This window comes from Coregonus clupeaformis, chromosome 9, assembly GCF_020615455.1.
Source record: "Coregonus clupeaformis isolate EN_2021a chromosome 9, ASM2061545v1, whole genome shotgun sequence".
Lineage (NCBI taxonomy): Eukaryota > Metazoa > Chordata > Actinopteri > Salmoniformes > Salmonidae > Coregonus > Coregonus clupeaformis.
In genome coordinates, this window is record NC_059200.1 from 55,574,335 (window position 1) to 55,718,513 (window position 144,179).

At 43.5% G+C, this 144,179-nt stretch overlaps 1 protein-coding gene across 1 annotated transcript; it reads left to right on the plus strand.

Moving 5' to 3' along the window:
* The first annotated feature begins 18,787 nt into the window (after positions 1-18,787).
* LOC121574115 (forkhead box protein O1-A-like) lies at positions 18,788-103,345 on the plus strand. Its single transcript, XM_041886720.2, has 4 exons — positions 18,788-20,057; positions 100,484-100,675; positions 100,961-102,460; positions 102,623-103,345. The coding sequence occupies exons 1-3, from the start codon at positions 19,464-19,466 to the stop codon at positions 102,413-102,415; spliced, it is 2,241 nt and encodes a 746-aa protein (XP_041742654.1). The 5' UTR covers positions 18,788-19,463; the 3' UTR covers positions 102,416-102,460; positions 102,623-103,345.
* The last annotated feature ends 40,834 nt before the right edge of the window (positions 103,346-144,179 follow it).

Sequence of the window (144,179 nt, forward strand, 5' to 3'; positions counted from 1 at the left end):
GGCATTCTGAAGCGCCGGCCAGAGGGAAGCCTCTTGAACTGAGGGTGTAAAGGGTGGGAGGGGTGGCCAACGACAGCCAGTGACTTATTTTTGGTTGCCTTGTGGAACAGACTGTTCAACTGTGCCTGTTGTTGACCAATTACTTTGCTGGCAGTGTTTACTATTCTGGTCAGTTTGCTTTTGCTGCTGACGCTCAGATTGCCATACCAGACTGTCAAATTGAACGTGAGGATGCTCTCTACCAGACTGCTGTACACCCTCTCCAGAACATCCTGGCTGACCCCAAACCCTTCAGTTTCCTGATTAAAAAGAGGTGCTGGCATGCTTTAAAAAAATACAGTCTGCATTCTCTGTAAAACTCAGCTTGCTATCAATTTGTGTCCCTAGGTACAGTGGGGGAAAAAAGTATTTAGTCAGCCACCAATTGTGCAAGTTCTCCCACTTAAAAAGATGAGAGAGGCCTGTAATTTTCATCATAGGTACACGTCAACTATGACAGACAAATTGAGATTTTTTTTCCAGAAAATCACATTGTAGGATTTTTAATTAATTAATTTGCAAATTATGGTGGAAAATAAGTATTTGGTCAATAACACAAGTTTCTCAATATTTGTTATATACCCTTTGTTGGCAATGACACAGGTCAAACGTTTTCTGTAAGTCTTCACAAGGTTTCCACACAACTACTGACCATAACTACTGACCACAGCCACACAATTATTGACCTCAACTACTGACCACAAATACTGACCACAACTACTCACCACGTCCATAATGTAGGGCCCAAAGAACCAGCAACACAACCACACAACTACTGACCACAACTACTGACCACAACCACACAACTACTGACCACAACTACTGACCACACAACTACTGAAACGGCCGCCCGCCCAACAACCTGCCCACTTGACCCTATCCCCTCCTCTCTTCTCCAGACCATTTCCGGAGACCTTCTCCCTTACCTCACCTCGCTCATCAACTCATCCTTGTCCGCTGGCTATGTCCCTTCCATCTTCAAGAAAGCGAGAGTTGCACCCCCTCCTCAAAAAACCTACACTCGATCCCTCCGATGTCAACAACTACAGACCAGTATCCCTTCTTTCTTTTCTCTCCAAAACTCTTGAGCGTGCCGTCTATAGCCAACTCTCCTGCTATCTCTCTCAGAATGACCTTCTTGATCCAAACCAGTCAGGTTTCAAGACTGGTCATTCAACTGAGACTGCTCTTCTCTGTGTCACGGAGGCTCTCTGCACTGCTAAAGCTAACTCTCTCTCCTCTTTTAACTAACTATGCAAAACTAACTGTGCAAGAGATTTTCTTGTAGGCAGAGCACATTGGAGTAGGATTCTATTGCATTGAGAGGCACGACACAGACCTGTACTCTACACAGACCGGTGCAGCATAACCAATCAGAGCTGCAGTAGGCCTATATGCAAATAGCCATTGCCATATATGGATCTGTGCCATTCACTTTGAACTGGACTGTGTTTACAGCATGAGCGGTCATGAGTACTAACCACTTGTTTTGAGATCAAAGTGAGAGCTGCATGTAGACGTGTGTACATTTGTTCATATTCTTTGCTACTTAGTGAGTTATTAGCACAGTTATAGCACATTTCTTGTCAACAATTGGGGAGTGGTTACTTCCTACAAGAGCACAAAATGTGTGAATTTCTAGCCATCTTTGAAAAGCGAGTCAGGTAAAGAGTAGCCAATAGGCAGAGGGTAGCATACTTTGTCTAATAATCTGTAATAATGGTATGGGAATAATAATGCATTTTATTTTGTAAAGTGGTTTCTTGCATCAAAGAACACAACATTTTCAGTCACCTCCTTGTCTAAAGGACAAGTGGATAAACAGGTTAATGTCAAGCCCTGCATGTTTTTTTAAATAGCCTCATGGAATGTAGGCCTACATTGAACACCACACATTTGCTGCTACTGTAGACTGAATGATAGAACAGCTATTTCCATGTTAAAATGTTATGGGATGATTTTTTCTCCATTGTTTTTGATGGTAGGCCACTCCGGTAGGCCTACATTATGATCAAATAGCCACAGTAGGCTACTTGGCCACTGTAAAAACTGTAACTTAAAGCGGGTACAGGGTGTTCACAGTAAACACGCGCCAGAAGTAGCTCAGAATTTCAAGTTTGCGCTCGGCAGACCTGAAATTTGCTCAGTGACTAAATAAATTAGTGGGAACATTGGTACTGACCACAAAACTACTGACCACAATTACTGACCACAACCACGAACTACTGACCACAACTACTGACCACAACCATTTTTATGTCTCTGTGTCCAGTATGCACTAACAGTAGATAGCATTGGCTCGCAAAACTACCTTCACACTGGACATAGAGACATAAAAATGGTATCCACAAGTTCAGCTGACTCCGGGGAAGTAGAGAAAGGGCCTTATTTTCAAAATACCAAAGAATCCTTTTAAGAAAAACTAAAGTTGCTGTGTACAAATTACCACAACTAACCTGTACCCCCGCACGTTGACTCGGTACCGGTACCTCCTGTATATAGCCTCATTACTGTTATGTAATTTTATTGTGTTATTTTTTACTTTAGTTTATTTAGTAAATATTTTCTTAACTCTATTTCTTGAACTGCATTGTTGGTTAAGGGCTTGTAAGTAAGCATTTCACGGTAAGGTCTACACCTGTTGTATTCTGTGCATGTGACAAAAGACACTTGATTTGATTTGATCTGAGATAATGGATAGATAGACAACAGTGGAGAACACCTTCCCTCTGTCCATAAGGTCCTGCAAAAAAACATAAAAACACAAATACAGAGCATTGGTAAGGAATTATCTGTTTTTGGTCACACCACTTCTCAAAAACGCATCACTTCTTTCCATACAGTGGGCGTGTAGAAGGGACCCTGGCACTCTGGATAGTTTCAATGACTCCGAGAGGCAAGCCTGTTACATCCAAATGTAACCTCTCAGGGCCAGTCCCAGAGGGCCATGGTGTTCGGGTGAAGATGGAACATCTCTCTGTTCGTTTGGGTCAGAAGATCCCTGCGTAACGGGAGTTGACAGGGCTCGTTGTACAGCAGCAAAATGATCTCCGCTACCCAGAGCTTGCCTGGCCATCGAGGGCTACCAAGATGAGGGATGAGCCTCCTTCCCTCAATCTGACTAGAGTGGAGAGTATGAGGCTTAGAGGAGGAAAAGTGTAAAGCAGCACCCTCAGCCACCCCCAACGGTGTGTCTCTACTGCTAGTGTGAAGAACCACAGGCAGTGCACGTTTTCGTGCCATGTGAAGAGATCTATGGATGCTTGACCATATCTCTCTCAGATCTGTTTCACCACTTGGAGATGGAGTCTCCATTCAATAAGTCTGCTACTACATTTAGTACGCCCGGGACATGAATTACGCATAGTGAAAGTAGGTGTGCTCTGCGCAACAGAATAATCCTGATGTATAGTCTGTGTAAGTGCAGGGAGCGAGTGCCACCCTGGCAGTTGATGTATGCCACCGTAGTTGTATTGTCCATTCTGATCAAGATGTGACAATTCCGAATGGAGGGTAGAAAATGTTTCAGTGAAAGAAACACTATCAGCAATTCGAGGTAATTTATGTGCTCAATGCAAAGTTGTAGGGTCCACACTCCGTTTATTGCTTTACCCTTGTGAACCACAGCCCGTGAGTGACACGTCTGTCGTCACCACCTTCCTCGTTGCCACTACCCCTATGGGAGTAACAGGAACAAAGATTGAGGGACTCTTCCAGTGACGGAGAGCCAAGAGACATGCGGAGGTCAGCTTTATCTGATGATTGAGGTGATGCCGTGTACACAGATGTTGGGCAGACGTCTCTCATCCTCAGTAGGCCAAGAGGTACTACTGAGTTGGTGGACACCATCAACCCCAGCACTCGGAGACACGTTCTGAATGTGACTGAGGTCCCCCTGTGGAACAGGGAGAGGCACTGTCGGAACGACACAATGCGGGTGTCCGAGAGTGTTGCCTGATAAGAGAGAGAATCCAGCATTACGCCTAGGTATTCTATTCCCGGGGTTGGCGCCAAACAGCTATTTTTCTGGTCGATCTTAAACCCTAGCTTGAAGAGGTGGATTACAAGGGAAGTCATGTCTCGTATCGCTTGCTCCCGGGATGGGGAGCAAAGCAGGTAATCGTCTATGTAGGCGGAGACTCTAAGCCCTTTGTTTTTCAGGGGTGTGAGAGCTGCCTCTACATATTTGATGAACGTTCGGGGAGCTAGTGCTAGCCCGAATGGGACAGTGAGTTATTCATAGGCTGTGCCTTGAAAAGCAAACCTTAGACACCTCCTGTGTGCTGGCAGGATGCTTATGTGAAAATTAGCATCCTGTAGGTCGACTGATGTGAACCAGTCGCTTTGACGAATAGATCGAGACAGGACGTTGAAAAGCATACGGAACGTGAACTTTTTCAGATAGCCGCTGAGGACTGGTAGGTCCAGAATGGGGCGTACCCCTACCCCTTTTTAGGGAACCAGGAAGTACCGGGAGTAGAAGCCGAGGTGGCTCTCTACCGCTGGTATTGTCCTGATAGCCCCCTTGCTTAATAGAGGAGATTTCCTGCTCTAGTATGCATACCGAGTCACCAGTTGCTGCTGACTCCAAAACGGGTGGTATCAGAGTGAACTGCAGTATGTACCCCTTTGTGACTGTGGACCAGACCTAGGGCTTGACTGCTCATGTGCGCCTGTTCCCTGCTCTTGTGCTGAGTAGCCCACAGGTCGTTAGACTCGCTCACCAGTGGTGCCAGAGCATCCTCTGGTGGTGATGGAGCGAGTTGCGCTTTCATTGTATTTTTGCTCTGTCCTTGGCATTTCGCCTGGATATAGCAGAGACGTTTTTATTGAAAAGGGCAGTGTTGGCACACTGGAACATGAGGACAGTGCTTGGTGGTGACTGACAATTTGTCTTCCTGCCCCAACTGCTTGAACAAGAGCAGGGAGGAGAGCTGTGGCACAGAGGGCACTCTGGGATAGAGTGGATTCCCTCAGTCTTCCTTGAGTGTGAACACATGGGAATGGGTCGCTGAACAAACGGAAAGGTTCTAGGAGTACAGATGTGCTTCTTCCCCATTGTGATGGGGTGGGGAAAAGTCTGTTCTTCACCTTAGAGGTGGCAGGCCAGAACACTGGGTCAACTGTTGGCTGCCCTGCTCTACCGCAGGGGGCGTACCCCTTCTTTCCTGTAGGGAAATCAGCTGGCCGGGACCTAGATGCTGCGACAGCGATGGACCGTTTTCCCCACTGTCGGCCCCAAATTGTGTCTGCTGCGTTGCTGGGGGGTTCGCGCAGGAGCCTTGGCCTGGTAGCCATTGTACCCGGGTCTATGGGGCAGGCAGAAGTTGAAGGCTTCGCCCTCCTTCTTTCAATGTTCACAGTTGGAAGCTAGTGCTTTGTTAGTCTTGCGACGAACAAAAGTGTGTCTCTCGACCGATAAGCAGTGAAGCTAGCTACCACAGGAGAAGAAAAGGTGGAAAAAAGCTAATTCTTACCAGAAGCAAAAACTTTCCTTTTGGTAAAGCCACCCAACATAGAAGACGAGAGCTATAATAAACTGGACTTAAATACATCTAAAACTAAAATAATTGTATTTGGTTCAAAACATTCTCTAAGACCTAAACCACAACTGGAGTTGTACATAAACGGTGTAACCATTGAGCAAGTTGAGGAATCTAAACTCCTAGGTATAACATTTCATGATCAATTATCATGGGAAAGTCATATTAACAAAGTTGTTGTGAATATGGGGAGGGCTATGTATTTTTTTTTTAAAGGTTATGCGTTTCTGACACGAAAATCAACTGTACTAGTTGGTCTTGTCCCATCTTGATTAGTGTCCGGTAAAGAAAGACCTAGCAAAGCTGCAGCTGGCTTAAAACAGAGCAGCACACCTTGCCCTTAACTACAAACACAGAACTAACATCATCAACATGCATGCCATTCTTTCCTGGTTGAGGGTTGATGAGAGATGAACTGCCTTCTCTTCTAGTTTTTATGAGGAATATTACTTTGACGAAAATTCCAGATTGTCTGCATAACATTCAGCTCAGACACCCATAGATACCCCACAAGACATGCCACTAGGGGTCTTTTCACAGTCCCCAAGTCCAACTTCTCTCCCTCCGCATCAACCCTACGACTGCGCCATTGACCTTCTCCCGTGCACTACACCCCCTCGGGGGCGGCTTTACTCCCTGTCAGGTCCGGAGACCAAGGCTATCATCCAGTTCAATTCCACTATCTCCTACCGCCCAGGGTCCAAGAACGTGAACCCGGACGCACTCTCAAAGTTATATTGCCCTGTGGCTACGCCGTCTGACCCCAAGACAATCTTCCCTACCTCCTGTCTAGTGGCTGCAGTCGTCTGGGGTATAGAGAGCCTGGTTCGTAAGGCTTAGCGAACCCGGAGGGGTTCCAGACTGACCTGCCAGCCTGTCCTCTGGTTTCCACCCCCAATCTAACGGCCAGTCGTAAACTTTCCCCCCGTTTCATCGGCCCGTTCCCCATCTCTAAAATCCTTAGCCCCTCTGCTGTTCGCCTTATGTTGCCCCGCACACTCTGTATCCATCCTACATTTCATGTGTCCAAGATAAAACCTGTGTCTCACTGTCCTTTGTCTTCTGTTGACCTGTCTTTTGCCTGCCCCCTGTTTGGTCAATAAACATCTGTGATTCTAGCTGTCTGCTTCTGGGTCTTATACTGAGTTCTGATACACGCATACCGACACACCACAAACACACATACATACATACACACACGCACTGTCACGATCGTTATAAACAGCGGACCAAGGCGCAGCGTGGTAAGCGTACATCTTTTATTAAGTACACAAACGAACAAAACAACAAACCAAACGATACGTGAAGTCCTAGGTTAATACACCAAAACAAACCTTACGGAACAAGATCCCACAAATAACTAGTGCCAACAGGCTGCCTAAGTATGGTTCCCAATCAGAGACAACGAGAATCAGCTGCCTCTGATTGGGAACCACCCTGGCCAACATAGAAAACACGAACTAGAACAAAACATAGAAAATCACACATAGAAAATCCACACCCTGGCTCAACATATAAGAGTCCCCAGAGCCAGGGCGTGACAGTACCCCCCCCCCCAAAGGCGCGGACTGCGACCGCGCCAACCAAACACAATAGGGTAGGGGCCGGGTGGGCATTCCGACTCGGAGGCTGATCCGGCTCCGGGCGTGACCACCACTCTCTCTCTACCCCCCGTAACGCCCCTGGTCTGGTCTGGCCCCGCTGGCCGGAGCAGGACTGGACATCGGGGAACCGGATTGCTCTGGCTCCGGTGTGGAGCAGCTGACCGGTGCCGGACCAGGCACCGGTGGAACAGGCACGGACCGTGCCTGACTGACGACGCGCACCACTGGCTTGGTGCTGGGAGCAGGAACGGGCCGGACCGGGCTGGCGACGCGCACCACTGGCTTGGTGCGGGGAGCAGGAACGGGCCGGACCGGGCTGGCGACGCGCACCACTGGCTTGGTGCGGGGAGCAGGATGGGCCGGACCACACTGGCGACGCGCACCACTGGCTTGGTGCGGGGCGCAGGAACGGGCCGGACCGGGCTGGCGACGCGCACCACTGGCTTGGTGCGGGGAGCAGGAACGGGCCGGACCAGGCTGGCGACGCGTACCACTGGCTTGGTGCGGGACGCGCGGGCCGGACCGGGCTGGCGGCCGCACCACTGGCTTGGTGCGGGGAGCAGGAACGGGCCGGACCGGGCTGGCGACGCGCACCACTGGCTTTGCGCGGGAGCAGGAACGCGCCGGACCGGGACACGCCACCACTGCCTTGCGCGGGAGCAGGAACAGGCCGACCGGGCTGACGACGCGCACCACTGCCTTGGTGCGGGGAGCAGGAACAGGCCGGACCGGGCTGGCGACGCGCACCACAGGCTTAGTGCGGGGAGCAGGAACGGGCCTGACCGTACTGGGAACACACACCACTGGCCTTGTGCGGGAATCAGGAACGGGCCGGACCGGACTGGTGACACACACCACTTGCTTGGTGCGAGGAGCGGGACTGGGTTTCCTCATAAACCTCCGCTCCCTCTGCTGCCTACTCAGTTCCTCTCGCCGTGCCTCCACACTCTCCTTCTCCCTCGTGACCAGTGACCCCCGTAACCTAGCGGCCTCCTCTGCTAACCGGCTGAACCGCTCTATCGCGGCCTCCTGCTGCCTCGTCGTCCAACGGCGTGAGCGCCCCCTAAAAATGTTTTGGGCTTGTCTCTCCCCCGTGCTCATGGCCTCCATCCCTCTTGCCAGACTCTCACTCATCTCCTCCCAGGTCCATCCTCTCTCCTCGTCACGCTGCTTGATCCAGTCGAGGTGGGATCTTCTTTCACGATCGTTATAAACAGCGGACCAAGGCGCAGCGTGGTAAGCGTACATCTTTTATTAAGTACACACACGAACAAAACAACAAACCAAACGATACGTGAAGTCCTAGGTTAATACACCAAAACCTTACGGAACAAGATCCCACAAATAACTAGTGCCAACAGGCTGCCTAAGTATGGTTCCCAATAAGAGACAACGAGAATCAGCTGCCTCTGATTGGGAACCACCCTGGCCAACATAGAAAACACAAACTAGAACAAAACATAGAAAATCACACATAGAAAATCCACACCCTGGCTCAACATATAAGAGTCCCCAGAGCCAGGGCGTGACACGCACACTTACACACAAACACTTTACACTCATCATTTGCTGCTGCTACTCTGTTCTTTATTTTACTCTTATTATTATCTATCCGGATTCCTAGTCACTTTACCCTGCCTTCATGTACATACAGTTGAAGTCAGAAGTTTACATACACCTTAGCCAAATACATTTAAACTTTGTTTTTCACAATTCCTGACACTTAATCCTAGTAAAAATTCCCTGTCTTAGGTCGGTTAAGATCACCACTATATTTTAAGAATGTGAAATGTCACAATAATAGTAGAGAGAATGATTTATTTCAGCTTTTATTTCTTTCATCACATTCCCAGTGGGTCAGAAGTTTACATACACTCAATTAGTATTTGGTAGCATTGCCTTTAAATTGTTTGACTTGGGTCACATATTTCGGGTAGCCTTCCACAAGCTTCCCACAATAAGTTGGGTGAATTTTGGCCCATTCCTCCTGACAGAGCTGGTGTAAATGAGTCAGGTTTGTAGGCCTCCTTGCTCGCACACACCTTTTCAGTTCTGCCCACACATTTTCTATGGGATTGAGATCAGGGCTTTGTAATGGCCACTCCAATACCTTGACTTTGTTGTCCTTAAGCCATTTTGGCAAAACTTTGGAAGTATGCTTGGGGTCATTGTCCATTTGGAAGACCCATTTGCGACCAAGCTTTAACTTACTAACTGATGTCTTGAGATGTTGCTTCAATATATCCACACACTTTTCCTTCCTCATGATGCCACCTATTTTGTGAAGTGCACCAGTCCCTCCTGCAGCAAAGCACCCCCACAGCATGATGCTGCCAACCCCGTACTTCACGGTTGGCATGGTGTTCTTCGACTTGCAAGCTTACCCCCTTTTTCCTCCAAACATAACGATGGTCATTATGGCCAAACAGTTCTATTTATGTTTAATCAGACCAGAGGATATTTCTCCAAAAAGTACGATCTTTGTCCCCATGGGAGTTGCAAACCGTATTCTGGCTTTTTTATGGCGGTTTTGGAGCAGTGGCTTCTTCCTTGCTGAGCGGCCTTTCAGTTTATGTCGATATAGGACTTGTTTTACTGTGGATATAGATACTTTTGTAACTGTTTCCTCCAGCATCTTCACAAGGTCCTTTGCTGTTGTTCTGGGATTGATTTGCACTTTCCACACCAAAGTAAGTTCATCTCTAGGAGACAGAATGCGTCTCCTTCCTGAGTGGTATGACGGCTGCGTGGTCCCATGGTGTTTATACTTGTGTACTATTGTTTGTAAAGATGAACGTGGTAACTTCAGGCATTTGGAAATTGCTCCCAAGGATGAACCAGACTTGTGGAGGTCTACAATTTTTTTCTAAGGTCTTGGCTGATTTCTTTTGATTTACCCATGATGTCAAGCAAAGAGGCACTGAGTTTGAAGGCAGGCCTTGAAATACATCCACAGGTTCACCTCCAATTGACTCAAATGATGTCAATTAGCCTATCAGAAGCTTCTAAAGCCATGACATCATTTTCTGGAATTTTCCAAGCTGTTTAAAGGTACAGTCAACTTAGTGTATGTAAACTTCTGACCTGCTGGAATTGTGATACAGTGAATTATAAGTGAAATAATCTGTCTGTAAACAATTGTTTGAAAAATTACTTGTGTCATGCACAAAGTAGATGTCCTAACCGACTTGCCAAAACTATAGTTTGTTAACAAGAAATGTGTGGAGTGGTTGAAAAACGAGTTTGAAAGACTCCAACCTAAGTGTATGTAAACTTCCGACTTCAACTGTAGATAATTTTCTAGCTAAAGGTAGTGTCCGCTAATATCGGCGATACAATGGCACCGTTCTCTAACTTAATAACCAGTTGAGCTGACAGCCGTTTTGCACTGTTTCGCTATTGCTTTAGTCATCAACATAGCAAGAGGGCAATATTTTATTAATGTTGTAGTGTTTCCCCTCCTAGAAAGCTATGACCTTTGGCTTTCACCTAGAATTGTTTATTTATGTCTGAGAAGAAAAGAAAAAAAATTTCAACCCATATGATCTAGTACACAATAAAAGTGTAATAAAACATATACTGTATGTTTTTATGTTTTTTTTTTTTGAATGAATAAGCCTTTTCATACTTTGTAATATGTCCATATATAGTTATAATCTGTTTTAGGAACATCTACCCAAAATATTTCACCTTCTTTATTAATTTTCCAAACATATCATGACATTAGTGGTAGTCAAAAGCTGTTACATTTGTGAACTTGTGAACATGTGGGCCATTTAAACAGCGTGCGTCCCTCCTATAGACAAGGGGAGAAGGGCTATGTAGAAGACTCGATTTTGTCACTCTGAGCATTTGCAATGTGTCTGCCTCCGACATAAAACAAATGTTTGACTTCCACACAAAATTACTTCTTTACTTACTTTAGGTTTAAGGAAGTGTATAGGTTACATTTTTTATCGTAAAGCTATGTATTTAGATCCGCCTGCCTCCCCCCCACCTTTCGGTTACTGGTCCAACGCTCTTAACCGCTAGGCTGCCTGCAGCCCTAACAATACCTCCAAAGACGAATGATGCAGCATTTGTTTGCAGTCTTTTAGAAGTCAAATGGACATCTTACAAATTATTCACCCTCCTAAGGTATTGTAATATAATTATGTTGTAGCACCATTAACAAGCAAGTGTGGTAGGAATAAGGTTTGGGGGATGACTTTTCTTTAGGAAGCAAAGCAACTCCCTTTCATTGCCAAGTATTCTCATTTCTCCAACCGTCTTACACAATGGAACTACAAAGTGTGTTTTTTGAACAAGACTATAAGTATGAATTAGCTTTCTTTGTTTTTTTCACCCTCCTAACCTCTTTTTCCTGTCAAAATGTGTAATTGGTGAACATAATGTCACAATTATGCCATTCAGGTGACGTTACAAAAGGTAATCTGGGAATTGCCCACAAGGTGGCAGTATTGTCCCTGTTGAAGTGACTGCTCTGCTCTGTCACCAACTGCTCAGTCACTGCAGCACATTTTCCTGTTTCTACTTGTGTGCAATTTTCCATGAAAGACAGACGCCCAATCCCAAATGGAACCCTAGACCCTACGCCCTATGCACTTGTGGAGATCTGAGAGGATTTGACAGGTGCATTCAATATGGTAATAGCTCCACCTTGTCTTCTGATAGGCTAAGTATGAAGTTTCACAATATTGTTTCTACCAATCAACTCCTTTCAGATCTCTACAAGTGCATAGGGTGTAGACTCTAGGGGTCCATTTGGGATTGGGCCAAATACTACACTGAGTGTACAAAACTTTAGGAACACATGCTCTTTCCATGACATAGCAAGGCACACCAGTTTGAGTGTGTCAAGAACTACAACGCTGCTGGGTTTTTCACGCTCAACAGTTTCCAATGTGTATAAAGAATGGTCCACCACCCAAAGGGCATTCAGCCAACTTGACACAACTGTGTGAAGCATTGGAGTCAACATTGGCCAGCATCCCTGTGGAACGCTTTCGACACCTTGTAGAGTCCATGCCCTGAGGGCAAAAAGGGGTGTTCCTAATGTGTTGTACACTTGTGTATGTGTGCAAGTTTAAGGACCAGAGGCAAATACAGGTTCAAATGTCCAACACAGCTTAACTATTTTAGCCAATGGTGTAATTGCCTGTGTGAAGTCAGTAGAGGTGACAAGGAAGAACAGGTACCACTTGTATTGCAGGATGCGTCCCAAATGGCACCTTATTCCATACATAGTGCAGTACTTTTGGCCAGAGCCATAATTGGCCCTGATCAAAAGTAGTGGGGAATAGGGTACCATTTGGGACCTAGAGTCTAGACATGATTATGTGGTCAGACAGTGTGCTCAGGTAATTGCTCAGCAGCAGTAGTAATGTTAGGCCCTATGAAAGATTTTATGCTTACTGAATTCTCTGCGTCAGTCACCTGTATTCAAGCCTGAGTATCAGTCTGTTTGTGCTATCATGCCAACTCCTTGTCACTCATTGTCATGCCAAACGATTGTTTTGAGCAATGGAGTTTGCAAGAGCACAAACAGATTTGGAAACTGGCTACCTGTATTCCCTTCTTTTCCCTCTCCTGTCCTCCCTCTTGCTGTCTTGCAGAAGACACCATGCCACCAGACTACTACGCTCAAAAAATGCTAGGTTAAAAACAACCCAATTTGGTTAAATATTGGACAGAACACACGTTGGGTTATTTTGATCCAGCCAGTTGGGTTACCAACAACACATTGTTTTCTTTAAGTTGGGTTGTTGATGCTGCGTTATTGAGCTATGAAGCATCGGCTAAGATCAGCAGCCTGGAGGCATTGCTTAGTAGGGGCGTGGCTTTCAGGTCATTGTTTTGCGTGGACTACCCGTGATAGTAAATGTCATTCTGGACGTTGATCTGTTCTGTTGTAATGTCTACACTATAGTTTAGTTATAAGGTTTGAAGTAACTGGGACAATGAAATTTGCAGTGTACATATTTAAAATGAGCATGAATGACTTGCAGTCTCACGGGTGACCAAAACAACTATCTGAAAGGAAAGCCCACAATAGGCAATGCCCCACCTTTAGATTACCGAAACATGGGTTAATTTAACTATCAGTTGGGTTTTTATTCACTTTCAGCAGATGGGAATTTTTATAATATAATCCATAGGTTGTTTTCAGTAGGTGTGGCCTATTGTGGTTGTGGCTTTCAGATAGGTATTTTTGGCCACCTGTGACAGTAATGTCAAATTTTTGTTATGTTTTGTTTGTACAATGTAAAGTTAAATTGCCCTTCAATATTTTTGCACGTTCAATATTTTATCCTTTTCAAGCGTGAGTTTGAAATATCTCTAATGGTCTGCAAGCATGAGTTTTTTTATGTGCGTGATGTCAGAATGCACTCACTGTTTCAACATTTCATTGTTACGCAACAGGACAGCCCTCAAACCAAGGCACTATGCCTATGTTTCAACTTACCAATTTCAAATTGTTTTATTTTTGAACAACAGTTTGAAATGAGGTGTGTTCTGCCTCCTCATTAATACACATAGAAGTAGCCCATTTTACTGTGGCAGACAATTTACTTTTGAGGTATGCTATGCTAATGTCAGGCGAGGATTAGCTAGATGAGCCGGACAAACTTCTCTCTTTGATGAGAGCCCAAACAATCCCCCAGTGTTTCCCCAGGTCAAGAATGCAGATATTTGCGCATCTCCAGTCAGAACAGAACCTGCATGAACTTTTCCCCCCTGGCGCATTTTCCAGCTGGCGCCCACATTGCCTTCATTGTTGTTTTCCTTATTAATAATAACTTTGGACATGTGTGCATTCCCATCAAAGTATGCGACCTTATTACTTTATCATAATAGTTTCTGTATATTGTGTTATGTAGTTTCTACTGTAGCGCACCATATTTATGTATGGAGCATAATGTATATGTGTGTATTCCTTTATAACCGCAGACAAACGAGGTATAGATTTCTTAACCTTTATAGTGTTATACACAATTGTGCTTATGTAGGTAACTACATTCTTCTATTAGCTCTGTAAAACAATGCTAATGGTGTCAGATAAGTATTAGCTTGTGTTGTATCCTTTGAAGCTGCCCTGGCCTTATTATTACCATGGCCTGTGTATTCATTTGGCCTGTTTAGCATAGCTCTGCCCTGCCCCCTTGTGGAGCCCTTGTGGAGCTCTTCAGTTACTGTTTCTTATATCATTCATAATTGTGATTTTCTCAATGTAACATACACATTTTATAGCAATGTTATTGTGTTACTTCATTGTAATATTGTTGTATTGCTATATCCTGATATTGTATTCTAATTAAGCAATAAGGCCAGAGGGGTGTGGTATATGGCCAATATACCATGTCTAAGGGCTGTTCTTAGCACGACGCAATACGGAGTGCCTGGATACAGCCCTTAAACGTGGTATATTGGCAATATACTGTACCACAAACCCCCGAGGTGCGTTATTGCTATTATAAACTGGTTACCAACGTAATTAGTAATACACGTGGTGTACGGTCTGATATAACAAGGCTGTCAGCCAATCAGCATTAAGTGCTCAAACCACCCAGTTTGTAATTACTAATAATTATTCTTTATTCTGTACTTTCAGAAACCACACACACAAAAGTGTTGAACATTATTTGCCAACATCATAACCAAGGGTTGGAACCGGCTCAGGGGACAGAACCAAAAACCAGAAAATAATCAAATTATTTGAAGAACAGAACCGGAAACGAAAGTGATCTATACTGTTCCAGAACAGAACCGTTATTTTAAACGCATGGTCACTGGTTAATAACATTATTTTATGTTCCGGGCATTTTCTTCGTCCCCCCAAAATTCTAACAAAGAGCCTATGCAATGACCCCACTCTGTCACTCAGAAACTTATTCCAGCATCTGCCTGCCAGCTGCAAATCTTTGCCAGTGGGTGTGCATGTGTGTGTAGGCTACCTGCCCCTCCCCTCTGAAACATAGGTTAGTGTAGCCTACTGATGATGTTCCAAGCATGATTCAGAAATTAGGGAACAATGTTTAAAATAATGGATTCACTTTTTCAATGCTAGTTAAGGATACTATAGTTATCACGTTTCACATGGGATTTATTAACTACAAAAAAGTAAGACGTGTTTTTAATTATAGTGCTAGTTCAAAGACATTTAAAGTTCTTCCATAGAAGCCACTCCTCTGTAGGTATAATTCTGTGGGCCTAATTGTGATAATGCATGTCATGATGAGCTAATGCAAAGCTATTTGCTGGCTATGTGTGGAGCCATGTTTGTTGACATCATTCAATGCATTCTGGGTGTCACCAGGAAGGAAGAGGCAAAGCGAGAGGTATCACTGTCTCCAAAGTCTGTCCAAAATAAGCCCAATGCATTTCTATTGGTTTATTTTGGACCTAAGCTTGTCGCCTGCCTTCCTGCCTTTGGGACAACGTTAGGGTGGCGACATGAGCATCTCGTTATTATACAGAGATCTCTGATGTCAAGCAAACGTCTGTCAGACCAAACATGTTATAGCAAAACAAGGTGAAGGGATGGTTGACTCATCTTTCGAGTAAACTCCCGGAAGTGAATGATGGGAAGTGAATGATGTAGACGACACACCCCCTTCGCCTTAAATATGCATACTGCAAACATACCCAACTCATCTTGTCACCTCGCGTTATCTTTGGTTGATGCGGAAAAACAAACATGGCGGCGTGCACAAACTCTACCCACCGTCGGATTACTTTAGACTTTTAGAAAGTGTTTTACTCAATTATTTCGATCACTGGTGAGCTCCACCTTGTGATGAATTGTAAATAGTAATTGCTATTAGCTTATTCAGATGGTTTCTGTCAGCCGAGCGTTAGCTAGATATGACAGCTTGTGTTAGCTCACTCTTTCCTCAGAGTAATGTAGCCTACATTTTCCGATTTGGACGAGAATTGTGTTATGCTGTTGCTACTTCTGTGAATGTCTACACATCTGCATCCAAAAATAAACAGCTTAAATATAAAGCTGTAACTATCCCAACATTGGGATACGCATAGGCACTTGAGAAAATCAACTTGGGTAAGTAAGCCTCATTAAGCTACAAAAGTGTCAGTGCTCAACCTTTACATGTGTTGACAATACAACAGAACAAATTAACCGGAATGACATTTAATCTCACGGGTGGCCAAACAGAACTATCTGAAAGCCATGGCCCTACTAACGTATTAAACTCTGAGCGGTTGTTTTGGGTGAAAATAGAAAGTGACATATCATTAAAAAGCTACAGGGCTTGTCTTTTTGGAAATCGACCTAAAATCTGACTGCTGGCAATGTCATAAGAATCTTTAACAGACTAAGCCACTCCTCCAGTTCTTCTGAACTGACCTGGTGGATCATAGGTCAATAACCCAACTAAGTGACCCAACTGGCTGGGTCAAAAATAACCCAACATGTGTTCTGTCCACTCTTTAGCCAGCGCTGGGTTGTTTTTACCCAGCGCTAGGTTGGGTTTAATCCAGCATTTTTTAGAGTGTATGACAGGAATAACTGATTATGTACTTTAGCGACAGGTGTGTGACTTATGTTAGGGCTCATGAATGTGATGTGAACATATACAGTGCCTTCGGAAAGTATTCAGACCCCTTAACTTTTTCCACATTTTCTTAGAAATTGTTGCTAATTTATGTTTAAATATATATATATATATATATATATATATATATATATATATATATAAATATGTGAGAGCCAGAAATCTTGCTTGTTTGTAGGTGACCAAATACTTATTTTCCACCATAATTTGCAAATAAATTCATTAAAAATCCTACAATGTGATTTTCTGGAATTTTTTTTCTCATTTTGTCTGGCATAGTTGACGTGTACCTATGATGAAAATTACAGGCCTCTCTCATCTTTTTAAGTGGGAGAACTTGCACAATTGGTGGCTGACTAAATACTTTTTTCCCCCACTGTATATTACATTTACATAAGTATCCAGACCCTTTTACTCAGTACTTTGTTGAAGCACCTTTGGCAGCAATTACAGCCTTGAGTCTTCTTGGGTATGACACTACAAGTATGGCACACCTGTATTTGGGGAGTTTCTCCAATTATTCTCTGCAGGTCCTCTCAAGCTCTGTCAGGTCTCTCCAGAGATGTTCGATCGGGTTCAAGTCCGGGCTCTGGCTTGGCCACTCAAGGACATTCGGAGACTTGTCCCGAAGCCACTCCTGCATTGTCTTGGCTGTGTGCTTAGGGTCGTTGTGCTGTCAGACAATTCCTTCGACCTCATGGCTTGGTTTTTGCTCTGACATGCACTGTCAACTGTGGGACCTTATATAAACAGGTGTGTGCCTTTCCAAATCATGTCCTATCAATAAAATGTACTATTGAAAGTCAGAATAGTAGAATACACAAGGTGCCGTTTCGAAATTTGGTTGTGCACCAGCAGTTTTCCTTTTGTTATGTCAGTCAATGACACTCACTCAATTGTCACTCACAATTTTTAAGGGGATTGGTAAATTAGTCTAGCCAGCTATCTAAACTTGAGGTAATCATGGTCAAATTACCGACCAGGAATGGAGGGCATGTGCCCAGGGGCCCTGAACTCCAGTTTATTAGGTACACCCATCTAGTACCGGGTCGGAACCCACTGACTCCAGAACAGCCTGAATTCTTTAGGGCATAGAAATGTTGCTCAATCGGTATCAAGGGACCTAACATGTGCCAGGAAAAAATTCCCTACACCATTACACCACCGCCACCAGCCTGTGCCGTTGACACCAAGCAGGATGGGGCCATGGACTCATGCTTCTTTCGCCAAATCCTGATGCAACAGGAACCGGGATTTGTCGGAGCAGGCAACTTTTTTCCACTCCTCAATTGTCCAGTGTTGGTGATCGCGGGCTCAATGGAGCCACTTCTTCTTGTTTCTAGCTGATAGGAGTGGAACCAGGTGTGGTCGTTTGCTGCAATAGCCCATCAGTGACAAGGACCGACGAGTTGTGCATTCTAAGATACTGTTCAGCACAACACTGTTTTACTGCGTTGTTATTTGCCTGTTTGTGGCCCGCCTGTTAGCTTGCACGATTCTTGCCATTCTTCTTCGATCTCATCAATGAGCTGTTTTCGCCCACAGGACTGCCACTGACGGGATGTTTTTTTGTTTGTCTCTCCATTCCTGGATTCTGGAACCAGCGCGCCTGGCACCGACGATCATACCATGCTTAAAGTTGCTTAGGTCACTCGTTTTGCCCATTCTAATGTTCATTTTCGTGAATGGGGTGGTTTACCTAATAAACTGAGTCCATTCAGAAAGTATTCAGACCCCTTAACTTTTTCCACATTTTGTTTTGTTACAGCCTTATTCTAAAATTGATTAAATTGTTGTTTTTTCCTCATCAATCTACACACAATACCCCATAATGACAAATCAAAAGGTTTTTAGAAATTGTAGCAAATGTATTGAAAATAAAAAACTGAAAAATTACATATACATAAGTATTCAGACCCTTTATTCAGTACTTTGTTGAAGCACCTTTAGCAGTGATTACAGCCTTGAGTCTTCTTGTGTATGACACTACAAGCTTGGCACACCTGTATTTGGTGAGTTTCTCCCATTCTTCTCTGCAGATCTTTTATAAACCCAAGGCTTGTCCAACATTTTATAAAGTAGCTTAGGCCTATACTTAATAACACTGACACGCCAGACAACTCTCCCCTAAGAAGTAGGCAAAATAAAATGTTGACAGACATAACTCGAAACACATTGTTCTAACCCGCTTGCACTTCCTTCAACATTTTCCATGTTTAAACGTTTTAACTCATTGCCCTGGCCCCTGTTTTCAGGGTGGGAAATATTGTTCACGTTAGAATAAGAACAGAAACATGCATTTTGTCAAAGCCAAGTCCTGTTTACCTTATACACATACCATTGGTGGCCGCTGACTGTCACTCAAGGTCTTAGTGGGTGTTACCAGTTGACTTCGTAGGATTTACAAATGTAATAGAACCGTGATTGACAGTAGACAACGACAGTCAGGCGTGATAGACATGCTACGAACAGAACACAGATACACTTTGCCTGTAACCGCGCAGTTTTAGATAAAGGACATCCAGAATGAGTTTTCTTTTTTATTCCATCATCGCAAACAACCGGTTATCAACTAGTGCCTTCTATTAGAGTTCATGAAGAAGTGACGACGCGTTCTACAATTTTATATTTGGTGCCTGGACGGGACGATTCGTTGAGTGTCTTTATGTGACAGTTGAGGTATTTGTCAGTTTGCTTTAGAGATGGCAGAATTACCGCCGCCGCAACAGTTGGTTGATATAGACCCGGATTTCGAGCCGCTCTCCCGTCCCCGGTCATGCACCTGGCCTCTGCCTCGACCGGAGTTAATCGAACCGGTCTCCTCAAACACATCTTCACCGGCGCCTTCAGTCAAGCAGGAGCCTGTAGAATACATCAGTAACTTCAGTTTGTTAGAAGAGTCAGAGGACTACCCGGAGGATCAGAAACCGCTCGTTTTGTGCAATGATTTTCAGTGCCAGGGGAACTGCATTCACCGGCAGCAGGAACAACAACATCCACAGCAGTTACAGCAGCAGCAGCACCGGTGTCCTCAGCTGCCGCACCAGCAACAGGTGCCCCCGGTCTCATCCTCCGTTGGGTCGAATTCGGTGGCTGCCGCCGCTGCCGTGCAGAGAAAAAGTAGCTCCGCGCGTCGGAACGCCTGGGGGAATATGTCCTATGCGGACCTCATCACCAAGGCGATAGAGAGCTCACCAGAGAAGCGACTCACCTTGTCTCAGATCTATGACTGGATGGTGAAGAGCGTGCCTTATTTTAAGGATAAAGGAGACAGTAATAGCTCCGCAGGTTGGAAGGTAAGCACTAATGATCAGTTCTTACGTGATGTCTATATAACATTATGTAGGCTTATTTTATAACCAACTCGTTATGAAATTATACCGTGTTTAATTTTCAAGTCAATTACATTATGAGGTTTAATGCATAGAATGGCCCACTTCATTAATTCACTGTGTGCCACAATGTCCTGCAGTGCAGCATCATGGAGCAGTGATAAAAAAACAAGAACCACATTTTGTTTAATTACGAAGGATGGCTGATATTGCCTTCACCTGTTGCTTGTGTACTGTGCGTGGTGCCGTGGTCTCACCTAGTGACGTGCGGTGAGGTCGGTGGCTGGGTAGGCATTGTCTATTTTATCAAAGCCAGATTTACTCACAAATAAACCTTGATGAAGCCCAAGTTCACCATACAACACATAGCTTCAACAACCAGATTGACATAGGCTATTAACCTAAATTGACAAAAAAAAATCACCAAAATGTAAATGCCAAGCTATACAAGTGCTCTGATGGCGATATATTTAATATCATCCAACAAAATGACACACTGCTCAACTCAGCTCAGCCAGAGACCAATGTAGCCATAGCCGCGGGAAGTAGGGGTGCTGAGGGTGGTGCAGCACCCCCTGAAAAATCATCATTAATTTGATTATGAATAGTTATTATTAATCGTTGTTTTTTTTTATTGTATTTTTTTATTTTTTACAAAAGTGGTGCACTGGGCCTTTACTAGTCCTCTATTAGCGGACCAATATAGCCCTCTGTAGGGCAGGCAAAAAATGTATAATCTGTGCACCACCCCCCTCAATAGGTGGCACTAAGATATCAATACAGTGCATTCAGAAAGTATTCAGACCTCTTGACTTTTTCCACATTTTGTTATGTTACAGCCTTATTCTAAAATGGATTAAATACTTTTTTCCCCTCAATCTACACACAATACCCCACTGCCGCTGAAAATCATCCCCACAGCACGATGCTGCCACCACCATGCTTCACCGTAGGGATGGTGCCAGGTTTCCTCCAGACGTGACGCCTGGCATTCAGGCCAAAATGTTCAATCTTGGTTTCATCATACCAGAGAATGTTGTTTCTCAAGGTCTGAGAATGCTTTAGGTGCCTTTTGGCGAACTCCAAACAAGCTTTCATGTGCCTTTTACTGAGGAGTTGCTTCCGTCTGGCCACTCTACCATAAAGGCCTGATTGGTGGAGTGCTGCAGAGATGGTTGTCCTTCTGGAAGGTTCTCCCATCTCCACAGAGGAACTCTGGAGCTCTGTCAGAGTGACCATCAGGTTCTTGGTCATCTCCCTGACCAAGGCCCTTCTCCCCCGATTGCTCAGTTTGGCCGGGTGGCCAGCTCTAGGAAGAGTGTTGGTGGTTCCAAACTTCTTCCATTTAAGAAGGATGGAGGCCACTGTGTTCTTGGGGACCTTCAATTCTGCATAAATGTTTTGGTACCCTTCCCCAGATCTATGGATAATTCCTTTGACCTCATGGCTTGGTTTTTGCTCTGACATGCACTGTCAACTGTGGGACCTTATATAGACAGGTGTGTGCCTTTCCAAATCATGTCCAATCAATTGAATTTACCACAGGTGGACTCCAATCAAGTTGATCAATGTAAACAGGATGCACCTGAGCCCAATTTCGAGGCTAATCGCAAAGGATCTGAAATGTACTTAAATAAGGTATTTCTGTTTTTTTATTTGTAATTCATTTGCAAACATTTCTAAAAACCTGTTTTCACGTTGTCATTATGGGGTATTGTGTGTAGATTGATGAGAAAAAATATGAATTTAATCCATTTTAGAATAAGGCTGTAACGTAACATAATGTGGAGAAAGTCAAGGGGTCTGAATCATTTCTGAATGCTCTGTATATGGACACATTTGATCCCACCAGTTTGTAACGCAAACAGATGGGTTAGTTGTTTAGAAACAAAACCGACATGTGCGCAACTATGGGGTTAAACAGACAGGGTTGGCTTAAATTGTTGACAACATATAAATTATATTTAGTCTCCAATGTTTATTGAAAACATAAATACATTTGCACAATGAGCACTTGTTGTCTTTCAAATACATTGTTACAGTTGTTGGTTAGCTAGCTATCACATTTTAGCCATATTAGCATTGACATGCTAAATAAATCAGTCAAAACACCTCAAAAGACAAAAGACATGGAATCAAGAACAAGATGAAACTAGCTTAAACAAGCCACTTACGATTCCTCACATGGCAGTTTCTTGTCATTGTTGCTAACTATATGGCCATCCAGAATCACAACAACACACTGACTTGTGCCCCATTGAAACATGCGCATCATTTTCGTGACATTGTCAGCTAAACCATCTATAGCCTTTCAGAATGGATTTACAATTTGTCCAATGCACCTTACACACACACACACACACACACACAATAATAATATTCTGTGAAATATTATTACACACACATATATAATAAATAAGGTTTTAACGAAATGTCCATATCAACAATCGAAATGACTGAAAAATGACGTTTAAAACGTCAAAGTATCATCAAAACAAAATTCTAGCTTGATAAATCAAATGCATGTTGTCTATTCTCATGTTCATTCACAATTGAGAATAGCCTATGCATTTACATTTTAGTCATTTAGCAGAAGCTCTTATCCAGATCAATTAGGGTTAAGTGCCTTGCTTAAGGGCACATCAACAGTCGGCTCTGGGATTAGAACCAGCGACCTTTCGGTTACTGGCACAAGGCTCTTACCCACTAAGCTACCTGCCACCCCAGGCTTAGGGTATAGACTTTCAGTCTTGTTATTTTTTAAAGCGGCAACGTTTGGACAACACCTTCCTAGGCTAGAATATTTGGGAAATAAGCTACTGTTAATAACTTTAAATTGCCTTAAAGCTTTTATGATAGGCCTAGTAGGAGGATAGGTTATTGACCATTCGGTTTTCAACCTTGCTTGGAGGGATTTTCCCGTCCTGCATGGATCATTAATAAGCCTAAACTTGATTAAACTTGTCATAAAATGTTTCTATAGGCTATTGATATTGTTTGTTTTCTCTAGTTATTAGTCCCCTGGCTACCTTACATTTTCTAGGCTATTAAAACAACTTTTTGAGATCAAACTCCGTTACATTCACTGTTTGATTGGGAGAAAGCCATGCATAAAACGATAAGAGTAGCCTAACCCGCAAAGAAAAATGCATTCGTCTGTCTTTTCAGGTTGAACCTCTCGGTGACAAAGTGATAAAAAATGATCAAACCTGGCTTTCATTTGAACACTGATATTGTAAGAAATGTAAACAAATCCTCTCATCTCTGACCGGCTGTCTGCGTATGTCAGGCCAAGTGTTGTGCCTTCGATCTGATGATTATCTGTCCATTCCTCTGATGAAGGTCAGGAGGATACAGCGACCTTAATTCATCAATCCAGTAAAAGGGAGGAATGAAATTTCACAGACACTCAGCAGAATGACTTTGACACGTGCTGTACGGGGTGCTTATATTTTTCCTGTTTCACACATGTACAAGTGTGAAATCATTTTTTTAACATATCCCACTCCCCCAGATAGTGGGGTCAAAGCCAGGGATCAGCCATTATTGGCAGCAACCCTGGAGCAATTAGGGTTAAGTGCCTTGCTCAAGGGCAGATCAACAGACTTTTCACCGAGTCGGCTTAGGAATTTGAACTAGCAACCTTTCAGTGTAAGCCTAAAGCAGCACCTAAAACTACACCTAAAACTTTCCTTTTTCAGTGAGCTGCCTGCTGTCACAATCTAAGAATGCATCCCAAATGGGCCCTGGTCCTAAGCATTGCACTACATAGGGAATAGGGTGTAATTTGGGACACAGCCATTGCGATTATTACCAGGAGGTATTTCCAATGAGCTGCCTGCCCTGCCATCACGTTAATCTGAGAGAAGTAATCGGACCTCCCTGTAACGTAAGTCCTGCTAACATGCCCCGTACACTCACACTTGGCTGTGAGGTCACAGTTTGTCGTGTGATTTAATGATCAGTTTGAAGTATTAAGTCTTGTGGGGCCTCGGTGTGTCTGGTGACTGCTACTAGGAATCACAGATCCAGAGGTGCGGATTAGACCAGCCTGACTATGGATCAATAGCATTCTTCCTGCTTCATGGCTCTCTGGTTTCCCATAATGGTTAACTAAATTGTCCATCGCTGTAAACGTCTCACAGAGCTTGGCTTCCTGAAGTCATCTTTCTTATTTTAGGTTTTCAATTAATAAGCCTGCAACACCCCAACGGGCGGCGAAGGTGGAGTAATGCGTCCTCCGAAACATGACCCGCCAAACAGCACTTCTTAACACCCACCCGCTTAACCCGGAAGCCAGCCGCACCAATGTGTCAGAGGAAACACTGTTCACTTGACGACCGAGGTCAGCCTGCAGGCGCCCGGCCCGCCACAAGGAGTTGCTAGAGCGCGATGAGCCAAGTAAAGCCCCCTCTGGCCAAACCCTCCCCTAACCCTGACGACACTGGGCCAATTGTGCGCCGCCATATGGGACTCCCGATCACGGCCGTTGGTGATACAGCCCGGGACCGAACCCGGGCCTGTAGTGACGCCTCTAGCACTGCGATGCAGTGCCTTAGACCGCTGCGCCACTCGGGGGCCTGAACTCATCTTCCATCTCATATTAATCTTGTTCGTCTATGACAAACAGAAAGTGTTTTTTGTTTAAAATCGATGAATTATTTTAGATTACTGGCAAAAAATGGTTCTCTGAATGTGCTACAGCGACGAAACCACTCTAAGATGCTGCGCTACGATGTAACGATTCCAGGCATATGTGTTGTTAGTGGCTGTGACGTAGGTTTCAGCCAGGAGTTGATGGGACAGTCCGAAGAGCGAATGAAATGGTAGTAGGGACATCCCAGCTTCAAGTGGTGTCAAATTTCACATCCTGCTTCACACAGGCAGAAGATACATACTCCTGTGTCCGTGAGAATCAGGGCTACCGCTCAATGCAATCCATTTCGAACTATGGTGTTCACATATCAATTTTTAAGCAAAGATGTAGGTCAGAACTGGTACCAAAACCACGTAGGTCCCCAAAACAGGGGACTTTACGTCTAAGAGGTTTGCATTTTAAGGAAGTTGCATTTTTTATTCAATTAAATTCAATTAAATTCAAATGACTTATTTATCACCATAGTAATGTTTATTTTGACATCATGTATGGTTACCAATACCATGTAGCATAAGGTAATTTTTAAAAGTAATTCTCCTAAAACAATTTTAAATAATTACAGTGGTCTGGCAACATTCTAAGATCATGTTGTGGGTTCAGTTGTCTATAATAATTGATAATTCACTAAATGTTTTTAAATATATACGTTACAGCCTTATTCTAAAATGGATTAAATTAATGTTTTCCCTGATCAATCTACACACAATATCCGATTATGAAAAAGCGAAAACAGGTTTTTTGAAATTTTAGCAAATGTAATACAAATAAAAAACAGAAATACTTTATTTACATAAGTAATCAGACCCTTTGCTATGATACTCTAAATTGAGCTCAGGTGCATCCTGTTTCCATTGATCATCCTTGAGATGTTTCTTCAACTTGATTGGAGTCCACCTATGGTAAATTCAATTGATTGGACATGATTTGGAAAGGCACACACCTGTCTATATAAGGTCCCAAAATTGACAGTGCATGTTAGAGCAAAAACCAAGCCATGAGGTCGAAGGAATTGTCTGTAGAGCTCTGAGACAGGATTGTGTCGAGGCACAGATCTGGGGAAGGGTACAAAAACATTTCTACAGCATTGAAGGTCCCCAAGAACACAGTGGCCTCCATCATTCTTAAGTGGAATAAGTTTAGAACCACCAAGACTCTTCCTAGAGCTGGCCGCCCGGCCAAACTGAGCAATCGGAGGAGAAGGGCCTTGGTCAGGGAGGTGATCAAGATCCCGATGGTCACTCTGACAGAGCTCTAGAGTTACTCTGTGCAGATGGACAACCATCTCTGCAGCACTCCACCAATCAGAGTGGCCAGACGGAAGCATGGTGTTGGCAGCATCATGCTGTGGGGATGTTTTTCAGCGGCAGTGACTGGGAGACTAGTCAGGATCGAGGGAAAGATGAACGGAGCAAAGAACAGAGATATCCTAGATGAAAACCTGCTCCAGAGCACTCAGGACCTCAGACTGGGGCGAGGTTCACCTTCCAACAGGACGACGACCCTAAGCACACAGCCAAGACAACGCAGGAGTGGCTTCGGAACAAGTCTCTGAATGTCCTTTAGTGGCCCAGCCAGTGCCCGGATTTGATTTGATTTGACTTGAACCCGATCAAACATCTCTGGAGAGACCTTAAAATAGCTGTCAGCGACACTCTCCATCCAACTTGACAGAGCTTGAGAGGATCTGCAGAGATAAATGGGAGAAACTCCCCAAATACAGGTGTACCAAGCTTGTAGCATCACTTAGTAAATTTTTATTTATTTAACTAGGCATGTCAGTTAAGAACAAATTCTTATTTAAAACGACGGCCTACACCGGGCCAATTGTGCGCTGCCCTATGGGACTCCTAATCACGGCCGGTTGTGATACAGCCTGGAATCGAACCAGGAGGTCTGTAATGACGCCTCAAGCACTGAGATGCTAAGTGCCTTAGACCACTGCGCCACTCGGGAACCCAAGAAGACTTGAGGCTGTAATCACTGCCAAAGGTGCTTCAACAAAGTACTGAGTAAAGGGTCTGAATACTTATGTAAATGTGATATTTCAGTTTTTTAAGTTTAATACATTTGCAAAAATTACTGAAAACCAGTTTTTGCTTTGTCATTATAGGATATCTTGTGTAGATTGATGAGGGGAAAACATATTTAATCTATTTCAGAATAAGGCTGTAACGTGACAAAATGTGGAAAAAGTAAAAGGGTCTGAAAACTTTCCGAATGCACTGTATATAAAACTTTCAGAATGTGTTAGATCAAACACTGCTATATGGAAGGGAACAATCTAACATCTCATAACAAAGAAAAATACTGTTTGATATCTTTGAGTTGTAAACAAACAAATATTTGAAATGGTATATGTATTCTTTGCATTAATAAGTGACATATCCTTTCGATAAAATATTTGTCAAATTAATGAGACTTTCATGTTTTACATTGAATTGGTTTGAATTGCTTGGAATTAAATTATACTTCCTTGAATTCAAATTCAATTCAAATTATGCTTACTGTGGGGTGTGTTCAATTCAAGTTCAATTCAAATTCATTGTTTGAATTGAATTAAATTCAGAAATTCCGAATTGACCCCAACCCTGATAATTATATTATATTACTAGAGATGATGGTTGTCTTCAAGGGAACCTCAACGTAAACAACAGCAGCAGCAGTACGACTTCAGAGAAGTTGACTTGTTTCTCAAAGCTGAAGTGTATTCAGGGACGTGAAACACTCTGATCATAGCAGATAGAAATAGATTGAATAGAGCCAAGACAATCCCCTATTCTATCAAGTTGATTCTGTCTACACATTTCTCACAGCTGATCTTTTCCAGTGAAGAAGACGTTTCTCCATTATAGGTGAACCAACTTGCTTGTCATAAGTGCTTTATAGAGCGTTCATAAACTATTCATAAGTACTACTCGGGTGCTTCACAAACCATCTAAAAAACAAAATGGTAATACAATAAAGCCTTTATAAATGGTTTGTTGTTCAAAGCTGCATCTAAGGACAGGAAAGGGGTCCTACTCACAGGCACAGGTAACTGTGTAATTGTAACTGTGTGTTTAGAACTGCCTCTCATTCACTCCACTACAAAGTTTTTGCGTAGCAGTCTTGCGGCTGTTTTGTTATTCTTATTGACGTCAGGCACCCCTCCCTTCTTCAGGCTAAAAATAGCTATGGAGGATTGCCTGGAATTACCTGCGAGACAGGTACTCCAGAGGTGTGTTTCAAGACATACAAGTCATGGTCTGCCTACCCGTGCCGCAACAGAACATTTGCCCTCGTTCCCCTTGATACAGGTCAGTGTCAACGTTCCATGCGGTCATGGGATGTTTCTTTGGATCCACTTTTAAGCTTTAGCTGTGGGCATGTGTGTCAGAGAGAGAGAGAAGACATCGAGAGAGAGGGAGACAGAGAGAGAGAGAAGAAATAGAAAGAGAGACAGAGAGAGAGAGAATGAATAAACAGAGAGAGAGAGAGAGAGAGAGAAGAAATAGAGTAGCATAATTATTTCTTCAGAAAAGCCAACCTGCTGCTTAACACTTCAGGCTTTTCTGAAGTTGTACTACTGCTGTTGTGGTTCATTTCTTTAAAAAAAAATGAATATTACTAACAACAACAGACAAAACACATTTTGGCAAGGGATCTGTGGAATACGTTTAGAGGGTGTAATACAATAAAATGCAATGTAATATTATTAATCTACAATTTATGGTCTTAAGCCTGGGCAACATGGGCCTGGGAGGCTCACAGGGATATTGGTATCCACAGTACTCCACCAATTATACATTTTTCAACTCAATACTTCTTGTATTCTCTTCTTGTTTTTATACTTCTTTTTATTATTATTACATAAATGCACTGTATTTTAAGCTTTAAGCAAAGTCTTCCCTCTGCCCCATGACAAAATGTGTAGAATTGCAGGAAATTAGCTTGTAAACGGCCAAAAAAAATCTCTGTTGCCTAGAAGCAGGCTTTTAAAAAGTTCCTTCCTAGGTCCCGAAACTTGGTTTGTCCAGCCATGCACTGCCAAAGTCATAGTAAAACTCCTTGTACGCTATATTTATCTCACTATTAGTGGGTCCCTGATGAATTTTCTGTCACAAAAGGGGTCCTCTGCCCCAAAGAGTTTGAGAATCCCTGCTCTGAGGTTCCTCTATGGTATAGAAAGGCTATCGTATTATGGTCTTCTTTTCAGTCCAGCATACAGTTATGATGGGCTCAGCTCAGCCAATACTGAAGAATAGTTTCTCTCCATCAGACTTGCTAAAGAAATGTCCCAAAATCAATTACACCGCTTATACTGTATGCACATTTTATTTCGGAACATTGCATTTACTGCCCTTCTAAACCAGAATAAATGCTATATTTTCTTACATATTCCTTTTTGACCCAATTTAACTAGGCCTATAGACACAGTGTCCATGATGCTATGGTTTGTTTGTGTGTCAATCCTGAACGTTTGACTCCTTTTAAACTCTAACACAAAAACACCTCTGTTTATATTAGTAATGCATTACTCTGTGTACTTGTCCATATTCCTCAACAGCACTGTGTATGTAGCAAAATACCCTTCTGCTGGTGGCTGTGCAAATGTTTATCAGTCAGCATTCATGTGGCTGGTTGCTCGATGAACCTTGGTACCCCAGTAACTTTTGAATTCCAGAGGAGTGAGGGAAGAGAGGGGAGATATTCCCACCTGTCCAGTGATACAGCACGTGCTTCGGCCTCCCTCCTCTCTGTCACTCATTTTACTGACTTCTTCTCTCGAAACAAACAAGTTCTAGAACAGGGGTGTCAAACGTACGGCCCGCGGGCCGGATCAGGCCCGCAAACGGGTTTAATCCGGCCCGCGAGATGATAAAAAAAAAAATAAAAAAAAAAAAAATGTAAAGTATAAAAATGCGCTGCAATTTTTCAATAAAATAAACTGCTGTTCCAATTGCGTCCACTGGATGGCGCAATAGCAATTGTGTTAAGCAAGCAAACTGTTTATACCGGGGCAGAGCACGTGCAGCCAATGAGCTACTTTGTTTTGCCCGCGATATTTATTACGGCTTCTACTTTTAACATTATGTGCTTTGGCACCCTCATTGCCCCAATATGTCTCTGTCAAAAAAGAGAAAAGTGGACGCAAAGTGCAGAGTGTTCCAAGAAAAATTGTCATCCTATTTAATCACGGAATTGAATGGGAAAGCTGTATGTTTGGTGTGTTCAGAGCATGTTGCAGTGCTGAAAGAATATAACCTTCGTCGCCACTATGTGAGTCTTCATGCCGACAAATATGACAACTTTCAAGGACAGCGGAGATGAGAGAAGGTGAATGAACTGTTGGCGGGTCTGAAGAAACAGCAGTCTGTGTTTACTCACAGCCGAGACATCAGTGACGCTGCAGTGAAAGCTAGCTACCTCATTGCTAATGAAATCGCAGTGGCTTCAAAACCATTTAGTGAGGGTGAATTTGTAAAAACATGCATGATGAAGGCAGCGGAGATTGTGTGCCCTGAAAAGCGGCAGGCTTTTGCAAATATCAGCCTGACAAGAAACACAGTTGCAGACAGGATTTCCGATCTTTCAGTGGATTTGGACAGCCAGTTGAAGCAAAAAGTAAAGTCATTTATTGCATTTTCGGTTGCAATTGATGAAAGCACAGACATTACAGATGTTGCACAACTGGCCATTTTTTCATCCGCGGAGTTGATGACACATTGACCGTCACCGAGGAGTTCGTGGAGTTGGTGCCGATGACAGATACAACGACAGCAGCTGATATTTTTACCGCACTCGTCGGCGCGCTGGACAGGGTCGGAGTGGACTGGTCCCGCGCTGTCAACCTGGCTACAGATGGTGCGCCCTCAATGATCGGGAAAAAAAGCAGGCGTTGTGACAAAGTTCAGAGAGAAAGTGCAATCTGCAAATGGAGGACGTGCTTTTTGACTTTTCACTGTATTTTGCACCAGGAGGCTTTGTGTTGCAAGTCATTAAAGATGGATAACGTCATGAAGGTGGTCATCCAAACTGTTAATTTCATCCGATCCAGAAGCCTGAATCACCGTCAGTTTGACAGCCTTCTCAGAGAGAAAGACCACATCTATGGCCTGCCATACCACACTGAGGTAAGATGGTTAAGCCGAGGTGCTGTGCTGAGGCGTTTCTTTGATTTACGAGAAGAAATTGAACAGTTCATGGAAGAAAAGGGCAAACCAGTGTTAGAATTTCATTCCGCAGAATGGATGCCGGACCTTGCATTTATGGTGGATGTTACAGAGCACCTGAATAACTTGAACAAACAGCTGCAAGGGCGCAACAAAGTTGTCACGCAGTATTATGACAGCATACGTTCTTTCAAGTTGAAGCTGTCATTGTGGGAGACGCAACTTGCCGGTGGTGATGCAGCTCACTTCCCCTGTCTGAAAAATGTGTGCGCGACCCAACATGTGGCAGACATGAAGCGGTTCAAAGATAAAATAACTGGACTGTTACGGGAGTTTGAGCAACGCTTTCAGATTTATGTTTATATGTTTTTATGTTGATGTGCTATTGTTTTTAATTGATTTTATTTTATTTGTATATTTAACCTATTCTTGACTCTGTGGTTCTTGCACTTGTTTGGGGAACAGGATTTCATTATTTTTATCTACATTTCTGCCTGAGAAATGACACCCTGATATAGTTCTGTGATCTGTGAAACAGTTCTGTTAATCACTGAGGCATTGTGTGTTTGTATGTTCTTTTTCTTTAGAATTTTCAAATAAACTTGACGTGTTTTATGATTAATAGTGATGTTGTGCTTGTACTATTTTGGACACACTGTCCTCAGGCTCCAGCTTTATGTTGTATGTTGATCGTATTAAAACAAAGAAAACAATCTGAAGTTGTTGTTTTTAAGTTATATATACCATGATTTTTCCGGTCCGGCCCACTTGGGAATAGATTTTCCTCCATGTGGCCTCTGAGCTAAAATGAGTTTGACACCCCTGTTCTAGAACCTCTGTCGGAAAACTAGAGAGAGCGCCCCATAGCAGACTTATCTGAAAGTAAACAAAACAAAACACACTATCGGTCGATGCACATGATGATATTGTATGACAAGTGAAGCACAACAAACAGTGAGTGAGTGTGTTCAGAGTTGGTCATGCAAAGATTTGGCATGTACTGCAGGTTATTGGCACCCAAACGCACTGCTTGACTCTTGTGGACACAATGACACAATTCCCTGTTGTTGTCAATTCTACAGGGCTCTGAGTTTGTTGTGGTGTCTTACAGACATCCAGTCAATCAGATAAAGCTTATCTCAGCTCTATTTCTCCACTTAGTGATTTGGGTCAAACGTGAGCAGCAGACAGTGACACTGCACTAGACTAGACAGTTGTAAAAGTACCTTAAGTACCATAAGCCTCAGTGGAGTTGGTCTGGCACTAGGCCAGTTCAATAAGAGCTATCATAATGCTGGCACAGGAAGTTGTTTCCTTTACTACAGCACTGTGAGCTGAGAGCAGGCTTGGGCTCAGACTAGAGGCCATATGTATCAACCATTTCAGAGTAGGAGTGCTGATCTAGAATCAGGTGCCCCCTGTCCATATCATCTTATCCATTGTGATCTTAAAGGCAAAACTAATCTTAAATCAGCTTAAAATTACTCTGAGACGCTTGATAGGTTACATACAGCCCCTGGACTAGGGCGAATGACTGTTCTAAGTGTGTGGTTGGAAGAGTAGAGTAGAGAGAGAGAGAGAGAGAGAGAACAATGAGAGCATGTTACGAGTGCTGGAACAGAGCCCAATGGATATTGCAGAATAATAAGAAGAGCATTGCTTTGGGGATCTGACATAGAAGAATTCTCCTCCTCGACGTCCGCCAAAGACATTCCTTAACGGCTTGTTTGTGCTTGTTAAATAAAATGCCCCACCAAGGTTATTATAGTAAACTAAAACGGAATCTAAAACTAATCATGAAAAAACGATTTAGTAAACTGAAATAAAATAATTAACAAACCTAAAAGTTATACTGAAACTATTATCTTTGAATCCAAAATGAAATAAAATGAAATAAAAACCATCATGAATTATGTTCAGTTCTAGTTTTTTGAGGAACGAAAATCTAATGGGGTTTCAAGCACATTGAGATTGACTTTATAATTTAAAAGTAGACTCAGCGAGATGACGCTGCCACGAGCAGCACCGCAAGATATTGGGCGTGTTTGAGTGGTAAGGTTAAAGCAACCGATTGTACACGAAAGCCGAGGAGTGAAGTCGGGGGAGGTGCATCTAAAACAGCTGAAACCGGTTTTCTAACTGCAAGGCTCAGATCTACATGGCAGTTTTGCCATTGTTTATAAAGAAAATATATATTATAATGTCCAATTAAACATGTATCTAACCCCCATATCACACATTTACAAACAAATCACAATATAATATTAAATCAAATCAAATACAATTTTATTTTTCACATGCGCCGAATACAACAGGGACAATGCAAATAGTCCGGGTAGCCATTTGATTAGCTGTTCGGGAGTCTTATGGCTTCGGGGTAGAAGCTGTTAAGAAGCCTTTTGGACCTAGACTTGGCGCTCCGGTACCGCTTGCCGTGCGGTAGCAGAGAGAACAGTCTATGACTAGGCTGGCTGGAGACTTTGACACATTTTAAGGCCTTCCTCTGACACCGCCAGGTATAGAGGTCCTGGATGGCAGGAAGCTTGGCCCCAGTGATGTACTGGGCCGTATGCACTACCCTCTGTAGTGCCTTGCGGTCGGAGGCCCGAGCAGTTGCCATACCAGGCAGTGATGCAACCAGTCAGGATGCTCTCAATGGTGCAGCTGTATAACTTTTGGAGGATCTGAGGACCCATGCCAAATCTTTTCAGTCTCCTGAGGGGGAATAGGCGTTGTCGTGCCCTCTTCATGACTGTCTTGGTGTGTTTGGACCATGATAGGTGATGTGGACACCAAGGAACTTGAAGCTCTTAACCTGCTCCACTACAGCCCTGTCGATGAGAATGGGGGCGTGCTTGGTCCTCTTTTTCCTGTAGTCCACAATCATCTCCTTTGTCTTGATCACGTTGAGGGAGAGGTTGTTTTCCTGGCACCACACAGCCAGGTCTCTGACCTCCTCTCTATAGGCTGTCTCATCATTGTTGGTGATCAGGCCTACCACTGTTGTGTCGTCGGCAAACTTAATGATGGTGTTGGAGTCGTGCCTGGCCATGCAGTCATGGGTGAACAGGGAGTACAGGAGGGGACTGAGCACGCACCCCTGAGGATTAGCGTGGGAGATGTGTTGTTACCTACCCTTACCACCTGGGGGCGGCCCGTCAGGAAGTCCAGGATCCAGTTGCAGAGGGAGGCGTTTAGTCCCAGGGTCCTTAGCTTAGTAAAGAACTTTGAGGGCACTATGGTGTTGAACGCTGAGCTGTAGTCAATGAATAGCATTCTCATGTAGGTGCTCCTTTTGTCCAGGTGGGAAAGGGCAGTGTGGAGTACAATAGAGATTGCATCATCTGTGGATCTGTTGGAGCGGTATGCAAATTGGAGTGGGTCTAGGGTTTCTGGGGGTGTTGATGTGAGCCATGACCAGCCTTTCAAAGCACTTCATGGCTACAGATGTGAGTGCTACGGGTCGGTAGTGTTCTTGGGCACAGGGACTATGGTGGTCTGCTTGAAACATGTTGGTATTACAGACTCAGTCAGGGACAGGTTGAAAATGTCAGTGAAGACACTTGCCAGTTGGTCAGCACATGCTTGGAGTACACGTCCTGGTAATCCGTCTGGCCCTGCGATCTTGTGAATGTTGACCTGTTTAAAGGTCTTACTTACATCGGCTACTGAGAGAGTGATCCCACAGTCTTCCGGTACAGCTGATGCTCTCATGCATGCTTCAGTGTTGCTTGCCTCGAAGCGAGCATATAAGTAATTTAGCTTGTCTGGTAGGCTCGTGACACTGGGCAGCTCACGGCTGTGCTTCCCTTTGTAGTCTGTAATAGTTTGCGAGCCCTGCCACATCCGACGAGCATCGGAGCCGGTGTAGTACGATTCAATCTTAGTCCTGTATTGACACTTTGCCTTTTTGATGGTTTGACGGAGGGTATAGCAGGATTTCTTATAAGCGTCCGGGTTAGAGTCCCGCTCCTTGGAAGCGGCAGATCTACCCATTAGCTCAGTGCGGATGTTGCTTGTAATCCATGGCTTCTGGTTGGGGTATGTACGTACGGTCACTGGGGACGACGTCATTGCTGCACTTATTGAAGAATCCCGGAACATATTCCAGTCTGTGCTAGCAAGACAGTCCTGTAGCTTAGCATCTGCGTCATCTGACCACTTCTTAATTGACCGAGTCACTGGTGCTTTAGTTTTTGTTTGTAAGCAGGAATCAGGAGGATAGAGTTATGGTCAGATTTGCCAAATGGAGGTTGAGGGAGAGCTTTGTACGCGTCTCTGTGAGTGGAGTAAAGGTGGTCTAGAGTTTTTTTTCCTCTGGTTGCACATTTAACATGTTGGTAGAAATGAGGTAAAACGGATTTAAGTTTCCCTGCATTAAATTCCCCGGCCACTAGGAGCGCCGGCTCTGGATGAGCGTTTTCCTGTTTGCTTATGGCCTTATACAGCTCATTGAGTGCGGTCTTACTGCCAGCATCGGTTTGTGGTGGTAAATAGACACTTACAAAAAATATAGATGAAAACTCCCTTGGTAAATAGTGTTGTCTACAGCTTATTATGAGATACTCTACCTCAGCCGAGCAAAACCTTGATACTTCCTTAATATTAGATTTCGTGCACCAGCTGTTGTTTACAAATATACACAGATCGCCCCCCCCCGTCTTACCGGAGGCAGCTGTTCTATCTTGCCGATGCAGCGTATATCCCGCCAGCTGTATGTTATCCATGTCGTCGTTCATCCACGACGCGGTGAAACATAAGATATTACAGTTTTTTATGTCCCGTTGCAAGGATATCCTTGATCGTAGTTCGTCTATTTTGTTATGCAATGATTGTATGTTGGCTAATAGGACTGATGGTAGAGGCAGATTACGCACTCGCCATCGGATCCTTACAAGGCACCCTGACCTACGTCCCCAATATCTCCGTCTCATTCTCATGCGAATGACGGGGATTTGGGCCTTGTCGGGTGTCTGAAGAAAATCCTTTGCATCCGACTCGTTAAAGAAAAAATCTTTGTCTAGTACGAGGTGAGTAATCGCTGTCCTGATACCCAGAAGCTCTTTTCGGTCATAAGAGACAGTGGCAGAAACATTATGTACAAAATAAGTTACAAATAACGCGAACAAACACACACAATAGCACAATTGGTTAGGAGCCCGTAAAACGGCAGCCATCTCCTCCATGCGCCATTTGCAGTGTTCACATTGTACAATCAGTTAGTGAGAGAGAGCTTCCAATATCAAAATGTTTATGTATATATCCACTGTACACATAATGGCAAATTGGTTCCTGTTTCAGTCATGTCTTTGCTCACGTTTACGTGGGTTAAACAATAACACCCTAATGATTGGTTGACATTAGAGCCTTCCACAATGCAGGCGATGGCTGCAGGAGGAAATTGGTGAACAGCAACTGCAGAAACATGCAGTCGACTGCAGTCAAAACTTCATGACCTTTGATCCCATGATTTTTCTAAAGTTCCTGCAGTTGACATGTAGGCGCAAGTCTGACAATTTGAAATGCGGTGACCATCTGATAAAAGTGATCTGCTCGAACACGCCCATTGAGATCAGTAGACAGAGTATCTACGCATGTGCACGTGTGCGCTTCACGCTGCTACAACGTGGTAGCTACAGGACCAAAATAGCAGAGAAGTTTAGCCTCGCGCTTCAACGCTCCTGGTTGTTGCGGAAATTGACCCACCACTACTGTTTACTTCACGCTTCTATGTCATCTCGCTGAGTCTACCTTTAAACCTGACCTATGACCTGACCCATCACCTTATGCATTACTGCCCCAAAAAAACAAAAGCTATACAACACATAAATGGCTCCTAGCCTCCCACACATAGGCTACTTTATGTTCCTAACACTAAAACTGAAACTAAATAATATAAAAACAATTTATTTTTATTTTTATAAAAGTAAACTAAATAGAAACTGGTCAATTGGATCTGAAAACGAACTGAAACTACAACTAATAGAAATAAAAACGAATATAAATACACAAAACTATAATAACCTTGGGCCCCACATACTGTAATTTGGGACTCTAAACCAATTCCTCTGTGCAAAAGGAGTGTAAAAATATATATATAATAATTCACAGCAATATTCTTGTACGGACCTTAATTTTCTTTATCAGTCAAAACACTTGGACACTTACGAGATCTATTTCATGTTGTTTTTATTAGGCTATCTTGCCAGTGCTGTCTGAGGCACTGCTGTGGGTAGGCTATGTGTGAATATGGATGTGTCAGTTCAGATAGGGTGACTTATTATAAGAGACGTTCCGCAACAAAAAGTTACTGGAATTGGAATGCCCTGGGCCAAAGTCTGCTGCTACTGCCGTGAAGTTAGTCAGCTCAGTGGTGATGATACAGGAAAGGAGAGCCGGGGAGAACTGACTCGGGAGGTGAGGAGGATCATGTGAGCTACACTACTAATTAGACCAGACAGACAGACAGATGGAATAACAAATAGAAGAGGAGATGCAGACACAATTAGACATAGGCCCTCCTGTAGCTCAGTTGGTAGAGCATGGCGCTTGCAATGCCAGGGTTGTGGGTTTGATTCCCACGGGGGGCCAGTATGAAAAATGTATGCACTCAGTAACTGTAAGTCGCTCTGGATAAGAGCATTAAGGAAGTTAATGTGCTAACAGACTCAGCTGTAGCACCTCCTCTTCTGTAAGATGAAACACCAACCTTATGTCAGGAAATGCCTGCAGAGCTATGTGTGACTGACTGGCTGCCGGGGCTGAACAAATTCAGTTTCCATTGTGTGAAAACAACTCATGTACAAAACAGCTTCGTCGCTGCTTTATGACTTACTGCCCTATCTATAAAACAGCCCTTTTCCTCCTTTTCTTTCTAAATCTGTCTGAAATTCTTTGACATAGCCTTTATTTTTTTAACATGGGGGTGCATCGCAGTCAGGGTAGGGGCGCTAGGCGCAGATAGTAGACACAGACCTTATTTTTAGGCTTGACCACCATAACTCAATGAAATGTTCTTCTTACCTGCTGAAAAACCCTCAGCTTAGACCAGCATAAATTTCAAGCTGGTCCATGCTGGTCAGATGCTAGTCAAGCTGGTGCGACCAGCATGGTCTAACTGGTTCTGCTGGCCTACCAGCCTTTGCTGTGTTTTGGACACTGGTGACCAGCATAAGTTAAAGCTAAATTAGTATCAAGTCACATTACACAAACTTATAAAGTGCTGATTAGTTCTTGTTGAAATCCAGCTGCAGTGGATACCAACAATCTGCATTCAGAATGACTGCCAGGTTTACAAAGACAAATGAGATTACCTAAACCATCTAAACTGGAACAACCATTTCAGTAACGGGTGAAATAAGTTCAACTAACACCTTAGATTAGTTTAGAAAAATGTATGTTATTTATATTTGTGTAGTATAAGATAAATTAATTTATTAATTAATCAATCAATGTACATGCAAAAACACAGATATTGAAACAAACTATTAAAACAAATCTAACTGCAATAGAGCATGCTGGGAAATATGATAATGCTGAGTGGGGTTTTGCAGACCAGCAACATTTTGATTACTTGGGAGAACCTCACTTGGGATTGGATCTCACAATTTCCCAGTTGCCAGCGACCTGAATTTCCTGCTTCACAACTGGATCTGTGAGTATAATAAAGATTGTTAAAAGACTAGAACCAATAGACATTCTGTCATTTGTCCCTATGGGAGAACCCTTTTGGGTGCCACATAGAACCCTTTGATTTGTCCCTATAAGGGAACCCTTTTGAGTTCCATTTAGAACCCTCTCATGAAGAACCCTCTGGTTCTACGTAGAACCAATAACAAGTTCTACAGTTATACTTATAGGATACTTCAGTTGTGCTTATGGCACACACTGTAAAAAATTACCTGTAATTTGACAGTAAGTTACCGGCTACTGAGTTGCAGTAAAAATACAGTATTTTTACAGTTTAATGAAGTCGTTATTGTTGTAAATTCACTTGTTGTTGGTTACCTTACTTTCACCGTAGGTGGGGGCACTGTGGTGGCTGGGGCTCATTAGTTGTGCCAACCGTTAGTGGAAGTGATGTACCAGTTTAAATGGTTTTATCATTATGTTGATGAAAGTTGAGGACCTTGGTTGCACATGACTAGGGCTATAGTCTTTGTAAGAGCTTGTGATAATCAAGTGCTGTACTGTTAAGAGATAACGCTGCATTTTCCAGTTACTTTAACCCCCACACCAATAGAAATTCAAATGTTGAACTGAAAGATGTTGGCCAGAGCTTGTGCATGATGTGACACAGTGATTTAAGCCAATATGTCATTGTTTTAGTATGATATATTTGGGCTTGATGTGACAAATCCGAGCTGCCCACGTTGTGCAAATCTGTGTGAATGCGGTGTATTTTCCTATGATATGACATACACATTATTTTCAGCCTATGTGTTGTTTCAGGGCTGGGCTTTATTTGAATGTTACCACCCACCAGCATGGTGTTGTTTGTTAATCAGAAACAGCTGCAAAGGTATTCCTCTTCGTGACTGAGATGAGCCAAACAGCCTTGTGTCCACTTGGCCACAAATTAAAATAGGGGGTGCAAACTTATGTTTTTGCACCTCCACTTTTTTAACCAGAAAAATATCATCCTAATGGTTTTGACCACTAAAGTTTTACATCACTACACGCTCCACTGCTTTGAATGGTGTAACATTAGTTAGAAACCATAAGTGTCTATTCAGATAAGGAAAAGGCACCAATGAAAGAAAATTCAAGGAACATGATCGTGAACAAAGTCATTGTAGCCTATCATTTCACTTTCCCTTTGAGAACCATGATCATGTGCAGACTTAGCCTGCCAAAGGTTGCACCGTGTCCATTATAATGTAGAAAAATGCATATCAGCTATCTTTATATAGTTATCCATATAACCAGAACTTAATATTATTATTTCTAACTATTTCTATCACAGAGTCACGGCCACAATGTATGGAAGATGCCAAAACTTTGGAGATAACAATAGATGGTGAAGTCAAAGATAGGCCAGTGGTTTCCATCTGTGGTGAAGTTTTCTCTAAATCAATGCTTACGTCAAATCTTTTGAATATGGTGTAGTTAAAAAAAAACAGCAACAGATAACATTAGCTAGCTAGATAAGGTTAGCAAGATAGCTAGCTAGCGAACTAGCTAGATAAGGTTAGCATGCTAGCTAACTACACTGACAGCTGTCAGGGCCTTAGGGAATTACGTCGGAATAGTGGTGGCAACTTCCTCTGAGTCGGTCCTTTAATGGCAGTTGGTCATCTGGAAGTTCATGTTTAATTTTCAATTCAGACCAGTTTCCCAGTCCCTGCCGATGAAAAACATCAATGGTGTTCTCGGGGTGATGAGAGGTGTTGGGTTTGCGCCAGACATATCGCTTTCCAAATGGCCAAAAAGCTCAATTTTAGTTTCATCTGACCAGAGTACCTTCTTCCATATGTTTGGGGAGTCTCCCACATGCCTTTTGGCAAACACCAAATGTGTTTGCTTATTTTTCTCTTTAAGCAATGGCTTTTATCTGGCCACTCTTCCGTAAAGTCCAGCTCTGTGGAGTGTACGGCTTAAAGTGGTCCTATGGACAGATACTCCAATCTCCGCTGTGGAGCTTTGCAGCTCCTTCAGGGTTATCTTTGGTCTCTTTGTTGCCTCTCTGATTAATGCCCTCCTTGCCTGGTCCGTGAGTTTTGGTGGGCGTCCCTCTCTTGGCAGGTTTGTTGTGGTGCCATATTCTTTCAATTTTTTAATAATGGATTTAATGGTGTTCCGTGGGATGTTCAAAGTTTCTGATATTTTTTTTATAACCCAACCCTGATCTGTACCTCTCCACAACTTCATCCCTGACCTGTTTGGAGAGCTCCTTGGTCTTCATGGTGGCGCTTGCTTGGTGGTGCCCCTTGCTTAGTGGTGTTGCAGACTCTGGGGCCTTTCAGAACAGGTGTATATATACTGAGATGTATATATGTGTATGTGACAGATCATGTGACACTTAGATTGCACACAGGTGGACTTTATTTAACTAATTATGTGACAGATCATGTGACACTTAGATTGCACACAGGTGTACTTTATTTAACTAATTATGTGACTTCTGAAGGTAATTGGTTGCACCAGATCTTATTTAGGGGCTTCATAGCAACGGGGGTGAATACATATGCAATTCTTTGAAATAAGTAATTTTTTTCATTTCACTTCACCAATTTGGACTATTTTGTGTATGTTCATTACATGAAATCCAAATAAAAATCTATTTAAGCTACAGGTTGTAATGCAACAAAATAGGAAAAACGCCAAGGGGGATGAATACTTTTGCAAGGCACTGTACATCAAGTGTCCTTAAACACTGCTATTTTTACATTGGTGTTGATTCTGGGCAAATTGTAGCAAAGTGCAGAAATGTATTCTTGCCATTAAATCTGTGGCCAATCTCTGTCATGCCCACAGACTTGGGGCCTCATATATAAATGTTGCGTACGCACAAAATATGCCCCAAAGCATGCGTGAAACAGTTTTTACTCAAAGTTGAAATTTATAAAAACTGAAATTCACGTGAGAATGTGCGTATCCTCCCGCAAACCTTCAAACATGGGTATTCAACTCTTACCCTACGAGGTCCGGAGCCTGCTGGTTTTCTGTTCTACCTGATAATTAATTGCACCCACCTGGTGTCTCAGGTCTAAATCAGTCCCTGATTAGAGGGGAACAATGAAAAAACGCAGTGGAACTGGCTTCGAGGTCCAGAGTTGAGTTTGAAGGCCTTAGAGCATGCGTACGCACAGTTTCTAGGGGTTGACGTATTGCATTGCAAGAAGGCAAAAGTAGCCAGGTAGTAGCTTTTTGCAAATGGAGAAAATATGATGACACTCTTATTCATAACAAAAAAACAGGTAGCTAAATATAACAAGATGCAATCATTTGCCGTTAATTAGACTAGTTATACCTTAGGAATCTCCTGGTTTACAGGCCACATTTTGCTGGCATGCAAAGTGACGTGTAATTCTTATTGGAATCCAGCCAGAGTAAGACTATCCAACAAGTGGAATTGTTAATCATCCGCAACCTGCATTCATAATGACTGTCAGGGTAGAGAAAATTGAATACTGCGACTACCTCAATCATCTAAACTGGAACAACCATCGCAGTAACGGGTGCAATAAATCAAATTACTAACAGGTTGGATTAGTTTAGAAAACTGTATGTTATTTATCTTTGTGTAGCATAAAATTAATCAACCAATCAATGCAAAAACAGATATTACAGTAAAACAAACAATTCTAAAAATCTCTATGCAATAGAGCATGCTGGGAAATACACTATATATACAAAAGTATGTGGACACCTCTTCAAATTAGTGGATTCGGCTATTTCAGCCACACCCATTGCTGACAGGTGTATAAAATTGAGCACACAGCCATGCAATCTCCATAGACAAACATTGGAAGTAGAATAGCCTTAGTGAAGAGCTCAGTGACTTTGAACGTGGCACCGTCATAGGATGCCACCTTTCCCCCAAGTCAGTTCATCAAATTTCTGCACTGCTAGAGCTGCCTCGGTCAATTGTAAGTGCTGTTATTGTGAAGTGGAAATGTCTAGGAGCAACAACGGCTCAGCCACGAAGTAGTAGGCCAAACAAGCTCACAGAATAGGACCGGCGATTGCTGAAGGATGTAATGCGTAAAAATCATCTGTCCTCGGTTGCAACACTCACTACTGAGTTCCAAACTGCCTCTGGCAGCAACGTCATCACAACAACTGTTCTTCGGGATCTTCATGAAATGGGTTTCCATAGCCGAGCAGCCGCACACAAGCCTATGATCACCATGCGCAATACCAAGCGTCGGCTGGAGTGGTGTAAAGCTCGCCGCCATTGGACTCTGGAGCAGTGGAAACGCGTTCTCTGTAGTGATGAATCACGCTTCACCATCTGGCAGTTCGACGGATGAATCTAGGTTTGGCGGATGCCAGGAGAACGCTACCTGCCCTAATGCATAGTGCCAACTGTAAAGTTTAGTGTAGGAGGAATAATGGTCTGGGGCTGTTTTTCATGGGTCGGGCTAGGCCGCTTAGTTCCAGTGAAGGGAAATCTTAACGCTAGAGCATACAATGACATTCTAGATGATTCTGTTCTTCCAACTTTGTGGCAACAGTTTGGGGAAGGCCCTTTCCTGTTTCAGCATGACAATGCCCCCGTGCACAAAGTGAGGTCCATACAGAAATGGTTTGTCGAGATCAATGTAGAAGAACTTGACTGGGCTGCAAAGAGCCCTGACCTCAACCCCATCGAACACCTTTGGGATGAATTGGAACACCGACTGTGAGCCAGACCTAATCGCCCAACATCAGTGCCCGACCTCACTAATGCTCTTGTGGCTGAATAGAAGCAAGTCCCCGCAGCAATGTTCCAACATCTAGTGGAAACCAACTCCATATTAATGTCCATGATTTTGGAATGAGATACCACTAAGCAAGGGGCACCACCAAGCAAGCGGCACCATGAAGACCAAGGAGCTCTCCAAACAGGTCAGAAACAAAGTTGTGGAGAGGTACAGATCAGGGTTGGGTTATAAAAAAATATCAGTTCTATGTAGAACCTTTCTTGCCTTCAAAAGAATCATCAAATATCCCTTTCTTCCAAAAACGGTTCATAGGATGTAAAGGTTCTAGGTAGAACCCGTTCCTTACGAAGAACCCTTGTCTTCCAAAAAGGGTTGTTCTGATCAAAATGGTTCTTGGTAGAAACCTATTCCTTTCACAAATAATTATTTTGGAACTATTTTTGCTAATAGTGTACTGTCCTATTACAGCAATAACACCTTAATTCAGCTTTACAAATTCAGTCACTTGTTGTTGTTTACCTCACTTTCACTGCAACCAGTAGCCTGTAGTGTAACGTAAAATTACAGGAACCTTTTAACAGTGCATTTCATGGCATAAAAGTGTAAAGGGAAAGAACAGGATAATTCTTCACAACCATCACAGCAGTAAAGAACCCTTCCTGATATGGCAAAAAAATATTATGCTTATGCTGGTCACCTGTGTCCAAAACACAGCAAAGGCTGGTCACCAGCAGGAACACAGCAAAGGCTGTTCATCAGCAAAACACAACAAAGGCTGGTCACCAGGGAAAATGCAATGAAGGCTGGTCACTAGCCTATTCTGGTCTATGCTGTATTTTTCAGTTTGTGAGTGTGAGATATGGGAATTGGAGACATGTTTATTTCGACATTATAAAGAAAGACTTACATAAACAATGGCAACACTGCATGTTGATCTGAGCCTTGCTGTTTAAAAACCACATTAGTGTCCGACTTTCGGCTGTCGCAGATAAACCTCCCCCGACTTCACTCCCCGACTTTCGTCCACAGTCGCTTTACACTGTAAACCCCAAGGCATTTTTAACTCAAATAGTTGAACGTTGAAATCATTATTACTTAAAATGTTTATGTGATACTGACTCAAATCTAAATGAGAAGTCACATCAACTACATTTTTAAAAGTTATGATAACAAATAATTTTTTCCCCAGCATGCTAGATTGGTAGATTTTTGGGAATTGTTTTTAATATCTGTCTTTTTGCATGTACATTGAGTGATTGCTTGATTAATCTTATGCTACACAAAGCTAAATAACATACCTTTTTCTAAACTAATCTAATCATTTAGTTCGAATTTCTGCACCCGAGTTTGCACCCTCCAACTGTTCCTAACCCTGGCAATCATTATGATTACAGGTTGCGGGTGAAAAGTGTTAAAGTGTTAAACTATTGGATATCCTAACTCTGACTGGATTCCAACAGGAATTACACATCACTTTGCAAGCCAGCATAATGTGACTTGCTAACCAGCATATTGTGACTTGCATGTAAAGTTGCAAAATTCTGGGAAATTTCCAAGGTTTTACAGAAATCCTAGAAAGGAAATCCTTCAGTCAGGATTTTGGTAAATCTGGGAATTTTGTGAAAGTTACCAGAATTTTTCAACCCCACTTGCAGGCCTGATGTGGCCTGTAAACCATGACTTCCAGGCCACTCTATTAGGGAAAAGCTAGGACTCAAAATAAAGCCTTATGAGATATGTAATGTATTGTCATAAAGCGTTCATTATAATGAAAACATTCCCTTAGGAACTCACTTGGTGAAGGCCACAGGACTGAAATAAACAAATTCAACAACCATGTCTCTGCCACTAACAAATACAACAATTCATTCAAAAGGAGGAGGGGGGGGAGTCAAACATCCTTGAATTCCAGAGTTGTGTGCTCATATCCCTGTGTTGTCCGTGTCCTCTAGAGTTTCCTGAGCGGATGCCACTGCTTGGCCCTTTACGTTTGCATCCCAAATGCCACCCTTTTCCCTAAATATTGCACTGCTTTTGACCAGAGCCCAATGGGCCCAAAAGTAGTGCACTACATAGGGAATAAGGTGCTATTTGGGACGGTAACCAGGAGACCAGGGCCAACCAGTCTCTCTCTCTGAGAAAGAAGGGCTTGTTGTTGTATCTTATCCTAGAACTTCCCTTCCCTCTTTGCTCTTACTGTGTGGAGAGAAATCAAATCAAATCAAATCAAATTTTATTTGCCACATGCGCTGAATACAACAGGTGTAGACATTACCGTGAAATGCTTACTTACAGCCCTTAAACAACAATGCATTTATTTTTTAATAAAAAAAGTTAAAAAAAAAACAACAAAAAAGTGTTGAGGAAAAAAAGAGCAGAAGTGAAATAAAATAACAGTAGTGAGGCTATATACAGGGGGGTACCGGTGCAGAGTGCATGTGCGGGGGCACCGGCTAGTTGAGGTAATATGTACATGTGGGTAGAGTTAAAGTGAAGTCTCACTGTATATGTTTACAGCAGTAAGAGTAGTGTGCAGTGGTTTGGGTTTGTGTAGAATATAGCTTTATTGATAATAACAATAATAACAGAGATCTGAAAAGGCTGAAAAGCAGATGACAGTCTCTATGGTAGATTTATTTTTACATTTCTTTAATTGAACTTATTTTGTGGATCTGTAACTGTGATACTTTGTTGTCTAGCCCATCTTTCATAATACATGTACAATATAACCATATCATGCCTGTATGTCTGTGAATGCGGCCATCTGTGTGTCTGACTGTCTGTCTGTAGTGTGTAAGCTGCTATGTGACCAGAAATCAGTACAAGCCGTCGCACCTTGTGACTCAGTTTAGCCGTGGGACAATCTTGGGGGGTGGGGTGGGTTAAGGGAGTGTGTGTGTGTGTGTTTGTGTGTGTGTGTGCGCACGTGCGTGTGTGTTGGCCATGGGGTGACGGAGTTGGAGTGTGAAGGAGTCGTTGTGTGGTATTGCATGTAGTCACCATGAACTCTAAGGATTGGAATCAAGCACTTTAACCACTCATGACCACAAAGTCTCCTGTCTGAGCCTTTAGCCCTCAGCCTTGTCCTGCGGTAGAGGACCACTCATATAGGAAACACAGGGAGAGCTGCAGCCTGAATGTTTGTGTGGGTCAGTCAGTCTGCTGTGCTGAGAAATCCTTGGCATGATCTGAGGTCATGTCTTTGGTACTACTTTGTTGTCAACCACCAATATACAAAACACAAGAATACTGTTATGACAAATACAGCATAGACATACATTTAGTGGTTTGAAATATATATCAGGTGATTATAACCTGTTAATAACAACCACAGTGCACAAAATATAATGCTGTTTTGTTTGGTTGACCCAACTGCTGGGTTGCAGGTGTTGGGTCACTTAGTTGGGTTGTTTTCTTGTACCACAGGCTAAAGTGACACTTTAGCAATTTTGGGGGATATTTTGGTCCAATAATATTAGTATTTTCAAAAAGTAAAAATTAAAATGTCAAAAAGTTGATGAAAATGTATATTTTTGTTAGTTTATCATACTACCGTCATCAAAATGTCATGAATGTTAACCACTTTTAAATGGACATACAGTGCCTTCAGAAAGTATTCACACCCATTTACTTTTTCTACATTTTGTTGTGTTACAGCCTGAATTTAAAATTGATTAAATTGAGATTTTTTTGTCACTGGCCTACACACAATACCCCATAATATCAAAATGGAATTATGATTTTCGAAATTGTTACAAATTCATTAAAAATGAAAAGTTGAAATGCCTTGAGTCAATAAGTATTCAAACCCTTTGTTATGGCAAGCCTAAATAAGTTCAGGAGTAAAAATGTGCTTAACAAGTCACATAATAAGTTGCATGGACTCTCTGTATCCCACACATACAATTAGCTGTAAGGTCCCTCAATGTAGCAGTGAATTTCAAACACAGATTCAACCACAGAGACCAGGGAGGTTTTCAAAAGCCATGCAAAGAAGGGCATCTATTGGTAGATGGGTAAAAAAAGCAGACATTGAATATGCCTTTGAGCATGGTGAAGTTATTAATTACACTTTCGATGGTGTATCAATACACCCAGTCACTCCAAATATTTTTGTGTGTATTTTTTTGTAGTACTTTTTACCCCTTTTTCGTGATATCCAATTAGTAGTTACAGTCTTGTCCCATCGCTGCAACTCCTGTATGGACTCAGGAGAGGCAAAGGTCAAGAGCCATGAGTCCTCTGAAATAATTAGCACATATTAATACAATATTCAAGAAAAATGTTAATACAAAAAAGTATTATATTTGTGTCTGCATTCAACTGGTAAAAGTTGATTGTGAAATGATAATCGGGGGGAAAATACCCTGTTAAGGTTTGGTGCCTGGCCTTAAAAAGAACAAGGTTGGATTGCTGATGCTGTGTTATTGGTGCTGGGTTATTTAGATATGACCCAGCGTTGTCAAATCAGAAAACTGGAGGCATAGTTTAGTAGGGGCGTGGCTTTCTGATAGTTCTTTTTAGCCACCCATGAGAGTAGATGTAATTCCTGTTAATCTGTTCTGTTGTATAGTTTTCACATGTTAAGGTTGAACGTTGACAGTTTTGTAGTGTCAATGAGGCTTACAGAAGTGTATCAGTTTCCTAAAAGCTTATGCAACTACCATTGTTGGGAAATATACCACCTTAATATAATATACAATAAATAATCTTAATATTCTAGATGATTGTGTAAAATGCTAAACATATAAGGAGATGTTTAATTTGCAGAATGTACACTTAACATGATGAACAGGAATGACATTTACTCTCACAAGTGGCTAATAAGATTTATCTGAAAGCCGAGCGCCTAATAAGCCACACCTCCTGAAATGTACCTAAGGATTACATTCAGAAAGATCCAGCTGCTAGGTCAACCCAGCATTAACGTAAAAAACACCCAACTTGTGGTTAAATTAACCCATGTTTGGGTAATCCCAACAACCCAACATGTTAGGTTAATGGCTGGGTCAATTTAAGCCAGCGTGTGTTCTGTCCAATATTTACCCAGCACTGGGTTACCAAATAACCCAAATTGGGTTGTTTTTAAACCAGCATTTTTTAGAGTGTGCTTTGAGAAAAGATCCTGGAAGAAAACCTCAAAGAGCATCCTCACTCGTTGTGTGCCAACCGTCATTTTCCTTTAATGTACAACAAAAAAAACACAACAGGAGCTTTTCATGTCATGTTATGCCGGTCGGCCGGCCCCAGTCCCCGGCCCCAGCCCCGGCTGCCAAGCCCCGGATGGTGGAACCTTTGGCGATTGGTTATTTTTACCCCTTCCTGTAAAAACAGCAGCAGCTCGGTTGGTGTGTTGGTTCGTCCCCCACAATGAACTATGATGCACATCCTGCTGACTGGCTGGAAAATAGCACCGGCCTGCTGTTCACATCTCCTCCCTCCGCCCTGAAAAACATAAGGGCCGGGGAGGAAAGGAGGGAGGGAGAGGTATGGGTAGGGAGAGCATAAGGCAGTATAGTTCCTGGCTCAGGCTAATAGTGTACGTGCGTGCACGTGTGTGTTTTCTCTAGCTGCTCTCCATTCTCCACAACTGTCATTCTCTGTGCTCTCACTGTGTTGTCTATCACCTTATCAACAGTTTTCTAACTGCTCTAGTAGTGATCATCATATCTCTAAAAATGTCATAGGTCAGATCTTATCTACAGTACATATTTAGTATGTACTGTCGTGGTCAAAAGTTTTGAGAATGACACAAGTATTGGTCTTCACAAAGTTTGCTGCTTCAGTGTTTTTACATATTTTTGTCAGATGTTACTATGGTATACTGAAGTATAATTACAAGCATTCCATAAGTGTCAAAGGCTTTTATTGACAATTACATTAAGTTTATGCAAAGAGTCAATATTTGCAGTGTTGACCCTTCTTTTTCAAGACCTCTGCAATCCGCCCTGGCATGCTGTCAATTAACTTCTTGGCCACATCCTGACTGATGGCAGCCCATTCTTGCATAATCAATGCTTGGCGTTTGTCCGAATTTGTGGGTTTTTGTTTGTCCACCCGCCTCTTGAGGATTGACCACAAGTTCTCAATGGGATTAAGGTCTGGGGAGTTTCCTGGCCATGGACCCAAAATGTCGATGTTTTGTTCCCCAAGCCACTTAGTTATCACTTTTGCCTTATGGCAACGTGCTCCATCATGCTGGAAAAGGCATTGTTCGTCACCAAACTGTTCTTGGATGGTTGGGAGAAGTTGTTCTCGAAGGATGTGTTGGTACCATTCTTTATTCATGGCTGTGTTCCTAGGCGAAATTGTGAGTGAGCCCACTCCCTTGGCTGAGAAGCAACCCCACACATGAATGGTCTCAGGATGCTTTACTGTTGGCATGACACAGGACTGATGGTAGCGCTCACCTTGTCTTCTGCGGACAAGCTTTTTTCCGGATGCCCCAAACAATCGGAAAGGGGAATGACTTTACCCCAGTCCTCAGCAGTCCAATCCCTGTACCTTTTGCAGAATATTATGTTTTTCCTGGAGAGAAGTGGCTTCCTCGCTGCCCTGAAGCCTTCTTCACAACAATTAAACCTCTTTCCTTGAAGTTCTTGATGATCCAATAAATGGTTGATTTAGGTGCAATCTTACTAGCAATATCCTTGCCTATGAAGCCCTTTTTGTGCAAAGCAATGATGACGGCATGTGTTTCCTTGCAGGTAACCATGGTTAACAGAGGAATAACAATGATTTCAAGCACCACCCTCCTTTTAAAGCTTCCACTTATGGAATGCTTGTAATTATACACTGCTCAAAAAAATAAAGGGAACACTTAAACAACACAATGTAACTCCAAGTCAATCACACTTCTGTGAAATCAAACTGTCCACTTAGGAAGCAACACTGATTGACAATACATTTCACATGCTGTTGTGCAAATGGAATAGACAACAGGTGGAAATTATAGGCAATTAGCAAGACAGCCCCAATAAAGGACTGGTTTTGCAGCTGGTGACCACAGACCACTTCTCAGTTCCTATGCTTCCTGGCTGATGTTTTGGTCACTTTTGAATGCTGGCGGTGCTTTCATTCTAGTGGTAGCATGAGACGGAGTCTACAACCCACACAAGTGGCTCAGGTAGTGCAGCTCATCCAGGATGGCACATCAATGCGAGCTGTGGCAAGAAGGTTTGCTGTGTCTGTCAGCGTAGTGTCCAGAGCATGGAGGCGCTACCAGGAGACAGGCCAGTACATCAGGAGACGTGGAGGAGGCCGTAGGAGGGCAACAACCCAGCAGCAGGACTGCTACCTCCGCCTTTGTGCAAGGAGGAGCAGGAGGAGCACTGCCAGAGCCCTGCAAAATGACCTCCAGCAGGCCACAAATGTGCATGTGTCTGCTCAAACGGTCAGAAACAGACTCCATGAGGGTGGTATGAGGGCCTGACGTCCACAGGTGGGGGTTGTGCTTACAGCCCAACACCGTGCAGGACGTTTGGCATTTGCCAGAGAACACCAAGATTGGCAAATTCGCCACTGGCGCCCTGTGCTCTTCACAGATGAAAGCAGGTTCACACTGAGCACATGTGACAGACGTGACAGAGTCTGGAGACGCCCGTGGAGAACGTTCTGCTGCCTGCAACATCCTCCAGCATGACCGGTTTGGCGGTGGGTCAGTCATGGTGTGGGGTGGCATTTCTTTGGGGGCCGCACAGCCCTCCATGTGCTCGCCAGAGGTAGCCTGACTGCCATTAGGTACCGAGATGAGATCCTCAGACCCCTTGTGAGACCATATGCTGGTGCGGTTGGCCCTGGGTTCCTCCTAATGCAAGACAATGCTAGACCTCATGTGGCTGGAGTGTGTCAGCAGTTCCTGCAAGAGGAAGGCATTGATGCTATGGACTGGCCCGCCCGTTCCCCAGACCTGAATCCAATTGAGCACATCTGGGACATCATGTCTCGCTCCATCCACCAACGCCACGTTGCTCCACAGACTGTCCAGGAGTTGGCGGATGCTTTAGTCCAGGTCTGGGAGGAGATCCCTCAGGAGACCATCCGCCACCTCATCAGGACCATGCCCAGGCGTTGTAGGGAGGTCATACAGGCACGTGGAGGCCACACACACTACTGAGCCTCATTTTGACTTGTTTTAAGGACATTACATCAAAGTTGGTGACTCCAAATCCAGACATCCATGGGTTGATAAATTTGATTTCCATTGATCATTTTTGTGTGATTTTGTTGTCAGCACATTCAACTATGTAAAGAAAAAAGTATTTAATAAGATTATTTCATTCATTCAGATCTAGGATGCGTTATGTTAGTGTTCCCTTAATTTTTTTGAGCAGTGTATATATTTGTCTTGATAGACAAGGCCTCAGGCAGACCTGGCATATGGTCTGGGCGGCAGGTAGCTTAGTGGGTAAGAGCGTTGTGCCAGTAACCGAAAGGTCGCTGGTTCTAATCCCCGAGCCGACTAGGTGAAAAATCTGTCGATGTGCCCCTGAGCAAGGCACTTAACCCTAATTGCTCCTGTAAGTCGCTCTGGATAAGAGCGTCTGCTAAATGACTAAAATGTAAATGTAGAGGTCTGTGATTTCTATAATAGGTACACTTCAACTGTTAGAGACGGAATCTAAAACAAAAATCCAGAAAATCACATTGTATGATTTTTAAGTAATACATTTGCATTTTATTGCATGACATAAGTATTTGATACATCATTAAAGCAGGTAGCTTAGTGGGTAAGAGCGTTGTGCCAGTAACCGAAAGGTCGCTGGTTCTAATCCCTTAGCCGACTAGGTGAAAAATCTGTAGATGTGCACTTAAGCAAGGCACTTAACCCTAATTTCTCATGTAAGTCGCTCTGGATAAGAGCGTCTGCTAAATGACGTAAATGTTAATATTTGGTACAGAAACCTTTGTTTGCAATTACAGAGATCATACGTTTCCTGTAGGTCTTGACCAGGTTTGCACACACTGCAGCAGGGATTTTGGCCCACTCCTCCATACAGACCTTCTCCAGATCCTTTAGGTTTCGGGGCTGTCGCTGGGCAAAATGGACTTTCAGCTCCCTCCAAAGATTTTCTATTGAAATGCATTCCAGGTGACTACCTCATGAAGCTGGTTGAGAGAATGCCAAGAGTGTGCAAAGCTGTCATCAAGGCAAAGGGTGGCTATTTGAAGAATCTCAAATATATATATATATATTGGTCATTTAGCAGATGTTCTTATCCAGAGGGACTTACAGTTAGTGAGTGCATACACTGCTCAAAAAAATAAAGGGAACACTTAAACAACACAATGTAACTCCAAGTCAATCACACTTCTGTGAAATCAAACTGTCAACTTAGGAAGCAACACTGATTGACAATAAATTTCACATGCTGTTGTGCAAATGGAATAGACAACAGGTGGAAATTATAGGCAATTAGCAAGACATCCCCAATAAAGAAGTGGTTCTGCAGGTGGTGACCACAGACCACTTCTCAGTTCCTATGCTTCCTGGCTGATATTTTGGTCACTTTTGAATGCTGGCGGTGCTTTCACTCTAGTGGTAGCATGAGACGGAGTCTACAACCCACACAAGTGGCTCAGGTAGTGCAGCTCATCCAGGATGGCACATCAATGTGAGCTGTGGCAAGAAGGTTTGCTGTGTCTGTCAGCGTAGTGTCCAGAGCATGGAGGCGCTACCAGGAGACAGGCCAGTACATCAGGAGACGTGGAGGAGGCCGTAGGAGGGCAAAAACCCCGCAGCAGGACCGCTACCTCCGCCTTTGTGCAAGGAGGAGCAGGAGGAGCACTGCCAGAGCCCTGCAAAATGACCTCCAGCAGGCCACAAAACAGACTCACCATGCAGGACGTTTGGCATTTGCCAGAGAACACCAAGATTGGCAAATTCGCCACTGGCGCCCTGTGCTCTTCACAGATGAAAGCAGGTTCACACTGAGCACATGTGACAGATGTGACAGAGTCTGGAGACGCCGTGGAGAACGTTCTGCTGCCTGCAACATCCTCCAGCATGACCGGTTTGGCGGTGGGTCAGTCATGGTGTGGGGTGGCATTTCTTTGGGGGGCCGCACAGCCCTCCATGTGCTCGCCAGAGGTAGCCTGACTGCCATTAGGTACCGAGATGAGAGCACATCTGGGACATCATGTCTCGCTCCATCCACCAATGCCACGTTGCACCACAGACTGTCCAGGAGTTGGCGGATGCTTTAGTCCAGGTCTGGGAGGAGATCCCTCAGGAGACCATCCGCCACCTCATCAGGAGCATGCCCAGGCGTTGTAGGGAGGTCATACAGGCACGTGGAGGCCACACACACTACTGAGCCTCATTTTGACTTGTTTTAAGGACATTACATCAAAGTTGGATCAGCCTGTAGTGTGGTTTTCCACTTTAATTTTGAGGGTGACTCCAAATCCAGACCTCCATGGGTTGATAAATTTGATTTCCATTGATAATTTTTTTGTGATTTTGTTGTCAGCACATTCAACTATGTAAAGAAAATAGTATTTAATAAGATTTTTTCATTCATTCAGATCTAGGATGTGTTGTTTAAGTGTTCCCTTTATTTATTATTATGCAAACGCCATGCTCTGCCAACTGAGCTACATCCCTGCCAGCCATTCCCTCCCCTACCCTGGACCAATTGTGCGCCACCCCATGGGTCTCCCGGTCGCGGCCGGCTACGACAGAGCCTGGATTCAAACCAGGATCTCTAGTGGCACAGCTAGCACTGTGATGCATTGCCTTAGACCACTGCGCCACTCAGGAGGCCATTTTTGGATTTGTTTAACAGTTTTTTTGGTTACTACATGATTCCATATGTGTTATTTCATAGTTTTGATGTCATCACTATTATTCTACAATGTAAAATATAGTAAAAATAAAGAAAAACCCTTGAATGAGTAGGTGTGTCCAAACTTTTTAGAAAATTAAGATTTTTTCTGCTGAATGTGTTGTATTTCTGTGAAGGAAAACTATAGTTGCACATCCCTGATCACTATTGAAGCAAAAAATCTATACACAGCTGGACTCACCTTTTTCTCCTGTTGTGCTATTTACAAACAAACACATGACTGTCTCAACTGTTCTGGGGAACTACGTTAAGCTTCATAATGTAAAATAATGTGACAGGTGAAATGAAGAACGCAATATGCTAAATCTCCTAACGTATTGCACAAGTTGACTGCAGGTATTGACTCAAAAAGTAGCTACAAATATTAAAATGTATTGAAAAACTTCAAAGAAATAGTTTCAATGGTATTGACGGTATTGAAAAACCATCCCGTGGCTATTTCCAAATACCCCGGTATACGGTATATACAGTATATATAGTATATAGTAGGTAGTACCAGGGAGTACAGGGAGTAGGGTGATATTTTACTCTCTATGATAACACCACTCCACCCTATAATTTTGGGTGGGGGGTGGATTCTGCACTCCACCCTATCGGACTGGAGGTGGGTCGAGGGGCTGTCGAGGGTGTTAGGGGTAGAAGCAGCACTCCAACCTATTTGTGTGTGTGTGTGCTAGTGAGTACTCCACCCCATATGGACTAGAGGTGGGTGGAGGTGGGGTTGGATGCTGCTTGCTATAGCTTCCTGTGTTCCCCACACTAAGTTTATTTATTGTGTGTCTGTGTGTGCCAGCTGGGCCTTCCAGACGTTTTCCCAACCAGAGCAGCCGTCCCGGCTGGGGTAGAGTGGAGGCCCTGGAGGATGGGGGATAGGCACCAATTGGCGAGCGAGCGAGCGAGAGGCAGGCAGGCAGAGTGCACCAAACCGCGATCGGCATCTTACTGGAACTTAGTGTTTTTCTCAATGAGCTGTGAGCTGAGCCGTTGCCAGCCACATGTAGCACAGGGCCGTGCACAGACCTTTCAGGGGGCAGCTGCTCAAAATTACAAAAAAAAACCTCCCCCGCTTGAAAAAATAAAATCCTTTCATAATGCATATCTCAAAATTAATAACTTGCCAAATGCCAATGCTTACATTTATTTAAATGTTTTACAATCTGGGAAAAACTAGCAACCGTGCGCATGCAAGCTCCATATAGGGCAGATCAACAGGTGCAACCAGCAGACGGGGTGGGGGATGACTAACTTGAAGACGACTTGCAGGCAGTGGGTTCCGAACAACAATGACAAAAAGTGTTTTAAAAAAAAAAAATATTTTTGGGAAATTACACTGAGTGTACAAAACATTATGACCACCTGCTTTTTCCATGACATAGACTGACCAGGTGAATCCAGGTGAAAGCTATGATCTTTTATTGATGTCACTTCTTAAATCCACTTCAATCAGTGTAGATGAAGGGGAGGAGACAGGTTAAAGAAGGAAGGGGCTTTCACAGGGGGAGAGAGACTCAGTAGGACGGGTGTCTGTCTGGCTGGAGCTGTCAGCTGACTACTGGGGCTGTGGTTTAGAGCTCAGGGGCTGAGGAGGGCTAAGGGTTTGAGTACAGTGCAAGGTCTGTGTGTATATGTGTGTGTGTCTATGTGTGTGTGTGTATGTGCGTGTGCATGTGAGGCTGAGGTCTGAGTGTGCGTGTGAGAGTTCTGAGTATGTGTGTGTGTCTGCCTGCATCTGTGTCTATGTTTCTATGTGTGTGAGGCTGAAGCCTGAGAGGGGCTGTTCAGAAGCAGTACAGTGCAGGGTCTATGGTCTATGAGGCAGGCTGTGTGAGGCTGTGGAATGTGTGGCACGCTTGGCCGCTGCATTGTCCTCCAGTTCCAGCCAGCCAGCGACAGGAAAATCACCTCCCTTACACTCCACCCCACCCCTCACTTCCCCCTCTATTCGGGGCCCTGGGGGGCCTCTGGGCCACCACTAATAATACAACACACATCATATAACTGCAAGTAATTAAGAGGAACAGGGATTCATCGGGCTGGCTGGGGGCCCACAGCTCAATCCATTAATCTGGCTGTGGTTTCTGTTTCAGTGGGCTGTGGTAGGGCAGACAGACTCGAAGAATATGGGGTGGTTTCTATAGTAGTAGGGAGGACGGATAAACTAGTATTGTTTTTACTGTTGTTATTTTTCTATATCTATGTGTTGGTAGAAATATGTTGCTGTTGTTTTAGACAAGATAAAAAACACAATATAAAGTCACATTGAACTCAGTCAGTGTGCATGCCTGCCTGGGTGCATTTGAGGTGAAACAAAAGCAAGCGGAAATAAAAACGCAGGCCAGTTCTCTGAGTTTTCCTGCTTCCAACCTCTCCCTCTGCCAAACCATTCTCCCATGCTCTCAGTTCAGATTCCCACAACTCTTCAAAGTTGAAGTGGGCATCAGCACGTCATCCTAACCCATGTTAGATGTTGGACGTCATATACAGTACCAGTCAAAAGTTTGGACACACCTACTCATTCAAGGGTTTTTCTTTATTTTTACTATTTTTTACATTGTAGAATAATAGTGAAGACATCAAAACTATGAAATAACACATATGGAATCATGTAATAACCACAAAAGTGTTCAACAAATCAAAATATATTTTATATTTGAGATTCTTCAAATAGCCACCCCAGCTTTGCACACTCAATGCTTTTCCAACAGTCTTGAAGGAGTTCCCAAATATGCTGAGCACTTGTTAGCTGCTTTTCCTTCACTCTGCGTTCCGACTCATCCCAAACCATCTCAATTGGGTTGAGGTCGGGGGATTGTGGAGGCCAGGTCATCTGATGCAACACTTCATCACTCTCCTTCTTGGTAAAATAGCCCATACACAGCCTGGAGTTGTGTTGGGTCATTGTCCTGTTGAAAAACAAATGATAGTCCTACTAAGCCCAAACCAGATGGGATGGCGTATCGCTGCAGAATGCTGTGGTAGCCATGCTGGTTAAGTGTGCCTTGAATTCTAAATAAATGCATTCCAGGTGAATACCTGGAGAATGCCAAGTGTGTGCAAAGCTGTCATCAAGGCAAAGGGTGGCTATTTGAAGAATCTCAAATATAAAATATATTTTGATTTGTTTAACACTTTTTTGGTAACTACATGAGTCCATATGTAAAAATGAATGTTTTGATGTCTTCACTATTATTCTACAATGTAGAAAATAGTAAAAATAAAGAAAAACCCTTGAATGAGTAGGTGTGTCCAAACTTTTGACTGGTACTGTAGATATCTGCAGATGTTGTGATGACTAGTTGACCACATGCATGTTTCTTCAGCTGAAGTGGCCAAGCTATTTCCCTCACTCACACGATCTCTCTCCTGTGATTGGAGGTTTGGTTTTACGAGGCTGTTTTGGAAGGATGTAGACCCAGGTATTCTCTAAGAATATGACATATGGCTGCCATCTTCAAAAAGCAGCAGAGGTCCCTTCTTCCTGACTCAGGCCGTTAGACGTTTCCCCCTGACTTCACTGGGACGCACGCACGCACGCACACACACGCACGCACACACACACACACGCACGCACGCACGCACGCGCACACACACACAAACACACATACACATGAATGCACACACACCCACACACTTAGCCCCAGTGTGTTCATGGTGCCCTTTAGGGTGCCACTGTCTCCTGTGTTTGGCAGTCAGAAGGGCCATATCAGCATCAGGCAGCACTTCTTGAGCGGATATGATTGAGAAGGGAGTGCAGTGCCCTGACTGCCCAATAGGACGCTGGGGTCTCTCGCTCTCTCTCTCTCTGTTTCTCTGTTCTCTCTCTCTCTCTCTCTCTTTTGCGCTCTCTCTTTCTCTCACTCTCGCTCTGTTTCTCTGTTTTTCTCTCTTTTGCAACTCTCTCGTTCTCTCTCTTTCTCTCTCTCTCTCTCTCTTTGGCATAACACTGCTCTGGCTTCGTACAGAGTACTGCAGGCTATCACAGCACACACACAGTTAGTCATGTACTTACGTCCAACACACACACACACACACACCCCCACACACACACACAATCTGGTCTTCTAAAATCCATTATATCAATCACAAAGAGAGAGAGAAAGAGAAAAAGAGAGAAAGAAAGAAATGGTGAGAGAGAGAGAAAATGAGAGGGGGGGAGAACGAGAGAGAGACAGATAGAGAGAGAGAGACAGAACGAGAGAGAGAGACAGATAGAGAGACAGAGACAGATAGAGAGAGAGACAGATAGAGAGAGAGAGAGACAGATAGAGAGAGAGAGAGACAGATAGAGAGAGAGACAGAACGAGAGACAGAGACATATAGAGAGAGAGACAGATAGAGAGAGAGACAGATAGAGAGAGAGACAGAACGAGAGAGAGAGAGAGAGACAGATAGAGAGAGAGACAGATAGAGAGAGAGACAGATAGAGAGAGAGAGACAGAACGAGATAGACAGATAGAGGGAGAGAGACAGATATAGAGAGAGAGACAGAACGAGAGACAGAGACATATAGAGAGAGAGACAGATAGAGAGAGAGACAGAACGAGAGAGAGAGAGAGACAGATAGAGAGAGAGACAGATAGAGAGAGAGACAGAGAGAGAGAGAGAGACAGATAGAGCGAGAGAGACAGATATAGAGAGAGAGACAGATAGAGAGAGAGACAGAACGAGAGAGAGAGAGAGAGAGAGACAGATAGAGAGAGAGACAGAACGGGAGAGAGAGACAGATAGAGAGAGAGAGAGAGAGAGAGAGAGAGAGACAGATAGAGAGAGAGACAAAATGAGAGAGAGAGACAGATAGAGAGAGAGACAGATAGAGAGAGAGGGACAGATAGAGAGACAGAACGAGAGAGAGAGAAAGACAGAACGAGAGAGAGAGAGACAGATAGAGAGAGAGACAGATAGAGAGAGAGACAGAACGAGAGAGAGACAGAACGAGAGAGAGAGATAGATAGAGAGAGAGAGACAGATAGAGAGAGACAGAACGAGAGAGAGAGACAGAGAGAGACAGAACGAGAGAGAGAGACAGATAGAGAGAGAGAGAGACAGAACGAGAGAGAGAGACAGATAGAGAGAGACAGAACGAGAGACAGATAGAGAGAGAGAGACAGAACGAGAGAGACAGATAGAGAGAGAGACAGAACGAGAGAGACAGATAGAGAGAGAGAGAGAGAGAGAGACCGATAGAGAGAGAGAGACAGAGAGAGAGAGAGAGAGAGACAGATAGAAAGAGAGACAGAACGAGAGAGAGAGACAGAACGAGAGAGAGAGACAGATAGAGAGAGAGACAGAACGAGAGAGACAGATAGAGACAGATAGAGAGAGAGAGACAGATAGAGAGAGAGACAGATAGAGAGAGAGACAGAACGAGAGAGAGAGACAGATAGAGAGAGAGAGACAGATAGAGAGAGAGAGACAGAGCGAGAGAGAGAGACAGATAGAGAGAGAGAGAGAGAGAGAGAGAGAGAGAGAGATAGAGAGAGAGACAAATAGAGAGACAGAACGAGAGAGAGAGACAGATAGAGAGAGAGAGACAGAACGAGAGAGAGACAGATAGAGAGAGAGACAGAATGAGAGAGAGAGACAGATAGAGAGAGAGACAGATAGAGAGAGAGCGACAGATAGAGAGAGAGAGACAGATAGAGAGAGAGACAGATAGAGAGAGAGACAGATAGAGAGAGAGAGACCGATAGAGAGAGAGACAGATATAGAGAGAGACAGAACGAGAGAGAGACAGATAGAGAGAGAGACAGAACAAGAGAGAGAGACAGAACAAGAGAGAGAGACAGATGGAGAGAGAGAGACAGATAGAGAGAGAGACAGATAGAGAGAGAGAGACAGATAGAGAGAGAGAGACAGAACGAGAGAGAGAGACATATAGAGAGAGGGGAAGGGCGACAAAGAGTGTGATGTGGTGTGAAGAAAAATAAAGAATCAAAAGTGATTGAGATTAGAGTTCAATCCTGTTAAGACTATTGGGCCTTTTACCCTGTAAATAGATGCAGGAATGTGAGTCATTAATTTTCAGATTAGACCCAGTCAGAGATTACAGATCAGAATATTTCTGTCTAGAATGTATGCCTTAGCTTCATACTGTGGAACTATTACAAGTCTGAATATCTTTGTTTTAGCTTCAGCCTGTGGAACTAAGACTGAGGCCTTATTATCGTGCAAATAGGCCTACACTGAGAATACAAAACATTAAGAACACCTGCTCTTTCCATGACATAGACTGACCAGGTGAATGCAGGTGAAAGCTATGATCCCTTATTGATGTCACTTGTTAAATCCACTCCAATCAGTGTAGATGAAGGGGAGGAGACAGGTTACAGAATGATTTTTAAGCCTTGAGACAAATGAGACACGGACTGTGTATGTGTGCTATTCAGAGGGTGAATGGCAAGACAAAATATTTAAGTGCCTTTGAACAGGGTATGGTAGTAGGTGCCAGGTGCACCGGTTTGTGTCAAGAACTGCAAAGCTGCTGGGTTTTTCACGCTCAACAGTTTCCTGTCTGTATCAAGAATGGTCCACCACCCAAAGGACATCCAGCCAACTTGACACAACTGTGGGAAGCATTGGAGTCAACATGGGCCAGCATCCCTGTGGAACACTTTTCGACACATTTTAGAGTCCATGCCCCGACAAATTGACCCCGTTCTCGCAAGACTGGCCCGAAGATACCTCTGTATCCCAGCGACATCGGTGCCATGCAAGGTTGCTATGTCTGCGGTTTTCCAGACAAATTGGGCTACTTTAAAAACGATGTCGCAGGTGAGAATATTTTGGTTGCGGGTTTTGGGCTACTTCTACATTGCACCCCGGCCACCATGGTATAAAAAAAAAAAAATAACTGTGACCTGCTGCTGCTGACTATCAGGCAGTGAGCAGGCTGTTGCTGAGTGAGTGAGTGAATGAGTGAGTAGTGGGGAGGGCTGAAAGGGTATGTGTGTGTGTTGAAAGCGCTGGTTGAGAGTCACGTGACTCTCAATGTGAGAGAGTGAAGAGACAGAGCAGCACGCAGTTCGTCACAACTTTTTACCAGTTGTAGGTAGGCTATTTAGATTGTGATTATGGAGACACCTATTTCCAACCCTATTTCCATAAAACATATAACGTGATAGAACTAATGTACATCAACAAATAATGCACTAGAGCGCTTTCGATCGGAGGTACAGTAATTGAAAGTAAACTGCATTGCTTATGGAAAACCGTATCAAGCGAAGAGTTTTACACATGCTCAGTTCTTGGGTCTCGAGCACTTCGCGAGTGAAAATATTAAATGGAAGTTATGGAACTCCCTGGTGTTCTTCTATTATGTGAAAAAAAAGTCCACAATGAAAATGATATTAAATGTGGAGAATGATACATTTTCATCTGTTGGCCATCAAGTAGCCTATTAATTTCTATGCCATTGCAGGCTACTGTAGCCTACCATTTTATACAATAAATATGTTTCAATGACGATATCGCTGGAGTCATTGCAAATGAATTTGTGCCATCCCTGTGGAACACTTTCGACACCTTTTAGAGTCTGGCGCTAGCGAACGGATTGAATAAATAACCTATAACTTCAGTTTATTGTTGTTGTAGCCTTGTGTTATTATGCAATTATTAATGGACCTGTTTAGTTAATTACATTGGAAGTTATCACTAGTGATAATCAAATCAAATCACATTTTATTTGTCACATGCGCCAAATACAACAGGTGTATACCTTACCGTGAAATGCTTACTTACAAGCCCTTAACCAACAATGCAGAGTAAGAAAATATTTGCTAAATAAACTAAAGTAAAAAAAAAAGTAACACAATAAAATAACGATAATGAGGCTATATACATGGGGTACCGGTACCGAGTCAATGTGCTGGGGTATGGGTTAGTCGAGGTAATCTAGGTAATATGTACATGTAGGTAGGGGTAAAGTGACTATGCATAGATAATAAACAGTGAGTAGCAGCAGCGTAAAAAAAGGGGGTAAATGCAAATAGTCCGGGTAGCCATTTGATTAACTGTTCTGCAGTCTTATGGCTTGGGGGTAGAAGCTGTTAAGGAGCCTTTTGGACCTAGACTTGGCGCTCCGGTACCGCTTGCCGTGCAGTAGCAGAGAGAACAGTCTGTGACTAGGGTGGCTGGAGTCTTTGACAATTTTTAGGGCCATCATCTGACACCGCCTGGTATAGAGCTCCTGGATGGCAGGAAACTTGGCCCCAGTAATGTAATGTACCGTACGCACAACCCTCTGTAGCGCATGGTCACAGCTCTATTGCAAATGTATCATTCTCCACGTTTAATGTCAGTTTAATTGTGTACTTTTCTCTCAAATGACATGTAGGCCTATCAGGGGCTATAGGCTACCTGCATCTAGCTCAGCAAACCATGGCAAAATGGAATTACAATCATAAACCCAGATTTTAGTCAGTAGCCTATGCCTATTGAAATTACAAGTTAGTTACTCACGCTCAAGTTTTCTGTTTTTTTGGTGTTATTTCTTGTTTGTATCACAAAAAAAAAAAAAGAGTTTTGTGATAACTGCACTGTGATTTTAATGATGTTAGTGATTTCTCTTAGCGTTACGGATCCCAACTTTGTTTAAACGTTTAAACCACTATAGCAGATGCTTTTGTCCAAAGTGACTTACAGTACATTTTACATACGGGTTGTCCTAGAAATCAAACCCACTATCCTGGCGTTGAAGTGCCATGCTCTACCAACTGATTTACAGAGACCTGGAATCAGACATCATGAGTTGTTTTCTGAAGAACTGTTACCTCAGTCATTGTTATTGTAGTATGTAGATATGAGCAGCAACATTTAGTGTTAGACTGTCTATGCTAGTAAAATGTGACTCTCTAGGTTCATTAAGCCTGATGAAGCCTTGTTGTTTTCAACCTGACTATGCGCTCACTCACAAGCAAATTTGCAGGCCTGGCAGAAAAAGGTCACTCATCGTGTTGCTTAGTGTTCTCAGAGGAGAGGATGCAACCCAAATGGCACCCTATTCCCTATGTTGTTCACTAGTTTTTACCAAAGCCCTATAGCCCATAGGGCTTTGGTCAAAAGTAGTGCACTATATAGGGAATATGGTGCCATTTGGAATACAGATGTCATGTTGCTTAGTGTTCACAGAGGAGAGGAGTGGAGACCAAATGGAACCCTATTAGCTTTGTAGTGTACTGCTTTTGCCCAGAGCCAATAGATGCCATTCAGCTCTGTCTGTCTGTCTGTCTGTCTGTCTGTCTGTCTGTCTGTCTGTCTCTCTGTCTCTCTGTCTCTCTGTCTCTGTCTCTCTCTCACTTTCTCTCTCTCTCTTTCTCGCTCTCTCTCACTTTCTCTCTCTCTCTCTCTCACACTTTCTCTCTCTCTCTCACTTTCTCTCTCTCTCTCTCTCTCTCTCTCTCTCTCTCTCTCTCTCTCTCTCTCTCTCTCTCTCTCTCTCTCTCTCTCTCTCTCTCTCTCTCTCTCTCTCTCTCTCTCTCTGTCTCTGTCTCTGTCTCTGTCTCTCTCTCTCTCACTCTCTCCAGATTGTGCAAGAAGAGTGCTTTTCGTCTGCACCCACCATGCACATGCCTCACTACTGGCCTCTTTACAGGCCCGTAACACCAACCAAGACTGCTCTCTCTCTCTGTTTCTCTTTGTCTCTGCTTTCTGCTTTCTGCTCAACTCTTTTGTAATTTTCAGCTTGCTCCTGGGTTATCTAATGTGTGGAGTGACAGAAAAAAAGAGGTTGGTGGTGGAGAGGGTCGAGTGGGAGAGAGACAGAGAAAGCGTGAAAGAGAGAAAATAGAAAAGAGAGATAGAGAGTTACGTACAGGAAGAGCACATAAGGATGTGGTTAGCCCATTCAGCCTGTCATTGTGAACTTATCTCTGTAAGCTCTGAATATGTCCTCTCTCTCTCTCTTCTCTCTCTTCTCTCTCTCTCCATTTATTATCCTATCTCCATAAGACGCCAGTCTAACCTCTTAAACAAATCTCAGCAATGTGAACCTGCTTATTGTTCGAACCATGACCATCTGACCAACTTGAAAATTGCCTCCTTGAATGACTGAATCTCCTGGAGATGCTTTTGGCAGTTATAATTAGTGTGGTTGTGATGCATCTGTCAGTATTCTCTCCATAGATTGGCTTATCAGTCAGTATACCCTCTATTGGTTGTCAAGGCTGTTCTGTCACCCAGGGTGCACCTGGCAGTATCTGGGTCTTGTTTGTTGACTTGACCTGTGACCGTAACTGTGATCCTCCGCACACCTCACTAGTCTCCCTGGGCCAGCCTCAACAGATGGGACCATGAACTGGTTATTCATTTTAGAAAGATTATGATTATGTTGTTGTTGTTGGAGAACAGTTCAGTTCATCATTAAGACTTAAATCTGTTGGAGCACTTGAGAATCACCACCAAGACTGATGCCTTAAATCAAGACACCTATCTCCTGGTTACATCATCGAGTATCTATCATCTCTTTTGAGGTCACCATTTACTCATAGACTTATTTATAGACTCACAGAGCAATGGGTAGAATAGGGAAGAGGAGAGTGTCCATTGGTGATATGGTGAGTGGTGAGATGTAAATCAAATCAAATCAAATTGTATTTGTCACATGCGCCGAATACAACAGGTGTAGACCTAACCGTGAAATGCTTACTTACAAGCCCTTAACCAACAATGCAGTTCAAGAAACAAAAAACTAACATAATAGCACAGTTGGTTAGGAGCCCGTAAAACGGCAGCCATCCCCTCCGGCGCCATGCCTAGCACTGGTTAGCAGATGCTTAACTGTCTCAGATACACAGACGGATGGATGGACGGGCAGACATGCAGACAGTCAGACAGACAGATGGGCAGATGGACAGATGGACAGACAGACGGGAAGCAGATGGGACCAGGGCATCAAACCATCAGACGTGATGACAGTGAGAGGTGAAAGGGGGATGCCTTTAAATCCCATTGACTGACTGCCCTCTGCTAACTTTAAACCCCACACCATGAACATACACACCTCTGGCATCTCTGACTTATTGTGGGCAACACTGGAAATAGACCAGAGAGCAGCGAGGAGACATTCTCCTACAGTACAGTATACTATGTGTCCTTTCTTGTACATTGACATTATATAGCCAGTGAAAATAAACCTACAGTACAACAACCTGTGTATTTGCTTTTAGCACCTCTGTAATTGTAAATAGCACTAGACGTTTGTCACCAGTAGAACTGAAGGTGTCAGCAGCAGACCTGCCACTTAGAGTGCCTGTAGATTCAGTAGGTAGCTAGATAATATATATGCCATTTAGCCCACTTTCATCCAAAGCGACTTACAGTCACACGTGCATACATTTTACATATGAGTGTCCCCAGCAGGAATCTAACCCATAACCCTTCGCATTGCAAGCGCCGTGCTCTACCAACCGAGCTACACAGGACCATAGACACAGATAAATAGAGCAGAACATATCCACTCATACCCAGAGAAAAGCAGAGGGTTCTGTCTGTAGGGAAACACAGATCTAAGGGGATGGAATTGACACAGCTATCATTTATCTAATCTCCCATACCTACCTCTCAGCCTGCCACTTTGGCTCTAGTTTTGTTTTGAAGACAGGATGCCTCAAATGACTCACAGGGTATTTTTTTTAGGGAGGGTTGACATTTCAGGGTATTGTGTCATAAGGGGTGTGGGAGAAGGGGACACCCCCAGCCCAGAGTCAATGTTTTTGAGGTCTCCTCTGCTGTGTCCTGCGGAGTGAGACCTGTTTCAAATTTGTATTTCACCTTTATTTATCCAGGTAAGTCAATTAATGACGACCTGTCAGGGAGCGAGCGCAGCACGCATAACACACAAATAGGTTAAACAATACCATACAAACAACAATACACATAATGAACAGTCAGTAATACATTTAGTAATAGGCAGCATTTAAGAGGCAGGGGGAAAACACATGCAGTTATCAGATTAGCTCCCCAGAGGAATGGCCATCTCTCCATGCACCCCCCAATGGCTGCCACTGCATTCACCGTGGAACCTTTAATGCTACGGGCATTCATACTTAGTCATGCACACACACACACCTGCACAAAGGAACACGTACATGCACACACTCATGTTACTATCCTTGTGGGGACCAAACAATTCCCATTCAAAATTATATTTTCCCTAACCCTAAAACATATATATTTATTATTATGTTTATATTTTTATATTAAAACATACAATCTACATGCAGTGAAGCCGCTCAACATTTTCAATCATCTAACAGACTTCCATCCATAGTGACCCACAGAAGCAACCAGGGTCAACGCCCTGCCCAAGGGCACGTCGACAGATCTCCCACAAGGTCACTCCCCACCCCCAAGACCCCCCAAACCCAATGCACCAACAACCAACAAAATGAACAAAACTGAAAAAATAGGAAAAAAATAGGAAAACAGAAAACAACAATGCAAAAACAAAAGACATCAAGGACAACAAAAATTCATAACAGTAAGGCCAACTGAATACGTTTTGAGTGCATGTATGGCACTATTTACATGTGTGTATGTGTGTGTGTGTGTCTGTGTATGTGCACGTGTGTGCGTTTTGAATGCAAGTGTGTGTATATGCATGTGTACATGGTACAAACACGTGCGCGGCATCAGCCTCAAGCAAACAGGCATTAGATGTAACAACGTTGCCCCTCAGTGTCATTCAACTCCACTCCCACTTGTCTCCAATTCTACTTCCCAACCCTCAGCTTCCCTCAGCCCATCCCACCTATCTCTGCTGGCCACCCTCTTCAGATTTCTACGCGCCTTATGTCTTTCAATTATGCTGTGATGTTTGACATACAATTTGAATCTATCTAATCGAATAGAATCCACAGATTGCAAGTTGATGATAAATACTTTTACTAAGAGTATTAGTATATTAGTAATTGACTGACCAGGTGTCTCCAGATCTCCCAACAATGCTATTTTTAGGGTCAATTTTAGATTAATGTTATGCTTTTTCAGCCATTCCTGAACCTGAGACCAGAAACAGGCTACCTGAGGGCAATACCAAAACAAATGATCTATTGATTCTGTATCATCACAACAAAATCTACAGAGCTGCAATGATTGTATGCCCCAAATATTCAACATTTTGTTTGTGGCAAGAATGATGTACAATAATCTTAGCTGAAAAGCACGAAGTCTTGAATCTTGCCTCGTTTTATATATCAACTCATATACCCTGTACCATGGAATCGTAACATAAAAAATCTCTTCCCAGCTATTTTGCGATCTGTATGGCACAGTTGTCAACATCCTGGTCCTCAAATGAAACTGGTATACTTTCCTATTTATGCTATTTTTATTCCTCCGCCAGTTTTGATCCTTTATATTGGTCAGTTCCCTACCTCCTCCCACTGCCACCTGCCTCCTCCATTTTTGGGGTAATGCTGTAATCAATTGGAGACCTTCCCATACAAAGTTCAAGTAAAACTTTTGTACAAGTGAAGCTTTAATAATCTCAACCCACCCAGTTCATATTCATTATATAGATAGGCACGCTTTATCTTGTCTGGTTTAGCATCCCAGATAAAGCGAAAAATGTTTTGCTCATATAATTTGAAAAACAAATCATCAGGAGTAGGCAGCACCATTAGTAAGTGAGTAAACTGAGATATGACTAAGGAGTTAATCAGTGTAATTTTCCCGTAAATAGACAGGTATTTACCACTCCATGGTTGCAGGATCTTGTCTATTTTTACTAGTTTTCTATTGAAATTCATTGTGGAGAGCTCATTTATATATTTTATCACCGTCAGCCCATTTTATAGGTAAACTGCAGGGTAATGTAAAAATGCAATATTGAAGTAGAGTTGCAAAGTAAAAGCCATATCTCAGACTGCCCATCTTAATCTTTTCTTTTTATTGGCCAGTCTGAGATATGGCTTTTTCCTTGCAACTCTGCCTAGAAGGTCAGCATCCCGGAGTCGCCTCTTCACTGTTGATGTTGAGACTGGTGTTTTGAGGGGTACTATTTAATGAAGCTGCCAGTTGAGGACCTGTGAGGCGTCTGTTTCTCAAACTAGACACTCTAATGTATTTGTCCTCTTGCTCAGTTGTGCACCGGGGACTCCCACTCCTCTTTCTATTCTGGTTAGAGCCAGTTTGGCTGTTCTGTGAAGGGAGTAGTACACAGCGTTGTACGAGATCTTCAGTTTCTTGGCAATTTCTCGCATGGAATAGCCTTCATTTCTCAGAACAAGAATAGACTGACGAGTTTCAGAAGAACGTTTTTAGTTTCTGGCCATTTTGAGCCAGTAATCGAACCCACAATTGCTGATGCTCCAGATACTCAAATAGTCTCAAGAAGGCCCGTTTTATTGCTTCTGTAATCAGCACAACAGTTTTCAGCTGTGCTAACATAATTGCAAAAGGGTTTTCTAATGATCAATTAGCCTTTTAAAATGATAAACTTGGATTAGCTAACACAACGTGCCATTGGAACACAGGACTGATGGTTGCTGATAATGGGCCTCTGTACGCCTATGTAGATATTCCATAAAAAATCAGCCGTTTCCAGCTACAATAGCCATTTACAACATTAACAATGTCTACACTGTATTTCTGATCAATTTGATGTTATTTTAATTGACAAAAAAAATTGCAAGGACATTTCTACGTGACCCCAAACTTTTGAACGGTAGTGTACCTTGCAGACTTAATATAAAACTTGAGTCATCGGCATACATGGACACGTTTGTTTTAAAAACGTTCTAATCCTATAATGTTGTTATTTGATCTGATTTTAATAGCTAGCATTTCGATGGCCATAACAAATAGATAATCAAAATTACTTTGATTAAAGACTATTTCTAATGTGTCCATAATATTTGTGATGTCCTGAAGGGCACGGTGATGATAGTTTGTAGAGTGATTTCCTTTACGCTCCATTGAGGTACTTAACACTGTGTTATAGTTTCCCACCATAATGATTTGATAATTTGTTGCCTGTAAGTTCAATAAATTGGTATAAATATTTTTGAAGAAGTATGGATCATCCATATAGATTAATGAGCCAAATCTGTTTTTCACCCACTTTCATATTCACACCTTTTGTGTTCCTTTGTCCATGACAGAGTGTATATGATGTCTGGATATGAGTATGACTATAATATGTGATGTGTAAATAAACAATAACCCAGCCAATTTCAGCCATGGTGTTATGGAGCTGTTGTGGCTGAATGGAAGCACACTAAACGTGCACGCTTTAGTTTGCATAGATATACCTGGCCTGCCTGCCAAGAATAGGTGTGGCCAAATATACACTCAATGACCAAAATAAGGGTGACACCTGCTTGTCGAACATCTCATTCCAAAATCATAGGTATTAATATGGAGTTGGTCCCCCCTTTGCTGCAATAACAGCCTCCACTCTTCTGGGAAGGCTTTACAGTAGATGTTGGAGCATTGCTGCGGAGAGTTGCTTCCATTCAGCCACAAGAGCATTAGTGAGGTCGGGCACTGATGTTGGGCGATTAGGCCTGGCTCACAGTCGGTGTTCCAATTCATCTTAAAAGTATTCGATGGGGTTCAGGTCAGGGCTCTGTGCAGGCCAGTCAAGTTCTTCCACACCTATCTCGACAAACCATTTCTGTATGGAACTCGCTTTGTGCACAGGGAAATTGTCATGCTGAAACAGGAAAGGGCCTTCCCTAAACTGTTGCCACAAAGTTGGAAGCACAGAATTGTCTAGAATGTCATTGTATGCTCTAGCATTACGATTTCCTTTCAATGGAACTAAGGGTCCTAGCCCGAACCATGAACAACAGCCCCAGGCCATTATTCCTCCTCCACCAAACTTTACAGTTGGCACTATGCATTGGGGCAGGTAGCGTTCTCCTGGCACCCGTCAAACCCAGATTCGTCCATCGGACTGCCAGATAGTGAAGCGTGATTCATCACTCCAGAAAATGCGTTTCCACTGCTCCAGAATCCAATGGCGGCGAGCTTTACACCACTCCAGCCGTCACTTGGCATTGCGCATGGTGATCTTAGGCTTGTGTGCGGCTGCTCTACGCGTTCTGTCTCCTAGAGATGAACGTACTTTGGTTCGAAAAGTGCAAATCAATCCCAGAACAACAGCAAAGGACCTTGTGAAGATGCTGGAGGAAACAGGTACAAAAGTATCTATATCCACAGTAAAACGAGTCCTATATCGACACAACCTGAAAGGCCGCTCAGCAAGGAAGAAGCCACTGCTCCAAAACCACCATAAAAAAGCCAGTCTACGGTTTGCAACTGCACATGGGGACAAAGATCGTACTTTTTGGAGAAATGTCCTCTGGTCTGATGAAACAAAAATAGAACTGCTTGGCCATAATGACCATTGTTATGTTTGAAGGAAAAAGGGGGTTGCTTGCAAGCCAAAGAACACCATCCCAACCGTGAAGCACGGGGGTGGCAGCATCATGCTGTGGGGGTGCTTTGCTGCAGGAGGAACTGGTGCACTTCACAAAATAGATGGCATCATGAGGAAGGAAAATTTTGTGGATATATTGAAGCAACATCTCAAGACATCAGTCAGGAAGTTAAAGCTTGGTCGCAAATTATTCTTCCAAATGGACAATGACTTCAAGCATACTTCCAAAGTTGTGGCAAAATGGCTTAAGGACAACAAAGTCAAGGTATTAGAGTGGCCATCTCAAAGACATGACCTCAATCCTATAGATAATTTGTGGGCAGAACTGAAAAAGTGTGTGTGAGCAAGGAGGCCTACAAAGCTGACTCAGTTACACCAGCTCTTTCAGGAGGAATGGACCAAAATTCACCCAACTTATTGTGGGAGGCTTGTGGAAGGCTACCCAAAACGTTTGACCCAAGTTAAACAATTTAAAGGCAATGCTACCAAATACTAATTGAGTGTATGTAAACGTCTGACCCACTGGGAATGTGATGAAAAAAATAAAAGCTGAAATAAATCATTCTCTCTACTATTATTCTGACATTTCACATTCTTCAAATAAAGTGGTGATCCTAACTGACCTAAGACAGGGAATTTTTACTAGGATTAAATGTCGGGAATTGTGAAAAACAGAGTTTAAATGTGGTTGGCGAAGGTGTATGTAAACTTCCGACTTCAACTGTATATGTAGTGTATTTAAGTGCCCATTTGGGGATGTTCCAGCTAGTTAGTTCACTTTTGGCTAATTCAAGGAGAGGCTGTTTCTGAGCCTGGTAGACCTCACCTGTGCTTTGTTGGTTAAGACAGGTTTTGCATGTCAGAACTTTGTATATATATATTTGTAAATATTACCGTAGTCTTTGAAACACCAGCACTGTTTAAATAAATCCAACACTCATTTGCACCTCTACCTGCATGCCTCCTGCTGAATCTTTGTACTTACAACTGCTAGAATGCCTGTTTTTTATGCTGATACAGCGAAGCAGAAATGGGCTACAGATTTCGTGCCAACCTGTCACTTCCAAAGCACTCAATGGTCTCGGAGTCTCTGCATATCAACTTTATTTTTATTGTGGTATAGCGTGATATAAGCATAATTCAATATAAATCCAATGCAAGAACCCCCCAAAATGTAGCCCCCTCGCTAATTTCAACTGCCCCCTTAGTCACTTCATCCTGGCGCTGTGTCTGACCTGGTGACCGAACAGGTTACCATGTGCAGCTGGGGGGGGGGGGGGTGTAGGTCCAGGGGCCCTCGGGGGTGGGCTGGGAGGCCATGTTTGTGTTGGGGGAGACCCAGGGAGGGGGGGTCACGGCCCCCACCCAGGTCGGCCACTGGTCATTTTACAGCGTTTTTAACCACGGGCACCTGGGAACCAAATATGTGTATAGGCATTCTTTCGGGGGGTGGGGGGGGCATATCCGGTATAAACGTGGGTAACTGTAGGGTGAGACACAGGGAGGGACAAGGCCACCAGGGGGTGCCACTCCATCCAGCCAGCTTCCTGCCCCGTCCCAGAGAACCTGCTCTGTCCCCCAGAAGGACAGTGTCACTCACCCAATCACCTAGCTCTATGCCACAGCCAGCCCTCCACTCACCAGAGGCCCAGTAGGCCAAAAAAAGGGGGTACAGAACAGCCAACTTCCACAGAGGCTGCCTTCTCTGCTCCCCTGAAGGACAGTGTCACACACACCTATTCACATGGGCCTTCTCTCTGGGGCCTAACTGACCTCCAGGCAGGCCCCCACTGACCTGGTGACCTCTCCCACTGTCGAAGCACCCCTGTCTGGGCCTGACTCCTACCTCACCCTCCTTGGCTCTCTTTGGGCATCACCTATCACCGCGTCCCAGCCGGGGCTCAGCCACCTCCACAACCTCGCCCCCAAGGCGAACTGGGGCCCCCACACTTAAGCACCCCTATCCCGGCCACAAAGAACTCTATTAGCACCTGGTGACCCAAACGCGCTATATGCACCTGGTAACCGACAACAGGCTCTGTGCACCCGGTAATCTGCTTGCTTTTCCGCTCAGAGAGTCCCCACTCACGTTACACAGCCTAAGTCCAACCGTGCACTTGGTGATCCCCCGCTCCGTCTCCGCGCCAGAGACGGGCCCTGCCCGAGTCTGGCCGCCCCTGCCCGGACTCTGAGCCTGGGGGCCTCCACGTGCACCTGGTCACACTCCAACTTCCACGAAGATAAGAGTGAGTCAGACCTGACTCTGCCCCCAGGTCTGACTCACAGTCCCAGAGGACGGGCTCGGCAGACGGGAAACCCATCTTGGTCTCACCATCTACCTGCCTGCCTGGCTCTCACACTCTGTTTCTGGCCCCTGCCTCCCTGCCTGCCCTATCCCTGGGCCTGAGAGTCCAGCTTACTCCCTGGAAGCCCAGACCTCCAGGCCTCCACACCTACTCTCCTGTCCCAGTCCAACACCACTCTCTCTGGGCATCACCCATGACCAAATAACTTTATTTCTTTAACAGTGGATGAAGGATGTATTGCTGCCTCAATCAGAGCTCTGGCCCGACTTGCATTATAAGGCAGAAGTCATGTGACGTTCAGAGTGTGCCGAACGTCACGAGTTCCCAAGCCAAACTCGACAAAGATCCAGTAGACGTAGTCCCCGAGATTACCGGACGTTTTACGTGAAAAATAAATGCTCTGTCTCCCCTCTGAAGCTGTTCAGAGAAGGCCTGAGCGCATGGAATCGCCTCAGCCAAGCGTACTCTTCGTCACACATTAGAATTCGACACTCGCCGAAGCTATAGTTTGTTTTATGGCTTGCAACACATACCGTAGCTGATGGCCACCGCATTCCTAGGATATTTCCATAAATTCCCTTTCATTGAACATAGTCCGTGGGGATCACCTCCTCCCGTTACATACTGCTAACTGGCTGGTTCTGAGAGCCGCAAACCTGCATCTGTCGGAATAGGTAGCTCGGGCTTCCAGTCTTTGATAACTACTAGAATAGCTTGCGAACTCAAAAGGATGAACCGACCCAACTCCTCGGAGCTAAGAACCTCTTCTCTACAGCAAGTGCGATATCACGCTCTGTGCATCGCCAGGGCCTGTCGCGAATCCCAATCCAGCTTTGCCAAGCAGAGCAACACCTTTCGAATCCCACCGGCTTTGCACTGCAGTCTTCGTTCGGAACTGTAGAAGATACCGCAGAAAACGTCTAATATCGCCCCGATAGATTTTCAGCGTAGAAGCGGCCAAGCCGCGCTCTTGGCACTGACTGTACCTTTCGGACACACTCCTGTACTTAGCCGTGCAACAAAGTCCTTCGTCGGCATTGCCCCTAGACATTATTTGGAGGAATTCCTGCACTCGGGATAGGCTCGACTGGGTATTATCCAAGTACTTCACAGAAGTGTCTTTACTCATGAGAAACCCTTTGTATTCTGCCAAAATCTTCAGTTTTTTTTCACTTCCTGTGAGCCTCAGTAGTGGAAGAAATGGCGTCACCCTGTGGACATGAGGGGGACTCGCCACTGCTCGCTTCCCAGCGCTCTCCGTCGGCTTCTGCCGCTCGGCCGATTGCTCACTCTCGCTTGTTGCCGGCGTCTCAGTGGTCTCCATCGGTTGGGGCCGCGTCCCGCCACCACCACCACCACTCTGCTGTGTCGGCTGCTCCGGTCCGGGCTGCTGTCGGTTCGCAAGCGTGTCTCCATTCGATAGTACCAAACTTAAGTTGGTGTGCTCAGCAGTTTTACATTCCTCGGCGTCCACTTCACAGAGGACTTGACATGGACCAACTACACCACTACTCTTGTAAAGAGGGTGCGACGGCGTCTTTACTTTCTAAGGTGGCTGAAGAAATCTGGCATGCCACGACTGCAAGGCCTTCCAGCAGGTGGTGAAGATGACCCAGTACATCCAGGACATCTACTCAAAACGGTGCCTGAGGAAGGCCCACAGCATCATCAAGGATCCCACACACCCCAGCCATGAGCTGTTCACACCTTACCATTGGGCAGCCGGTATCGGAGCATGAGGTCTGATACCAACAGGCTCAGAGACAGTTTCTATCTACAAGCCATCAAACTGCTGAACACTTGAACTGGACGGACCACCTGCTCTGATTCTCCGCACCTTAGCACACATGCACTCACTCACTTACGCACACACACACACACACACACACACACACACACATCACAATAAAATCTAATATTTTCTTATTTCTTATTGTTGTTGCATTGTCGAGAAGTAACCTGCAAGTAAGCATTTTGTTGGATGGTGTAAAAACGCCCTCTCTCTGTCTATCTATTCTCTCTCTCTCTCTCTCTCTCTCTCTCTCTCTCTCTCTCTCTCTCTCTCTCTCTCTCTCTCTCTCTCTCTCTCTCTCTCTCGTTGTGGTGCTATCTGCCCAGCATTACAGTAGGCCTGCTTGGACGTGCTTCAGCTCTGGGAGACTTTTGTAGATTCTAGACTTTTCTAGCTAGCCGTGGAGCAGAGTGCATGCACACACACACACACACATACACACACACACACACACACACAGGGAGGAATCAGGCTCAGGAGGGGGTTCAGTTTCAGTGTTTCAGTGAGTCACTCAGACCGCCCTAGCCAGGCGAACTAGCGCGTCATGTCTTAGGCCTCCCCTCACCCCCCTCAACCCTCCTCTCATTAGGGATGTGAAAAATGAAAATGTTTTCTTAATGTTTAAACAGGCATTATTTCATCTGGTTTTCCGTTAAAACAATAAGAAAAATTCATACAATTCCACGTGAATTCACAATGCAGCTGCACTGCTGCCAGCAACGGTTTGGGTCTCATGGTGCGTCCCTTTCAGATGGTTAAGCATTGCACCTGTACTACCGTTACTGTACCTCAATTCCACATTGCAAAGCAGTGAATTCCATACAGGAATTCACTGCTGTCACTTGCTTTTCTCTGCCATTTCTTCAACTGTTAACGACGATGAAGTAGTGGTGGAGATTCGACTCCAAAATAATTGATTCCTCGACTCCTTGCTCGTTGACTCCCATTTGACAAGTGTCAAGATTCGATTCCGCTAGGATTTGACTGCTGTGACGTCCCTCCCACTCTGTCTGCTGGGATCTCCTGTTTGGTAGTCTGCTTGTTGCAGGAGGCCAGTGGGCAGAGCTGGGAGGATTGTCAGCTGATGTGGCGCACCTGGGCAGGCTTGGCCTGCAGGCTATAAAGGGTTGCCACATCAGGCAACACTCTCTCTCTTCCCTGACTGGCAGGCTGGCATCCAACATCTTTTGTTTTTTTGGTCTGTTTTCACCATACAACACCCTCTCCACTCATCCACACACTGCATACATTACTGATCCTACAATCATCCACAGCTGATGTTACATTTTTGTATTTATTATTAATTAGTTAAATAAATGTGTTCCTTTTTACATTTAAGTCATGCTCCCTTTGTTGTTACAAACTATGAGCCAGGTCGTAACACTCCTAAGATTCAGTATTTTTGTAATGGAGGAGACTGATTAGTTGCCGTACTTCCGTGAACACAAATACTCACATCTTTCATAGCACGCTAGCGAGGGATGGAGAGAGAGGGGAGGGGCACACTATAGGCAGGTCAGCCACCAGCCAGACAGTCAGCACTGTGCACTAGGCCTATATTTTGGCAATCAAAGCTGTATCTCGCAATGGAATGCTGTATGTCGCTATTTCTTGGCTTGAAATGTCTCGCAACTTCAGTAAAGTAGGGCCTATCATCAATGAATAGGCTAGGATATTCTACATGCAACAGACCAAAGACTGAACACACGCTCGTATCATTAGCTAACAGAAAGCACAGGGATGTAATCATTAGTCCAAACAGGTCCAAAACTGAATGTTTTGCAACTAAAACTAGAGTTTCTATTGGACAAATTCAGGTAGGTCCCTCCCCATTTCGTTCCATTTGCTTCCGTTGAAGAAACATTTTGCAACAGAATCGGTGTAATAAATACGCCCCCAGGCGAGCCAGCAGGAAGAAAAAAACGTGGTGCGCATATGTCTTGGTAATCTGTCTTGCATGCCTCGCAAATTTACCATAGTAGCCTAAAGTTTGCCTCATCCTCTCTGGTTTTATTTAAATTGCACAACTTTCCCCCAGGGCTATATAGCCTATCGTCTAGTTAGGCTATAACACGGAAATTATATGTTTTGTGATAACTGCACTGCGATTGGGGGGGGAAAACAAAAAAACAGTTTTTCGGTTTTGGATTTTTTTTTACGTTAAGGATCCCAGTTTCATTTAAATGTTCACACTCCTACCTCCCATCCCCCCTCTCCTCACGCAGCCTGTTTGCATGTGTCTGTCAGCTCCCGCCAAGGAGCTCTGCTCTCTGCTCTGTTCTCAGCTCACTCTGAACTCGTCAACCCTGGGCCTCTCTTACCGGCAAGACATTAATTCCCTCCCAGCAACCTTTCTGTTTACACACTCTCTCACACTCCCCACTAGGCCTCTCTACCTACCTCTAGTCTGATGGTTGCAAATAATTGTTACTGTTGCCAAGCCCCTGGTTGGTGAACCACTGAGAGGTCTTTGTCTGTTGGCAACACACACACACAGTGCTTTTAACATATAGTATTTTGAATTTAAATATTTGACACACAATTGCATTGTATATGTTTATTCAAACAGTAATTATTATTCAACATGTCCTCATCTGGGATTTGAACTCACCACCTCTTGGTTTGCAGCATTCTGAGCTTCCTGCTATGCCACCATATCTGTGTCAATTACAGTTTTCACCTGTATTCCTACACTTTGCACTTCAAAGTGAATCAGCTCTGTTGAAAATAAATGTTTTATTTTATTTTATTTATCGTAGTGATTCAGGAGTAGGTTAACATTAAAACAGAATAATATGCCCCACCAACATTAGACAACTATACAGAAAACCCTAAAATTTCTGAAATAAGTAAATGCATTCAATGATGAGAGAATACTCAGATTAACTGATAACTAAAAGAGCAGGTCTAACAGAACAGATAGATAGCAATAAAAACTGTAACATAGAGGCTTAGAATAAATTAGAGGAAAAACTAAAATAAACTTATTCAAGAAAGATCAAGTGTAATATATTATAAAAATAAAGCAAACTGGATGGAATATGGGGAAAAATGCACCAAATTATTTTTTGATCTTCAACATAGGAATGCTACCAAAAATGATTTACTGAAACTAGTTACAAATGACGGATTCACCCATGATTCACCAAATTATATTTTGAAGGAGGAAACAAAGTACTTTAAGAATGTGTTTTCGTTTCAGTCACCTCCATCACCTCTAACTGAAGCTAATTGTAGAGATTATTTTATATTGATAATGTAAAACTAAGAGCCATACAGGAAGACTCATGTGAAGGTGAAATTACAGAGGAGGAACTTCTGGATGCAATTAAAGACTTTAAGTCCGGGAAAACTCCAAGGTTGGATGGCATACCAGTCGAGGTATACCAAACCTTTTGTTATATACTCAGAGGACCGTTATTAGCATGTTTTAACCACTCCTATGTAAATGATAGATTATCAGACACTCAAGAAGAAGGTCTGATTTCATTATTACTGAAACAGGATAGAAGTGGAAAATATAAAGATCCAGTCCATTTAAAAAATTGGAGGCCCCTTTTTTACATGGACGATACATTGGAGATAATATAAGGCAAGTACTGGAAACAATAGAACACTATGAAAAATCTGGAAAACCAGGCCTGCTATTCATTGCAGACTTCGAAAAGGCATTTGATAAAGTTCAACTGGGGTTTATATATAAATGCCTGGAGCATTTCAATTTTGGAGAATCTCTTATAAATTTGGTTAAAATCATGTATAGTAACCATAGGTGTAAAATAGTAAATAATGGCTATTTCTCAGAAAGATTTAAACTGTCAAGAGGAGTGAAACAAGGTTGTCCACTATCGTTATATCAATTTATTATGGCCATCGAGATGTTAGCTATTCAAATCAGATCCAACAATTATATCAAGGGATTAGAAATCCAAGGTTTAAAAACAAAGGTGTCATTGTACGCTGATGATTCATGTTTTCTTTTAAATCCACAACTTGAATCCCTCCACAGCCTCATAGAGGATCTAGATACATTTTCTAACCTCTCTGGATTACAACCAAATTATGATAAATGTACTATATTACGTATTGGATCACTAAAAAATTAAAATTTTACATTCCCATGTAGTTTACCAACAAAATGGTCCGATGGTGATGGGACTAATAACAACTAATAACAACAGGATAACTAATAATGTAAGCATACTGTGTCCATAATAAGTATATAGGTTATAGGTTGAGAGCTTTTGTGAAAGAGCACAGTTAGAAAGAAATGGCATATAGAAGCAAACTGGATGGACATCATGAAAATGATCGGAGAGGTTGAGGGTAGAGGAAGTTCAGGAGTACAAACAAACAAAATATAATTATTGTAAAATTGACTGTGTCTATAAAATGAATATAGTATGTATAAGCTGGAAGTAGAGGCCTAAGCATTATTGTTCACTAGTTTACTCCAATTAGGGAAGGGGTGGTGGGGATGGAATGTAATAAAGGGAAATATATTTTTTTAAAGGATATGTATATATGTATGTATGTGTATGTGTATGTATATACAGTGGGGAAAAAAAAGTGTTTAGTCAGCCACTAATTGTGCAAGTTCTCCCACTTAAAAAGATGAGAGAGGCCTGTAATTTTCATCATAGGTACACGTCAACTATGACAGACAAATTGAGGGAAAAATCCAGAAAAATCCCATTGTAGGATTTTTAATGAATTTATTTGCAAATTATGGTGGAAAATAAGTATTTGGTCACCTACAAACAAGCAAGATTTCTGGCTCTCACAGACCTGTAACTTCTTCTTTCAGAGGATCCTCTGTCCCTCCACTCGTTACCTGTATTAATGGCACCTGTTTGAACTTGTTATCAGAATAAAATACACCTGTCCACAACCTCAAACAGTCACACTCCAAACTTCACAATGGCCAAGACCAAAGAGCTGTCAAAGGACACCAAAAACAAAATTGTAGACCTGCACCAGGCTGGGAAGACTGAATCTGCAATAGGTAAGCAGCTTGGTTTGAAGAAATCAACTGTGGGAGCAATTATTAGGAAATGGAAGACATACAAGACCACTGATAATCTCCCTCGATCTGGGGCTCCACGCAAGATCTCACCCGTGGGGTCAAAATGATCACAAGAACGGTGAGCAAAAATCCCAGAACCACACGGGGGGACCTAGTGAATGACCTGCAGAGAGCTGGGACCAAAGTAACAAAGCCAACCATCAGTAACACACTACGCCGCCAGGGACTCAAATCCTGCAGTGCGAGACGTGTCCCCCCTGCTTAAGCCAGTACATGTCCAGGCCCGTCTGAAGTGCATTTGGATGATCCAGAAGAGGATTGGGAGAATGTCATATGGTCAGATGAAACCAAAATATAACTTTTTGGTAAAAACTCAACTCGTCATGTTTGGAGGACAAAGAATGCTGAGTTGCATCCAAAGAACACCATACCTACTGTGAAGCATGGGGGTGGAAACATCATGCTTTGGGGCTGTTTTTTCTGCAAAGGGACCAGGACGACTGATCCGTGTAAAGGAAAGAATGAATGGGGCCATGTATCGTGAGATTTTGAGTGAAACCCTCCTTCCATCAGCAAGGGCATTGAAGATGAAAAGTGGCTGGGTCTTTCAGCATGACAATGATCCCAAACACACCGCCCGGGCAACGAAGGAATGGCTTCGTAAGAAGCATTTCAAGGTCCTGGAGTGGCCTAGCCAGTCTCCAGATCTCAACCCCATAGAAAATCTTTGGAGGGAGTTGAAAGTCTGTGTTGCCCAGCGACAGCCCCAAAACATCACTGCTCTAGAGGAGATCTGCATGGAGGAATGGGACAAAATACCAGCAACAGTGTGTGAAAACCTTGTGAAGACTTACAGAAAACGTTTGACCTGTGTCATTGCCAACAAAGGGTATATAACAAAGTATTGAGAAACTTTTGTTATTGACCAAATACTTATTTTCCACCATCATATGCCAATAAATTCATAAAAAATCCTACAATGTGATTTTCTGGATTTTTTTCCTCATTTTGTCTGTCATAGTTGACGTGTACCTATGATGAAAATTACAGGCCTCTCTCATCTTTTTAAGTGGGAGAACTTGCACAATTGGTGGCTGACTAAATACTTTTTTTTCCCCACTGTATATGTATGTATGTATGTATGTGTATGTGTATGTGTAAAAAAAAACATATGGGGGATTGGAAGTGATGCAGACAATTACATTGATGGAAGTTACAATCTATCTGCAATATTAAAGCTGATCTAACCCCTAAAAAAAAAAAAGAGCAGCGCAGATGGCACTTTTTTGTTGATAAAATAACTGTCATAACCGTTTAAATTTTTTAAATGTCAATGTAATGAATGTGTAGGGGACTTCTGAGAATGCTTCAGACTTTGTGGTGAAGCAGAAAGATCAGCGTACCCCAAATCCAGAGGTTGTAAATGCAAATCCTATGTGATGATGTCAAATGTAATCAAATTGTCATTGATTAAAGACTTGTACACTATTTTAGCTGACCAGCGTACCACTTACATTAAAACCCCCATACCATTTCATGACTTTACTTATAATGGTTTGGGACACCGGGGTCCATCACATAACATCCTGACGACTGGTAAAACAAATGTCTTGAGAACATCTTACAAACATCCTAACATGGTTCTCAATTACGTCCTGGTAATTTAAAGGGAATTAAAGTCCACCAGAGAAAGTTCCCTTGGGACCATCACGCGACGTCCAAAGGACTAGTAAAATGAAAGTCCTGAGAAGGTCCTAAAAAGATCCTGACATGGTCCTCATTGACGTCCTGGTAACTTGCAGGGAACTAGACAAATGTCCCCCAGAGAACGTTCTCCTTGGGACCATCAAGCGAAGTCCCAAGGACTAGTAAAATAAAAGTCCTGAGAATGTCCTAAAAAGGTCCTGCTATGGTCCTCAGTGACGTCCTGGTAATTTACAGGGAACTAGACAAAGATCCCCTAGAGAATGTTCCCTTGGGACCATCACGGGAAGTCCTAATGACTAGTAAAATTAAAGTCCTGAGAACATCCTAAAAAGGTCCTGACATGGCCCTCCTTGATGTCCTGATAGCTTACAGGGAACTACACAAAGGTCCCCCAAAGAACGTTCCCTTGGGACCATCATTCGACTTGCCCTTGACCATCATGAAACGTCCCATTGTGGTCATTATATGTCCCATGGATAACATCCTATCAGAACCAAATAGGAACATTTTTGTAATATTCCTTAATGGACACTAAAATACCTTATTATAACGTTATACTGCGACCAAACCGGGACCTATACTGAATGTCCTTAAATGGTACTGAGGTTAACGTCATGTTTTAATGTCCCTAGAACGTTCTCAGAACTTCAGTGGGATAACGTCTAGCCGAAACCCTAAAAGGGACCTGATGGGAACATTGCAGAATGTCCTTAGGATGTCCCTTGTTTGCTGGAAAATTCCTGTCTGAATGGATGTTGCAGGGCTTGCTTAATTAGAAGAATACTCTCATTTGTTCAACTTGTTTGTTGCTCTTATTTGATGTATTCAGATGCTGTGATTGTATTTTTAATCACGGGGTGCAATTAGCTTGTGGCAAAGATATTTTGAGAATATAAAGCATGCAAACAAGTCATATAGATGACATGTCGAAACAGATACAACATGTCAACGCGTCCTGTCAGCCATCAGTGCAGGGTTAGGTTTACGCATTAATTCTGAGTGGTTAAGGTTAGGGCTGGCAAAATTACCGTATAACATTGTAACCGACGGTTATGGATAAAACCGGCATGGTAATAAAATAACCGTCATAACCGTTTTAATTATTTTAATTGTAATTATTATTATTTTTTGTGGAATGAACAGCTGATTGAAGACGGGACGGCCGGGTATATGTGCGGTTGAGTCAGTTTCTGCGGTAACATGGACTCTTATTAACAACGTGATGAAACTTTGTTACTCCTTGCTGAAATGAGCAAGGTGTTGTAGCAAACAAGTCTTTGGTTGCCTAGGCAACACCCCCCTCCCTGCAGCAACAGCACACATAGAAATAAAATGAATACAACATGCTTGGACCCTCTAACCCTGTCAATTTGACTGATAAACTCGTTTGTACACTCGCAATGGCTGCCTGGTATTGTTATGCAATAATTTCCATGGTAATGTAAAATTTTATTGAAATTATGTTAACTGATGTGGCTCATGCAATGGAATGTATTTTTTGTAATGTCAGTCAACAAATTACAGCACATACTGATCCTGAGTGGCACAGCGGTCTAAGGCACTGCATCGCAGTGCTAGAGGCGTCACTGCCTAAATTGTCGCAACCCCTATTACTAGCCTGTTCAACCTCTCTTTCGTAACGTCTGAGATCCCCAGAGATTGGAAAGCTGCCGCGGTCATCCCCCTCTTCAAAGGGGGTGACACTCTAGATCCAAACTGTTACAGACCTATATCCATCCTGCCCTGCCTTTCGAAAGTTTTTGAAAGCCAAGTTAACAAACAGATCACCGACCATTTCGAATCCCACCCTACCTTCTCCGCTATGCAATCTGGTTTCTGAGCTGGTCATGGGTGCACCTCAGCCACGATCAAGGTCCTAAACGATATTATAACCGCGATCGATAATAGACAGTACTGTGCAGCCGTCTTCATCGACCTGGCCATGGCTTTCGACTCTGTCAACCACCGCATTCTTATTGGCAGATTAAATAGCCTTGGTTTCTCAAATGACTGCCTCGCCTGGTTCACCAAATACTTCTCAGATAGAGTTCAATGTGTCAAATCGGAGGGCCTGTTGTCTGGACCTATGGCAGTCTCTATGGGGGTGCCACAGGGTTCAATTCTTGGGCTGACTCTTTTCTCCGTGTATATCAATTATGTCGCTCTTGCTGCTGGTGACTCTCAGATCCACCTCTACGCAGACGACACCATTTTGTATACATCTGGCCCTTCATTGGACACTGTGTTAACAAACCTCCAAACGAGCTTCAATGCCATACAACACTCCTTCAGTAGCCTCCAACTGCTCTTAAACACTAGTAAAACTAAATGCATGCTCTTCAATTGAATGCTGCTGGCACCCGCCCACCCGACTAGAATCACTACTCTCGACGGGTCTGACCTAGAGTATGTGGACAACTACAAATACCTAGGTGTCTGGTTAGACTGTAAACTCTCCTTCCAGACTCACATTAAGCATCTCCAATCCAAAGTTAAATCTAGAATCGGCTTCCTATTTCGCAACAAAGCCTCCTTCACTCATGCTGCCAAACATGCCCTCGTAAAACTGACTATCCTACCGATCCTTGACTTCGGCGATGTCATTTACAAAATAGCCTCCAACACTCTACTCAGCAAATTGGATGTAGTCTATCACAGTGCCATCCGTTTTGTCACCAAAGCCCCATATACTACCCACCACTGTGACCTGTACGCTCTTGTTGGCTGGTCCTCACTACATATTCGTCAGCCAAACCCACTGGCTCCAGGCCATCTATAAATCACTGCTAGGCAAATCCCCGCCTTATCTTTGCTCATTGGTCACCATAGCAACACCCACCCGTAGTATGCGCTCCAGCAGGTATATCTCACTGGTCATCCCCAAAGCCAACACCTCCTTTGGCCGCCATTCCTTCCAGTTCTCTGCTGCCAATGACTGGAATGAATTGCAAAAATCTCTGGAGACTCTTATCTCCCTCACTAACTTTAAGCATCAGTTGTCAGAGCACCTTACCGATCACTGCACCTGTACACAGCCCATCTGAAATTAGCCCACCTAACTACCTCATCCCCATATTGTTATTTATTTTGCTCATTTGCACCCCAGTATCTCTATTTGCACATCATCTCTTGCACATCTATCATTCCAGTGTTAATACTAATTGTTATTATTTTGCACTATGGCCTATTTATTGCCTTACCTCCATAACTTGCTACATTTGCACACACTGTATATATATTTTCTGTTGTATTTTTGACTTTATGTTTTGTTTTACCCCATATATAACTCTGTGTTGTTGTTTTTATCGCACTGCTTTGCTTTATCTTGGCCAGGTCGCAGTTGTAAATGAGAACTTGTTCTCAACTGGCTTACCTGGTTAAATAAAGGTGAAATAAAAAAATTAATATAAACTACAGACCCGGGTTCGATCCCGGGCTGTATCACATCTGGCCGTGATCTGGAGTCCCATAAGGCGGCGCACAATTGGACCAGCGTCGTCCGGGTTAGGGGAGGGTTTGGCCGGAGTATGCCGTCATTGTAAATAATAATTTGTTCTTTACTGACTTGCCTAGTTAAATGAAGATCAAATAAATTGATGGGTACACTTTCTGCTTTTCTCCTATGGGTACACTTCCTGCTTTTCTCCTATGGGTACACTTCCTGCTTTTCTCCTATGGGTACACTTGCAATGGCCGCCAGTCCACCCATTATGCCATTATTGCCTGGAATGGGGACGCCCGTTCTATTCATTCTATTTCTATGGCAGCACATGTAGTCAGGAGCGGATAAGAGGAGAACATTTTGCATACAACCTTACCACAACTTTCTGGGAATGGAGCAGGATAGTTGCTTGGCTTTGGAACTTTCTCAGCACATTTAAGGAACTTGGCCAAAAAAAATATGTTTTTGTTGGTATTTCATTACTTTAACAGAACGTTTCCTAAAAGTTCAAACATGGTTACGTTCTCCAACTGGTTTGACATTGGGAATGTTCTCAAATAGTTCCGAGAACGTTAAGAAACAATGTTCTTCTGTGGGAATTTCCGTACTTCAGCGTAACGTTTCCTACAGGTTTCCTTGTGGTTCTATTTAAAGTCATGTTCTCAAATTGGTCCAAGAACATTAAGAAACAACGTTCTTCTGTGGGAATTTCAGTACTTCAGTATAACGTTTCCTACATGTTTCCTCATGGTTCTACAGTGGGGGAAAAAAGTATTTAGTCAGCCACCAATTGTGCAAGTTCTCCCACTTAAAAAGATGAGAGAGGCCTGTAATTTTCATCATAGGTACACGTCAACTATGACAGACAAATTGAGAGAAAAAAATCCAGAAAATCCCATTGTAGGATTTTTAATGAATTTATTTGCAAATTATGGTGGAAAATAAGTATTTGGTCACCTACAAACAAGCAAGATTTCTGGCTCTCACAGACCTGTAACTTCTTCTTTAAGAGGCTCCTCTGTCCTCCACTCGTTACCTGTATTAATGGCACCTGTTTGAACTTGTTATCAGTATAAAAGACAGCTGTCCACAACCTCAAACAGTCACACTCCAAACTCCACTATGGCCAAGACCAAAGAGCTGTCAAAGGACACCAGAAACAAAATTGTAGACCTGCACCAGGCTGGGAAGACTGAATCTGCAATAGGTAAGCAGCTTGGTTTGAAGAAATCAACTGTGGGAGCAATTATTAGGAAATGGAAGACATACAAGACCACTGATAATCTCCCTCGATCTGGGGCTCCACGCAAGATCTCACCCTGTGGGGTCAAAAAGATCACAAGAACAGTGAGCAAAAATCCCAGAACCACACGGGGGGACCTAGTGAATGACCTGCAGAGAGCTGGGACCAAAGTAACAAAGCCTACCATCAGTAACACACTACGCCACCAGGGACTCAAATCCTGCATTGCCAGACGTGTCCCCCTGCTTAAGCCAGTACATGTCCAGGCCCGTCTGAAGTTTGCTAGAGTGCATTTGGATGATCCAGAAGAGGATTGGGAGAATGTCATATGGTCAGATGAAACCAAAATAGAACTTTTTGGTAAAAACTCAACTCGTCGTGTTTGGAGGACAAAGAATGCTGAGTTGCATCCAAAGAACACCATACCTACTGTGGAGCATGGGGGTGGAAACATCATGCTTTGGGGCTGTTTTTCTGCAAAGGGACCAGGACGACTGATCCGTGTAAAGGAAAGAATGAATGGGGCCATGTATCGTGAGATTTTGAGTGAAAACCTCCTTCCATCAGCAAGGGCATTGAAGATGAAACGTGGCTGGGTCTTTCAGCATGACAATGATCCCAAACACACCGCCCGGGCAACGAAGGAGTGGCTTCGTAAGAAGCATTTCAAGGTCCTGGAGTGGCCTAGCCAGTCTCCAGATCTCAACCCCATAGAAAATCTTTGGAGGGAGTTGAAGGTCCGTGTTGCCCAGCGACAGCCCCAAAACATCACTGCTCTAGAGGAGATCTGCATGGAGGAATGGGCCAAAATACCAGCAACAGTGTGTGAAAACCTTGTGAAGACTTACAGAAAACGTTTGACCTGTGTCATTGCCAACAAAGGGTATATAACAAAGTATTGAGAAACTTTTGTTATTGACCAAATACTTATTTTCCACCATGATTTGCAAATAAATTCATTAAAAATCCTACAATGTGATTTTCTGGATTTTTTTTCCTCATTTTGTCTGTCATAGTTGACGTGTACCTATGATGAAAATTACAGGCCTCTCTCATCTTTTTAAGTGGGAGAACTTGCACAATTGGTTGGTGACTAAATACTTTTTTTCCCCACTGTATTTAAAGTAATGTTCTCAAATTGTTCCAAGAACGTTAACAAAACTTTCCATTAAAACCACAAGAAAACTTTAGTAACGTTCAGAGAACGTTCTAAGAATGTTATTTAAAAACATATACAGACTGTATTCCATTCTCCTCAATCTAGCCTACAATTTCCATGCTCAGAGCGTTAATAAAACCTCTCACGAAAACTTTCAAGGAACCAGAGTAAAACGTTCTCAGAACCTTACTGCAACCTAAAAATAGTTCTGGGTTGAAGTGACGTAGGAACAACTTTGATTCAACCAGTTTGGGCCTTAAAATAGGTCATCCCTGGCCACTAGAGGATATTTAAAACCTACAAATTCAAGGTTTACTTTGGTTCTGTTGGTCTGTAACAAAATGTTGTGTGCCAACATTGCATTGTTGCATCCTTGACTAGGCTACTATGACAAAAGTTTATATTCATCTGTTTCACACACATCCATGTGTTTAAGAGGTTCTTACAACATGTACGTTTATCGTACATCATTTAAAAAAACGAAGAACCTTAGGGATTTGTCAAATAGCAGTCATGTAGGCTATCCTTATCATCATCACTTCTAGGTGGCACACACTGCTAAAGCGGTTGACTCAAAATCGTTAGTGCACTTTAACCGTGGGCTCGAGCCCCCCTCGCATCAAACTTTTTTGTTAAGGAAAAAACTGTTCACTGCCGGTCCTTGATGCTCGATTCAAAACGCATGTGATGAAATGGATGATTATAATAATGCATAGCCTATAAAACGTTGTAGGCCTGCATGTACGTGTAGCCTACATAAGATTAAACTAATGACATCCAAGTGTCTTCCTACATTAATTGTCGATTCGAGTCCTTTGGACTCGCAATAAACCTCTTTAAAATAACTGCAATACTGCCATCTGTAGGAGGATAACGAGAGTACAAACTACAATCCTACTGTTCACTTTGTAATGCTCATCCTCCTCGAGTCAAATAACACATGTGACAAAGTAGATGATTATAAAATGTTGTAGGCCTACATTTAGTTGTACACGTCTGTGTAATATAGCCTATGCAAAATAATTATTAGGCAATAGCATGATGCTGTCTGCAAGGCTGAAGAAAGAGGTAGCTCCTTATACAATTAATTCATCGTCTTCATTTTCAAGTTGTTGGCTGTAGTCGTGCCTTTTCAACACACTAACACAAACATGTAAATCTACATTTCAAAGGGGAACACATGTGAGATTTGAACCCTTGCCACAATCTGCGGCAATTACATTTGCTAGGCACTTTGGAAAGATTGTTGGATTTGCAAAAAGTCCTCAACGTAAAGGAATTTCTGGGATGTTTGTCGTTTAACCAAATCCAATGACATGGTTCAAATTTTTGTTGATATCATGTTGAATTCACATTATTTGACAACTCAATCAAACATAAATCAAAACTAGATGTTGAACTGGGATCTGTGTCCAGTGGTTTTCCTCCTCCTTATCTTCCTTAACTTATGTCCTCTGTCCTTTTATGTCTTCTCTCCTCTCTTCTGCACCCCTAAGTCTATCTAGCTTGTTATACTGTGGAAGTCCTCCTCTCTTTCTATTTTGTCCTTTACATTAATATATAGCTTTCCTTTCTTTTTCTCCTTCCTGTTTTTCTACCTGAGTACACCATTCATCCCAGACACCCTAGACCCACTCCAATTTGCATACCGCCCCAACAGATACAGTGAGGGAAAAATGTATTTGATCCCCTGCTGATTTTGTACATTTGCCCACTGACAAAGACATGATCAGTCTATAATTTTAATGGTAGGTTTATTTGAACAGTGAGAGACAGAATAACAACAAAACAATCCAGAAAAACGCATGTCAAAAATGTTATAAATTCATTTGCATTTTAATGAGGGAAATAAGTATTTGACCCCTCTGCAAAACGTTACTTAGTACTTGATGGAAAAACCCTTGTTGGCAATCACAGAGGTCAGACGTTTCTTGTAGTTGGCCACCAGGTTTGCACACGTCTCAGGAGGGATTTTGTCCCACTCCTCTTTGCAGATCTTCTCCAAGTCATTAAGGTTTCGAGCCTGACGTTTGGCAACTCAAACCTTCAGCTCCCTCCACAGATTTTCTATGGGATTAAGGTCTGGAGACTGGCTAGGCCACTCCAGGACCCTAATGTGCTTCTTCTTGAGCCACTCCTTTGTTGCCTTGGCCGTGTGTTTTCGGTCATTGTCATGCTGGAATACCCATCCACGACCCATTTTCAATGCCCTGGCTGAGGGAAGGAGGTTCTCACCCAAGATTTGACGGTACATGGCCCCGTCCATCGTCCCTTTGATGCGGTGAAGTTGTCCTGTCCCCTTAGCAGAAAAACACCCCCAAAGCATAATGTTTCCACCTCCATGTTTGACGGTGGGGATGGTGTTCTTGGGGTCATAGGCAGCATTCCTCCTCCTCCAAACACGGCAAGTTGAGTTGATGCCAAAGAGCTCGATTTTGGTCTCATCTGACCACAACACTTTCCCCCATTTCTCCTCTGAATCATTCAGATGTTCATTGGCAAACTTCAGACGGGCCTGTATATGTGCTTTCTTGAGCAGGGGGACCTTTGCGGGCACTGCAGGATTTCAGTCCTTCACGGCGTAGTGTGTTACCAATTGTTTTCTTGGTGACTATGGTCCCAGCTGCCTTGAGATCATTGACAAGATCCTCCCGTGTAGTTCTGGGCTGATTCCTCACTGTTCTCATGATCATTGCAACTCCACGAGGTGAGATCTTGCATGGAGCCCCAGGCCGAGGGAGATTGACAGTTATTTTGTGTTTCTTCCATTTGCGAATAATCGCACCAACTGTTGTCACCTTCTCACCAAGCTGCTTGGCGATGGTCTTGTAGCCCATTCCAGCCTTGTGTAGGTCTATAATCTTGTCCCTGACATCCTTGGACAGCTCTTTGGCCTTGGCCATGGTGGAGAGTTTGGAATCTGATTGATTGATTGCTTCTGTGGACAGGTGTCTTTTATACAGGTAACAAGCTGAGATTAGGAGCACTCCCTTTAAGAGTGTGCTCCTAATCGCAGCTCGTTACCTGTATAAAAGACACCTGGGAGCCAGAAATCTTTCTGATTGAGAGGGGGTCAAATACTTATATACCTCATTAAAATGCAAATCAATTTATAACATTTTTGACATGCGTTTTGGGGGATTTTTTTGTTGTTATTTTGTCTATCACTGTTCAAATAAACCTACCAATAAAATTATAGACTGATCATGTCTTTGTCAGTGGGCAAACGTACAAAATCAGCAAGGGATCAAATACATTTTTCCTTCACTCTACATAGACGACGCAATCTCAATTGCACTTCACACTGCCCTCCCCCACCTATACAAGAGGTATACCTATGTGAGAATGCTGTTAATTGATTACAGCTCAGCGCCTTTTCCCTCTCAGGAGGTTGAAAATATTTGGCATTGGTCCTTAAATCCTCTAAAAGTTCTACAGCTGCAACGTTGAGAGCATCTTGACTTGCTGCATCACTGCTTGGAATGGCAACTGCACCGCCCTCGATCACGTGGCGCTACAGAAGGTGGTGCGGACAGCCCAGTACATCACATTTTAGCCATTTAGCAGACACTCTTATCCAGAGCGACTTACAGTTAGTGAGTGCATACAAGACCTCTTCAGGTGGTGTGAAGGGAAGGGCCAGAACATTGTTCAAGACCCCAGCCACCCAAGCCATAGACCAGTGTTCACCAACTGGTCGCCCGCGGGTTTTATTTGGCCCCCAAGTTTTCTGAGCAAAATTAAATCTGAATGGAATAACATTATTTTTTAAAATTTTCATTGTTAGACATAAAAGACTAAAAACACCGGAAATCAGCTCCAAGTAATTTTAATTTGGGAAATCTGTTCCCAAACATTCCCATGCATAATAGAGAGACACGTGATCATATACAAATGTAAGCAAGGTTTGAAATGATTATGTTTTAGTCAAATATTATATCTGTTTGGGCTTCTTGCAGTCAATTTGCAGTCTACAAAATATTTTTAAATATGTTCCAGCCCCCCGACCATCCGCTCAAGATAAAATCGGCCCGCAGCTAAATCTAGTTGATGATCCCTGCCATAGACTGTTCTCTCTGCTTCCCTACAACAAGCGGTACCGAAGCAACAAGTCTGGGCCCAACAGGCTCCTGAACAGCTTCCATCCCCAAGACCTAAGACTGATAAATAGCTAACAAAATGGCTACACAGACAATTATTTGTTTTACTTTTGTTTTACTCTACACACTCACTCACACACACTCACACTGACACTCCAACACAAACACACACTTCATTTGCTCACACACACATAACACATACAGACGTTCATACTGACTCTACACACACCCACAGACACACACTCACATATAATCATCATATAAACTGCTGCTACTCTGTTTATCATATATCCTTTTTACGGAGAGTGGTGCGACAAACAAAAAACATCCAGTCAGCGGCAGTCCTGTGGGCCAAAACAATCCTGGTTCCTGTTGCGTCATGCTGATGGCAGAGTCAGGATTTGGCGTAAACAGCATGAGTCCATGGCCCCATCCTGCGTGGTGTTAACGGTACAGGCTGGTGGCGGTGGTGTAATGGTGTGGAGAATGTTTTCCTGGCACACGTTAGATTCCTTGATACCAATTGAGCAACGTTTGAACGCCACACATTGTAGAATCCATGCCCCGAAGAATTCAGGCTGTTCTGTAGGCAAAGGGGAGTCCAACCTGGTACTAGATGAGTGTACCTAATAAACTGGCCTCTGAGTGTATATTTGCACTTTGAGATTATTCTTGTATAATGAAAAGCACTTTACAAATGTAATAAATTATTATTATTATTATTATTATTATTATTATTATGCATCTCTACCTCTACCACTCCAGTATCCCTGCACATTGTAAATATGGTATTGGCGCTGATGCTGTATATACACTATGTATACAAAAGTATGTGGACACCCCTTCAAGTGAGTGGATTTGGCTATTTCAGCCACACCCATTGCTGATAGGTGTATAAAATTGAGCGCCTAGCCATGCAATCTCCATAGACCAACATTGGCAGTAGAATGGCCTTACTCAATGTGGCACCTTTCAAATAAGTCAGTTCTAGAAATGTGCTCTGCTAGAGCTGCCCCGGTCAACTGTAAGTGCTGTGAAATGGAAACGTCTAGGTGCAACAACAGCTCAGCTGCGAAGTGGTAGGCCACACAAGCTCACAGAACGGAACCACCGAGGTGCTGAAGCGCCGAGTGCGCAAAAAATCGTCTGTCCTCGGTTGCAACACTTACTACGGAGTTCCAAACTGCCTCTGGGAGCAACGTCAGCTCACCTCCATTGGACTCTGGAGCAGTGGGAAACGCGTTCTCTGGAGTGATGAATCACGCTTCACCGTCTGGCGGATGCCTACAAAACACTACATGCCCCAATGCATAGTGCCAACTGTAAAGTTTGGTGGAGGAGGAATAATTGCCTGGGGCTGTTTTTCATGATTCGGGCTAGGACCCTTAGTTCCAGTGAAGGGAAATCTTAACGCTACAGCATACAATGACATTCTAGACAATTCTGTGCTTCCAACTTTGTGGCAACAGTTTGGGGAAGGCCCTTTCCTGCATGACAATGCCCCCTTGCACAAAGCAAGGTCCAAACAGAAATGGTTTGTCGAGATCGGTGTGGAAGAACTTGACTGGCCTGCACAGAGCCCTGACTTCAACCCCATCGAATACCTTTGGGATGAATTGGAACGCGGACTGCGAGCCAGGCCTAATCGCCCAACATTAGTGCCCGACCTCACTAATGCTCTTGTGGCTAAATGGAAGCAAGTCCCCGCAGCAATGTTCCAACATCTAGTGGAAAGCCTTCCCAGAAGAGTGGAGGCTATCATAGCAGCAAAGGGGGGACCAACTCCATATTGATGCCCATGATTTTGGAATGAGATGTTCGATGAGCAGGTGTCCACATACCTTTGGTCATGTAGTGTAGCTTACTTCCTTTCTCGTGTTCTTCTTATTTCTATTTCTCGTCTGTTTTTGTTCTATTTTACTTTATTTTATAGTACTACTGTTATTGATTGCTGTATTGTTGGGAAAAAGCTTGCAAGAAAGGGATTTCACTGTACTTGTGCATGTGACAATAAAACTTGGAACTTAAAACTTGAGTATGTGCTGCTGTTTCCACTTACATCCTTCTGCTGACCTTACAGTTAGCTAGAACAAAAAAAGAGAATGGTGGTCATAGTGTGTGTGTGTATTCGTTCTCTTCCAGCTCTTCCCAGCAAACAGGGGATGTCCTGAGGACATTTGGTGATGTTCCCATTAGGTCCCTTAAGCGTGAATTTATCCCACTGACGTTCAGAAATTTGATTTGAATTATTAAGATTGTTCTAAGAACGTTATAAGGACGTTGTGTGATGGTCCCAAGGGAATGTTCTCTGGGGGACCTTTGTGTACTTCCCTGTAAGTTCCCAGGATGTCACTGAGGACCATGTCAGGACCTTTTTAGGACGTTCTCACGATTTCATGTTACTAGTCCTTAGGATGGTCCGAAAGCAACGTTGTCTGGGGGACCTTTATATAGTACCCGGTTTGTCCGGGGGAGTTTTTAAGATTTTCTTTGTGTCATGGTCCCCTGAAGGTCCCCTGAACTCTCTTGGTACGTTGTGTCGTGGTCCCCTGGAGGTTTTGTCTAGTTCCCGGTTTGTCCTGGGGACGTCCCCGAGGAAGTTTTTAGGACGTTCTTGGGACATTGTGTCATGGTCCCCTGGAGGTTTTGTCTTGTTCCTGGTTTGTCCCAAGGGCGTTTTTAGGACATTCTTGGGACATTTGTGTCATGGTCCCCTGAAGGTCCCCTGAATGTTTTTGGGACGTTGTGGCATTGTCCCCTGGAGGTTTTTGTCATGTGACGGTCCCAGGTGTCCCAAACCATTAAAAGTAAAGTAATGAAATGGTATGGGGGTTTTAAGGTAAGTGGTACGCTGTTCAGCTAAAATAGTGTACAAAATCTTTAATCAATGACAATATGATTACATTTGGCATGATCACTTAGTACTGACTTTTCAATATGACCCCTCCTGGGATTGAATTCACAACATTTGGATTTGGGGTATGCTGATCCACAAAGTCTGTAAAATATCAGAACATCTCTGCACTTAGCAAAATAATATAATATGCACTGCTATTTTAGTTATCAGTTAATCTGACTATTCTCTCATTGATTTAATTTACTTATTGGAGTTTGGGTTTTCAGTAGAGTTGTTGGTGGGGCATATTATTCTGTTTTAATGTTACTCCTGAATCCCTGTGATAAATGTAATAGTTTTTCTTCAGTGTATTTTTAACAGAGCTGTGCAAAGTGTAGGAATAGGCCTACAGGTAAAATCAGTCATTGTTACAGACATGGTGGTGTAGCGGGAAGATTGGAATACTGTGAACCAAGAGGTTGTGAGTTCAAATCCAAGGTGAGGACATGTTAAATAATAATTACTGTATGATTAAACATACATCATGGGTGTCAATGTGTGTCAAATATGTAAGTTGAAAACACTATATTGAAAACTGTGGGTGTGACTGGATCAGCTTGGTTCACCAATCAGGGCCTTGATGGGCTTGGCAACAGTAAAAAGGGGTGATGTGTAATGAAACTAGGGTGTGTGTGCCCTGGGTAAATAAATACAAAATTGGGGGGGGGGGGAGAACGTTTCTTTGTGACCATCAGGTGATGTCCCCGGGACAAACCGGGAACTAGACAAAGACCTCCAGGGAACCATGACACAGTGTCTCAAGAAAGTCCTAAAAATGTCCTCAGGGACATCCCCCGGATCACCCGGGAACTAGACAAATTCCAGGGGACCATGACACAACGTCCCAAGAATGTCCTAAAAAAGTCCCCAGGGACGTCCCTGGGACCAACGGGGAACTATGCAAAACCTCCAGGCGACCATGACAAAAAGTCCTGATGACTTTAGGTGACCATTTTGTGACATCCTGGGGACGTCCTAATGACTCATTCTTGTTTGCAGGGTTACTCCAGTACTTACTGTCTTCAACTCAACCCACGCACACACACACACACACACACACACACACACACACACACACACACACACACACACATGCAGAGGGGAAGTGAGTCATGTGGAGACAGTGTTCCTCAAACTCCCTCCTGAGTAAAGCCAGGCTAATCAGATCTTGCCTCACAAAACCCACTGGCCTACCCAAATCGGGCTGGAAGTTTTATTGTCACATACACCAGATAGGACTAACTGTCATTGTCACTTCAACCAAAAACCATAACGTTGTTTTCATACAGTATAAAGTCTCTTGTGACTGAAAAACATTGCACCTGAGATTTGGTTCTGAGTGGTGAGATTATACAGTACATATAGCTATGTGGTTGTGAATTATAACTAATCTTACTGTCAGCTAGCTATATTGTTTGTCAGTTATGTTCTTCATTGTTGTGTTTTTGACGGAGGAACGGTTTGCGTTGGGATCTATTTCCATTGTCGTTTACTGAGCTCTTCAAACTGTTTCTCTGGGTGTCTTTTGTAACGCTGCCCAGCCCGCCTGTTTGATGGTGTAGGCAGTTAGGGTGTGTGTGTGTGCACGTGTGCATGCGAGTGTGTGTGAGGGGGAGTTGATAGATGGGTGGGAAAGGGTTGTATAGGTGAAACATTGTGGGAAACAAGGTGGAGCTCTACAGGAAACGTGTTATTAAGAGCTATTGTGAAAAGGATTACAACCATTGGTTGTGTGTGTATGCATATTTGTGCGTATATTTTGCCCTCTATTTTGTTTAAATCACACTGCAAGGCTAGCACTAGCGCCTCCCCTCCCTCTCTGGCTCAGAGTGCACACCTCAAAGACCTACACATCTTTGTAGATTGTATACAAGGTTATAGACCTTTTCAACTGTCAAAACAATAACACGTTCTATATGGACGCGCAACCAAGAGGTTTCTCAGTAAACATCCAATCCTGCAGCGCACCATAATTGCTAACTAGCTAGTTAGTTGGCTAGCACAAAATTATAAGTTAGTATTTCTTGATCCAAACTTTATTTATTTATTTTTTAACAAATGAATTATATACACACATTTACTTGTTGCTACCAGATCCACTAAACAAAATCATCAAGCAGTGTTTATTTCCTGTTTATTATCCGTTTGCTCTGATGGTGTTACATTTGGCTAGCACAGCAAATAACCAGAGCTAGCGTTGTGAAGGTAGAGAAAGATCAGCTTACCTTGTTAGCCAGATAGATAGATTAATTTCTATCACGACAGCCAACAATATAACTAAACTAAAAGTAGCTAACATACGAGTCCAATGTTTGACGGCCACATTGTTTAGCTACATCAAAGTTAGCTAGCAGCAGGATTAACCCACTATCAACCTCTCTCCCCCCTCACTAATCTGTCTCTCTTAGCTCTTCATCTGCTTCCTCCAAAACGCAACTATATTTTACCCAGGTGTACTGCCCACTTAGTTTTAATTAAGAAACATACTGTAGTTTTAATGAACCGCTAGCTTGTGCTAGGCATGTATTAATGACCTCACGTTACGAGACCAAGCAAGTGGTTTGTTTACATGTAGTAAAGCTTATAATACAAATGCTAGCGCGGACACCTTGTGGTGATAATGTTGAACTGCATATGAATTACACCATGATGATAAATTACACGAAGCAAACAAATTGCAACTTTATTTCAACCAACATGTATTTTGAAATTAAATTAACCTTAACATATTCCTTTCTGCACACCCTCGTGATAGTGATATTTGCTAATAATGTCTCTCTCCTGAGAAAGTCATCGTTAAGACCTTCATTACTAATCCAATTCATGACGGCATGTACAGTAGCTGTAGAAGTCAAATCTGGTATCCTTCAACATTGTTCGCCTCATTAATTATCTAATGAAAAAAAAATTAACACACTGATATTGCCAGTATTAATCAGACTTTTCTTTTCTTTCAAGTTATTAGCAAATGATTAACACACACAGGTTATCTCAGATGTGTAAGTACTTTTCCTATTTCTAATAGTATCATTTCAAATGGAGAAAACATTTCAGCAAAATGTAAACAATGTGTGAGGATTTGCAAATCCTGTTTCAGTATAGAAATGACAGGCTACATGGACAGGTGCATTGGACATGCCCACGAGGCCAATACTAATCCCATCATGTCTGCATTGGGCATGCATGCCATAAATAATCTCACATCCACTGTAACCAAAAGGGTAGAGCACGGATAGTGGAAGCAAGAGAAAAATACCCTGGAGAGAGACCACAGTGAAGGGTAACTTTTACATGGGCTGCATAAGTAGCTATGTAATGTATGAGTTCCATCCTTGTATGGTTGACTGGGCCAGGTCGCAAACCCTAATCAAATTACAGTTGTAGCTAGCATGCCAACCAGTGGAGAAGGAGGACAATGAGTGTAGCAGAAGGAAGCAAATCGGCGCAAAGTTGCAGGAGATGCTTACAGTATTAAAATATAGATGCATTCATGATAGACAGGAGGAGACACTACTTCAAGTCTCGGGGGGGATGACATCACATCACAGTGGCTACGAGAACTCACCTGCAACTCACCTCTGCTACAGTCACAACCCTTTCACTTACTCCTATGCCACCGACAGTATAACTCAGCCACCGACTGTGTGATCGGAGTCAATGTAGCAGAATTAAATACTCACAAAATTAATTCTGTGGTTGCTAGATTGACTCAGTTCACACAGTCTGCTCTGCTGGCTGCTGAGGTTGATGTGGAGGAGGAGGTCAGTGAGTGTGTATCACATGTGAGCTAGTTGACAGGTGAGTGCTAGGCTCTTTCTCAATTCATCCTTCCTCGATTCCTCTCCTCGTCTCCTTCTAAAAGCCCATTGGAGAAGGTCTGAGGGGAGGGACCTTGTACTTTCTCCTCCAATACAGTTGCAATACAATAAAGTTGAGGAGATAGGATGCGAGTGAATAATCAAGGAAAGGGTAACTTTTACATGGGCTGCAAAGTAGCAATGTAATGTATGAGTTCCATACAAAGTGAGAAAGCCCTAGTTGCCATCATGTGGTGATGTCACCCGCCCTGAGACCTAAAGTACTGTTATCCTAGCCCAACTAAGATCAAGGTTTTGGTATGGATAATGGACGCTGCTTTGTGTGTATGAAGTGCTGTTGTGGACCGGGGTTGCATCCTAGGTCAGCCATACTGGGATTGTTACACCCACACCAATGATCAAGGATATCAGCTGCAGCTGCAAATCTGTGCAATATCATCAGACAAAATGAGAGTGAGTGACAACCAAATAAAACAGGAACAGGGAATGTTCAATAACCAAAAAATACACTATACTTAATTAAACACTTTATTTCATATCATACAAAGAACGAAAATGTAAATGGTTGGTGGGTTTAGACATTAATCTTACTCCAAAACAAGAGAAAATTGAATAGTTCAAATTAATAGTGTATAATACAAATAATAAGCAGAATGTCAGGGCTGGTCTGGAACAGAAACCTGAACAACCAGAAGCTAGATCACCATGCATGTTCTAGGTTTATGCATTGTTACTTTTAACATTATTTTTGTAGTCCTTACAACCAATTATAACAATAAACCAGTAGTATACAGTATATATCCCATTGGTGATATACCCTTCAGTCTCTCCAGGACTTGGGACTTTCTTTGGGACCTTCAGCCGTAGAAAGGGTTTACCATCTTTCACAGATCTCTGTATCTGAGGTTAGGAAACATAGAAATTAGACCAGTCGTCATAGTTCTCTCTTTGGGACTGGAAATCAGTTCATTAGCTAGTTAGCTTAGCTACTAGCTAGGTAGCTAACTTGTCATTTTGTGTCATAAAAAAAAAACAAATATAGGATGGATATCTATCTATTTAGATGTAGCTAGCTACCTGACATTACCTAGAATGGATGATTAACTTGATAAACAACTTACCCGTGTGCTACACAGCACCATGGTGTCGCCACCTCCTGCTGCTGCTAACTTTACTATCGATGCACACTGCGATGCTTCGATCTAAAAACTTCAATTTTCCCCGGACGTAAGGACCATCCCACCCGCGAATAATATGGTCAAAAAAGCTAATTTTGACCTTGAGAAAACAACTAGACTTAGTTAGCTAGCTATTTACAGCCCCGACGGAAAAGTTGTTGTTTACAAATGCGCTGGAAGTTCTTTGGGGTTCCAGGGTTCACTTCCGCTCCTCCTCAAAAAGCCTTTAAAATGGTCTATAGTCAGTTGTCCTAAACCATCGCAGGTCCCGGATCATCAGACCACACTTAAATAGAGGTTACTCCCAAATGGCATCATATTCCCTACAGATATAGGATCTTAATTTGAGCCAGTTTGCTACAGCAGGAAAATAAACCTGCAGCAACAGGAAATGTGAATTATTATGTGGATTATAATTAATGGGTATTTTTGTAGGGGTTGATCCATTTTTTGTGAAGAGAAAATCAAGTCTGAAATGTCAAAGTGGAAATTACAACTTTCAGAACCCTTTTTAATCCTCAAATACACTACAACTTTTAAATGTCCTACTCCCCCCCTTTCTCTTAATCCCTCTCCCTTCCTCCCTCCCTCCTTCCTTCCCTCTCCCTCCCTCCCTCCCTCCCTCCCCTCACCAGAGAGGCCCAGCGGGGGTTCTGCCAACAGGTCTCGTCAGGGTGTGAGTGGAAAAAGCTGGCTAGACAAAATGTCATTAGGAAGGATGTGTGTATATTACATGCAGCGTAGAGCAGGGCACTGTCCGTCTGTCTGTCTGTCTGGCCTGTTTATTTTGATTTCACTCTGCAACTCCTCCTCCTTCTCGTATGAGAAAATGGCAAATTAGTTTTCCCGTTCAAGCCCAATAGGCCATGTCTCCTCTATGTAGCTCATATTGAGCGGCTGGGACTGTGGCAGCCCTTGTGCGGACTCTGGATGTGTGTGTGTGTGCATGTGTGTACGTGTGTGTGTGTGTGTGTGTGTGTGTGTGTGTGTGTGTGTGTGTGTGTGTGTGTCTGCCGTAACGAGGCAACACTTGATCTAGTAGTAGTTGGAATTGTCCCCTCAAACACACACTGACACATCACACCATTAAGTGTTTCGTAGGGACATTAGGTCAGATATGGATTATTTAATGGAAGAATACTGGGGAGGAAGACAAAGTTACACCATCATCGGAAATCAGAGGACAGACCTTATTTGAGCAATTCCTTTTAGGAATTTACAGTATATCCTAAAATGTTGAAGACAAGTAAAGCCTGAATGGTGTTATTACATATGTCTGATGTTAAATCAAAACTCTGTCCCTCCCTCTCTCCTCCAGAACTCCATCCGCCACAATCTATCCCTCCACAGTCGTTTTGTTCGTGTGCAGAACGAGGGGACAGGGAAGAGCTCCTGGTGGATGCTGAATCCAGAGGGAGGGAAGAGCGGGAAGTCCCCCCGACGTAGAGCTGCCTCAATGGACAACAACAGCAAGTTCACCAAGAGCAGAGGACGGGCTGCCAAGAAGAAGGTAGGAAGGAGCAGAACAGAACATACACTGTCTATCATTAGCTTTATTTCAGCACCTCTACAGTGTTTGTTTGTCAATATGGAAAAGTGAATAGGCTTGGGGCTCATCACTTAGACCATTATAGGTTAATCTGAGATGCCATGAAGTGCTGAAACTAAAGCAATCTCTACTTTTACCTACTGTGCAGAGTTGTTCTGCATATCTGTCAGCCTTGTGTCAGTGGACTGTCCACCTGTGTACCTTTGTCTACCTGAGCTCACCTCTGTCCGTCTCCCGTCTCCCCAGGTGGCTCTCCAGGGCGGGGTAGTTGGGGGTGCAGACAGCCCGGGAGGCTCCCAGTACTCCAAGTGGCTCGGCAGCCCCAACTCTCACAGCCACAGCAACGATGACTTCGAGGCCTGGACTACCTTCCGGACACGCGCCTCCTCCGACGCCTCCACCCTCTCCGGCCGTCGCTCTCCCTTCCTGGAACAGGACGTCGACCTATCAGAGGCCGACGTCCACATGGGCTACCCTGGAGTGGTGGGGCCTAAGATTACCTCCATGGCCACCCTGCCCAGCCTATCAGAGGTGGGCCTGGCCGGCTCCATGGGTGGTCATCATCACGGTCACCACGGAACAGAGAATGTCATGGACAGTCTCCTTGACAACCTCAACCTGCTGTCCCCCAAGAATCAAGCCCAGCTGGTGGTATGTGGCGGGCCTGGGTCTGGGCTCGACTCCTCCCAGTCCTCCCCCTCCTCCATGCTTCAGAACAGTCCCTATAGCTCCCCCTCCATGAACCCCCAACCCCAACAGCAGGACTACAGGAAGTGCCTCTATGGCCAGGCCGGGCCAGGGATGAACAGCCTGCATCTCTCCCCCATCCCCAGGCAGACGCTGCCAGAGAGCAAGCCTCCAGGGTCCTTTGCACCCTTCCGGAGCCATTACAACTGCCCCGCTGGGCTCCTAAAGGAGCTGCTGACCTCTGACGTAGCAGATCCCCATGGTGGGGGTGGTGGTGGTGGGGAGGCCATGCCCACCATGGAGACTGTAGTGTCCCAGTCTGGGAGAGGAGGAGGAGGGCGGATGCTGCCCAACTACAGCAGCCAGGGGCAGGTGGGACAGGTGGGGGGGCACGGAGAGGTGAAGATGATGAGTCCCCCTCCTCACCAACACCCACAACACCCTCAGTCCCATCCTCACCAACCACACCCTCACCCTCACCTGCGGCCTCTCCACAGCCAGGGCCAGGGCCGGGGCCAGGGCCAGGGCCCTCCCCCCTCTGGGCCCTCCATGAACGGCTGTGGCCTGATTCCCCTGACCTGCCTGAGCCAGGCTGGGGGCCCAGCCCGTCTAGCCAGCCTCAGGACACACATCCACCAGCTACAGCAGCAGCCCCACAGTGGTGGTGGTCACCCAGTCTCAGGCCACCACAACCACAGTCCCCACCACAGCGGAGCTCTTCCACCCAGCTACGGCAGCAGTGCTAATCGTTATGGGAGGCCAGGTCCAGGTCACAGCTCTGCTCATCCCCAGTCCCACCATCACCATCACCACCATCATCATCAGGAGAGGCTGCCTAGTGATCTAGACGACATGTCCATCGAAAGGTTTGAGTGTGACATGGAGTCTGTTCTTCACGATACGCTGATGGACGGAGACTCGCTGGACTTCAACTTTGACCCCATGGTGACCACCCAGGGGTTCAGTCAGGGGGTTGGGGTGAAGACCACCACACACAGCTGGGTGTCTGGCTAGGACACACGCACACACGCACACACCTCTCCGACTCAGAGCAGACAGGTGAGCGTATAGAGATACAATACTGTATAATACAACAGTGTAAATATAATATATTTACTTTTAAATTATGTGGGTGAGTGTCTCAAACCATGTGTGGTAAATGTTTTAAAATCCTATAATTATGCAGTTATTGATGGTTTTATATATATTTTTTTTCTTCAGATTTTTCATTAAGAGAATGGGAAAGTCTAAAGAAACCATTGCCCCTCTCCAGAGGACTATCATCAACCCGTCCCAATTCTGTCACTATCCATTGCAGATCTGTAAGGTCGAAGAAATAAGGTGGAAGCTCCATCACTAAACTGTGTTTACCTATCTAGACCCTTTCGATTTGCAAAGATTGAAGGGTTAGGGCCATGGGTAAGGGGTAAGGAGTGAATTGGGACTGCGCTGGCTGAGACTGCCTGTTTGGAGGGAAAGTCTGGTCTGAAGTTGGCTTTGTAAATATAGCAGCACTCGACTCGGCACAATATCACTCACTTCAACAGGACTTGGAAGACGATGGAGACTTATTTTACAGATTCTTAAAGCAATGTTTTATTGTGAAATATTTTTTGTGTTTATTATGTTATTTTAGTTTTTGGGATCTCACATTATGTTTTTGCGAGTGTGTATTTCTTTTTTTATGTTCAAAATCAGGGCTAGTTTTAGCGCTTCAAAAATAACTGGAATGGAGTCGGTTCTATTTCACATTCAAGTGGGATCTGTCCCACCCTTCAGTGTGCTTTTCAACAAGGTTGTCAAAAAGCGTTTTACATATTATGTATGGCTAAGATATTATTGATGTAAATATGCTACAATACTTCAAACATACAGTGCAATCGGAAAGTATTCAGACCACTCGACTTTTTCCACATTTTATTACATTACATCCTTATTCTAAAATGAATTAAATTGTTTTTTCCCTCATCAATCTACACACAATACCCCATAATGACAAAGCAAAAAAAAAGGTTTTTGTAAGTTTTTGCAATTGTATAGGAAATATCACATTTACATATGTATTCAGACCCTTTACTCAGTACTTTGTTGAAGCACCTTTGGCAGTGATTACAGCCTCGAGTCTTCTTGGGTATGACGCTACAAGCTTGGCACACACGTATTTGGGTACTTTCTCCCATTCTTCTCTGCAGATCCTCTCAAGCTCTGTCAGGTTGGATGGGGAGCATCGCTGCACAGCTATTTTCAGGTCTCTCCAGAGATGTTCGATCACGTTCAAGTCCGGGCTCTGGCTGGGCCACTCAAGTACATTCAGAGACTTGTCCTGAAGCCACTCCTGTGTTGTCTTGGCTGTGTGCTTAGTGTCTTTGTCCTGTTGGAAGGTCAACCTTCGCCCCAGTCTGAGGTCCTGAGCGCTCTGGAGCAGGTTTTCGTTAAGGATCTCTCTGTACTTTGCTCCGTTCATCTTTCCCTCGATACTGACAAGTCTCCCAGTCCCTGCTGCTGAAAACATCCCCACAGCATGAAGCTGCCACCACCATGCTTCACCGTAGGGATGGTGCCGAGTTCCTCTAGACGTGACGTTTGGCATTCAGGCCAAAGAGTTCAAACGTGGCTTCATCAGACCAGAGAATCTTGTTTCTCATGGTCTGAGAGTCCTTTAGGTGCCTTTTGGCAAACCCTAAGCGGGCTGTCATGTGCCTTTTACTGAGGAGTGGCTTCCGTCTGGACGCTCTACCATAAAGGCCTGATTGGTGGAGTGCTGCAGAGATGATTGTCCTTCTGGAATGTTACCCCATCTCCACAGAGGAACTCTGAAGCTCTGTCAGAGTGATCATCGGGTTCTTGGTCACCTCCCTGACCAAGGCCCTTCTCCCCCGATTGCTCAGTTTGGCCGGGCGGCCAGCTCTAGGAAGAGTCTTGGTGGTTCCAAACTTCTTCCATTTAAGAATGATGAAGGCCACTGTGTTCTTGGGGACCTTCAATGCTGCAGACATTTTTTGGTACCATTCCCCAGATCTGTGCCTCGACACAATCCTGTCTCAAATCAAATCAAATGTTATTTGCCACATGCGCCGAATACAACAGGTGTAAACCTTACAGTGAAATGCTTACTTACAAGCCCTTAACCAACAATGCAGTTTTAAGAAAATAAAAAAAAAGTGTTAAGTAAAAAATAGACAAGTAAAAAATAAAAATAGCAAAGAATTAAAGAGCAGCAGTAAAATTAAATAACAGTAGGGAGGCTATATACAGGGGGTACCGGTACAGAGTCAATGTGCGGGGGCACCGGTTAGTCAAGGTAATTGAGGTAATATGTACATGTGGGTAGAGTTAAAGTGACTATGCATAGATAAGAAACAGAGTAGCAGCAGCATAAATATTCTGGGTAGCCATGATTAGCTGTTCGGGAGTTTTTTCCTGTAGTCCACAATAATCTCCTTTGTCTTGATCACGTTGAGGGAGAGGTTGTTATCCTGGCACCACACGGCCAGGTCTCTGACCTCCTCCCTATAGGCTGTTTCATCGTTGTCGGTGATCAGGCCTACCACTGTTGTGTCGTCTGCAAACTTAATGATGGTGTTGGAGTTGTGCCTGGCCATGCAGTCATGGGTGAACAGGGAGTACAGGAGGGGACTGAGCACGCTTCCCTGAGGGGCCCCCGTGTTGAGGCTCAGCGTGGCAGATGTGTTGTTAACTACCCTTACCACCTGGGGGCGGCCCGTCAGGAAGTCCAGGGTCCAGTTGCAGAGGGAGCTTTGAGGGTACTATGGTGTTGAACGCTGAGCTATAGTCAATGAATAGCATTCTCACGTACAGTTGAAGGCGAAAGTTTACATACACAGGTTGGAGTCATTAAAACTTGTTTTTCAACCACTCCACAAATTTCTTGTTAACAAACTATAGTTTTGGCAAGTCGGTTAGGACATCTACTTTGTGCATGACAGAAGTAATTTTTCCAACAATTGTTTACAGACAGATAATTTCACTTATAATTCACTGTATCACAATTCCGGTGGGTCAGAAGTTTACATACACTAAGTTGACTGTGCCTTTAAACAGCTAGGAAAATTCCAGAAAAGGATGTCGTGGCTTTAGAAGCTTCTGATAGGCTAATTGACATAATTTGAGTCAATTGGAGGTGGACCTGTGTATGTATTACAAGGCCTACCTTCAAACTCAGTGCCTCTTTGCTTGACATCATGGGAAAATCAAAAGAAATCAGCCAAGACCTCAGAAAAAATGTGTAGACCTCCACAAGTCTACTTCATCCTTGGGAGCAATTTCCAAACACCTGAAGGTACCACGTTCATCTTAACAAACAATAGTTCGCAAGTATAAACACCATGGGACCACACAGCCGTCATACCGCTCAGAAAGGAGACGCATTCTGTCTCCTAGAGATGAACTTACTTTGGTGCAAATCAATCCCAGAACAACAGCAAAGGACCTTGTGAAGATGCTGGGGGAACCAGGTAAAAAAGTATATATATCCACAGTAAAACGAGTCCTATATCGACATAACCTGAAAGGCCGCTCAGCAAGGAAGAAGCCACTACTCCAAAACCGGCATAAAAAAAGCCAGACTACAGTTTGCAACTGCACATGGGGACAAAGATCGTACTTTTTGGAGAAATGTCCTCTGGTCTGATTAAACAAAAATAGAACTGTTTGGCCATAATGGGCTCCCGAGTGGCGAAGCGGTCTAAGGCACTGCATCTCAGTGCTTGAGGCGTCACTACAGACCCCCTGGATTCCAGGCTGTATCACAACTGGCGGTGATTGGGAGTCCCATAGGGCGGCGCACCATTGGACCAGTGTCGTCCGGGTTTGGCCGGTGTAGGCCATCATTGTAAATAAGAATTTGTTCTTAACTGACTTGCCTAGTTAAATAAAGGTTAAATAAAATAATAAAATAAAATAATGACCATCGTTATGTTTGGAGGAAAAAGGGGGTCGCATGCAAGCCGAAGAACACCATCCCAACCATGAAGCATGGGGGTGGCAGCATCATGCTGTGGGTGTGCTTTGCTGCAGGAGGGACTGGTGTTCTTCGGCATCATGAGGAAGGACAATTATGTGGATATATTGAAGCAACATCTCAAGACATCAGTCAGGAAGTTAAAGCTTGGTCGCAATGGGTCTTCCAAATGGACAATGACCCCAAGCATACTTCCAAAGTTGTGGCAAAATGGCTTAAGGACAACAAAGTCAAGGTATTGGAGTGGCCATCACAAAGCCCTGACCTCAATCCCATAGAATATGTGTGGGCAGAACTGAAAAAGGAGGCCTACAAACCTGACTCAGTTACACCAGCTCTGTCAGGAGGAATGGCCAAAATTATTGTGGAAGGCTACCCGAAACGTTTGACCCACGTTAAACAATTTAAAGGCAATGCTACTAAATACTAATTGAGTGTATGTAAACTTCTGACCCACTGGGAATGTGATGAAATAATAAAAGCTGAAATAAATCATTCTCTCTACTATTATTCTGACATTTCACATTCTTAAAATAAAGTGGTGATCCTAACTGACCTAAGACAGGGAATTTTTTACTAGGATTAAATGTCAGGAATTGTGAAAAACTGAGTTTAAATGTATTTGGCTAGGGTGTATGTAAACTTCCGATTTCAATTGTAGGTGTTCCTCTTGTCCAGGTGGGAAAGGGCAGTGTGGAGTGCAATAGCGATTGCATAATCTGTGGATCTGTTGGGGCGGTATGCAAATTGGAGTGGTTCTAGAGTTTCTCTGAGCTCTACGAACAATTCCTTCAACCTCATGGCTTGGTTTTTGCTCTGACATGCACTGTCAACTGTATGACCTTATATAGACTGGTGTGTGCCTTTCCAAATCATGTCCAATCAATTGGATTTACCCCAGGTGGACTCCAATCAAGTTATAGAAACATATCAAGGATGATCAATGGAAACAGGATGCAAAAGGTCTGAATACTTATGTAAATAAGGTATTTTTTACATTTGTAAATTTTTAATTTACAAAAATTGGTGCAAAAACCTGTTTTTGCTTTGTCATAATGGGATATTGTGTGTAGATTGATGAGCAATTTTTTTTATTTAATCAATCTTTTAAAAAGGCTGTAACGTAACAACATTTTGAAAACGTCAAAGGGGTCTGAATACTTTCCGAATGCACTGTATATGCTGTATGCTGTGTGTATATTTGTGATACAGAATATTTTTTTCATATTTCCCTAAAACCAGAAACGTCTTAATTTTTCTCAGTCTGTGCATTTAAAAAGCCTTTCAAACTGACAATATTCTATGTTGAACCATGTACCCAGGAACCAGTCCAGAATAGGAATAGCCATAATCACAGTGACTATATATCAGTGATAGTACATATCAGACTAGTTCAGTGATAATAGATTCAGTGTATTTCAGTGACAGGACAAATCAGAGAGGTGCAGCAAGGGGTTACTTATCCAACATCTCAGGCTATTCTCACCTCAGCATTTCATCACTCTTCCATTCTCTCCCTCTTCAAGTCACTCATGAGTTACGATTCCTAATTCCATCTACTGTTCTCCCATCATCTATCTGATTTTGACAATCAAACTCTCTCTTCCTGGCCTTTCACCATTCAGCTCACTTCCCAATCCACTACTCTTTCTCTCTCCCAATACCTAAATGTTCCTCCCTCCCACTCTCCTGATTTTATCTTTACTCACCTCTCTTTGTGTCTTACTTCTCTGTCTTATTTTCTTCCCTAGCAGCCCTCCACCTTTCCTTCCCTGTTTATCACACACCAAAACATGTTACCCAACTAACCTGATGTTTTGGAGTCAGTGTGCTTATTCACCTACAGGTAACTGCCAACATAATAAAACCTATCATGATTAGGAACATGTATAAAAATGCTGGGCAGGCCATTATTTTGGCTACCATGGCTATGCCCCCATAGGATAACAATGCCCCAATCCACATCGCATGAGTGGTCATTGAATGATTTGATGAGCATGAAAACGATGTAAACCATATACCATGCCATCTCAGTCACTAGATCTAAACTCAATTGAACACTTATGGGAGATTCTGGAGCGGCACCAGAGACAGCATTTTCCAACACCATAAACAAAACACCAAATTATGGAATTTCTTGTGGAAGAATGGTGTCGCATCCCTCCAATAGAGTTCCAGACACTTGTAGAATCTATGCTAAGGTGCATTGAAGCTGTTCTGGCTTGTGGTGGCCCAACACCCTATTGAGAAACTTTATGTTGGTGTTTCCTTTATTATATTATTTTATTAGTCATGTACAGGATAGACATGGTATACATCGTCCAATGAAATACTTACTTGCAGGTTCCTTCTCGACAATGCAACAACAATAATAAAAGATAAGAATATGTACCTAAAGTAAATTGCTCAGTAGAATGAATAAACATTTTAGCATAAGTATAATACAGGAAGGCACAATTTAGAGTCCAATATTTACACATGTTTTGGAGAAGGGGGGATTGGGGGGCAAGTGTTTAAATTGTGCAGTATTTTGCAATAATAATAAGAGTCTGGTAGCAGCAGTTGTGATGTGTGTGGCATGAATGTGTTTGTGTGTGTATGTGTGTGTGTGTGTGTGTGTGTGTTTGTTTGTTTGTGTGCGTGTGTGTGTGCATGTCTGTGTGGGTGAGTGAGTGCATGTGTGCTAAGGTGCGTAGAGTCATTGCACGTTGTCAGTCCAGTTCAAGTGTTTTCAACAGTGATGGCTTGTAGATAGAAACTGTCTCTGTTGGTATCAGACCTCATGCTGCAATACTGTCTGCCCGACGGTAAGGGAGTGAACAGCTCGTGTGTGGGGTCCTTGATGATGCTGCGGGTCTTCCTCAGGCACTGTTTCGAGTAAATGTCCTGGATGGGTGGGAGCACGGTCCCAGTGATTTATTTTGGCAGTTACCTGTATATAGTCTCACATTTTGCTTAAAATAGTTGTTACTATTCTGTTCCTATTCATTTAGAACATTATTTTCACGAGATTACATGTTGTGTTGTCCTCCCATTACGACTCGTCAGGAAAGCATGCGGTTTATTAGGCTACAGATGAAATAAGTTATAATGAACTTCACAGGGTGGTGAAAGTGCAAGGTGATGAGCTTGATGTTCTTTTCCAATAAATATCGGGGGTCTTATTCTGGAGACAAGATCATCGATGCTTGGCTGCCGTTTGACAATTCAAAGTAATCTCGTTATTTTGTCCATAATAATCTCATCATGTATCAATCAATTTTATTTTATTTTATTTATTTTAGGCTATACCCGCACTGTATCTGCGAGCTGTTGGCTAGAGCGCAAGTGCTAATATCAGAGACTCGCTATATAACACAATTTGTTTTGTGAGACCACCATCAGTAGATTTAAAAATTAAATGGAAATGCATTTAACTTGTATTTTCTATCCTCACACACAGCCTTTTATCCACAATAAGTAAATGATAGAAACAGCTCTGTTAATGCACATATTGTTTTTTACGCAGATTTTAGAATATTTGCATGAAAATCTGTCGCCAAATGGATGGAAACCTAGCTAGTGACAGTCACTTAATTAGCTATTTTTCTTTTTTTGTAAGTTAATCTAGCGTCCAGCTATCTAAACTTGTAGTAATCATTGTTGAATTACCGACCGGGGGGGCCCCATTGATATTTTTAGTCACTCTCCCTCAGAGATCATATAAAAAATTACAAACATAGCAGTAAAATTGCTTATTTTTCTCTCCGCCCCATGGCAAAATGTGTAGAATTATTGGGCAACATTTTGCTTAGGGCCCCCAAAAGGCAACGGCCGGCTCTGACTGCATGTGTGGGTACGCAGGCCCGCGAGCCACTGCGGCCTCTCATGATGAGTTTTTGTTGACCCCACCCCCATCAAAGTTGCTCATCCCTGATTTAGAATCTAAGTTTGGGAAAGTGGCTTAGATGTTATTTGTTAGTGGACTTTTTCATTGTAATGTATAGTAAGTCCCCAAGTGACCTGTGAGAGTCTGTGTAGTGCTGGAGTAACCTGTTAGAGTATAAGTCTGCATTCCAAATGGTACCCTATAGGTGCCTTTTGGGTCATAACCTTAATCAGCAGTCTCAAACTCCAGGCCCGGGAGCGATATCAGGCCCGCAAGATGTGTTATTGCACACTCACACACTCATACCTCGATTTTTCATTTTTTCGCCTGTCCTTTTCCTGTCACAGTGCGTAGGGATTGAGTATGGAAAATACGATACAAAACTTTTTTCATAATATACAGTATGGATAAGTTATTGATGCTAGAATGGACTGTTCACAAACATTACCAGCTATGTGTGTACTGAGTGATATATGTATTATTTCAATTTCTGTTGTTTCCATTTTTTTTGGCTTATTTCAAAATAATAGCCATGACTAACTTTCAGCATACTGTATATATGTGACCTCACTGTAAACAATAATACATTAATGAAAAAATTAAGATAGGGTACGCTGTATCTACAGAGATCCTATCGTGAGTGACTGTTCCCAAATAGTACCCTAGTCCCTACATACAGTGCTTTTGGAAAGTATTCAGACATCTTCCCTTTTTCCACATTTTGTTACATTACAGCCTTGTTCTAAAAAATATATTTTTAAAATCCTCATCAATCTACACACAATACCCCATAATGAGAAAGCAAAAAACTGGTTTTTAGAAATTTTAGCAAATGTATTTAAAATAAAAGACAGAAATACGTAATTTACATAAGTATTCAGACCCTTTGCGATGAGACTCGCAATTGAGCTCAGGTGCATCCTGTTAACATTGATCATCCTTGAGATGTTTCTACAACTTGAATGGAGTCCACCTTGGGTAAATTCAATTGATTGAACATGATTTGGAAAGGCACACACCTGTCTATATAAGGTCCCAGAGTTGAGAGTGCATGTCAGAGCGAAAACCAAGCCATGAGGTCAAAGGAATTGTCGGTAGAGCTCCGAGACAGGATTGTGTCGAGGCACAGATCTGGGGAAGGGTACCAAAAAATGTCTGCAGCATTGAAGGTCCCCAAGAACACAGTGGCCTCCATCATTCTTAAATGGAAGAAGTTTGGAACCACCAAGACTGTTCTTAGAGCTGGCCGCCCGGCCAAACTGAACAATCGGGGGAGAAGGGCCTTGGTCAGGGAGGTGACCAAGAACCCAATAGTCAGAGTTCCTCTTTGGAGAACCTTCCAGAAGGACAACCATCTCTTCCAACCATAATTTCCGAATGCACTGTAGTGCACTTTTTTTGGGCCAAGGCCCATAGGGATTAGGGTGCAATTTGGGATGCAAACACTTTGTAAATTCCAGCTTTCAGCTCATCATCCCTGAGAAAATTATATTGTATAAAATGTAAACTTTCTGTTGCTATTTTATTTAGATATTCAATGTAAATTAAGAAAGTATTCCAAAAATAGATGATGCATTGATTTAAGTGCTGATTTTGTTTTCGAAAAACAGACATTGTTACTTAGCTGCTGTTTGTATAAAAAAAAACAATAACTAAAAGTAGAAATGTTGAAATTGACTTCGTCAACATCATACACAAAAGATAACGTGAATACAAGTGGGACCAATTTTTGTTTAAAATATTGCACTTCTAAAGTTTTGTAGTTGCTCTAGTATTTCATATAATTTGTTTTGATTAAAAAGATTTGACTGAAAAATCCTCAAACATAAAAAAGTGTTTGGGCCGGATACGTTTCTTAATTTATGTACAGAAAGTAAAATGTATTTTGATATACAGTATGTGTGAGATGCCATAAATGTAAAATATAATTATTAAATGCGATTTGTTCATGCGTTACAGATGATCTATATTCAGAATATATATTGTAAAATACCTGTTGTTGTTTGTTTGAAATATAGAGAATTTACCGTTTTGTTAGTTATTACTGGGAGCTAGGTAGAATTGTTAACTGTTTATATGATTTTGATTATATTTTGACACAGGCAAATCTTTAAAGTCAATGGTTATTATTCAATCTTAATTCTGACCTTAACATCACTGTTGATGAGTTGGTGTTGACTCTGACTTTTAGTTGTTTCTGGTAAGTGTTCTTTACAGGTTAATGTTATTGGAAAAATTTTATTCTGACATGTAAACGTTGCCTGCAATTATTTTGCCTTGGTGTTAAAAAACAAACATCCAACCACCTCCCTAGAGTCAATGTCCGTGCCCTCGCGGAAATCTAATTAGCATAAAACAAAAATCCCCATCAAAATCTGTCTGTTTAAGCTAGAGATATGTTTTTTGCATGGGCTGCACCTCAATCCACTGCATCCGCCTATGTCCATCTTCCGCATCTTCGGTGGAAGGTGGCAGAGCTACAGCGGTGTTTGTCAGACCAGGAGACATCCAGAAAATCGGTATTATCACAAAAACGTTTGTAGCATCCGAATAGTTTGGCCTCATAAGACTTGTTTGAAGGTAGCCCGGTACCAGTCAAAAAAATGTATGGAAGTATATATAATGCATTCGGAAAGTATTCAGACCCCTTGACTTTTTCCACATTTTGTTATGTTACAGCCTTATTCTAAAATTGATTAAATTGTTTATTTCCTCATCAATCTACACACAACACCTCATAATGAGAAAGCGAAAAACAGATTTTTAGAAATTTTACCAAATGTATTAAAAATAGAAAACGGAAATATTACATTTACATAATTATTCAGACCCTTTGCGATGAGATTCGCAATTGAGCTCAGGTGCATCCTGTTAACATTGATCATCCTTGAGATGTTTCTACAACTTGATTGGAGTCCACCTGGGGTAAATTCAATTGATGATTTTTGTAAGGCACACGTCTGTTTAATAAGGTCCCACAGCTGGCAGTGCATGTCAGAGCAAAAACCAAGCCATGAGTCTTCCCAGATCTGGGGAAGGGTACCAAAAAATTTCTGCAGCATTGAAGGTCCCCAAGAACACAGTGGCCTCCATCATTCTTGAATGGAAAAAGTTTGAAACCACAAAGACTCTTCCTAGAGCTGGCCGCCCGGCCAAACTGAATAATCGGGGGAGAAGGGCCTTTGTCAGGGAGGTGACCAAGAACCCAATGGTCAATCTGACAGAGCTCCAGAGTTCCTCTTTGGAGATGGAGGAACCTTCCAGAAGCACAACCATCTCTGCAGCACTCCACCAATCAGGCCTTTATGGTAGAGTGGCCAGACGGAAACCACTCCTCAGTAAAAGGTACGTGACAGCCGGTTGGATTTTGCCAAAAGGCACTTAAAGGACTCTGACCATGAGAAACAAGATTATCTGGTCTGATGAAGTCAAGATTGAACTCTTTGGCCAAAGACAATTAGAATACTGATTTGTATTTATTTATATTTTTGCATCTTAAAAAGGGTTATGCCTAATATGGCAATTCATATATTTTTTTCCAAAATGAATTATTGTTACTCTAAAAAATACTGTGTAAAAAAATACCCAATTTGGGTCATTTTGACAACCCAGCACTGGGTCAATATTGTCCAAACACACCAGTGGGTTTGGGTTGCTCATCTAACCCAGCGCCTTGGGTTGAGTGCTTGAACCAACTGCTGGTTAAATTAGATTATATTGCTGGGTTAAAATGTCAATTTTGCTTGCATATTTTTTGCCTTCTCTACCATCCCCCCCCCCCTCCCTTTCTTACACACAAAATATAGATACAATGTTTAATTTCAAATAATTAATTTATATTGCCTGTATTTCAGAACATACAGTGGGGAAAAAAAGTATTTAGTCAGCCACCAATTGTGCAAGTTCTCCCACTTAAAAAGATAAGAGGCCTGTAATTTTCATCATAGGTACACGTCAACTATGACAGACAAAATGAGAAAAAAAATCCAGAAAATCACATTGTAGGATTTTTAATGAATTTATTTGCAAAGTATGGTGGAAAATAAGTATTTGGTCAATAACAAAAGTTTCTCAATACTTTGTTATATACCCTTTGTTGGCAATGACACAGGTCAAACGTTTTCTGTAAGTCTTCACAAGGTTTTCATACACTGTTGCTGGTATTTTGGCCCATTCCTCCATGCAGATCTTCTCTAGAGCAGTGATGTTTTGGGGCTGTCGCTGGGCAACACAGACTTTCAACTCCCTCCAAAGATTTTCTATGGGGTTGAGATCTGGAGACTGGCTAGGCCACTCCAGGACCTTGAAATGCTTCTTACGAAGCCACTCCTTCGTTGCCCGGGCGGTGTGTTTGGGATCATTGTCATGCTGAAAGACCCAGCCATGTTTCATCTTCAATGCCCTTGCTGATGGAAGGAGGTTTTCACTCAAAATCTCACGATACATGGCCCCATTCATTCTTTCCTTTACACGGATCAGTCATCCTGGTCCCTTTGCAGAAAAAACAGCCCCAACGCATGATGTTTCCACCCCCATGCTTCACAGTAGGTATGGTGTTCTTTGGATGCAACTCAGCATTCTTTGTCCTCCAAACACAACGAGTTGAGTTTTTACCAAAAAGTTCTATTTTGGTTTCATCTGACCATATGACATTCTCCCAATCCTCTTCTGGATCATCCAAATGCACTCTAGCAAACTTCAGACGGGCCTGGACATGTACTGGCTTAAGCAGGGGGACACGTCTCGCACTGCAGGATTTGAGTCCCTGGCGGCGTAGTGTGTTACTGATGGTATGCTTTGTTACTTTGGTCCCAGCTCTCTGCAGGTCATTCACTAGGTCCCCCCGTGTGGTTCTGGGATTTTTGCTCACCGTTCTTGTGATCATTTTGACTCCCACGGGTGAGATCTTGCGTGGAGCCCCAGATCGAGGGAGATTATCAGTGGTCTTGTATGTCTTCCATTTCCTAATAATTGCTCCCACAGTTGATTTCTTCAAACCAAGCTGCTTACCTATTGCAGATTCAGTCTTCCCAGCCTGGTGCAGGTCTACAATTTTGTTTCTGGTGTCCTTTGACAGCTCTTTGGTCTTGGCCATAGTGGAGTTTGGAGTGTGACTGTTTGAGGTTGTGGACAGGTGTCTTTTATACTGATAACAAGTTCAAACAGGTGCCATTAATACAGGGGAACGAGTGGAGGACAGAGGAGCCTCTTAAAGAATAAGTTACAGGTCTGTGAGAGCCAGAAATCTTGCTTGTTTGTAGGTGACCAAATACTTATTTTCCACCATAATTTGCAAATAAATTCATTAAAAATCCTACAATGTGATTTTCTGGATTTTCTTTTCTCAATTTGTCTGTCATAGTTGACGTGTACCTATGATGAAAATTACAGGCCTCTCTCATATTTTTAAGTGGGAGAACTTGCACAATTGGTGGCTGACTAAATACTTTTTTCCCCCACTGTACATCACGTCAGAGAATGTACAAGAATATATATATATATATATATATATATATATATATATATATATATATACACTACCTTTCAAAAGTTTGGGGTCACTTAGAAATGTCCTTGTTTTCGAAAGGAAAGCAATTTTTTGTCCATTAAAATAATATCAAATTGATCATAAATACAGTGTAGACATTGTAGCTGGAAATGGCAGATTTTTTATGGAATATCTACTCACGCCATATCACAGACTGGCCAATAAAAAGAAAAGATTAAGATGGGCAGTCTGAGATATGGCTTTTTCTTTGCAACTCTAGGCAGAAGGTCAGCATCCCGGAGTCGCCTCTTCACTGTTGACGTTGAGACCGGTGTTTTGTGGGTACTATTTAATGAAGCTGCCAGTTGAGGACCTGTGAGGCGTCTGTTTCTCAAACTAGACACTCTAATGTATTTGTCCTCTTGCTCAGTTGTGCACCGGGGACTCCCACTCCTCTTTCTATTCTGGTTAGAGCCAGTTTGGCTGTTCTGTGAAGGGAGTAGTACACAGCGTTGTACGAGATCTTCAGTTTCTTGGCAATTTCTGCATCGAATAGCCTTAATTTCTCAGAACAAGAATAGACTGACGAGTTTCAGAAGAAAGTTATTTGTTTCTGGCCATTTTGAGCCTGTAATCGTACCCACAATTGCTGATGCTCCAGAAACTCAACTAGTCTCAAAAAGCCAGTTTTATTGCTTCTTTAATCAACACAACAGTTTTCAGCTGTGCTAACATAATTGCAAAAGGGTTTTCTAATGATCAATTAGCCTTTTAAAATTATAAACTTGGATTAGCAAACACAACGTGCCATATTCCATAAAAAATCTGCAGTTTCCAGCTACAATAGCCATTTAAAACATTAACAATGTCTACACTGTATTTCTGATCAATTTGATGTCATTTTAATGGACAAAAAAAATGCTTTTCTTTCGAAAACAAGGACATTTCTAAGTTACCCCAAACTTTTGAACGGTAGTGTGTATATGTGTATATATATATATAATGTATATATATATATATATATATATATATATATATATATATATATATATATATATATATATATATATATATATATATATATATATATATATACATACATATACACACACTACTGGTCAAACATTTTAGAATACCTACTAATTCAAGGGTTTTTCTTAATTTTTTGCTATTTCCTACATTGTAGAATAATAGTGAAGACTATGAATCAATACTATGAAATAACTCATATGGACTCGTGTAGTTACCAAAAAAGTGTTAAACAAATCAAAATATATTTTATATTTGAGATTCTTCAAATAGCCACCCTTTGCCTTGATGAGAGCTTTGCACACTCTTGGCATTCTCTCAACCAGCTGTAGTACCCCATTAGGCCCAGGAACGAGCGGACCACCTTCTTGTTTCTAGGCCGTTGCTACTCCCGGATGGCCCTGGTCTTATCAACCTGGGGTTTGATCAGACCGCTGCCGATGGTGTAGCCAAGGTATTCAGCGTTGTTCAGTCCCAGGCGGCACTTCTTCGGGTTGGCTGTCAGGCCAGCCGCCTCCAGGCAGGCCAACGCGGAGCGCAGCTGGCGGAGGTGGTCCTCCATGTCCTCACTGTGTATAACCACGTCATCAATATAGGCAGCAGCGAAGGACTGGTGAGGACGTAAAGCATGTCCATATGCCTCTGGAAGGTGGCGGCCGCTCTGTGCAAGCCAAAGGCGGTTTTGTGATGGTCTTCGGGGGCCAGAGGCACCTGCCGGTACCCCTCGGTATGGGGTAGGCATCGAACCTGGAGATGGAGTTGAGGGCTCTGAATTTGTTGCAGAAGCAACCCTGTACCCTGTAGGGTCGGAGATGTACCTCCTTTGCTGGCTCCGTGGCTATGCGATGACAGAGCAAGGAGGTCTGCCCCGGAAGGGGGGAGAAGACCCGTTGGTTCTATTGGACAACCTTTTCAAGGTCTCGCATCTGCGGCGCCGTAAGAGTGGGGCCGAAAGGCACCTTTTCTGGTGGACGTCCCTCTTCGTCTGCCTTAAGTCCCATCAGCACCTGTGCCTCTCGTTCCACATAGGCTTTCAACAGATAGATGTGGTATATCTGCTGAGTGCGCCATCGACCTTGCTGACTCAGCCTGTAGTTTACCGGGGAGACTTGCTCTGTCACCACAAAATGGCCCTGCCACTAAGCCAGGAACCTGTGTTCCGGCATGGGGATGAGGAGGAGTACCGTATCTCCTAGGCGGTACTGTCGCGGCTGGGCCTTTCTATTGTAAGCCCGGGCTTGGGTTTCCTGTGCTTTCGCCATGTGTTCCCTCACTACCGGCCATATTGCTGCCATTTGGTCCTTCATGAATGTGACGTGTTCGATGAGAGAACGATACGGGCAGGGTTGGTTCTCCCAGGCCTCCTTGGCCAAGTCAAGGATGCCATGACAGGGCTGCCCATATAGTAGCCCGAAAGGTGAGAATCCATTGGACGCCAGGGGGACCTCCTGGAGCGCGAACATGAGGTGGGGAAACAACATATCCCAATTCTTCCCGTCCCGGTCCACCACTCTGCGTAGCATGCTTTTGAGGGTTTTATTCAGCAGTTCACACAGCCCGTCTGCCTGGGGGTGGTACACACTGGTCCTTATTTGTTTGACCCGGTATAACTGACACAGGTCCTTCATCAGTCTGGACATGAATGGCGTGCCCTGGTCGATCAGGATGGTGGCCGGGAGTCCCACTCGGGAGAACATGAGATACAGTTATTTCGCTATGGCTTTCGTTGCCATCGACCTCAGGGGAATAGCCTCTGGGAACTTTGTTGCATAGTCCACCACCACCAAAATGTACTCATGTCTGCACGCCGAATGCGGCAGGGGTCCCACCAGGTCCATGGCTATGCGCTCTAACGGGGTCTCTATAATTGGGAGAGGGATAAGAGAGTTACGGCATGTTCGCTTGGTAGCAGTGCATTGGCAGGTGTCACAAAATTTACAATACTTAGCGACATCTTGGGTAATCCACGGCCAATAGAAAACGCCCCAGCTACCATTCGGTGGTCTTCTCCCTGGCGAGGTGGCCCCCTAGTACATGTGTATGGGCCATATGTAACACAAACTCTCCGTATGAACGGGGCAACATTAACAGTTCTTGTTCTACACCTCTGTGTTTGGCCACCCAATACAAGAGACCCCGCTTGATGGCATAATAAGGAGTGGTTAACTCACCTCCCGAGCCGATACTCCTCCCATCTATCCTATTCACCTTCCACATAGCCTGGCGAAGGTCGGGGTTGCGGTGTTGGGCAGTTCCAAATTGGCCCATTAGCTCTTCCGACAGGGTGAAGTCGTGCATGTTGGGGCGAGGGAGGGGGCGCTCCTGGTTGGGGTCGGATAACTCCGTGCCAAACCCCGTCCAGGTGCTTTCTCTCTCTATGACTCCTGAAGCACCTGGCATATCTTCTCCCTCTGGAGCTCATCGACTGGGGGTCTGGTTAGATCCGGCTCCTGCCGGGTCGCTCTCGAAACCCCTCCAGGTGTTCTCCTCTATGATGTCCTGGAATAAGTGCCTCAGTCGGTCATCGGGGGAGTCCTTCTCCATTACCGTGTAGTTTACCAATAAAATGGTCTGATGATGATGTGGATATACTCGGAATACATTTCCCAAAGGAAATAAATGATCTCACTCCAATAAATATTAATAGAAAGTTAGCAAAAATAGATAAGATCTTGCTACCATGGAAAGGTAAATACCTGTCAATTTGTGGAAAAATCACCCTGATTAACTCTTTAGTATTATCCCAGTTTACCTATTTGCTTATGGTCTTGCCTACACCTAGCGAACAGTTTTTTAAATTATATGAGAAAAATATATTCCATTTTATTTGGAACGGCAAGCCAGACAAAATTAAACGGGCCTATTTATATAATGAATATGAATTCAGAGGACATAAATGATTAAATATTAAAGCATTAGACCTATCACTAAAAGCTTCAGTCATACAAAAGTTATACTTAAATCCGAACTGGTTCTCTAGCAAATTAGTAAGATTGTCTCACCCAGTGTTCAAGAATGGCCTTTTCCCCTTTATTCAGATTACAACCTCTCACTTTCAGTTATTTGAAAAGGAAATAATCTCCCAAATATCACTATTTCTAAAACAAGCCATAGAAAGTTGGTTGCAATTTCAATTTAATCCTCCAGACACGATAGAACAAATAATGCAACAAATATTGTGTTTAAACTCAAATATACTAATTGACCCCAAAACTTTTTTGGGGGAAAATTATTTTTAAAAAGGTATAATCTTCGTAAATGATATCATTGGTAGGACTGGTGGAGTTATGTCGCACATGCAGCTAACAAAAACATATGGAAAAGTCTGCTCTACCCAAAATTACAACCAAATAATTGCAGCCTTACCAGAAAAATGGAAGAAGAAAGTGGAAGGGGGAGAAAGTAAGGAACTTGTCTGTCGGCCTTGCATTAAAGAACATAATTGGTTAAAGAAAACTGTGATAAATAAAAAAGTATACCAGTTTAATTTAAGGACCAAAGGATTTACAGCCGTCCCATATAGGTTGCAAAATAGTTGGGAAGAGATTTTTGACGTACCCATCCCATGGCATAGTGTTTATGAACTGATACGCAAAACAACACCGGATTCAAAACTTATAATTTTTCAATTTAAATTATTATATACCATTTTTGCTACCAATAGAATGTTATTTATATGGGGGATACAATCTTCCCAGCTCTGCAGATTTTGCTGCGAAGAGATAGAATCATTAGATCATTTGTTTTGGTACTGTCCATTTGTAGCTCGTTTTTGGACACAGGTCCAGGAATGGCTAAAGGATTGCAATATTTACCTGGAGCTAACCTTGCAGATAGCATTACTGGGTGATCTGAAAAGTCATAGTCAATCGATCAATAATATAATAATACTTCTAGCAAAAATGTTTATCTTCAATTTACAATCTGTAGAAACAATGAGAATAGAAAGGTTCAGAACTTTTGTAAAACATCACAGTACAGTTGAAAAATATATGGCAAATAGAAATCCTATATGGATGGTGTTAAGAGATAGATGGGTGGTGTTGAATGGATGGGACTAATTGTTGAAGGATGGGACTAATAACAACTAACAACAACAAATAACAAGATAACTAATAATGTAAGCATACTGTGTCCATAATAAGTATATAGGTTGTAGGTTGGGAGCTTTTGTGAAAGAGCACAGTTAGAAATATATGGCATATAGAAGCAAACCGGATGGACATCATGAAAATGATCGGAGAGGTTGAGAGAAGAAGAAGTTCAGCAGAAAAAACAAACAAAATATAATTATTGTAAAATTGACTGTGTCCATAAAATGTATATAGTAAGTATAAGGTGGTATTAGAGGCCTAAGCATTGTTGTTCACTAGTTTACTCCAATTAGGGAAGGGGTGGTGGGGTTGGAAAGTAATAAAGGGGAATATATATTTGTTTAAAGGATACAGTATGTATGTATGTATGTATGTATGTATGTATGTATGTATGTATGTATGTATGTATGTATGTATGTATGTATGTATGTATGTATGTATGTATGTATGTATGTATATGTGTGTGTGTGTATGTGTGTATATATGTGTATGTATATATGTATATGTATGTATATATGTATATATATATATATATATATATATATATACAGTGGGGAGAACAAGTATTTGATACACTGCCGATTTTGCAGGTTTTCCTATCTACAAAGCATGTAGAGGTCTGTAATTTTAATCATAGGTACACTTCAACTGTGAGAGACGGAATCTAAAACAAAAATCCAGAAAATCACATTAATTTGCATTTTATTGCATGACATACAGTGGGGGAAAAAAGTATTTAGTCAGCCACCAATTGTGCAAGTTCTACCACTTAAAAAGATGAGAGAGGCCTGTAATTTTCATTATAGGTACACATCAACTATGACAGACAAATTGAGGAAAAAATATCCAGAAAATCACATTGTAGGATTTTAAATGAATTTATTTGCAAATTATGGTGGAAAATAAGTATTTGGTCACCTACAAACAAGCAAGATTTCTGGCTCTCACAGACCTGTAACTTCTTCTTTAAGAGGCTCCTCTGTCCTCTACTCGTTACCTGTATTAATGGCACCTGTTTGAACTTGTTATCAGTATAAAAGACACCTGTCCACAACCTCAAACAGTCACACTCCAAACTCCACTATGGCCAAGACCAAAGAGCTGTCAAAGGACACCAGAAACAAAATTGTAGACCTGCACCAGGCTGGGAAGACTGAATCTGCAATAGGTAAGCAGCTTGGTTTGAAGAAATCAACTGTGGGAGCAATTATTAGGAAATGGAAGACATACAAGACCACTGACAATCTCCCTCGATCTGGGGCTCTACGCAAGATCTCACCCCGTGGGGTCAAAATGATCACAAGAACGGTGAGCAAAAATCCCAGAACCACACGGGGGGACCTAGTGAATGACCTGCAGAGAGCTGGGACCAAAGTAACAAAGCCTACCACCAGTAACACACTACGCCGCCAGGGACCTGCTTAAGCCATTACATGTCCAGGACCGGCTGACATTTGCTAGAGTGCATTTGGATGATCCAGAAGAGGATTGGGAGAATGTCATATGGTCAGATGAAACCAATATAGAACTTTTTGGTAAAAACTCAACTCGTCGTGTTTGGAGGACAAAGAATGCTGAGTTGCATCCAAAGAACACAATACCTACTGTGAAGCATGGGGGTGGAAACATCAAGCTTTGGGGCTGTTTTTCTGCAAAGGGGCCAGGACGACTGATCCGTGTAAAGGAAAGAATGAATGGGGCCATGTATCGTGAGATTTTGAGTGAAAACCTCCTTCCATCAGCAAGGGCATTGAAGATGAAACGTGGCTGGGTCTTTCAGCATGACAATGATCCCAAACACACCGCCCGGGCAACGAAGGAGTGGCTTCGTAAGAAGCATTTCAAGGTCCTGGAGTAGCCTAGCCAGTCTCCAGATCTCAACCCCATAGAAAATCTTTGGAGGGAGTTGAAAGTCCGTGTTGCCCAGCGACAGCCCCAAAACATCACTGCTCTAGAGGAGATCTGCATGGAGGAATGGGCCAAAATACCAGCAACAGTGTGTGAAAACCTTGTGAAGACTTACAGAAAACGTTTGACCTGTGTCATTGCCAACAAAGGGTATATAACAAAGTATTGAGAAACTTTTGTTATTGACCAAATACTTATTTTCCACCATAATTTGCAAATAAATTGTGATGTGATTTTCTGGAATTTTTTTCCTCATTTTGTCTGTCATAGTTGACGTGTACCTATGATGAAAATTACAGGCCTCTCTCATCTTTTTAAGTTGGAGAACTTGCACAATTGGTGGCTGACTAAATACTTTTCCCCCCCACTGTAAGTACTTGATCACCTACCAACCAGTAAGAATTCCGGCTCTCACAGACCTGTTAGTTTTTCTTTAAGAAGCCCTCCTGTTCTCCACTCATTACCTATATTAACTGCACCTGTTTGAACTTGTTACCTGTATAAAAGACACCTGTCCACACACTCAATCAAACAGACTCCAACCTCTCCACAATGGGCAAGACCAGAGAGCTGTGTAAGGACATCAGGGATAAAATTGTAGACCTGCACAAGGCTGGAATGGGCTACAGGACAATAGGCAAGCAGCTTGGTGAGAAGGCAACAACTGTTGGCGCAATTATTAGAAAATGGAAGAAGTTCAAGATGACGGTCAATCACCCTCGGTCTGGGGCTCCATGCAAGATCTCACCTCGTGGGGCATCAATGATCATGAGGAAGGTGAGGGATCAGCCCAGAACTACACGGCAGGACCTGGTCAATGACCTGAAGAGAGCTGGGACCACAGTCTCAAAGAAAACTATTAGTAACACACTACGCCGTCATGGATTAGTTTGCCAATGACCATCTGGATGATCCAGAGGAGGAATGGGAGAAGGTCATGTGGTCTGATGAGACAAAAATATAGCTTTTTGGTCTAAATTCCACTCACCGTGTTTGGAGGAAGAAGAAGGATGAGTACAACCCCAAGAACACCATCCCAACTGTGAAGCATGGAGGTGGAAACATCATTCTTTGCGGATGCTTTTCTGCAAAGGGGACAGGACGACTGCACCGTATTGAGGGGAGGATGGATGGGGCCATGTATCGCGAGATCTTGGCCAACAACCTCCTTCCCTCAGTAAGAGCATTGAAGATGGGTCGTGGCTGGGTCTTCCAGCATGACAACGACCCGAAACACACAGCCAGGGCAACTAAGGAGTGGCTCCGTAAGAAGCATCTCAATGTCCTGGAGTGGCCTAGCCAGTCTCCAGACCTGAACCCAATAGAACATCTTTGGAGGGAGCTGAAAGTCCGTATTCCCCAGCGACAGCCCCGAAACCTGAAGGATCTGGAGAAGGTCTGTATGGAGGAGTGGGCCAAAATCCCTGCTGCAGTGTGTGCAAACCTGGTCAAGACCTACAGGAAACGTATGATCTCTGTAATTGCAAACAAAGGTTTCTATACCAAATATTAAGTTCTGCTTTTCTGATGTATCAAATACTTATGTCATGCAATAAAATGCAAATGAATTACTTAAAAATCATACAATGTGATTTTCTGGATTTTTGTTTTAGATTCTGTCTCTCACAGTTGAAGTGTACCTATGATAAGAATTACAGACCTCTACAGGTATCAAATACTTGTCGGACCACAGAGTGAAGGCAGTGTATCAAATACTTGTTCTCCCCACTGTATATATATATATATATATATATAAACATGGGGGATTGGAAGTGATGCAGACAATTACATTGATGGAAGTTACAATCTATCTGCAATGTTAAGCTGATCTACCCCCAAAAAAAAAAAAAAAAAAAACCTTCATGACATCACACTTGATCAGATCCACATGTTTCCACCGTATCCACACCCAATGCTGTTTTTAATGCTTTTGAGACTCTGCCCCATATGACTTCAAATTGTGTCATGTTTCAGCCAGACAAACAATTACTTTTGCATTGCAGTCAATCACTAGTCTGGCTAACACCTTACTCTTGAAGTCCTCCTGACTTCAGAGTCTGGAGTGGCTCTTTGATGTTGTTGGCACAATGCGTCGATATTGAAGGGGGCTGTGCTTTTACTGGTTGCCTTTCCTCTGTGTCTTTCTCACTCAAACACCCACAGTCACACACAGCCCTTGAGCGTCGCACCCTTCTATTACAATGGTTGGATTTTCAAAGCCAAACAATGTCTCAACCCTGAAGAAAAAAACTACATTTGAGTGAACCCATCAAACCCTGTCGCACAATTTATTAGCGAATATTGCATTAACAAACATCCTCCTTTCCATACCAGTGTGGTCACAGCTCTCCCTGCACTGTGAGTCACATCAGCCAGGCTAGTTAATCACAGCAAACAGAATCAAATTCAAGTCTAATATATTTGTAAAAAAGTAACACAACAGTCGAGATAGTCTGAGTGTACAGTGGGGAAAAAATGTATTTAGTCAGCCACCAATTGTGCAAGTTCTCCCACTTAAAAAGATGAGAGAGGCCTGTAATTTTCATCATAGGTACACGTCAACTATGACAGACAAAATGAGAAAAAAAATTCCAGAAAATCACATTGTAGGATTTTTAATGAATTTATTTGCAAATTATGGTGGAAAATAAGTATTTGGTCAATAACAAAAGTTTCTCAATACTTTGTTATATACCCTTTGTTGGCAATGACACAGGTCAAACGTTTTCTGTAAGTCTTCACAAGGTTTTCACACACTGTTGCTGGTATTTTGGCCCATTCCTCCATGCAGATCTCCTCTAGAGCAGTGATGTTTTGGGGCTGTCGCTGGGCAACACGGACTTTCAACTCCCTCCAAAGATTTTCTATGGGGTTGAGATCTGGAGACTGGCTAGGCCACTCCAGGACCTTGAAATGCTTCTTACGAAGCCACTCCTTCGTTGCCCGGGCGGTGTGTTTGGGATCATTGTCATGCTGAAAGACCCAGCCACGTTTCATCTTCAATGCCCTTGCTGATGGAAGGAGGTTTTCACTCAAAATCTCACGATACATGGCCCCATTCATTCTTTCCTTTACACGGATCAGTCGTCCTGGTCCCTTTGCAGAAAAACAGCCCCAAAGCATGATGTTTCCACCCCCCATGCTTCACAGTAGGTATGGTGTTCTTTGGATGCAACTCAGCATTCTTTGTCCTCCAAACACGACGAGTTGAGTTTTTACCAAAAAGTTATATTTTGGTTTCATCTGACCATATGACATTCTCCCAATCCTCTTCTGGATCATCCAAATGCACTCTAGCAAACTTCAGACGGGCCTGGACATGTACTGGCTTAAGCAGGGGGACACGTCTCGCATTGCAGGATTTGAGTCCCTGGCGGCGTAGTGTGTTACTGATGGTATGCTTTGTTACTTTGGTCCCAGCTCTCTGCAGGTCATTCACTAGGTCCCCCCGTGTGGTTCTGGGATTTTTGCTCACCGTTCTTGTGATCATTTTGACCCCACGGGGTGAGATCTTGCGTGGAGCCCCAGATCGAGGGAGATTATCAGTGGTCTTGTATGTCTTCCATTTCCTAATAATTGCTCCCACAGTTGATTTCTTCAAACCTAGCTGCTTACCTATTGCAGATTCAGTCTTCCCAGCCTGGTGCAGGTCTACAATTTTGTTTCTGGTGTCCTTTGACAGCTCTTTGGTCTTGGCCATAGTGGAGTTTGGAGTGTGACTGTTTGAGGTTGTGGACAGGTGTCTTTTATACTGATAACAAGTTCAAACAGGTGCCATTAATACAGGGAACGAGTGGAGGACAGAGGAGCCTCTTAAAGAAGAAGTTACAGGTCTGTGAGTGCCAGAAATCTTGCTTGTTTGTAGGTGACCAAATACTTATTTTCCACCATAATTTGCAAATAAATTCATTAAAAATCCTACAATGTGATTTTCTGGATTTTTTTTTCTCAATTTGTCTGTCATAGTTGACGTGTCCCTATGATGAAAATTACAGGCCTCTCTCATCTTTTTAAGTGGGAGAACTTGCACAATTGGTGGCTGACTAAATACTTTTTTTCCCCACTGTATCCGCGTCTGCTGGATACACTCAGACTATCTCGACTGTCTTGGCCCCGTTCTGGTCCATATCTTCCGCTGCAAAAGAATGCAACTGAATGCATTAAATCGAAAAGCGTCTTCCTACTTTTGACTGGTAGTGTAGTTAGCTAGCTAGCCAAACGTTGATAAAAACCCTACATTTAGTTATATTCTGCAACAACACTTCAGTAAGCTTGCGTTGCGAGCATGGTCTCGAGGCTAACGTTAGCTAGCTAGCTAATTTTACTACACCCAGAGATATTAGCACAGAAAATGGCTAGCTAGCTAATGTTCCTTAGTCTGTCGAAACAGCATTAGCTGTTTTCTGCTCTTCAGTCACTCAGTCGCACTAACTAGAACTAGAATACTTGCAAGTATTCTGATGGACTTCACGCGCTGGTGGCGGGAGAATTAACCCACTGGCTGGGTCAAATATTGATAGCCCAACCTTAATAACCCAGCACCAATAACCCAACCTTGCTGTATTTGCAGAAAACAACCAAACTATTGACCCAATACCTGCAACCCAGCAATTGGGTCATACACTCTAAAACATGTTGGGTTGTTTGTAACTTACATCTCAGAGCCATGCATGCAAGAAGCCTTGACCTGTCTGGTGGACACATGTTTCTCTGTCCTCAGTTTGATTGAAACTTCAATCAGAATTTTTGCCAATCTCTATAATTGCCTAACTGATTGCTTCTAGAAAGAGAGAAGGAACAACATTTACATTTACATTTACATTTTAGTCATTTAGCAGACGCTCTTATCCAGAGCGACTTACATTATTTATTTATTTTCCTACCCCCTGTGGGAATCGAACCCACAACCCTGGCGTTGCAAACGCCATGCTCTATCAACTGAGCTACATCCCTGCCGGCCATTCCCTCCCCTACCATGGACGACGCTGGGCCAATTGCGCGCCGCCCCATGGGTCTCCCGGTCACGGCCGGCTACGACAGAGCCTGGATTCGAACCAGGATCTCTAGTGGCACAGCTAGCACTGCAATGCAGTGCCTTAGACCACTGCGCCACTCGGGAGACTAACAACACATGATCAAGATGAACTAGCTACTAGTTTAAAGCAATGAAATATCTAATTCTTACAAAGAATGAATGTATGGGCTGCATGTATGAGAATAATACATTCATTTACTTACCCTATCAATCTTGAAGACGATACACTAATTTATCACTCAAACAAAGTGTTAAGAGTGAGTGTACCACAAACATATTTCCAGGGTGTTGATGCATCCTCCTCCCAATACAGCCTCTTCCAATACCACGGGTAGGGAAAGGGTATCCATCTTCAAAAGTTTAGTTTTGCGTTGATGTCAAATCAACTCATAGTGTTGCTAGCTAGCTACCTACCTTAGGTGTTGTGCTAGCTAACATGGTCCTGAACCATGACACTAGCATATTGACATGCATATTGGTATTAAAAGACAGCAACGTATTCACCTAAAAATATCAGTGTTTAGGCAAATCATTAGTTAGCTAGCTAGCTACCTATCACATGAATTGTGCAAAAATATGATATCCAGCGTTAGCTAGCTAAGCGCTAGCCAGTCAGTCATTGGCACTGAGAGATTGAAACTGGTATCAACAAACTGTGTTTCACTTTATCCCATAAAACATGACATTGCTAACTAGGCATCATTTAGCTAATAAAATGTTAACATTTATTAGGAAGTTTAATTAATAAGTTAGACACTCACCAGACAACTTTGGTAGGTAGCTAGCTAGATAGCTTGGTTTCCATTTTCCAACAGATGTTTCTAATCCCTCTGATTGGTCATCAACTTTTACTGGTCTTGGAAGTTGTTGACATAGGTTTGCCACAGATTCAAATTGAATCCTGAGAGAATTGCCTGCCAGAAGAAAAACAGATTGTCCGTTCATAAATTCAGAGCGTTTCGCTCTCGGAGCGCTCAGAGCGCACACTGGACGCCCTGGCCGAGAAGTAGGGTTGATCCGAACAATCTGATGTCACAACGGCAGTCAAGCACCCAAACTAACTGGCTAACATTGGCTAGCTTGCTAGCTACTTCCAGACACAAATGAGAGAACACCTCACTCTGACCATTTTACTTGCCCTAGCAGAGCTGGTCAGAGCTGTTTTCATGTTTTCCAGAGCATTGTTGACTGTAACTGTGCTGCTGAAAACAATTTAATTATGAATTTTTACCGACATTTACTGGCACCGGCCATCATCGGTTGTTGAGCGTTCGTAAACTCATCAGTTATTCTGCCCTCTGGCACACAAAGACGAGAGTGCTCTGAAATCGGAGTAGATAGACAGAGTGAATTTACGGACGCCCCCATTATTGTTGCCTAAGGTTTGCCGAAGATTTAACACTAGTGGCAAACATTTGTAAACTTTTGGCAACATTTTGTGGTACACTATTTAGTTTTCAGCAAATTTGCCACAAACTTGCGGGAAGTTTTCAGCAACAAACTAATTTTTTTAACGGACCGCAGCAGACCAGGGTTCAAATACTATTTGAAATCTTTCAAATACTTTGAGGGTTTGCTTTAGCCTGCCTGGAATGCAGACTAAAGATGGGTGTGTTTTACACTTTTGGGACACTTCAATTCTATTGGTTCCATTTTGCCAGACAAGCTCAATCAAACACAGCTAAAGTATTTGAAATTATTTCAAATAGTATTTGAACCAAGGTCTGCGCTGCAGTGACCTTCTCATGACTCTCTTCAGTCTTGGGTTCATTGTCAGCAGGGATGGGCAAAACATTTAAAATGCAATAAAAAATACCATAAAAATAAACCACTAAATACATGTATTTTGTATTTTAAAATACAGAAATACATTTGCAAGTAGCCGGCCCGAACAGCAACAATATTCTCAGTAACGATTACAGAAAAGTTTTACTTGCTATGACTGATATGTGTTGCTTATAACTACCTTAGTTAAATGAAAAGTGAACATACCTAAATGAACTGCAAAGCACACTGGGTATGATTATTAGCCTTGTTTCAGGCTCATGTCTAGATGGGATACATCTTAATCTAATTATCCTAACCTGCTATGTTAATTCTCTTAACCTGCTGCGTAAATTCTCCCAAATCTGCTACGAAAAGTCAATTTTGACAAACGTTGCAACAGAAATACTGCCCATCTCTGATTGCATGATCAGGATGTGAAGCCAAACTCAAAGCCAAATTAACACACCAAATCTGACTGGGATAGATAAAATACTGGTTCTATGTCGCTAGCTGAAGGTGGCAAGTTTATATGAAACTCTGTGAATAAGCCGATATCACCTCTGGCCATCTTCAACCTTTATAAGACATCAATTTAATATTACAGGAAACGCCTGCGTGGGGGTCCTCCTAGTGCCATTCACTCAGTAGGAAGAGCCTGCAGGTATAATGCTATATAACTTCTAATAAATATATATTAGCCTATATAATGTTTTATAATAAGGCTTATAATATGTCATATATATTTTGCTATAGGTGCTATACTCTGGAGGGCTCTCAGGGCGCGGTCCCTGCTGTCCCATGTCTCAGACAGACAAACAGACAGACAGGGGTATCAGAATAGAACTGGCTCTAGAGGAATGTTGCCTGCTCGTGCAGGATAGACACGCATCACTACCAAGCACACGCAGTCCAGAGAGCCAGAGCCAGCTCCAAAGAAGCCACGTGAGGACACACAGCACAGGGGAGATGGGTTCACTAGCTGGGGCAGTGCATCTGTAGGACAACCACACAACCCCTCCTTTTCTCTATACCTTATTTTTCTATCTTCCTTTCTTTTTTTCTCTTTATTCAAGTTCATTTTGGGGGAATGGGTTAGGGCTGTAATGGGGAAAGTGTTTCAGATTACACATTCCAGACCTACACTCTTAGAATTAGTGGTGACTCGAGGAACCCTTGAGATCTTCAAGGAACCCCTGGAGTTCCTCAAGGAAACCATTGCTAGTCGATGGTTCATATTTGCACCTTCGGTTAGTTAAGGGGTTCTTGGAGGAACCTTTAATGGTTTAATGTAGCAACGGGTTCCTGGAGGAACCCTGGAGTGGAGGAGTGGCTTGGTAAGGGGCGCAGCTTTACGACATATCTTTTTTTGGGCCACCCATTAGATAAAATGTTTTTCCTGTTCATCTGTTCTGTTGAATTGTCATTACATGGCCATGTTGAAAACTGACAGTTTTGTAGCTTCAATGAGGCTAAAAGAGGTGTATGAGTTCCTCCAGAGCCTATGCAAATCCAACATTTGGAATAGTTAACACTTTGTTACTGTATGTAATCAGTAATGTTAATATTATATTAGAATATGTAAAATGCATAAATATTCAATAAACATTTTATTTTTGCAGTGTACAAACTTCTTATTTATATGATTATGACCTGCTGCGGTCATTCCCTTGTGAAAAGGCAGTGTCAATGCAAGATCATGTTGTTCAAAGTGGCTAGAGAGGACTCGGTAATGAGAGAGAGAAATAATGATGCGGCCTACAAGATTCAATCGAGCTACGTTTGCTTCAGTTGCATCCCATTAATGAGAGCATAGAAACGCAAAACTGGCACCCCACTGGGCACAGACGTCAATTCAACGACTATTCCACCTTGGTTCAAAATAATTTCATTGAAATGACATGGAAACATTCAACCAGTGTGTAACCGGTGGGACTCCTCGCACATACTGTATTCTGATCATCATGACTTGCTTACATGTTTACAATTTTGGGTAACATTTTACTTGACACCCGGTGTCACAACACATTATGACATGGCCATAACCATGTCATAATATGTCATAACAGCTGACATAACATGTCATAACCTGTCAGAATACGGTCATAACACTGTCATGACCCATATATGTACACCTGTTGTGACATATAGTGCGTTATTTTATGGCTGGTTATGACACCTACACCCACATTTATAAACAAAAACATAAAAATCTGCCAAGAAGTTTCCTTTCGTTTGAAAGTTTGTCTCTTAAATCCTTTGTTTTTGTTGTAATGAATTCTTTATAGTCTTTTTTTTGTCATCATATTTTAAATAACTTGTAGATAATACACTTTATGACACTGTCATGAAGCATTATGACCATCCTGGGTCACTTTACTTGGACTAAGAAAATACACTTTATGACACAGTCAAGAAGCATTATGACCATCATAATCATATAAGCCAGATATGCCTATCACATACAGGCCCTTATATCAGTCATCAGTCAAAAAGAGGGTGTCTTGTCCTGTTCCTGAAAACTGCTCCTGCATTCATCCCAGTCATCAACAACAGAGCATTGGGGTAGGTGCATGTTTGACATCAATGTGTACGCAATTACAATGATAATATAACATAAACACACTGTTGATGTAGACTATGATGAAATTGAATGTTTTGCCTTGTGTGGTAGGGTTTTGTGGGTTTTTACACTTTTATGTAGGTGTCATTACCAGCCATAAAATAATGCAACATATATCACAACAGGTCTAAATATATGTGTCATGACAGTGTTATGACCATATTATAACAGGTTATGTATGACAAGTTATCTCAGCTGTTATGACATATTATGACATGGTTATGACCGTGTCATAACGTGTTATTAAGCTGGGTGTCAAGTAAAGTGTTACCCAATTTTGTTATGCTCATTTCAGTTATATTATTTGTCCCTCCTCTCTTATTAAGAGGTGGAGTCCATAACAGGCTACTTTAGGAAACTTTCTGAATGAACACAGAGAGAATTAGCTAACTTCCACACACACACCCTAAAAGGATACATCAATCAAAGCCACCAGCGCATCTCAGACACACACAAATCACATTTCCTAAAAACGTATTCAAAACCCAGGGCTCACCTTCAAATCTTGGCTGTAGTCCATCAGAAAGTAGGCCTAGGCTACATTATAGCATAATGCAGCCAGGGTTTTATTCTGGTACTATACCTTTTTATTGCACATTTAATTAAACTGGCACATTTGGCGATGTTCAACTTCAATTCATTGGCTCAAAACGTGCATGAGACAAAAATATGTTTTTGACCCTGGCTTGGCCTAATATATAGGCTAGCATACAAATGGTGGATTAATAGTCCAGCCTATGAATTCATTTCTAATTTACATATCTCTGTCTTCACTGTTCCCTTCTTGCGTAATTCATGCATCTCCGCTGGCATCTCCATTGGCCTCTCTTTCTTCCATCCTCTCTCTATTCCTCTTATAGCTCTTGAACCAGCCAAGCCCAATGCGTGTCCCAGAAGTAGCAGTATGATCACTTACTTTGAGCAATTAAAAAATATATATATTCAAGGAAAGAAGCACCTTGCTCTTGCTTGCTGGATATAAAATAGGCTACATCATTCACAATGAACTGGCGGGAAAGTTTGAATGGCGAGAGCTTCTCTGGCTTGATGTGATCACATTGACTGGTGGTAAAAATGCAATAAATGGGAATCTTCTTTTCTCCCTGCGTCCAATGTTTATGTTTACAATTAAATGTATTAATGAATCAGTCTAATTTGCATAAACATTGTGATTGAATGATAGCTGTGAGGGTTATCGAATCACGATCAAGTCCTCAGATGTTCATATTTGAAATTTGCCAAAAGGCCAGTCTCTTTGGCAAGTGACAGGAGTGGCAAGGAGTGGAATGTAATAGCAGAGATGGCAACCAGGCTATTCCAGACCTGCATTGTGTGTTGAATTGACAGAATTATCAAATCAAATCTAATTTTATTTGTCATATACACGTGTTTAGCAGATGTTATTGCGGGTGTAGTGAAATGCTTGTGCTTCTAGCTCCGACAGTGCAGTAATATCTAACAAGTAATATCTAACAATTTCACAACATATACCCAATACACACAAATCTAAGTAAGGAATGGAATTAAGAATATATACATATATGGACGAGCAATGACAGAGCGGCATGGACTAAGATACAGTAGAATATTATAGAATACAGAATATACATATGAGAGGAGTAATGCAAAATATGTACTGTAAACATTATTAAAGTGACTAGTGTTCCATTTCTTAAAGTGACCAGTGATTTCAATAGGCAGCAGCAGCAGCCTCTAATCTGCTAGTGATGGCTATTTAACAGTTTGATGGCCTTGAGATAGAAGATGTTTTTCAGTCTCTCGGTCCCATCTTTGATGCACCTGTACTGAGCTCACCTTCTGGATGATAATGGGGTGAACAGGCAGTGGCTCGGGTGGTTGATGTCCTTGATGATCTTTTTGGCCTTCCTGTGTCATCGGGTGCTGTAGGTGTCCTGGAGGGTGGGTAGTTTGCCGCCGGTAATGCGTTGGGCAGACCGCAACCCCCTCTGGAGAGCCCTGCGGTTGCGGGCGGTGCAGTTGCCATACCATGCGGTGATACAGCCCGACAGGATGCTCTCAATTATGCATCTGTAAAAGTTTGTGAGGGTTTTAGGTGCCAAGCCAATTTTCTTCAGACTCCTGAGGTTGAAGAGGATCTGTTGCGTCTTCTTCACCACACTGTCTGTGTGGGTGGATCATTTCAGTTTGTCAGTGATCTCTACGTCGAGGAACTTGAAGCTTTCCACCTTCTCCACTGCGGTCCCATCGATGTGGATAGGGGGGTGCACCCTCTGCTGTTTCCTGAAGTCCACGATCATCTCCTTCATTTTGTTGATGTTGAGTGAGAGGTTATTTTCCTGGCACCACACTCCCAGAGCCCTCACCTCCTCCCTGTAGGCTGTCTTGTCATTGTTGGTAATCAAGCCTACTACTGTTGTGTCGTCTGCAAACTTTATGATTTAGTTGGAGGAGTGCTTGGCCACGCAGTCATGGGTGAACAGGGAGTACAGGAGGTGGCTGAGCACGCACCCTTGAGGGGCCCCAGTGTTGAGGATCTGCGAAGTGGAGATGTTGTTTCCTACCTTCACCACCTGGGGGCGGCCCGTCAGGAAGTCCAGGACCCAGTTGCACACGGCGGGGTTCAGACCCAGGGCCTCGAGCTTAATGATGAGCTTGGAGGGTACTATGGTGTTGAATGCTGAGCTGTTGTCAATGAACAACATTCTTACATAGGTATTCCTCTTGTCCAGATGGGATAGGGCAGTGTGCAGTGTGATGGCGAATGCATCGTCTGTGGATGTATTGGGGCGGTAAGCAAATGAAATGGGTCTAGGGTGACAGGTAAGGTAGAGGTGATATGATCCTTGATTAGTCTCTCAAAGCACTTCATAATGACAGAGGTGAGTGCTACAGGGCGATAGTCATTTAGTTCAGTTACCTTTGCTTTCTTTGGTACAGGAACAATGGTGGCCATCTTGAAGCATGTGGTGACAGCAGACTGGGATAGGGAGAGATTGAATATGTCCATAAACACATCAGCCAACTGGTCTGCGCGTGCCGTCTGGGCCGGCAGCCTTGCGGGGGTTAACATGCTTAAACGTCTTACTCACATTGGCCACGGAGAAGGAGAGCCCACAGTCCATGGTAGTGGGCCGCGTCGGTGGCACTGTGTTATCCTCAAAGCGGGCGAAGAAGGTGTTTAGCTTGTCCGGAAGCAAGACGTCGGTGTCGGCGACGTGGCTGGTTTTCCTTTTGTAGTCCGTGATTGTCTGTAGACCCAGCCACATAAGTCTCATGTCTGAGGCGTTGAATTGCAACTCCACTTTGTCTCTATACTGATGTTTTGCCTGTTTAATTGCCTTGTGGAGTGAGTAGCTACACTGTTTGTATTCTGCCATATTCCCAGTCACCTTGCCATGGTTAAATGCTGCCATCTGTCCACGGTTTCTGGTTAGGGTAGGTTTTAATAGTCACATTGGGCACAACATCTCCTATACACTTCCTGATAAACTCAGTCACCGTTTCAGTGTATTCGTCTAAATTATTTTCGCAAGCTACCCGGAACATATCCCAGTCCGCGTGATCAAAACAATCTTGAAGTGTGGATTCCGATTGGTCAGACCAGCGTTGAATAGTCCTTAGCACGGGTACTTCCTGTTTGAGTTTCTGCCTATAGGAAGGGAGGAGCAAAATGGAGTCATGGTCAGATTTGTCGAAAGGAGGGTGGGGGAGGTCCTTATAACCAACCCGAAAGTTCGAATAGCAATGGTCGAGAATTTTAGCAGCCCGTGTACAACAGTCGATATGTTGATAGAACTTCGGCAGCCTAATCCTCAAATTTGCTTTGTTAAAATCCACGGCTACAATAAATGCCTCAGGATATAATAATGCCTCAGGATATAATAATAATATGCCATTTAGCAGATGCTTTTATCCAAAGCGACTTACAGTCATGCGTGCATAATTTTTTTTGTGTATGGGTGGTCCCGGGGATCGAACCCACTACCTTGGCGTTACAAGCGCCGTGCTCTACCAGCTGAGCTACAGAGGACCACCATATGTGGTTTCCAGTTTGCATAAAGTCCAGTGAAGTTCTTTGAGGGCCGTCGTGGTATCAGCTTGAGGGGGGATATACACGGCCGTGACTATAACCGAAGAAAATTCTCTTGGGAGATAATACGGTCGGTATTTGATTGTGAGATATTCTAGGTCGGGTGAACAGAAGGACTCAAGTTCCTCTATGTTACTACAATTACACCACGAGTCGTTAATCATGAAACACACTTCTCCACCCTTCTGCTTCCCGGAGAGATATTTATTCCTGTCCGCGCAATGAACTGAGAACCCATCTGGCTGGACCGGTTCCGACAGAATATCCCAAGAGAGCCATGTTTCCGTGAAACAGAGTATGTTACAGGCCTTGATGTCTCTCTGGAAAGAAATCCTTTCCCGTAGTTCGTCGACTTTGTTAACTAAAGATTGAACATTAGCGAGTAGAATACTTGGAAGCGGTGGGTGGTGTGCGCGCCTCCTAAGTCGGACCAGCAGGCCGCTCCGAGTGCCTCTCCTCCCCCGGTGATGTTTTGGGTCAGCTGCTGGAATCAGTTCAATTGCCCTGGGGAGAGCAAACAAAGGATCTGCTTCAGGAAAGTCGTATTCCTGGTCGTAATGCTGGTGAGTTACCGCCGCTCTGATAGCCAATTGTCACGGTTTCGGCCGAGGCTGCTCCTTCTCCTTGTTCGGGCAGGCTTCGGCGGTCGTCGTCTCCGGAGTACTAGCTGCCACCGTTCTATGTTTCTATGTTTGATTGGTTTTGTCTGTTGGTTACACCTGGTCCTTATTAGTGTTCATTATGCGTCCTATTTAGTTATCTTGTGTTTGGTCAGGTGTTGTGTGTAATTGTTCATTGTCACGTTGTGTGCTAGTTCGTTTATTCTGTTCTCTCTGTATTTTTGTGTTTGAGAGAGAGTTCCGCACTTTGTGCGCCTTTAGCATACTTTACCGTGTTGCGTAAAGTTCGCCTGTAGCCTGTTGCCGTGTGTGGCTTGTTTTTTGGACTTTACTAAAGACGCTGTTCGAAACCTCTGTGTGTCCTGCGCCTGATTCTACACTACCTCTACACTCAACCCTGACGTAATTACACACCATCTCAATGGAATCAGCAGGAGCAACCACACCCACGGAGATCATCGAGGAGCGCCTTCGTGGACAGGAGGACAGGATTAACCAAATCGGGCACGCCCTGGACAGAGTGATGAACACCCTCCATCGTTGGGAGGCCAGCGGGGTACCCACACCCCCACCTACCACACCATCACCATCGGTCAGCCCGCCTGTCCAACTTCCGGAACCCAGTGGGATTCGGCTCTCGCTCCGAGGGCGTACGACGGCACCGCTGCCGGGTGTCAGGGGTTCCTGTTGCAAGTTGAACTCTACCTCGCCACCGTACACCCGGCGCCCTCGGGACACGAGAGCGTTTCCGCCCTCATCTCCTGTCTCACCGGCAAGGCGTTGGAGTGGGCCAACGCCGAATGGAGGAGAATAGACGCCGCAACTATCACCTATGCGGAGTTCTCCCGCCGCTTCCGTGCAGTGTTTGACCATCCACCGGAGGGAGGCGGCGGGGGGCGTCTATTCTACCTCCGGCAGGGGATGAGGAGCGCTCAGGAGTTTGCACTGGAGTTCCGGACTCTAGCGGCAGATGCAGGGTGGAATGAGCGGGCACTCATAGACCACTTCCGCTGCAGCCTCCGGGAGGACGTCCGCAGAGAGTTGGCGTGCAGGGATACCACGCTTTCATTTGACCAATTGGTTGACATGGCCATTCGGCTGGACACCCTGCTCGCTACCCGCGGGCGTCCCGGGTGGGGGTCGTCCATTCCACCCTCCAGCACCTCCGAGCCGAGCCCTATGGAGCTCGGAGGTGCTGGCGCTAGAGGAAGGAGGAGAAGGAGCCCGAGGGGGGCCGTCCCCTGCACCAACTGTGGCCGTGGAGGGCACACCGCGGCTAGGTGCTGGGGAGGGTCTCCTGGTGGAGGAGAAGGCAGGCCACACATTGGGGAGTCCTCCCAGGTGAGTAGGCGTCCTACTTACCCAGAGCTTTCTGTCGTACACATAACCATACCTGTTTGTTTTCCACAGGTTGCACCTCGTTCCCAGCATAAGGCGCTAGTAGATTCAGGCGCAGCTGGGAATTTTGTAGATCGCAAATTCTGTGTAGAGTTAGGGATTCCCCTCCTTCCGGTAAATAATCCTTTCCCTGTACATGCCCTAGATAGCCGTCCGTTAGGATCCGGGTTGATTAGGGAGGTCACAGTGCCACTTAGGATGGAGACGCAGGGGGGTCATGAGGAGACGATACAGCTCTATCTGATCGACTCTCCTGCGTATCCGGTGGTGCTGGGGCTTCCCTGGTTGATTACACATGATCCTACTATTTCGTGGCGAGAGAGGGCTCTTAAGGGGTGGTCTGCTCAGTGTGAGGGGCTATGTCTGGGTGTTTCCGTAGGGGCGACCTCGGTGGAGAGTCCGAACCAAATGCCCGCACTGCACATTCCTCCCGAGTATGAGGATTTGGCACTCGTGTTTAGCAAGACGAGAGCGGCGCGGTTGCCACCTCATAGACAGGGGGATTGTGCGATAGACCTCCAGGCAGGAGCTGCGCTCCCGCGGAGCCATGTGTATCCTTTGTCACAGGAGGAGAAGAGGCGATGGAGACATGCATTGCCGAGTCTCTGAGACAGGGATACATACGGCCCTCCACTTCACCCGCGTCCTCAAGCTTCTTTTTTGTGAAGAAAAAGGATGGAGGTTTGCGCCCCGTGTATTGATTACCGCGGTCTCAATCAGATTACTGTGAAATATAGTTATCCACTCCCTCTGATTGCGGCGATGACGGAGTCATTACACGGGCACGGTTCTTCACAAAATTGGACCTCAGGAGCGCATATAACTTGGTGCGCATTAGAGAGGGCGATGAATGGAAGACAGCATTTAGTACTACCTCTGGTCATTACGAGTATCTCGTCATGCCATACGGGTTAATGAATGCTCCATCAGTCTTCCAATCCTTTGTAGATGAGATTTTCCGGGACATGCAGGGGCAGGGAGTAGTGGTGTACATAGACGATATTCTGGTGTACAGTTCTACCCGAGCCGAACATGTAGCCCTGGTGCGCCGAGTATTGAGGAGGCTGTTGGAGCATGACCTGTATGTCAAAGCAGAGAAATGTCTGTTCTTCCAGGAGTCGGTCTCCTTTTTGGGTTATCAGTTGTCTGTGTCAGGGGTGAGAATGGAGGTTGACTGTGTGTCAGCCGTGCGTAATTGGCAAACCCCAACCACGGTTAAAGAGGTGCAGCAGTTCTTGGGTTTTGCGAATTACTACCGGAGTTTTATCCGGGGTTTTGGACAGGTGGCAGCTCCCATAACGTCCCTTCTTAAGGGGGGTCCGGTGCGCTTGCGGTGGTCAGCTGAGGCGGACAGGGCTTTTGGGAGACTGAAGGACCTGTTTACCTCGGCTCCAGTGCTGGCGCACCCGGATCCCGCTTTACCATTCCAAGTGGAGGTGGACGCGTCTGAAGCCGGTATCGGGGCCGTTCTCTCACAACGGTCCGGCACACCACCTAAACTCCGCCCCTGTGCTTTTTATTCGAAAAAGCTCAGTCCGGCGGAGCGTAATTATGACATAGGGAACAGGGAGCTGTTAGCCGTGGTACAAGCCCTAAAGGTGTGGAGGCATTGGCTTGAGGGGGCTCAACACCCTTTTCTCATTTTGACTGACCACCGTAACCTGGAATACATTCGGGCAGCTAGGAGACTGAATCCTCGCCAGGCTCGGTGGACTATGTTTCTAGCCCGGTTCGTGTTTAAGATCACTTACATCCCTGGGTCCCAGAACGGGAAGGCAGATGCCCTGTCTCGGCGGTATGACACGGAGGAGAGGTCCGTTGAGCCCACTCCCATACTACCTAAGTCTTGTCTGGTTGCACCGGTGGTATGGGATGTCGATACGGAGATCGAGCGGGCATTACGCACCGACCCTAGCCCTCCACAGTGTCCGGTGGGTCGGACGTACGTCCCGCTCGAGGTCCGGGATCGACTCATTTATTGGGCTCACACGTCACCCTCCTCTGGCCATCCAGGTATTGGCCGGACAGTGCACTGCCTTAGCACAAAGTACTGGTGGCCAACGTTAGCCAGGGATGTGAGGATTTATGTCTCCTCCTGCTCGGTGTGTGCCCAGTGTAAGGCGCCCAGACACTTGCCCAGGGGTAAGTTACAACCCCTGCCCGTTCCACAACGACCCTGGTCTCACCTCTCGGTGGATTTTGTTACAGACCTTCCCCCCTCACAGGGGAATACCACCATCCTGGTCGTTGTGGATCGGTTCTCGAAGGCCTGTCGTCTCCTTCCCATGCCAGGTCTTCCTACTGCCCTACAGACCGCTGAGGCTCTATTTACCCACGTCTTCCGGCATTACGGGGTACCCAAGGATATAGTGTCTGATCGAGGCCCCCAGTTTACCTCCAGAGTCTGGAGAGCGTTTATGGAACGGTTGGGGGTGTCGGTGAGCCTTACCTCGGGTTACCACCTGGAGAGTAATAGGCAGGTCGAACGTGTCAACCAGGATGTGGGTAGGTTTCTGAGGTCATATTGCCAGGGCCGGCCGGAGGAGTGGGCGAGATATGTTCCCTGGGCCGAGATGGCACAGAACTCTCTCCGCCACTCCTCCACTAAACTAACCCCTTTCCAGTGTGTGTTAGGGTACCAGCCGGTTCTGGCACCTTGGCATGAGAGCCGGATCGAGGCCCCTGCGGTGGATGAGTGGGTGCGGCGCTCGGAGGAGACGTGGAACGCTGCACACATCCATCTGCAGCGAGCCATCCGTCGACATAAGACGAGCGCCGATCTCCACCGCAGTGAGGGGCCAGTGTACGCACCTGGAGATCGAGTCTGGCTCTCAACCAGAAACCTGCCCCTCCGCCTGCCCTGCCGGAAGCTGGGTCGGCGGTTTGTGGGGCCTTTTAAAGTCCTGAGGAGATTGAACGAGGTGTGTTATAGGTTACAACTGCCCATTGATTACAAGAATATTAACCCCTCGTTCCATGTGTCTCTCCTCAGGCCGGTGGTAGCTGGTCCACTCCAGGACTATGAGATAGAGGAGACTCCTCCGCCCCCGTTGGACATCGAGGGGGCTCCGGCGTACACTGTTCGGTCCATCCTAGATTCGAGACGCCGGATGGGGGGTCTCCAATATCTCGTGGAGTGGGAGGGGTACGGCCCGGAGGAGCGGTGCTGGGTGCCGAGGAGGGACATCCTAGACCCGTCTCTTCTGACCGAGTTCCATCGTGGTCATCCTACGCGCCCTGCTCCGCGTCTTCCTGGTCGTCCCCGAGGCCGCGTCTTCCTGGTCGTCGTCTCCGGAGTACTAGCTGCCACCGTTCTATGTTTCTATGTTTGATTGGTTTTGTCTGTTGGTTACACCTGGTCCTTGTTAGTGTTCATTATGCGTCCTATTTAGTTCTCTTGTGTTTGGTCAGGTGTTGTGTGTAATTGTTCATTGTCACGTTGTGTGCTAGTTCGTTTATTCTGTTCTCTCTGTATTTTTGTGTTTGAGAGAGAGTTCCGCACTTTGTGCGCCTTTAGCATACTTTACAGTGTTGCGTAAAGTTCGCCTGTAGCCTGTTGCCGTGTGTGGCTTGTTTTTTGGACTTTACTAAAGACGCTGTTCGAAACCTCTGTGTGTCCTGCGCCTGATTCTACACTACCTCTACACTCAACCCTGACACCAATAGTTTTCCCTGGCTGTATGTAATGATACAAAACGCTTTCTGAGCAAATAATGTAAAAAATAAAAAACATAATAAAACAAAATAATGCAAAGTTTCCTAAGAGCTGGTCGCGAGGCCGCCATCTTCGTCGGCGCCAGGAAGCCAATGGGGAACCATTGGGAACCAACAGTAATATCATTCTAAAAGAATGCTGTATTTAAGTTGATCAGTAACTGCACTTAGTTACTTGACAGTGTTAATTCCACACCTCCCTTGGAGTTCCTGTATGACCTCAGCGAAGCCTTTGAAGTTTTGCCTGTGCGGTGTGGTCACATGAACATTTTACGGAAATTACTCTAAATGTTTGGAAATTCAATATAGAGCCTTTCATGTTTCACAGTGTGAGCCACTCCAGAATTCCATCATGGTATGCAGGAAGCTTGGAATAGTATCTTATTCACTCTGATCACCCCTTCGCACCTCTCTGATTCAGAGGGGTTGGGTTAAATGCGGAAGACACATTTAAGTTGAATGCATTCAGTTGCGCAACTGACTAAGTATCCCCTTTCCCTTTCAAAGCTTGTGTGTTTGTTAGAGAATTACTGACTGAGTCAGGTGAGTTCAACTAACCATGTTCGTCGTGTCGCGTGTCCTAGCTGTTTCCCTCTCTAGTCACAAGCTCTCTGTATCCACCAACAGCCCTCCCCATATGCCTCTTCCCTCCCTTCAGCCTATTGATGCCCAACATCAATATCAATGGGCAGTTTAGTTTTCTAAAAGAGCATGGTCACTGTGTTTACTTCATATGAGGAAGAGCGAGAGGTATCTTTAGAATTTTCTCGTGGCACGGATGGTTGTTTTGTTTGTCTGTATCTGACATTATGCCAGAGAGGTTTCATAATCTGTGCCAATGACTGGGCAGAATTGGACATGCCCGGAGTAAGTTTTAAGCACATGGCCTGTTTTTGATGAGGAAGTGAGAGTGTGTGTCCCTCACTTGCCAATGCCACCAACCCAACTTACCCAATACACTTTTTAGCTGTTTGGGCAGAAGGAATGTCCATTGCGGTGAATGCATGAGATGACACCATGTTAACTGTGCCACGCAAATGTTACCTGTGCTGTGCCACACAAATGTTGCTTGCGCAGCACAAATGTTACCTGTGCCACACAAATGCAGACGTGAACATCGCTAAGGTTTCATCACCCAGCAGCAGTGCTGGCACTTAAGGACACCAAAAACAACACATCCACGTGTGAATGCTTTGGCGTGATTTTCTCTATCCTTCCTAATTTTTTTATTTTTATGTATTAGTATTTTGATTAATTTCCTCTATTCCATGGATGAATTTGGTTTTGTTGGAGTTCATGAATTACAAGCTGTTGTGTTATGAATTGACCTAGGAACCTCTGCCTGCCTGCCTGCCTGCCTGCCTGCCTGCCTGCCTGCCTGCCTGCCTGCCTGCCTGCCTGCCTGCCTGCCTGCCTGCCTGCCTGCCTGCCTGCCTGCCTGCCTGCCTGCCTGCCTGCCTGCCTGTCTGTCTGTCTGTCTGTCTGTCTGCCTGTCTGTCTTTCTGTCTGTCTTTCTGTCTGTGTCTTTGTGTGCAGCTGTACTCTGCTTGGAATGTGTCAGACCATATTTAGACATTTAACATTATCCTATTGTCTTTATATGTTTCTTATGTCTTATAAAACAGCTATTCTGAGCTTTTATTCTGTATTTATTGTTTTGTGTGGTTCAGCATACGTACAACGCTACATGGCTTCCACTGGAAGACCAGCAGTGGCCCTGTGAATATGAAAAGAGTTTAATTAAATACTTATACATTGTAAAACTTTGTCTTTCTCTCTCTGGACTTTCTGTTTGATTGAGATTCCAGTTTATTTTTCAGCATCATAAAAAGGATGAACAAGACAGAGTAAAATAGGAACAGTTGGTTTAGTTGCATGTTGGTTGGTTGCACACTGTCTCGTTTTTCCTATTGTCTTATTGAATGTTGACTGGGATGAAGAATGAAATTATAAACCTGCATCTGTTTTTAAATAGAGAAAACCCTTATTCTTTAATTTCAAATGACTGGGGAAGTTAGACAGAGGCCATAGAATGCGTTGGAAAACCCTGGTCCAGAGCCATATAAATTCTAAGCCGATATCAAAGATTGTAGAATGAAACTGATATTCCACCATTGTCTAACAACCTTTTTGTTTGGATGTGCCTGAGTGTAAGTCAACCTTACAGATAGATGGCTGGCTATT

Bases quoted from the DNA above. Each gene is read 5' to 3' on its own strand.
- LOC121574115 (XM_041886720.2), top strand. From the start codon at position 19,464: ATGGCAGAATTACCGCCGCCGCAACAGTTGGTTGATATAGACCCGGAT. The intron at 20,058-100,483 runs GTAAGCACTAAT...TCTCTCCTCCAG, and splicing joins ATAGCTCCGCAGGTTGGAAG to AACTCCATCCGCCACAATCT. The intron at 100,676-100,960 runs GTAGGAAGGAGC...CCGTCTCCCCAG, and splicing joins GACGGGCTGCCAAGAAGAAG to GTGGCTCTCCAGGGCGGGGT.